This window comes from Pongo abelii, chromosome 15 (genome assembly GCF_028885655.2).
Source record: "Pongo abelii isolate AG06213 chromosome 15, NHGRI_mPonAbe1-v2.0_pri, whole genome shotgun sequence".
Classification (NCBI taxonomy): Eukaryota; Metazoa; Chordata; class Mammalia; order Primates; family Hominidae; genus Pongo; species Pongo abelii.
In genome coordinates, this window is record NC_072000.2 from 49,727,841 (window position 1) to 49,872,019 (window position 144,179).

The following is a 144,179-nucleotide window of genomic DNA, read 5'->3' on the forward strand; positions in this document are numbered from 1 at the left end:
CAAGTAAGGTGCTTATTTCAGGATCATGGCATCTCCAGTAGTTTTAAATGTACAGCTATCATCAGTCTGGGTGGTCATGTCAGGATTTACCATGCCTTCTTTTCATTTTTCTGTTTATCCAGAGGAGAAGGACTGAGGTGTGCTATCTCTTTCTGGCACAAAATCAACACTTCACATATCCCTTCTAGACAGCAGCTGTGTGACAGCATGTATGTACCTGCTAATGTCTCAAATCAAAGCAAAAATAATTCTTAGTGAAAACACAAAACTCTGTTACTATAGTTGGGAAAATTCCATGTAAACAAGCCTCCTATTTGACCCAGCCAAAACTAAGTGAATAAATACCCAAACTCAAATTGTCGTTTGAGAGCCAATCAGCTTTTTTTTTTTTAGGATACTTTTTTCTACTTGTTCTGAAGTGTTAACCAGAAAGAGGAGAAAGTATTAGCCAGAGAAAAGACATCCCTCTGTGAGGCCAGTAAATTCTTTAAAGTTGTATGATCTCCATTACCATGACAGCAAATGACTCAAGGCTCTTTGGCTAGGCCCATATGGCATTTACTATCTCCTCTGTAATTTCAGCCATAAAACTGTGAAATCGCGCTAACTTCTAGGCAGCTTTCAACATTTCTGTTATTCCTTCTACTACTTAAAAAGACTTCCTATTTTTTGCTGCTTGTATCACAATTTAATGTTTGTTTGTTTGTTTTTCAATTCTAATCCTTACAGATGAAGGGAAATTGCATAGTTTTTAGCTGTAATTCAGGAGGTAAGTGTGTCCAGGGCTGATCTTACAAATTAATCCTGATTTGATGTTGTTTACAGGTAGCTTTTTCTTAAAAATGACAAAGATATTTCCCGTGCAAGATATGTTAATATGTAATTATCATGGAATATGTAATTATCATGGAATATGTAACCATCAAATCAGGTATTGCTCTATTTTCCCAAGTAAGTAAACTAATGCCTTTGAATTGATCCTACATTCTGGCACACACACACACAAAAGTAAACATTTAACATATAGTAGATATGTTTTAGTTCATGATTTTGGGGTGCTATGAAAGCAAAAGAAATTTGAGACATATTCAGGTAACCTGATTAAAAAATGATAAATTGATCAATTACATATTAAAAGCTATTAAGTCCCCAAGAAATATCAGCTATTAAAATATAAGCTAATACTTCAGAGATCACCACAGAACCTAAAAGCAATGCCTTTGCTAGTTTATTTGGTAAACAAGCAGCTCTTGCTATCCAACCCATGGAGGTGCTATTAAGTTTACATCCATCTTATTAAGCATTCAGAAAGATAATTGACTCAATTTAGGTAATTATAATTGCTTACAACTTAACTATTCTATTTAAACTTTGCAACCAAAGCATAAGTAGTAATATTATTTTCTCTCATTTTACAGATGAGAAATCCGAGACTCAAATGTAATGAGTTTCTTCAGGGGAGCCAGGGTACAAACCCAGGTCCTTTTGACATTTAAGTCAGTATGCTTAACCACTACTACAGTATATTGCCAAAGGTTTTCTCTACTCTTTAGAGCAGCCATTCTTTTTCTGTTTAATATTTTTTTACTGTCTCACGCAATTTCCCTTCAAAATTGCCTTCCTTTTTTTTTTTTTAATCTTTCTGGAACAAATCTTTTCTGGAAATGTGTGATGTATTTCCTACTCCCTCCTCTCCTTGCCATTTTCCCCAATTTTAAAAAATTAGGCTAAATTGTATGTAACATAAAGTGTACCATCTTAACCATTTTACAATGTACAGTTAAGTGGCATTAAATACATTTCTAGTGTTGTGCAACCATCACTGCTATTCATCTCCATAACTCTTTTCATCTTGTAAAACTGATACTCTATCTATTAAACAGTAACTTCCTTTTCTTCCCTCTCCCCAGCCCCTGGCAATCAGCGTTCTACTTTCTGTCTTTATGATTTTGGCTGTTCTAACTTCCTTGTATAAATGAAATCATACAATATTTGTCTTTTAATGACTGGCTTACTTCACTTAGCATAACGTCCTCAAGTTTTATTCATGTTGTAGCATATGTCAGAATTTTCTTTCTTAAGGAAATATTATCATTGTATGCATATACCATGAGTAATAATTCTGAATTATATTGAATACTAATAATTATAAATAATATTTTTGAATAATATTTACTTGTATGTATATACCACATTTTGCTTATTCATTTATATGTCAGTGGACATGGGTTGCTTCCACATTTTTGTTATTGTGAATAATACCACTATGAGCATGGCAGTACAAGTATCTCTTGAAGACCCTCCTTTCAATTTTTTTAGATATTTACCTAGAAGTGAAATTGCTGGATCAAATGTTAACTGCATTTTTAATTTTTTGAAGAACTCTTTTACTGTTTTCTATAGTGCTGTACTATTAATATTTTACATTCTTAGCAATAGTGCACAAGAGTTCCAATTTCTTCATATCTTTACCAACACTGGTTATTTTGTTGTTTTCTTTTTTGGTAGTAGCCATCTTCATGGGTTGGAAGTGGTAGCTCATAGCTTTGATTTGCATTTTCCTATTAGTGATATTGACTATCTTTCCATGTGCTTTTTGGACATTTGTATATTTTCTTTAGAGAAATGTCTATTCCAAGTTTTTTGCCTGTTGTTTAATATGGTTGTTTTTTGTTGTTGAGATTTAGGAGTTCTCCATATATTCTAGAGAGTTATCATGTATCAGCCATATAATTTGCAAATATTTTCTTTTATTCTGTGGGTGGCCTTTTTACTCTGTTTTGGTAGTGTGTTCTGATAGGCAAAATTTTTAATTTTCACGCAGTTCAGCTTGTCCATTTTTTCTTTAGTTGCCTGTACCTTTGGTGTCATATCCAAGATCCAAGAAATTATTGCTAAATCCAATGTCATGAATCTTTTACCCTTTGTTTTTTCCTACGAGTTTTACAGTTTTCGGTCTTACATGTAGGTCTTTGATCCATTTTGAGTTAATATCTGTATATGGTGTTAGGTAAGGGTCTGACTTCATTTTTTTTTTTGTATGTGAATATTCAATTTTCCCAGCACTGTTTGTTGAAAAGCCTGTCTTTTCCCCATTGGACGCTGTCAGTACCCTTCTAAAAAATTTGACCATACATGCAAGAGTTTATTTTTCTGCACTCTACTCTCTTAATTCATCTATATATCTGTCTTTGGCACCATCCTGTTTTTATTACAGTAGCTTTGTATTAAGTTTTGAAATCAGGAAGTGTGAGTCCTCCAGATGTATTCTTCTTTAATGATGTCTTTTGCAGACGTAGAAAAACTCATTCTAAAATTCAAATGGAACCAAGATTGTTTTGTCTATTTGGGGTCCCATGAGATTTTATGTCAATTTTAGGATGGGTTTTCGTATTTCTTTGAACAACATTGCAATTTTGGTAAAGATTACATTAAATCTATATTTTGCCATTTACTTTTGATTTTAGTAATTTGAGTCTTTTCTCTTTTTTTCCTTAGTCCATCCAGGTAAAATTTGTCAATTTTGCTGGTCTTTCAAAGAATGAACTTATAGTTTCATTTATTTTCTTTATTGTTTTTCTATTCTCTATTTCATTTGTTCTCTGGTGTAATCTTGATTATTTCCTTCTTTCTGCCAGCTTTAGTTTAGTTTGTTCTTCTTTTTCTAGTTTTTCAAGATGTAAAATTAGGTTGTTGGGCTGAGATCTTTCTTGCTTTTTAATGTGAAGATTTATAGCTGTACATTTCTCCTTATCATTATTTTCATTGTTTCACATAAGTTGTTATGATGTGTTTTCTTTTTTACTCATCTCTATGTATTTCCAATTTCCTTTGTGCTTTCCTCTTTGTTTTCCTTGGCTGTTTAGGAATGTGTTATTTAATTTTCACAAATTTGTGAATTTTCCAGTTTTACTTCTGTTATTGATTGCTGATTTTATCCTGTTGTTGTTAGAGAAGACGTTTTCTATATCTCTCTTTTTAAATCTATTGAAACTTAATTTGTGGCCTAACATATGTATTGTTTACCCTGAAAAATGTTCCATGTGCATTTGAGAAGAATATGTATAGTGTTGTTGGGTTGAGTGTTCTGTGTGTGTTTGTTAGATTTGGTTGGTTTATTGTGTTATTTAAGCCCTCTATTTCCTTAATTATGTTTTATCTAGTTGTGCTATCCATTATTGAGAGTACTGTATTCAAATCTCCAACTATTATTGTGGAACTGTCTATTCTTTCAATTCTATCAGTTTTGCTTCATACATTTGGATGGTCTGTTATTAGGTGCACACATGTATATAGTTGTTGTATGTTCTTTCTGTATTGAACCTTTTATTAATAGAATAAGATCCTTCTTTATCTCTTGCAATCTTTTTTGATTTAAAGTCTTTTTACTATTAATATAGCCACCCCTGCTCTCTTTTGGTTACTACTTGCCATTTTTTTACTTTCAACCTATTTTGATTTTGGATCAAAAGTGGGTCTTTTGTAGATAGCATATCATTGGACCATGTGCTTTTATTTATTCTTCCAATCTCTTTCTTTTGAGTCAACAGTTTAATCTATTTATATTTAAAGTGATTACTGAAAAAGAGGAACTTCTGTCATTTTGCTATTTTTTAAATATGTATTATAGCTTATTTTTCTTCATTTTCTGCATTATGGTTTTATTTTGTGTTTAGCTGATTTTATAATAAGACATTATATTCCTTTCTCATTTCCTTTTGTGTATACTCTACAGCTATTTTCTTTGAGATTACTAAAGGAATTACATTTATTTAACTTTATACCAGCTTAACTTCAGTAATACACAAAAATCTGCTATTTTTAACAAGTCTCTCCTAAAGCCTTTTAGTTGTTGATGTCACAAAATTGCATCCTTGTACATTAAATACTCCAAATATAGGCTACAAATTTTAAATTTAAATTTAATTTTTATTTTTTGACAAAATATAATTGTATATAATTGCAGAATACACAGTGATATTATATACTCATACAGGGTGTGGGATTATTGAAAAAAGCAAATTAACATATGTATCACCTTAATTTTTATTTTATTTTATTTTTTCTTCCCACACTACACTGATGTATGTATCACCTTAAATACTTATCATTTATTCCTCCTAATTGCAACTTTGTGTCCATTGACAAATCCCATTCTCCCAACTTCTCCAGCTCTAGTAACCACCATTCTACTCCCTGCTTCTGTGAGTTTGTTTTAGATTCCACCTGCAAGTAAGACATGTTCATTTCTCTTTCTATGGCTTATTTCATGTAACATAATGTCCTCCAGGTTGATACATGTTGAAAAAGACAGAATTTCTTTTTTTCTAAGGCCAAATAGCATTTTCTTCTGTAAATATATCACATTTTCCTTATATATTCACCCATTAATGAAATACTGATAAAACTTTTATATGATGAAATGGGATCTAGTTTTTTGTTTGTTTGCTTTGCACACAAATATCCAATTTTTCTAGCACTATTTATGGAAGAGATTATTCTTTTCCCAATATATATTCTTGGTGCAATTGCTGAAAATGAGTTGACTGTAAATGGATGGATTTATTTCTGGGTTCTATAGTCTCGTCCATTGGTCTTTTATGCTAATATCATGCTATTTCGGTTCCTATAGCCTGGTAATATTATTTGAAATCAGGTAATGTGAATGCTTCCAGCTTTGTTCTTTTGGCTTGGTATTGATTTGGCTAATAGTAGTCTTTCATGTTTTCATATAAATTTTAAAATTGTTTTTTTCTATTTCTGTGAAGAGTGTCTTTGGTATTTTAATAGAAATTGCATTGAATCTGTAGATAATGTTGGGTAGTATGGACATTTTAACAATATGGATTCTTCCAATCCTTGAATATGGATATCTTTCTATTTATTTGTGTCCTCTTCAATTTTTGTTTAAATCAATGTTTGATAGTTTTCACTGGAGAAATATTTCACTTCTATGGTTAAATTTATTCCTAGGTATTTTTTTCTTGTCTATTATACATGGGATTACTATCTTGGATTCTTTTTCAGATTGTTTGCTGTTGATATATGTAAATGCTCTTGATTTTTGTTTGTTGCTTTTTGATCCTGCAGCTTTCTTTACTGCATTTCTTGAAACAAATGAAAATGGAAACACAACATACAAACACCTGCATAATAGAACAAAAGCAGTACTGAGAGGGAATTTTATAGCAATAAATGCCTACATCAAAAAAGTAGAAAGATTTCAAGTCAATAACCTAATGATACATCTTGAAAACTAGAAAAGTAAGGACAAACTGAACCTAAAATTAGTAGAAGAAAAGAAATAATGAAGATAACAGCAGAAATACATAAAATTGAGACTAAAAATAAAAAATAACACAATGAAAAGTTAGTTTTCTGAAAAGATAAACAAAATCAACAAAACTTTAGCCAGATTAAGAAAAAGGAGAGAAGACCCAAATAAATAAAATCAGAGGCAAAAAAGGAGATGTTACAATGATACCACAGAAATTAAATGGATTTATTAAAGGCTACTAGAAACAACTATATGTTGATCATTTGGAAAACCTAGAAATAGATAAATTCCTAGACAGATTAAATGTAAGAAGATTGAATCATGAAGAAATAGAAAACTAGGATAGATTAAGAATAAATTATGAAGTAGAAGCAGCATTGAAACTGGTTTTATGGCCTAGTATATTGTCCATCTGGTGGTTGTTCCATGTGCACTTGAGAGGAATATATATATTTTGCTGTTGGTAGGTGAGTGTCCTATACACATTTATTAGGTATTGTTGGTTTAACATTTTGTTCAAGTCTTCTATTTCCTTGTTGGTCTTCTGCCAATTGCTCTATCCATTACTGAGAAAGAGGTTTTGAATTCTCCAGCTGTTACTGTTAAATTGTATATTTCTTCCATCAATTGCATTAGTTATTGCTTTGTGTATTTGGGAGTTCTGTTATTAGGCTCAAATGTTTATAATTATTATGTCTTCCTGATGGCGTGACCTTATTGTCATTAAAAATTTCTTTATTCTGTTAAGCATTTTTGTGTTAAAGTGTATTTTGCCTAATGTTAGTATAGTGACTCTATTTCTGTTGGTAGCTGTTTGCATAATATATTTTTTCAATATTTTTACCTTAATTCCTTTAGTGTCTTTGAATCTAAAGTGTATATTTTATTTAAAAACATGTAATTGGATCATATTCTTTCATTCTCTTTTACTTACCTCATTCATGATTGACAGGTATTTCTGCCTATCTCTGTCTTTTGCCTGGAGGTCATTTAAGTTTAATGTTACTACCGATGAAATCACATTTGCATCTGCTGTTTTGTTTTGTGTTTTCTTTTAAAAAACATTTATTTTAGGTTCAAGGGTATGTGTACATATTTGTTATGTATATATAAATTGTATATCATGGGGGTTTGATGCACAGGTTATTTCATCACCCAGATAATAAACACAGAACCTGATAGGTAATTTTTAAATCCTCATCCTCCTCCCATTTTTCACCCTCAAGTAGGCCCCAGTGTATGTTGTTTTCTTCTTTGTGTTCATGTGTTCTCAATGATTAGCTCTCACTTATAAGTGACAACAGGTAGTATTTGGTTTTCTGTTCCCCTGTTAGTTCGCATAGGAGATTTGGCATCTCCTTTGTCTGAGAAAGAGAGCAGAATTTTAAGGGCTGTGGATGATATTCTCACTACTCTCATTTGTCTCTGGCTACCTTTGGGGGATTTTCTCTCTTCAGGCACATGTGATGCTTCTCCTAGGTTGAGGCAGAAACAATTATCCATCATCTTGGAGTTTCTTCACTTCTCTGTAGCCCTAGGAACTGGCTCATCCTCAGATTTGAGTTGAGGGTTATTGCCAGTGATAATCTTGGTGTGTAGATATTTGTTTTGTTTTTTGGGGGGTTGGTGTGAAGCCAGCTTGCGTTTAGTATGCCATTTTGGTGGTGCCACTCTCATCTGTTTTTTAATTTGTACTTTAATTGTCTCCAATTTTTGTTGACTATGTATATGCATTTTTGTTTTCTTTTTCTCTGGTTGCTTTTAGGTGACTTCCAGGAGATGAAGGGAGAAGTTCTATATTTACTCTGCCTTTTAAAATTAGATGGGTTCCATGCCTGATATGAATGAACTGCCTCTGTTTGAAATCTGTGATGAATGGGAAGGCCAAGTGGTCATATTTTGCCACATATTTCTCCTGATCATGACTGGTTAGATCTGGAAAGAATCACTTTCCCAAGGGAAACAAATCAACTAGAACTTGCAGAGCCAATCAGATTTCCTTTCATCTACCCCAGAATTTAACTACTAATTTGTAATAAGTTTGTCACAGGCACTTGGGATAAAAGTCATAGAGAAATTCAGTTGGGTTGGCCATACTGAGTTCTAACTCAGATAAGTAACTGAAAGAAAGAGAATATTAGGACTACAGCAAAGTGGAAGAGCAATGACAAAACGAAGCAGAGATAATCTCTACTCCCTTTTTGTTTCAACTTTTTTGTTCAACTGAGAGAAGAGAAAGGAAAAAACCGGTCAGGCAGGCAGTTAGGGTGGGTCCTTGCTTGAATTCTTTCAAACAAAAGAACAGCCTGAAAACTCAAGCTGCAGGTACAGATAAGGGACTCAGGGGAGCTTGCCTAGGACATGCCTACAGCTGTACAGATAAGAAAGGCTACACAGGTGACTTGCCCAGACATGCCCACAATGGAAAATTGCATCCCCTAACACAGGTGCAGTAAGAAGAAAGCAATATGAAGTAACTCAAGCTAAGGGTCAGCATGTGCACTAGGAGGATGGGATGGAGCTACCAGAAATTTATAGCTTATGCAAATGAAATGCTCAGCCCCCATTGGTATCTTATAAAACCTTATGTAAAAATGGCAATTCTCTTCTGGGCCCTTATATGCAGTGGAGAGCCTTCTTCTTTCACTTAGTAAACTCACTCCAACCCCACCCTTGTTTCCACACTCCTTAATTCTCAAGGTCATGAGACAAAGAACTCTGGGTGATACCTCACAATGAGACCGCTACATTGTGGTGCATTGGTAAGACTGTAACATTTTGGTGTATTGTCTGAGAAAGGAAACATTAGAAGGGTGAGTAGGAGTGGGTCTCGAACTCTTTACTTTCATTTCCAAGGCTTCTCACCCTCAGATTTTTAAATTAAACAAAACAGTGTGTCCCTATCAGCCAATTAAAGATGACTAGCATGGCTGCCAGCCTTACAAGACTCAAGGGACAGGCTTGCTGGAGAGGACTTTGTCAATTCCCCATCGCTGTCATGTGGTGGGAATGTTGGCTCTGTTTCAATCCTGTTTCCTTTCATGAAGGACCTAACCATCATGTGAGGTTGGGAGGAGGTCCTAGGGCAACTGAGGGCATCTGGCTAAACAACCTGTCTTCAAGCCTGCCCATGGCTTGATGCAAGAAAACTTGCTTCAAGTTTTCTGTAGGCAAGCTTCAACTTCACTCACACATAGAAGCCTTCCAGGATTTACCCCAAGTATTTAAACTCTCTTGGAAGGATGTTATGTTACTCTTTTTTTTTTTAATTATTATACTTTACGTTCTAGGGTACATGTGCACAACATGCAGGTTTGTTACATATGTATACATGTGCCATGTGGGTGTGCTGCACCCGTTAACTCATCATTTACATTAGGTATATCTCCTAATGCTATCCCTCCTCTCTCCCCCAACCCCACGACAGGCCCCAGGGTGTGATGTTCCCCACCCTGTGTCCAAGTGTTCTCATTGTTCAATTCCCACCTATGAGTGAGAACATGCGGTGTTTGGTTTTCTGTCCTTGCAATGGTTTGCTCAGAATGATGATTTCCAGCTTCATCCATGTCCCTACAAAGGACATGAACTCATCCTTTTTTATGGTTTCATAGTATTCCATGGTGTATATGTGCCACATTTTCTTAATCCAGTCTATTGTTGATGGACATTTGGGTTGGTTCCAAGTCTTTGCTATTGTGAACAGTGCCACAATAAACATATGTGTGCATGTGTCTTCATAGCAGCATGATAATCCTTTGGGTGTATGCCCAGTAATGGGATAGCTGGGTCAAAGGGTATTTCTAGTTCTAGATCCTCGAGGACTCACCACATTGTCTTCCACAATGGTTGAACTAGTTTACAGTCCCACCAACAGTGTAAAAGCATTCCTATTTCTCCACATCCTCTTAAAATTCTAACTGCTGCTGAGAAACAGGCAGCCCTACAGGTAGCAGAGAAATCTGGAGATGAACAGCATGTTTCCCACAGCCAGTCAAAAAAGAAAGAGAGTCAAAAAGGGGAAGGAGGGTGAGAAAGAGACAGAATCCCCATTCCCAGTAGGAAGAGAGGCAGTGTCCCTTGAAAACCTTACTTGGAAGCCTAGTAATCCCATAGATGAGTGGAAAAGAAAACACTTTCAGATGTGTATATCAGACGGCTTACAAAGGACCAGAGCCAAACCTGTTAACTACTCTAAGCTATCAATGATAGATAAAAAGCTAGATGAAAATCTCTCAGTCTTTTTAGAAAGACTGAGAGGGCTTTGGTAAAACACACTTATCTCCTAATTCAATTGAGGGACAGCTAATCTTGAAAGACAAGCTTACTCAGGTGGCCCCTGACATCAGAAGCAAGCTTCAGAATCAGGCTGTAGGACCAGATGTCATGTTAGAAAACCTCCTAAGGGTAGCCGCTTCAGTCTTTTATAATAGGAATCAGGAGGAGGCCCAGGAAAGGGAGAGGAAACACATAAAAAAGGCAGAAAGAGGGATACCTTGGAATGGAATGCAGGTCTGGAACTTCATGTAAGCCCACACTTCAAGACAGCCTGGTAAAGTTGTCAGTAACAACCTTTGCTGCAGGCCTCCATCTTGTTTTACATGCTTGAGTGTGACCTGTAACCACGTTGCAGTACTTTTTTTAGCCTCTGCCATTTTACAATGGCACACAGGTTCAATCCTGGCTTGGGGAATAAATACTTTCAAGTTAATAGCTATGTGACTTTTACCATTTGCTAGTTCTCTTCCCCCTCCATGAACAACTTCTAACTTCCTTTCTTAAATCTTTCTTTCTTTAAATTGCCTTTAAAACTTCTGGATTTTTTTTTTTTTTTCTTTGAGACAGAGTCTCGTTCTGTTGCCCAGGCTGGAGTGCAGTGGCGCGATCTTGGCTCACTGCAAGCTCTGCCTCCCAGGTTCACGTCATTCTCCTGCCTCAGCTTCCCAAGTAGCTGGGACTACAGGTGCCTGCCACCATGCCTGGCTAATTTTTTTTTGCATTTTTAGTAGAGAACGGGGTTTCATCCTGTTAGCCAGGATGGTCTCGTTCTCCTGACCTCATGATCCACCCACCTCGGCCTCCCAAAGTGCTGGAATTACAGGCATGAGCCACCACACGCAGCCAAAACTTCTGGATTTTGTAAAAGCTGCTTATCACCCCTTTGAAAATACCTTGTACATTCGAGGTTTAGTCATAACCTAATGGAGGCTTGTTGGTTTCACCTGTGAGATTACTTTTGCTAAAGTTCAAAAGTCAGAAATATCAACTGGTTTGCCTAAAGTTGGGTAACAATGGATTTAAAAGGATTTTCTTAAAGAGCACTTAGCTTAATTAAAAGTGGATATCCAAGTTATAGGTATATTTAAAAGACCTTTATGTTTTTCTCTTCTTGGATCTTGTTTTTCTGGAAAAGGTTTCTTTCTCAGTTGACTGAATTACTTTTCCCCACTCTGTCTTGCCACTCTTGGTGCATGCATGGAAGGCCCTAAGATAATTTCTGATGGCCTGGGGCTTTTTGGTAAAAACGGAAGATGCACCATGGATTCCATTTTGGGAGAAACCTCTGTTTTCCTTGTGGAACCCTAGGAATTAGAGGCAGATAGATCCCTCTCAAAATCTGTTTTTGTCTTCCAGCTATACCTATTTATTAGGCCCTAGAAACTGCATGCTTTTTAAGCCCTGCTCTTAATGGACCCTTCCCAGAGGCCAATAATCCAATTAGGAGATTGACATATGAAAAATCTTATAACTACTTGATCTTCTTCTGTTTGTCTATGCAGTTATATACATGTTGTGTGTGATATCTGTAAAAAGAGCTCTAATTAATTGGCTTAAAGAAAAATAAATGCTTAAATCAAATATTTTTAAAGGAAAGATAAAAGTGGTAATGTCTTTTAGTTCACATGACTTTAATATTTAAGAAATAAAAATAGTTTTAAAGATAATTGGTAAAATGCAAATATTGTCAAAATGTAAAAGGGGGTCTAAATCATGTACGTCAGATACTAGGCTTGCTAAATGTTTCAAGGTTGTAAACTGCCTGCTTTACAACTTGGCAAGCCCTGGGACATGTGAAATTAACCATGCCCCTAACTATGCTGGATAGAGTCAGGACTTATCTGCACCTAGTATATAATTAAAACAACATACCAGGTTTTACATTAAAGTTAAAAAATGCTAAAAGTTACCATTATAACATGTAATCGAGACTACTGAAATTCGATTTACATGCAAGGTGTGTAAAAACAGTAAAATGTGTTTTTAGTAAAAGATTATAAGTAAACATGAAAATGTAAATTTTGCCTAGGGTTAAAGGATTGTCTTAAATTAGATGAAATACAGCTGAAAGTTCAAGCAAGTTGTGGAGAGACTGTAAAAATTAATCTTGCAAAGGAAACTGTGTGTGTGAACATATTGACCAAATTCAAAAGGGTGTTATATGATTTTTGTGAATTGAGCACTGAAATAAAAGAACAGTAAGGTTTTCTTAAGATGCAATTCTGCTCTTTAGCAACATTTGTAAAGGTTTATGAAAGGTTTGTAAGAATATCACCTCAGTCAAACTGATTAAGATTAGATAGAATTTTCTATAAGGTTTCATTAAAAATTGGGGTTGACACTAATAGTAAACTAATGCAAGGGTGAAATTTGCCTTTCTCCCTCTTGAAAAGAATTTTCATGTAATAGTAAAGGCTAATAAAAGGATTTTGCTTTTTCAAATTTTTGAGTCATCATTTTGGGAAAACAAATAACTTATAGTAATCTGTAATTGTATTTCATAATATCAAGTTTTTTTACCTCTAAATTTAACAGCCTCCCCAAAATTAAACTTTAGTTTCAAAATTGTCTCTCCTGATACCTAGTTTTTGGATGTGACAGAGGGCCTCTGGAGCATCCAGAAAAGAGGTAAATAGGATTATTTAACATGTTTAGATACAAGGGATTGCCACAGTGATGTGTAATCTTCTTCAGTTTTTATTTCAGTAAATAATATTAATATATGTTCCAAAATCATATGGGATATCTAAGGTTCTAATGTCTGAACATATGCTGTCAATGATAATTAGGTTTATTATGTTAAGCTATTGTAAACCACAGAAATAACCAAATGTCTTCACCAATCATATTCTTGAGTGTAACAACCCTGGAAATTTTGTCATTTACAGACAACGGTTGTCTTGTTTTAATTCTCTTCAAAAGATGGTTTATGATCAGCTGTAGGACTTTAACAGGTGCTCTCAAATGCAGATGTCTGATAAAAGAAAAATGTACACAACTCACGAAAAGCTGAAGTGGTTATGAATATCAAGCAGAATAAGAGTTAAAGAAATAGACTGAGTTAATAGGAAACTGAAGTAATTGTTTTAAATTTTTTGCTTAAAACATTGCTTATCCTTGTTTTGTTTTTCAGGGTCAAGGAAACTTTTCTTTTAAGCTAGCTATAGCTTCTAATAATTGAGTAGGGTATACTCCTGTGAACAAAATTTGGGGAATATTTGTTTCTCTCTGCCTGGCTTCTCCAGAATTGGGAAACTCTTTTTGAATATTCTTGACTTATGGCAATATGATTGTTTACATTAGTGTAATAAGAATCCATTTTCTTTTGCAACAGGATGCAATTGGAGAAAATGGTTGATTCCCTTTAAGTAATCAAGGTTAGCCTGCAGAGCTAATAAAAGCCCCTTGGGAAAACTTGCCTGCTACCTTGTCTACACACTCTCTGTACAGGATTGCTAATCTGTGATGAGTAAATACTATCACTTTCTAATAGGCCCAGGAACACTTTGTTCTTGGGACCGCAAAAAAATAGGAATTCACCCAACTCATAGGTACTGGAGGATACAAACCCTTGGCTGGGCTCAACTTTAAAAAGTTCTATCTGAGATTCTTTGTGGAACAGAGTTCCATAAAGCCAATTTAAAAGGCTTATGTAAAAATAATTATTCTTGCTGGACTTTATGCAAATAATAAGGCCAAGTATAAAACTAAAGTGTAGTTTACAAACAACTCAGTTCTATCATGATTTGTTTTTAACAAAAATGATGACTGGAGAGAGAAAAATTATCATATGCTTGTCATTAAATTCTAATCTCATTAGTTTTTTAAAGTTCTTGCCTACATTTTAGACTAACCCTGCTTATTCCTGTAACCAACCAGCAATCTCTGGCTGCAGCTCAGAAGAAACAAAAAGGGATGGGTAATGTAAAAATCTGGATCAACATTCAAGTTCTGGACAATTATCCTGCAAATCCTGCCTGTTAATGGGAATAAATAGGGTGCCCATAACCTGGAGGTTTCTTTGTTTGAAAAATAAAACCAAGGAAGTTAACCAAAGCCGAGCCCCATGCATCCAAATCTTGGTAGGCATAACTATAGTCACCAGTGATCTGGGTGTGTTGGCAGCCTTCAGTTGTCTTTAGCCTCCACCTTTGTTTCATTTTGATACATGTCCTCTAATAACCAAAACTGTTTCTTCTCACATAAAGGCTATCAAGCTCCAAACGCTAATGCAAATAAAACCACACATGGACATGCCTTTTATCCAAGGACCCCCAGACCAGCCCCAGGAGGAAACCTAGCTGCTGTTTCTCTCACAACACCTTTCTCCAGTAGTATCATCACCCCACCTACCTAACAGAAGTTAGGGTCTCCATCCCTGAAGGGGAGAATGAGAGAGAACAAAGAAAGAAACTGGTCAGGCAGGCAGTTTGGGTGGATTCTTGGTTGAATTCTTTCAAACAAAAGAACAACCTGAAAACTCAAGCTCCAGGCACAGATAAGGGAATTTGCACAGGGGAGCTTCCCTAGGACATGCCCACAGCTGCATAGATAAGAAAGGCTACACAGGTGACTTGCCCGGACATCTCTGCAATGGAAAATTCCATCCCCTAACACATGTGCAGTAAGGGGAACAAAGCAATATGGAGTAACTCAAGCTAACGGCCCTCGTGCACACTGGGAGGACAAAGTGGAGCTACCAGAAATTCACACCTTATGCAAATGAGACATTCAGCCTTCATTTTCTGTTTTGTTTTGTTTTGTTTTGTTTTTTTATAAAAGCCTTTGCATTCAACTGTAAAAATGACAACCCTCTTCTGGGTCCCCTCTGTACCAGAGAGCTTTCTTCTTTCACTTACTAAACTTTCACTCCAACCTTGCCCTTTGATTCCACACTCCTTAATTCTCTTGGTCATCAGACAAAGAACTCTGAGTGATACCTCACAATTAAAGACTGCTACATTGTGGTGCATTGGCAAGACTGTTACACCATGAGGGATGGCTATTGTATATCTTACTCTTCAATTCTGTGAGATCTCTGTTTCTACAATAATACCATGATCTCTGAAACAGGTTTACTATGTCTTTGTTTCCTGTATTTGTAAAAAATAAAAGTAATGAAGAAAGGCTTCAAATCCAGGACTGATGGCACTTGAATTAAAAATACTAAAAAAAAACAAACTAGCATCATTCACATTGGAAAGATGGTTTGTATAATAAAAATTTTGGTATCACAAGACAATTCTTAGAAATAACTGTCTGTATATTGAAGAACACTTATCAAAGAGTTAAGTGGGTCATATATAGTCCATGTTAATATGAGTTCATCCCAGAGAGCGCATGTTGATTTGGTGTGAGACAGTAAGTTAATTAGTGCAGTAAATTAATATAGCATGCAAGTGACAATACTGTATCCAAAGCAATTTATTGGTGTTAATGTCTTTATTTGCAAATGCACAAAGTTCACCTGTTGAAATGGATGTTTAATATATACTATAAATTGCCTCTGAACTTGTACTTTTTTTAATTAGCTGTAGTTTGGTTAAATTTGTGTGAGAGTGCTCGTGAAGACCTTTCCCTCTTAACCCTGCATAATTGAGTATTTGTGTTTTATATATATAGGAAGGTAGGCACTGCCAAGGTAATAGGCAGAATTTTGAAAGATTACTTGTCTTCTGGTGGCTTCAGGCTCCCCTTTTCTTGCATTTTCTTTACTTCAGAGCTTGCTTTTCTTTTCTCTGACTTAAATTTTGAGGGTCCAGGCTTTTTCTTTTTTCGAATGCTACTCTTAGGACAGGATCTAAAACAGGCTTATACTAAAGTTTAAGAATCTGATAAAATGTTTTTTTTTTTTTATTTTATGATTTTTTTAAATTTTTTTTATTATACTTTAAGTTTTAGGGTACATGTTCAACACGTGCAGGTTGGTTACTTATGTATACATGTGCCATGTTGGTATGCTACACACATTAACTCATCAATTAGCATTAGGTATATCTCCTAATGCTATCCCTCCCCCCTCCCCCCACCCCACAACAGGCCGTGGTGTGTGATGTTCCCCTTCTTGTGTCCATGTGTTCTCATTGCTCACTCATTGCTCATTCCCACCTATGAGTGAGAACATGCGGTGTTTGGTTTTATGTCCTTGCGATAGTTTGCTGAGAATGATGGTTTTCTGCTTCATCCATGTCCCTACAAAGGACATGAACTCATCCTTTTTTATGGCTGCATAGTATTCCATGGTGTATGTGTGCCACATTTTCTTAATCCAGTCTATCATTGCTGGACATTTGGGTTGGTTCCAAGTCTTTGCTATTGTGAATAGTGCCGCAATAAACATACGTGTGCATGTGTCTTTATAGCAGCATGATTTATAATCCTTTGGGTATATACCCAGTAATGGGATGGCTGGGTCAAATGGTATTTCTAGTTCTAGATCCCTGAGGAATCGCCACACTGACTTCCACAATGGTTGAACTAGTTTACAGTCCCACCAACAGTGTAAAAGTGCTCCTATTTCTCCACATCCTCTCCAGCACCTGTTGTTTCCTGACTTTTTAATGATTGCCATTCTAACTGGTGTGAGATGGTATCTCATTGTGGTTTTGATTTGCATTTCTCTGATGGCCAGTGATGATGAGCATTTTTTCATGTGTCTTTTGGCTGCATAAATGTCTTCTTTTGAGAATTGTCTGTTCATATCCTTTGCCCACTTTTTGATGGGGTTGTTTGTTTTTTTCTTGTAAATTTGTTGGAGTTTCATTGTAGATTCTGGATATTAGCTCTTTGTCAGATGAGTAGATTGCAAAAATTTTCTTCCATTCCATAGGTTGCCTGTTCACTCTGATGATAGTTTCTTTTGCTGTGCAGAAGCTCTTCAGTTTACTGAGATCCCATTTGTCAATTTTGGCTTTTGTTGCCATTGCTTTTGGTGTTTTAGACATGAAGTCCCTGCCATGCCTATGTCCTGAATGGTATTGCCTAGGTTTTCTTCTAGGGTTTTTATGGTTTTAGGTCTAACATGTAAGTCTTTAATCCATCTTAAATTAATTGCCGAATAGGAACAGCTCCAGTCTACAGCTCCTAGGGTGAGCAATGCAGAAGATGGGTGATTTCTGCATTTCCAACTGAGGTACCGGGTTCTTCTCTCTGGGGATAGTCGGACAGTAGGTGCAGGACAGTGGGTGCAGCGCACCGAGTGTGAGCTGAAGCAGGGTGAGGCATCGCCTCACCCAAGAAGTGGGAGGGGTCAGGGAATTCCCTTTCCTAGTCAAAGAAAGGCGTGACAGACGGCACCTGGAAAATCGGGTCACTCCCACCCTAATGCTGCACTTTTTCAACGGTCTTAGCAAATGGCACACAGGAGATTATATACGTGCCTGGCTCGGAGGGTCCTACGCCCACAGAGCCTTGCTCATTGCTAGCACAGCAGTCTGAGATCAAACTGCAAGGCGGCAATGAGGCTGGGGGAGGGGCGCCTGCCATTGCCGAGGATTGAGTAGGTAAACAAAGTGGCTGGGAAGCTCCAACTGGGTGGAGCCCACCGCGGCTCAAGGAGGCCTTCCTGCCTCTGTAGACTCCACCTCTGGGGGCAGGGCATAGCCAAACAAAAGGCAGCAGAAAACTCTGCAGACTTAAATGTCCCTGTCTGACAGCTTTGAAGAGAGTAGTGGTTCTCCCAGCACGCAGCTTGAGATCTGAGAACAGACAGACTGCCTCCTCAAGTGGGTCCCTGACCCCCAAGTAGCCTAACTGGGAGGTACTCCCCAGTAAGGGCAGACTGACCCCTCACACGGCCAGGTACTCCTCTGAGACAAAACTTCCAGAGGAACGATCAGGCAGCAGCATTCACTGTTCACCAATGTTTTATTCTTAAGCTTATTATCAATAATATGCCTTATATTTATTTAGCATTTTATACTTTACATAACACTTCCACATTCCATGTATCATTTAATCACCACCTCAATTCTGTAAGGTAGGTGGCTTTTCAGTTTTTACCAATGATGAAACTGAGACTCAGATACTAAAACAGGGCATTGAGTTCAGGTCTCCAAACTTTGACTTTCCATAGTAATAGCTGTCTTATTAGAACATTGCACATTTGTAGCAATTAAAAATTGAAGCAAATAAAATACTCTCCAATTGCAGAATTTCTGATATCACTTGTCTACAGTGAGCTGTTTTTCTCTGTTTAACCATGTCATTTTTTCCATGATCACAGCCTCACAGGCAGTAGAAAGAAATGACAGATTACTAGGATGAAAGCATGGGGGTAGGGAACATACCATTTAATTTAGGGGAAAATAACTCTATGTACTTCAATAGTCTCTTAAGATTATTACAAAGAATTATGTAATGGTTAAGGCAATGTAGTATGGTGGAAAGAATATCGTCTTTGGAATCCTGCAGACACGGAATTTGAACCCTATCCTAGATATGCCACTTACTAGCTGTGTGACTTTGGGTAAAGTAATTGAACTTCTCCTGAGTTTCATTTTCTTCATCTGTAATTAGCGCTATTACTACCTGTTTCATGGGACTGTTGTGAGAATTCATTGAAAAATGTGAAATTAAAATAAGAGCAATTATTGTTTGAGTACTTACTAAATGCTCCCTTAATTTGTACAACTAAGGGATGGTCCTATTGTTATTAAAATTTAATAGATGAAGAATCTAAGCTTAAAGACATTTACCAACATGCCCAAAGTCACACAACTATTAATAGTAATCTGTGCACCAGTGTTCATTCCCAAGTCCACCTGATTCTTATTCTGATGTCTATGCCACATAGTATGTAATATTCAATACTTTTCATTGAATGGACAGCATTTGTAATAATGATTGTTTTTGTCTGTCCGGTAATACTTCCTCCCTTCTTCTGTTAACAGTACTCATCTTATTTTGGGAAACTAGATTTGAGCCACTCTAACCAATGGAACTCTCACTCCCTAGCCATGATGATTAGTACAAGAGGTGGGCACGTGACTCAGTAAAGTCAGAACACTTCTTTGTGTTATATACAAAAGAGTGAGAAGTCCTTTAGTTTCTTTAGGATTGCTGTAGTAGGATGATATAATCTGGAAACTGAAAAATAACTGAATTACTGATAATATAAGCCAATCACTTCCTCCACAGAAATGGAGGATGCCATCTGAAGTAAGAGATAAAAGATAATGCAGAGAGGAATGAAGATAAGAATGGAGAAAGAATCTTGATGATAGAGATAATAAGTTCCTGAGTCAAGATTTCATATAGTCCAGTGAGCCAATATAGTCCCTGCATTTGCGTGACCTAATTCGAGTTGGATTTATGATACTCACATCTAAAAGTAATGAAGAGGTTAAAGTGTTGTCAGTTGTTTTAAATGCATATTGTAATGACTTTCTACTATAAGGGTTTAAAATAAAATAATTTTGTGCTTAAAAATAAAGACAATTGTATGAAAAAATATTAGTTATAATTTCTCAGAGAGACTAAAAAATGAAGTATGATTTTGTGTTAACAATATCTTGAAAATATGCCACAATAGTGAGTCATAATTCACTATTTATTATAGTTATCTAAAATACAAGAGAAAATTTTTTGACTAATTTGATACTTTTATAAAAATATATTTTAATCTCTCTGCTTGGAAAGTTCTTCCTACAAATACTCAAGCAGCTCCCTCTCACAGTTTATTCAAGTTCCTGACCCACATTACAGTGAGGCTCTCCCTGATGATTTTATCTAAAACGTATCTGACTTCTGTTCTACATTACAGTGAGGTTCTCTCCCTGAGTATTTGATCTCAAAAGCACCTACTTCTCAACATGTTTTTTGCTTCATGGAATTTATAACTACTGGACATTGTACTCTATGTGTTGGTTTATCACTGTCTTCCACACTAGAATATAAACTTCATGAGAATAGGGGTTTTGTCTCATTATTGAATGAGTGAGTCCTTTTAGGTAGACTATTTGCTATGGAAGTAGAGTAATTCATTGTGGCAAAAATAAGAGTATCAGAGACAGGCTGGCTGACTAGCTTTGACCAAATTTACATTCTTCTCTTGCTGGTGACATGACAAGTCCATATTTTTCAGTCTACCTTGTAGTTGGGCATGACCATATGATGAATTAAGATTTGAAAAGGAATGCTGTACACTGCTCCAGGGCCTGATTCATTAAACCTACCATGCATAGGGTTATAGTCATCTTACTGTGCCTAGGACAGTTACAGGTTATACTTAGTCAAGCCTAGTTAGTGGCCCTTTCACTCCCTAAAGTAGCCCAGTTTAGACAAATTATATAGAGAGCATACGTATGCAAGACATGCCAGGTCCTTTCCTCTTTTGCAGCATGTTGCGCACAAGCTCTATGACTCTGGAAGCTGCACATTACAGATTGCGTAGCTGCCAGAAGGAAGGATCCTGATACTTGGATCATCTCTTGAGAGAGAGCTGCTCATCTACCTGCTTTGAACTTTGAGTAAGAAAAAGTTATTTTATCCTTGAGCTATTATATAATTTGGATTTGTTTATCTCAGCAATTGGCCTACCCTCACTAATAGAGGAATATAAAAGTCAAATTGTTAGTATGCAAAATATATAAAATTAGGAAAATACATGCTTATTTTTAACTGATAAATATACAATTTGACATTCCAATTGTAAATTGGTTTAAAGAGCTCGTTGAATTAGTATAATATTTCAGCATTTGATGATTTGTTTTATAACACCAATGTTCTTAGTAAAAATAAACTCAGAGTCATAATAAATTGAGTCTGGACTGTCTGTTCCCACAGGGATGGTTAATCCGGCTATTCTACTGTGGAATGTTCCATGTGCATGCAGGAAAATCTTATATGACTGGTTGGAATAATTTGATTACTCTATATTCACCAACTGGAAAGTCTAGTCATAATATCATTTTTGTCTTCATTTTGTCCCTTGATAACCAATTCATGAAGCCAATTAAGCTGAATCAATTCTTTCTGGAAGGCAGAAGTCTTGCAAACTGTCTCTGAATACCATTTGCTACAGAAAGAAAGAAAATATAGTATACTAATTAGTGTGTTATGAAATTGCCGAGGGACTAAGTGGTGGTGGTTTTGGAGTCAGTGGATTTCTGTGAGACCCCAGATTCTGAAAGATGCTAGAGAGTACACAGTACGTAGCTCTAGAAGTGTGGAGAGAATTTCTTACCTGAAGCTTGACTGGCTCTTCTCTGCCATTATAGTCACCAGACAAGGAAGCAAAAACAGATTTATTTTAGCCAATTGTATGCATCTTAATTTTTAAACTAAATTAACACATGCTTCTTGAAACTATATCCAAAGCATACAGAACTGCACATTGAGGGTTAAGATAAGTCTCCTTTTCCTTTTCCCCTTCTAAATCTTCATGGGTAGCCGCTACTAAAAATTTTTTGTTTGGGGCTCTTTTTATTTTGGAATATTTTCACAAAGCTCTAATGACCCTTGCTCTTTGTTCCTCAAAATGTTGGTTGGGGCTGGGCATTGTGGCTCATGCCTGTAATCCCAGAACTTTGGGAGGCCAAGGCCCCAGAAAGATTGCTTGAGGCCAGGAGTTCAAGATCAGCCTGGGAAATATAGCCAGACACTCTCTCTACAAAAAATAAAAAGAATTAGCTGGGTGTGGTGGTGCATGCCTATACACCCAGCTACTCAGGAGGCTGAGGCAGGATGATCACTTGAGCCCGGGGGGTTGAGGCTGCAGTGAGCCATGATTGTGCCACCACATTCCAGCTTGATTGACAAAGGCAGACTCTGTCTCTAAAAATAATTTTAAAAATATTGGTTGGTTATGGAGAATCAGGTCCTTTTGACAAGTGAATTTAGCCATGAGGTGATTGCATCTGACAAGCTGACATTTTTACTGTGGTAACCTACAGTATCAATATCTGTAGCATTTTTTATCCTGGAAGTCCCTGAGGCCCCTGCTTAAAGAGCATAAGACAGCACATCCTTTTTTGGAAGGAAGACAAGGGATGGAGGGCTGAGGGTCTCAGTATTCGTTATACATATTTTTCTTTACTACCCACATTTCCAATTTTGGATCTCAACCCTTCTCCTAATCCAAATGCTCTTGAGGTCTGAAGTTTAGATCCTCTCAGTCCAATTTACTCTCCCTCCTATCTCTGAGGGAGAGTTGGGTATTGTGTTGTTTGAGGGAAGGCTTTTTTTCTTCCCCCAAACTGTGACTTTTTTTCCCCCTTGTGCCCTATCCTCACCTTTCTATGGCAGCCTCACCTCCTGTGGTAGCTTCATGATCCTTCAAATGAAGTGGGATAAGGAGATCCCCCCGACCTCCCAGTTTTTCTGAATAATCATGTTTTATAGACTTAAGAACTTGTGAATTGTTTTTCATGATGTAACAAATATGAAGAAACACAAAAAAAGAATTTGCCTCTGTATTCATTGAGTGGGTATTTTAAGGAAATGCTTTCTTTCACTTGATGATGAAAGCCAACATTCAGGTATCTTGATGTTGTCCATGAAACTCCTTCAGTGGAAATGTTCTTTAATTTGATTTGAAGAAAATCCTGTGTAACACATGACTCTTCTACTGAGTGTCATGTGTTATACAATTATTCCATTGAAATCAAATTAAAGGACTGAACTGAACTTGAAATAACTGGCTTAGGTTTTTCTTATGTAACAGTTATTAGAAGGAGGTAATTACTTGGCAAAACTTTTATGATATATTATTGTCATGAAACAAAATATTAGAATATCTTCTGGACCCTTGATATTACTAGGACAATGAAACAATCCCTTTTATAGGCTAATCATAAATTTGACATAATAGTACTGAGCTTTCATAAGAGTAAGGATAAGATTGCACATCACATTGACACTCTCTCAGCACACCCTCAGCATTAAGCGGAGGTAAGGAGAAACTGGGGAATTTTAATTTGAAATGTAATAGAAAAGTTGTACTTCTTATGTTTATTAGTAATATATATTATTCATACTAAACAGAAATAACATGTAGTTGATAGAAGAAAGATGGATCAATATAATTTGCATTCTATTAAATCTCTGAGCAAGCTTAAATAATTTAATTTTTTTAGCCTTAATAAATCTCCCTCCAAAGTAAGTAGAATAAAAAGATATAGGTAAAGATATCTTATTTGTGAGGGGAAATCTTCAGTCAGTATTTGAATTTGTTGCTTAATATGCTGAGATGTTTATCAAAATTAAGAATCAATACCTATATTGATGTGGTTATTTTGGTTGTTTTATTAAGAAAACATTTGAATTTATTGTAAGAAACACCAGATGCATCTAGGAATGCAGCCTTTGGGAAGGCAGCCTCAGGAATAGTGTTAATTTCTTGTTGCTGCCATAGCAAATTATCTCACATGTAGTGGCCTAAAACAATATAGATTTACTATCTTACGTTTAAGGTGTCGGCAGGGCTGTATTCCTTTTCTTGAGACGCTGGGCGAGACTCCTCTTTCCTGTCTTCCAGCTTGCAAAGCCTAGCCAAATTCCTTGCCTTAAGACGCCCTTTTTCCATCTTCAAGCCATTAGTGTAGCATTTTTCTGATCCTCTTTCTGTTGTTGAATTTCTTTGTGAAAGTATACCTAATGTAGATATTAGGAAAACAAGCAATGGGGAAAGGATTCCCTATTTAATAAATAGTGCTGGGAAAACTGGCTAGCCATATGTAGAAAGCTGAAACTGAATCCCTTCCTTACACCTTATACAAAAATTAATTCAAGATGGATTAAAGACTTAAACGTTAGACCTAAAACCATAAAAACCCTGGAAGAAAACCTAGGCATTACCATTCAGGACATAGGCATGGGCAAGGACTTCATGTCTAAAACACCAAAAGCAATGACAACAAAAGCCAAAATTGACAAATGGGATCTAATTAAACTCAAGAGCTTCTGCACAGCAAAAGAAACTACCATCAGAGTGAACAGGCAACCTATAAAATGGGAGAAAATTTTCACAACCTACTCATCTGACAAAGGGCTAATATCCAGAATCTACAATGAACTCCAACAAATTTACAAGAAAAAAACAAACAACCCCATCAAAAAGTGGGCAAAGGATATGAACAGACACTTCTCAAAAGGAGACATTTATGCAGCCAAAAGACACATGAAAAAATGCTCATCATCACTGGCCATCAGAGAAATGCAAATCAAAACCACAATGAGATACCATCTCACACCAGTTAGAATGGCAATCATTAAAAAGTCAGGAAACAACAGGTGCTGGAGAGGATGTGGAGAAATAGGAGCACTTTTACACTGTTGGTGGGACTGTAAACTAGTTCAACCATTGTGGAAGTCAGTGTGGCGATTCCTCAGGGATCTAGAACTAGAAATAACATTTGACCCAGCCATCCCATTACTGGGTATATACCCAAAGGGCTATAAATCATGCTGCTATAAAGACACATGCACACGTATGTTTATTGCGGCACTATTCACAATAGCAAAGACTTGGAACCGACCCAAATGTCCATCAATGATAGACTGGATTAAGAAAATGTGGCACATATACACCATGGAATACTATGCAGCCATGAAAAATGATGAGTTCATGTCCTTTGTAGGGACATGGATGAAATTGGAAATCATCATTCTCAGTAAACTAACGCAAGGACAAAAAACCAAACACCACATGTGCTCACTCATAGATGGGAATTGAACAATGAGAACACATGGACACAGGAAGGGGATCATCACACTCTGGGGACTGTTGTGGGATGGGGGGAAGTGGGAGGGATAGCATTAGGAGATATACCTAATGCTAAATGACGAGTTAATGGGTGCAGCACACCAGCATGGCACATGTATACATATGTAACTAACCTGCACATTGTGCACGTGTACCCTAAAACTTAAAGTATAATAATAAAACACACACACACACACACACAAAAAAAAAAAAAAAAAGAAAGTATACCTAATGTAGATTACGGGTTGATGGGTACAACAAACCACCATGGCACGTCTATACCTATGTAACAAACCTGCTTGTTCTGCACATGTACCCCAGAACTTAAAGTATAATTTAAAAAACAATTAAACAAAAACAATAACAACGAAAAGAAAGTAAAGGTTCTCCTTCCTCTCTTAAGGATTTTGCATAGATTTCCCCCACTGGATAATGTAGGCTAATTTCTCCACCTCAAGGCCGTTAACCTTAATTACATCTAAAAAGTCCCGTTTGCTATGCAAAATAATATATTGTAAGGTCTGGGTAATAGAGTGTGAATATCTTTAGGGGGCCATTATTCTCCCTATCACAGGTTCTAACTTTGGGTTCTTCGGCAAAGTAGGGATGCGGACCCAGTTCTAGATGTAATCTCATTTCCATAGTTCTTGTACTGTTTTGCTGGAGGCATTGTCACCATACAATAGGAGTTACTCTATTTTTTTTCATGCATTTGACAAATGTATATTGAACTTTCAGGCAAGATGACCCAGAGAGAATGCTTTCTACGCTTCTGTAAGTGCTTTGCAAAACCGGACCCTCTATGTATATATGTAGAAGCTAAGTTATAGTTGAGGTTGTAGGACCATTACATTTTTATTTATATTACTGCTACATTCTGGAAATGATGTTGGTACAAGCAATAGATAAGACCTCTGCCTTCATGAAGCTCAAAAGAAATGGATAGTTCAAGACCCAAAGAGTTTAGTGTCCTAATTTAATAGATTTAGCAGGAACGAGAACCTTTATACATCAAATGTACAAGAAGGACAGAGAAAGAGTGGGAAAGAACTGAGACAGTAAGAAGGTTGACAGTCAGGAGTGTAAGAAGATAGGAGGAAGTGCCTACCCGAAAGTCTCATTTTAGATTACAAGAACACTGAAGAAAGCAAAAGTGTTCTAAACTTGAGGAAGTTTACCTTTCAGGGGTTATTGTTTAAAAATCTCAGAAATATTGAGTTGTTGACTATTTTAAGTATTTTTACTCTTTTTTACCTTTGGACTTAGGTTTGGGTAAAGAAGTTAATCTGTGCAAACAGAGCAGAACAGACTCTAAACAGGAGAAAATAATTTTTACCAAACCTAGTTATCACTTACTTGGCAGAAAGTACAACTTTACAAATCCAATTTATTTTCCTGGTCTTATTTTTTGGATTATGGTCCTAAGCAGTTTATGTGTGACCTGACTACACAATGATTACTTTTCACTGCAAATTCCAGCAAACTTTGGCAGAATGCTTTTAGTTAGTTGTCCTCTATCACCCCTGATACCTCTCCCTCACCACCACACCATATCCCACCCTCACCACCCCTCCCTCGTCACCTCCCTCCCTCACCACCTCCCTCACCATCTGATACCCCTTGCTCACCATCACCACCATCTCCCAACCCCCTGCCATGCCGATACAAAACAAAACAAAACAAAAACCTGTCAAGTTTGTATGGTACTGCTATCCTGAGAGCTCCCAAAGGGACTGTGTGTCTGGACAAATTAGGAGAATGTTATCAAAATTTGTGAGGGACAAAGGAGAGCATAATAGCAATTGTGAAGTATTTATTACCTGAGAAAAGGACTTAACTGTCCTACTATTCATTCCTACACTGAATTTTGCACTTTGAATTTCTCAAGTCTAAACTTGTGTCTTGACTTATTTGCATTAAAACATCTTCTGGAAAGCTGGAGTAGGTCAAAGAACCTAACTTAACAGCAGATTGTTATTGCTTTATCTGTCACAAAATGTTCATCACTTTCGGAGAAAAAAAATCGGAGTCCTTCCGTATATTGTGTTAATTATTTAAATTAATCTAAATATCACATTGACAAAAATAAATAGAGTAACAGAACTAGCAGGAGATGAAAAAATGGACAAACGTGCTTATTATTAGTTTTGCATGAGATTCTTAAATCCTATTTTCATATTACAGTTTAAGAGGATAGGAATGCCAGAATTTTCAAGTAGAATAGGGGGCTCTTGTAATAAAATGTGAACATACATGTTATTATCTTATAAATATTTGCAATTATGCCTTGATCGCAGCTAAGGGATTACATGTTTTTAATGAAGTGCACATTGTCAGTGTGCAAAGCAATAAAATGAAAAAATACAGAACTGAAAATTTAATATATATGATAATACACATAAATCTATTAGAGAAAGAGAAGTGGAATTAATTATAATTCAGTACCCTGAGGGTGAATAAAAATGGTAAATAATTATGAAATAAATTCATATTGTAATTAGTTTAGCATAGTAATATTAGAACAGAAGTCTGTTTTTAAAAAATGTCCTGCTAACTTATAAAATATTTCATGAAAGGGAAGCAGAAAAAGTTAATTATAAGCATTACCTAAAAGGTGAAGAAATAATAACTAAGCTATCTTGAAATAATGATTAAATTTCTAATTAATTCGTGGTCTCATTTTAAAAACTAATTATAACAATGTTTGGAATATTCTAAATGTTCAAGTGAAATGAAAAGACATGCTTAAAGCACCTGTGATGCTCAAGTGGTTTTGAGCATCAATTTTGGAAAAGCAACATGAACTGAAACTTTTTTTCTCTTTGGGATTGTTTTCCACAGTTATTCACATTAGTGAGTTGTGATGGGTTATTTGGCTGTACATGGATTTGTTCTTAATACTTCAGGAAACACATTTTTTATTATACAAATGTTACAATTTTCATGGTAGGGCTTTTATTATGATAAAGAAAATATTCTAAAGAAGCAAAGTAAAGACACAATAGTCAGATACTATCTTTTCAGGCTTTACATGGAGTCAGTGCCCACAACAGTCTTAAAGTCACCTCACTGAGAACTCAGGCTTGTTATATGTACATGGTTTCTGATCCATAGCAGAATGGTGGTGCACACAATTTTGGGTGAGCTACAACTTTAGCCAGTGCAGGGGTCAGAGAGATCAAAAGTTGCTTTCTGTGAATAATCATGGTTGATAAATTGACCAGAAGTAATTATTGGACTTTTCATTAAATGTTCTGTCCCTGAGGGTGTAGGTGTACCTCAAAAGTACTCTTAGGAACAATTATTTTAGTATATTATACTATATGTCAAGGCAATTAATACTGACATTTACCTGACTAGTTCAATGCACTGTGCTTAGTGTTTTTAGACTCCCCCAAAACCTCTTTCTTTGGCTCCTTGTTTGCCCTATTTTGACTAAATAATCTGGCGAGTATTATTTTATATAACTGAAATTTCTTGTTCACATGGAATTGGGTGCCCGTTATGGACTGAACTGTGTCTTCAAAATTCATAGGTTGAAGCCCTAACCTAAAATTTGACTGTAGTTGGAGATAGGATTTTTAAGGAACAAATTCACGTTAAATGAGCTTATATGGGTGGAGTCCTCATCCAATAGGACTGATGTCCTTAGAAAAAGAAGAAGGGATATCAGAGGGCTCCCTCCCTGCCATGGTGGCTGTCTACAAACCAGGAAGAGAAGCCACACCAGAAACCACTTCTGAGGGTCCCTTGATCTTGGACTTCTAACCTCCAGAACTATGAGAAAAATTTCTGTTGTTTAAACCACCCAGTCTGTGCTAGTATGTTATGGCAGCCCATGCAGACTAATACAGTACCCCCACTGAGTGCATTGAAGGAATTAAACTAAATATTTTGTGATCATATATTTTGATATCCTTGTGTTGAAAGCCTGGGGATTAGATTGTAAAAGGATTGAAGATCCAGGTCTTGTTCTTTGTCTGTGGTTTTAAAGTTTACCTTATTCTGGGTACTATGTCAATACTCAGGAAAAATAATGCCATGATCAACTAAGCAGCCTCTCTGTTTTTTGTTGTCTTTTTTTTCACTTTGGTTTTATGTAAGTTATTATGTTCTTAATGTATATTGATTTGTAAATTTTATAATTATTTCAGTGGAATGTTTACCATTTTATTCACATTCTCTTAGGCTAGTGTTTCCAGTAGTTTCAGATCAGTTGACGTGACATTTATCTCAATACAGGCCTGCCTGTTGGTTCAGATTTCTGTGTCTTTTTTGTCTCTGAAAAGGGTTCACAATGAGTAAAGATGTGTTAATGTGTATGATTCTAGAGGGAGGTTAAGGGAAGGATACTAACTCCCCTATGTTACATCTATTTGACCATTTATTTTTGTTTTAAGAGAAAGTAAACTTCATAAATTCTATTTTCCAGAATTGTTTTGGTTAATAACTAAACAACTGGTAGTACTCATGTCTTCATAAATTGAAAACACTACTCCTTCTTCCTTTCATCATTTCATTGAAATATGTGTTTTTTATTTTTGCCAGGTAAGTTAACTGAGACGAATAGTTTCTTATTTGAGTGGCATGCTCTCAAAAAGAAAAAAAATGTTTTGGGTACACGTACAATTCCAAAAAATACTACTACTATATAACTTTGCAAAAAATTAAAACATTTATATGGCAGTTTTGAAAACAAGTACTATTTCACAGCATTATACCTTTATTTTTAGCATTGTGATGTTATGGAAAAAAACACAGAAACACAGACAGACTGGGGCTTGAATCTTGGCTCTTACATTTGTCCTTATTAAACTCATTTTACTTTTTGACTCTGATTCATTTTCTGTAAAATGTTAATAAGAATTCAATTCTTAATGGGATCATTGTAAAGAGTAAGTTAAAAAAATTATGTGTTACACTTAACATAGTGACAAGCACATAGGCAATGAAAGTCATTTTTCTAAAGAATGAACTTTTCAAAAGCTCCTGTTACTTCACTATACTCACTGCCAAAAGAGAGCTGGGTTAGCATAGATTGTTTTCAGAGTATCCTATGTCTCTAGCCGGTGCTGAGATTACTATACAGGCATGGAACTAATCTGCCAATTTCAGCCTTACATTTTACTTGCATTTCAGGGTCTGTGGAAGGGTGAACTGAGGTAATGCATATCTGCAGAGCACTTTTTATAGCCTCTGCGATGCAGTATGTGGCCACTGCATGCTGTAAGGTAGCCAGTGACATCAGGATCATTAATCATGCTTCAGGGATTAGAACCACCACTCACTTCCCATTCTGGTACCTCTGTAGTGGCTCTGGACAATGACACGATGATTTGGAAATTCACTGTCTCTCTAATTCTAGGGTTTTGTTTGTAGAAAAGTCTACATCGAATCAAGCTATAATAATAGTGAGGTACAGAGTAAAGGCTCCTTTGTATATTCTCTCTCACTATTCAATCTAGTTTTTCACATGTTATAAAGGGTGACAAATTATTTGAGGAGAGATGAACTGAAAATGAAGGTGTCTTACATGGATGTTGTCAGCTATTTTTAGCACACTGATATGGTTTGGCTCTGTATCCCCACCCAACTTTCATCTGGAATTGTAATCTCCATGTTCTGGGGGAGAGATTTGGTGGGAGGTGACTGGATCATGGGGACAATTTCCCCTATGCTGTTCTCATGATTGTGAGTTCTCATGAGATCTGATGGTTTAAAAGCGGCAGTTTGCCCCATGCTGTTTCCAATACACACAGTGTTTGCAACTAGGAAAATATTTCAATATTATATAAAAGGTTCAAGATATCCTCTGCTTGATAGTAATTGATAAACTATGTGATAACACAAAAATAAGAAGTACATATTTCAAGTTGTGACAACAATTAGAAATATGTCATCTACATAGCATTAGAAATGAAAATAAATCACCTTGCCAAGTTTCATGACCCCACGACTTATTTGTAATACATGCTTGAACATGGAGATGTCTGATGTATTCCTAGATGTGTGTTCATGTATTATAAAGGGCAATGTTTTCCTTGAACAACTGCTGTTTTTAGTGAGATTGTTAGTAGATATCAGTAAATTACGCTTGTAGAAAGAACTCTAGAGTCAGGAATATCACACGTGACTGATGAATGTAATAAAAGTAACAGAATTATTATAATGATCACATTTGGTACTAGAAAGAACAGAAAATTTTGTATAGATACAAAATATATAGTTATTGAATGAATAATTTATTTGTGGATCAAAGCTTATATATCTTATGGATAATTCCTTAGGTATGACATGCACCTATTTTATAAGTGTATAACTTAGTTATATTGTTTTGCATTAATTAGCCTAAGATGTGACATAGATAATAGAAAGGAAACTAAGAAACAAAATTTCCTTTTTTTAAGCCAGAAACAATCAGGAACTGTTAAATGGACTAGACTTCCCTTTGATGCCACATAACCAAGCTCTACAGTTCTCTTCTTTGACATATTTTTATCCAGGCTTTTTAATCCACTTATCCTCAGTAACAGCCCTCTTCCTTAGACAGTATCTCCAATCTTTTCTTGCTTTACCTATCAGTACCTTGGACATCTTGATTTTCAGGCCTGTGAACTTAGCCCTGTGTGAAAAGGGTAAAAGGGTCTGAGAACTCCTTAGCATATATTTTTATTACACTTGTATCAATTTACTGTATTACTCTTTGGTTTGGCAGTACTCTTGGAATTCATTGAGTAACTCAATGGATATTTGCTGAATTAATTAATGGACAGTGGTTACCTAGGTGAAGAAAGAGAGGCAGGGAAAGGACAAAGGTGTTTCTGTGGCCGAAAAGCAGGAAAAAGAACATAGAACAAACCATAACAGAATATTTTTCTGGTGTTCTGAATGAGAATTGGCTGTGGAACAGAGCGGAAGGGATACTACATGGGAAGAACCGAGCCTGGGGATCAGGCCTGGATCACTAAGAGCTGATCAAGATATTTTATCTGTTGTTCTTTCATTTTCATTTCAGAGTGGGAAGTTTTTACTGGGTTGCCTCTAAAGGGCTCTTCCTCATCTGAGCTTTTATAATTCTCCAGATGATTGAATTGATGTTGTTCCTATCCAATTATTGATGACACTATTTTGGTTAAGTTCCTAATACCTTGGGGAAAATGTGTAAAATTCCATGTGTCATGTCATAAATTGAAGAAATATTTAGTCAATTTGATATTAACCTTTAGGGAACAGTATAATTTCATATAACAGATATTTTTAATTTATCCTGATATAAAATGTCCAAAGAAACTCTCTCAAACTAGGTAGAACAAGTAAGTCACTTTACCAGAATCATAAATTCAAAATCAGTAAGTGATTAACAGTGTTTACTTTTAAAAGCTATTAGAAGTAGTTGATATTCGAGAGCTAGAAATAAGTATTATAGGATATTTATTTGTATTCAAACTTTTATCAGGAAATTGCTCTAATATTGGTCTTTGTGTTTTAGTATATTTCTAGAGAAGTGAGAGAATCAAGAGGAAATATAGTAATGGACATTTTGAAAAGGAATTATAAGATAATCAATATATTGAGGCTTTAAAAAATTAAGATAAAGATTCATAACAGTTTTCAAGCTATTGAAAGGGAATTGTGGAAAAGATTGTGTCCAATTATCATTTATCTCCACTGGGATTGAAAGACAAGTAGTGGGCTTAATATGCAGCAAGAGAATAATTCATTTAGAAAGGGAGATTTTTATTTCTGCCCAAATTATGATTAAACATTGTAACAGTTGACTGAGAACTATTAGGAGCCCTTTGTTTAAAAAAAGTGAAACAGATGAATTTCAATCTTTGTTCATGTAAGTATGTATTTTCACTTTATGATTATTTGATGATCCTATAAGGACTCTAACATTTCTCCAGAGTTAAAACCATTAATGGGAGATATATTTGTTGGAAGATTCTCCATCCCCAAAACATTATTTTTCTTTTTTCCTTCAAGATAAAACCCAGCACATATTGTCTGCTTTGATATCTAAACAACTTTATAAGCATTCATGCTTTGAAACAGTATGAGAGGCCAAGCAAAGGACATTTAATGTTTTTTACTTTCCTCTTCCTCTCTGGTCACAGGATAAATGTAAAATTGGTTTGAGTAGCTGCTGTAAAGTCCTGTGGGTAGCTGAATTTCCTATCAGCACACTTTACAGCCTGCGGATGCCTCTGAAGAGAGACAGGCTTCACTTGTACCACTTTTCAGGTTTGTTTCTTAAACTCGCTTCTGTGAGCTTTTCCAGTGACTCCAGGGAGATGAAGCACCTCCCTACTGCTGTATATTAGAGCAAAATTTAGCAGACACTTAAAAGCATTTCACAGTCTCAGAACAGAAACAAAATAAATTCAAATATTTGGATTTTTGCCAAGTCCTTCACAGAAAACTCAAAAAGTCTTTCCTTTCCCAGTGGGCATATTCTGAAATTTCTCTTTAGGTTATGGATATTGAATAGAGAGAACCATGGCTCACATCTTTCCAAGTTGAGACAGGAAATTACTGCCCCCTTAGGGTGCTTGCCTGGCATTAACACAGCCCAAGGTTGGAACTGGTTAATAGTTGCTTGGTGTGTGTGTGTGTGCATGCACACACGCATATGTGCTCTATCCTTGTAGTAGTCAGAGAGCAGGTAGTAACTAAGAAAGAAAGGCAAGAAGATAATAATGAAATATTTGGGAATTAAATGAAGGTCACGGAAAATCTTGGAACCATCATGATTATGAAAGCAAATTCTTGAGATAATTCTATGTCTGCAGCTTGCTTTCCACCTTGCAAGTCCCTGGGCAAGTTACTTAATCTCTCCAGTCTCCATTACTTCTATAAACAAGGAATAATAAAAACAACTATCTCACAGAATTATTATGAGAATTAAATCAGACAATGAATGAAGAATGACAATTACATAATAAACATTCAATATGTTATTTGTGACTGCTAATGTAGAAGAAAAAACGTCAAAGAATACCATGATAGACAAAAATCTGTGGCTAAATTACCTGCTTTCACAAGAAATTTGGAACCTCTTTGCCTTCTGTTGATCCTGGGAAACGGCTACTCCCTGGTAGACTGAATATTACTTTTTGCGGTTACGCACTTTGCTTCCAGAGGGCTCTCGTTCTAGACTTGCTGCTTTGAAGTGCAGCTGGTGCTCCTGTTGGCAGTCTCTTGGGGATACAAGGGTTTGGCCCAGGGCTTTGGCCCAGTCTTGCCAGATCAAGTGGGGGTAATCTCCTGTCCCCATTTATATGCAGTACTCAGAGGTTTCCAGCTGCTTCCTTGCCATTTACTCCTGGCTTCATCCCTGTGAGGTTGATGGGTAATTAGCATGGATTTTATAGCCACCGTAGGAGAGAAAAGGAACTAACCCAGCAAATATGAATTTGGTAGAAAATTTAATTTGATGCTTCCTTCTTAGCAACCCACATACAATGCAAATAATTTTCATCTCCTAACCTGTGGTGGAATTCAAGTTCTTTCTGTTTCAAATAATGGTTTATTCCAAGGGAAGTTTTCCTCATTAACAACAAAAAATACACAAATTTGCTGGTGATCTATGATGATATTTATTCTATTTCATTTATTTAAATAGTTATAGTTGGAGAGAAGAACAAAAAGTGTAAAATCTTGGATTTCTGTATGTCAGGCTACTTTATAGATTCCATCTGACTTTTTGAGAGAGAAAGTTAACAGTGTTCATCTAGCTAATTATATAATTAAATGCTTACCCACTTCTTTCTCTCTCTGGCCTCTCAATTTCTGTGCATTTGCAGAATCTAGATTTTTGATTCATTTGCATTTTGAAGATATAATAATTGTAAACAACATTTCTTGGGCACGCGCTATGTGCTGGGCTCTCTTCTAAGCTCCTGTACGTGTAGACTTGTGGAAGACATTAGGAGAAACAAGAAAAAGTAAATTTTCATGCTTTTGATATTTCTTAGAGTGAAAGCTCTATTTATTTATTTATTTATTTATTTATTTTTTCAGTGGAGAGATTCAGACCGGTGAATTTACTCCTAGTGAGACCAGAGCACTCCTGGTCTAGATGTTTGTTGACTTTGTTTTTGAAACAGGGCTTATCACATCAGCTAATTATTTTTGTAAGTGCCTGGGTCCTTGATGGCTAATTTTAAATATTGTTCTAGTGTCTCTTCTCTTCTACATCTAGGCTCCTATTTTAGGTTTAGATTACATAAACTAATGTCATTATTTGTTTAATTAATGTACATTTTGAAAATTTATCTCAGTAATAACTAACGTGTTTTTAAATGATAAATGTAAATTGACTTTAGAATTTTCTGAGGTTTTCTTTTTTTTCTTTTTGAGATGGAGTCTCGTTCTGTCGCCCAGGCAGGAGTGCAATCGCTGCAAGGTCCGCCTCCCGGGTTCACGCCATTCTCCTGCCTCAGCCTCCCTAGTAGCTGGGACTACAGGCGCCCGCCACCCTGCCTGGCTCATTTTTTTGTATTTTTAGTAGAGACGGGGTTTCACCATGTTAGCCAGGATGGTCTTGATTTCCTGACCTCGTGATCCACCCGCCTTGGCCTCCCAAAGTGCTGGGATTACAGGTGTGAGCCACCGCGCCCGGCCCCTGAGGTTTTCTTTACGATAGACAACAATTAACTACAGCCCTAAAATGAGAGAAAGAAATACTACATAAAGCAAACTTTTTTTAAAATTTTAAGATTTAATTTTATTTTTGTTAGCTAATATGAACCAAACATCATTCTAGAGTCTGAAAGAGAGTATAGGTAGTTATCATCACTAACTCTCTTTTAACATTCTGTTGTTCTGCTCCTTTTAAAGGTGTCTCTTTAAAGATTACACCTTTAAGATCTGCATTTTGTTCCTCATCATATTCACAATCATTGGACAATTTTAGCTCAGATTTGATTGGCTGCCCCTGCAAAAAAATCCTGCCCCTATAAAATACAAAAGCAGCGGGTGGGAGAGGAAGATACAACTCCCAGTATCGCAGAAGGTATACACCCCCCTGTGATATTGTTCGTAATTTTCAGGGAAGGAGAGGATGATATTACTCTCAATATTGCAAGGCCTGTACACCCTCCTGTGATATTCTTCATAATATCAGGAAATGAGAATGATATTACTCCAAATATTGCAGGGGGTGTACACTCGCTTTTATATTTTTTGTAATATCCAGTGGGGAGTGGATGATATTACTCCCAATATTGCAGGGGATGTACACCCCCCAGAATATTGTTTGCAATTTCCATAAGGGGAGAGGATGATATTACTCCCAATATCACACAAGGCGTACACCACTCTGTGATATTGTTTGTAACATCCAGGGAGAAGAAGGATGATATTACCCCCAATATCCCAGGGAGTGTACACCCCCCTGTGATATTGTTCATAATATCCATGTGGGGAGAGGATGATGTTACTCTCCATACCCCAGGGGGTGTACACCCCCCCTACGATATTGTTTGTAATTTCCAGGAGGGGAGAGCATGATGTTACTCCCCATAAAGCAAGGGGTGTACACCCCCATACGATATTGTTCGTAATATTTAGACAGGGATAGGGTAATGTTAATCCCCATATTGCAAAGAGTGTACATTCCCCTGCAACATGTCTCTAATATCCGGGGAGGGGGGACAGGATAATGTTGCTCTTCATATTGCATCCCCCCGAGATATTGTTCGTAATATACAGGGAAAGAGAGGATGATGTTACTCTTCATATCTCAGGGAATATACATGCAACTGCGATATCCGGGGTGGGGAGAGAGAGACATTACTCCCCATATCGAAGGAAGTATACACACCCCTGCGATATTGTTCATAATATCTACGGGGAAAGGAGATGCTGTTACTCCCCACATCGCCGGACGTGTACACCCCTCTGCGATATTGTTCGTAATATTCAAGGGGAGAGAAAATGATATTACTCTCGATATCTCAGGGGGTGTACACAACCCTGCCATATTGTTTGTAATATCCAGGGAGGGAGAGGGTGATATTACTCCCCATATCACAGAGGGTGTACAACCCGCTGTGATATTGTTCGTAATATCCGGGGGGAGATGATATTCTCCCAATATCGTAAACATCCTGTGTGTACATCCTCTGTGATATTGTTCATAATGTCCAGGGTGGCAGAGGATGATTTTAGTCCCAACATCGCAGGGTTCCTACACCCTCCTGTGATATTGTTCCTAATATCCAGGGGAGTAGAGGATGATATTACTCCCAATATTGCAGGAAGTGTACACCCCCCTGTGATATTGTTCTTAATATTCGGGGGGGGGGAGAGGATGTTATTAATCCCAATAACCCAGGGATTGCACACTCCCCTGTGATATTGTTTATAATTTTCAGGGGGTGAGTGGATGATATTTTTGCCAGTATTGGAGGGGGTGTATCCCCCCCGTGATATTGTGTATAATATCCACTGTGGGAGAAAATGATATTACTTCCAATATCACGGGGGGTTGTACACCCCCCGTGATACTGTTCATAATATCCGGGGCAGGGAGAAGGTAATATTACTCCCAATATTGCAGGGGGTGTACACCATTCTGTAATATAGTTCACAATATTCGGGGGAGGAAAGGATGATATTACTCCCAATATCTCAGGCTGTGTACAATCCCCTGTGATATTGTTCATAATATCCAGGGAGGGGAGAGTATGATACTACTCCCAATATCGAAGGGAGTGTACATTCCCATTGTAATATTGTTCATAATATCCAGGGGTGGGGGGTAGAGGATGATATTACTCCCAATATCGCAGGGGGTGTACATCCACCTATGATATTGTTGCTAATATCCGGGGAGGTGGAGAGGATGATATTATTCTCTATATCGCAGGGGGTGTACACCCCTCTGTGATACTGTTTGGAATATCCACGTGGGGAGAGGATACTATTACTTCCAATATCGCAGGGGTTGTATCCCCCCCGCCCCGAGATATTGTTCCTCATATCCAGGGGGTGACAGGATGATATTACTCCCAATAGCACAGAGGGTGTACAACCACGCGTGATATTCTTCCTAACATCTAGAAGGGAAAAGGATGATATTATGCTTAATGTCGCAGAAGGCGTACCCTACCCCTGAGATATTGTTACTAATATCGAGGTGAGGGGAGAGGATGATATTACTCCCATTATCGGAGAAGGTGTACACCCTCTCTGTGATATAGTTCCTAATATCCAGGAGAGAAGTGGATGTATTACTTCCAATATCTCAGGGGATGTACACCCCCACCGTAATATTGTTTCTAATATTCAGAGGGGGATAGGATGATATTATTCCTAATATCGCATGGAGTGTGTACCCTTCTTGTAATATTCTTCCTGATATTTAAAGCGGGTGACCACAATATTACTCTCACTAGTGCAGGGGGTATACATCCCCCCTGTGATATTGTTCCTAATATCCAGAAAATGTGAGAATGATACTACTCCCAATATCGCAGGGAGTGTACACCCCCTCCCCCTTGATATTGTTTCTAACATCCACAGGGGAGAGGAAGATATCAGTCCCTATATTGCAGGGGATATACATTCCCCTTGTGATATAGTTAAAATATCCAAAGGAAATGATGATTTTACTGTCAATATCGGAGGGGGTGTAAACCACCTCTGTGATATTGTTCCTAATATCCAGTGGAAGACAGGATGATACTAATCCCAATATCGAAGCGGGAGTACACTTCTTTCTGTGATGTTGTTTCTAATATCCAGGAGAGTAAAGGATAATATTACTCCCAATATCGCAGGGGGTATACACTCCTCCTGAGTTATTGTTCCTAATATCCAGGGGTGAGAGATTGATATTACTCCTAATATTGCTAGGGGAGTACACACACCTTGTGGTATTTTTACCAATATTCAGGGGTGAGAGGATAATATACCAATATTACAGGGGGTGTACACCCCTTTTGTGATATTGTTCTTAATATTTAGTGGGGAGAGGATTACATTACTCCCAATATCGCAGGGGGTGTACACATCCCCTGTGATATTGCTTCTAGTATCCAGGGAGGACAGCATGATATTACTCCCAATGTCGCAGGGGGTGTACAACCCTTTTGTGATACTGTTCCTAATATCCAATGTGGGAGACGTTGATATTACTGTCAATATCACAGGTGGTGTACACCTCCCTGTGATATTGTTTTTAATATCCAGAGGGGGAGAGGATGATGTTACTCCCAGTATCTCAGGGAGTGTACACCCCTCCTGTGATATTGTTCCTAACATCCAGCGGGGGAGAGAATGATATTACTCCCTATATTGCAGGGGGTGTACACAGCCCCGTGATATTGTTCCTAATATTCTGGTGGAGAGAGGATGATATTACTTTCAATATCGCAGGGAGTGTACACTCCCCCTTTGTGATATTATCCCTAATACTCAGGTGGGGAAAAGATTATATTACTCCCAATATCGCAGAGGTGTACATTTCTTCGTGATATTTTTCCTAATAACCATGGGGTGAGAGGATGATATTACTCCCAATGTCGCAGGTGGTGTACAACCCCCTGTGATATTTTTTCTAATTTCCAGGAGGGAGAGGATTATATTACTCCCAATATCACAGGCGGTGTACACCCCCCTTATGATATTGTTTTTAATATCCAAAATGGGAGACGATGGTATTACTGTCAATACGCAGGAGGTGTACAACCCCCAGTGATACTGTTCCTAATACCTGGGTTGGGAGAGGGTGATATTACTCCCAATATCGCAGAGGTGGTACACCCCTATGTGATATTTTTCCTAATATCCAAGTGGGGAGAAGATGTTATCACTCCCAATATCACAGGAGGTGTACACCCCCCTGAGATATTGTTTCTAATATCCAGGGGTAAAGAAGATGATATTACTCCCAATAGAGCAGGGGGTATACAAACTTCCTGTGATATTGTTCCTAATATGCAGGGGGAAATAGGATGATATTACTCCCAATAGCTCAGAAGGTGGTCACCTTCTTTAAATATCAGGAAGAATATTACAAGAAGGGTACACACTCCATGCGATATTAGGAATAATATCATCCTATCCCCCTCTGAATATTAGAAACAATATTACGGGGTGATATACAACCCCTGCAATATTGGAAGTAATACATCCACTTCTCTCTTGGATATTAGGAATTATATCACAGAGGGGTGTACACCCCCTGCAATATAGAGAATAATATCATCCTTTCCCCCCTGGATATTAGCAACAATATCATAGGTGGATGTACACCCCCTGCGATATGGGAAGTAATATCATCCTCTACTCCCCACCCCCAGATATTACTCCCAGTAGCTCATTAGGAACAATATCACAGGGGGGGTGTACCCTCGCTGCGATATTGGGAATAATATCATCGTTTACCATACGGGATACTAGGAACAGTATCACAGGGGGTTGTACATCCCCTGATATATTGGGAATAATATCATCCTCTCCCCCCACGGATATTGGGAACAATATCACGGGGGGGTGTGTAACTCCCTGCAATAGGTCAGAAGGTGCACACCCCACCCCCGTGATATTGTTTTTAATATCCAGGAGGGGGAGAAGATAATATTACTTCCAATATCGTAGGAGGTGTAAACACCCCCAGGGATATTGTTCCTAATATCCAGGGCGGGAGAGGATATTACTTCCAATATCGCAAAGGCTGTACGCTCCCCCATGTTATATTGTTCCTAATATCCAGGGAAGGAGAGGATGATATTATTCCCAATATCGCAGGGGTGTATACCCTCCTTGTGATGTTGTTCCTAATATCCAGGGCGGGAGACGACAATATTACTCCCAATATTGCAGGGGGTTACACCCCCGGGTGATATTTTTCCCAATATCCATAGAGGGAGAGGATATTACTCCCAATATATCAGGGGATGTACAACCCCCTGTGATATTGTTCCTAGCATCCCCTGCCATACTGGAAGTAATATCACTCTCTCTCTTTTTTTTTTGGACGGAGTTTCGCTCTTGTTGCCTAGGCTGGAGTGCAATGGCACGATCTCGGCTCACCACAACCTCCACCTCCCAGGTTCAAGCAATTCTCCTGCCTCAGCCTCCTGAGTAGCTGGGATTACAGGCATGAGCCACCATGCACGGCTAATTTTGTATTTTTAGTAGAGATCAAAATCATAATATCAACAATCCTCTCCTCCCCTGGTTATTAGGAACAATATCACAGGGGTGGTGTACACCCCCCAGTATATTGGGAGTAATATAATCCTCTCCTCCGCTGGATATGAAAGACAAATAACAGTGGGGTTGTACACGCCCTGCAATATTGGGAGTAATATCATCCTCTCTTCTCCTGGATACTAAAAACAACATAACAGTGGGTGTACACCCCCTGCGATACTGAAAGTAATATCATCCTTTCTCTGTCTGGATATTAGGAACAATATCACCGGGGAGGGGGTGTACACCTCCTGCATTATTGGGAGCAATATCATCTTCTCCCCATCTGGATATCAAAAACAATATTACAGTGAGGGTATACACCCCCTGCGATATTAAGGGTAATATAATCCTCTCCTCCCCTGATTATTCAGAGCAATATTAGAGGGGGGTGTACATCTCCTACAATATTGGGAGTAATATCATCCTCTCCCCCCCGATATTAGGAAAAATATCACAGTGGGGGAGTACACCCCCTGCGATATTGACAGTAATATCATTGTCTCTCCCCTTGGATATGAGGAAAAATATAACAAGGGGGGTGTACACTTTCTGTGATCTTGGAAGTAGTATCATTTTTACCCCCACTAGATGTTAGGAACAATATTACGGGAGGGTGATGTACACCACCTGTGATATTGAGAGTAATATCATCCTCTCCCTTCCTATATGTTAGGAACAATATCCCGGGGGTGGGTGTCCACCCGCTGTGATATCGGGAGTAATATCATACTCTCTCCTCCTAGATATTAGGAACAATATCAAAGTGGGTGTTTGTACACACCCCTCTGTGGAAGTGTACACCCTCCTCTGTGATATTGTTCCTAATATTTCTGGGTTGAGAGGATATTACTCCCAACACCCCAGGGGGTGTACAACCCCTGTGATATTGTTTCCAGTATTCAGAGAGGAAGATGATTATATTACTCTCAATATCACAGGGGTTGTACAGCCCCCCCCCTTGTGTTATTGTTTGTAATATCTAGGTGGGGAGAGGATGATATTACTATTAGTATCGCAGGAGGTGTACACCCCTCTGTGATATTGTTCATAATAACCATGAGGGGAGAGGATGATATAACTTCCAATATCGCAGAGGTGTATACCCGTGGATATTAGGAACAATATCACAAGGAGGTTATACACCTACTGCAATATTGGTAGTAATATAATCTCCGCTCGTGAATATTATGAAAAATATCACAGGAGGGGTGTATACCCTCTCTGATACTGGAAGTAATATTATCCTCTTCCCATCTAAATATTAGGAACAATATCACAAGGTTTGTACACCCCTTTCGATATTGGGTGTAACGTCATCCTGGGATAGCAGGATTATTATCATTCCCTCCCACCACTGGTTATTGGGAACAATATCACAGGGATGGTATACATCCCATGCAAAATTAAAAGTAACATCATCCTCTCCCTTTCTAGATATTAGAAACAATATTTCAGGGGGGTGTACACCCCCTGCCATATTGGGAGTAATTTCATCCTCTTTCACCCTGGATATAAGGAACCATGTCATGGGGGGTTGTACACCCCCTGCGATATTTGGAGTAATATCATCCTCTACCTCCCTCGATATTAGGAACAAAATCACAGGGGGTGTGTACACTCTTTGTGATATTTGGAGTAATATCATGTCTCCCCAGCTGGATATAATGAACAATATTACAGGGAATGTGTACACCCCCAGCGTTATTGGGAGTAATATCAAACTCACCCTTCTTAAATGTTAGAAAAAATATAAAAGGGGGTGTGTAAACCCCCTGCAATATTGAAAGTAATATCATCCTCTCTCTTTCTGGATATTAGGAATAACATCACAGAAGGGTGTATACCCTCCTCAATATTGGGAGTAATGTAATCCTCTTTTTTTCCTGGATGTTAATCACAATATAACGGTGGGGGGTGTAAATCTCCTTCGATATTGGGAGATCATTCTCTACACCCCTGGATATTAGAAACAATATCACAGAAAAGGTGTACACCCCCTGCGATATTGGGAGTAATATCATCCTCTCTGCCGTGGATACTAGAAACAACATCACGGGGGGAGCACGGTTTACATCCCCTGCGATATTGTGAGAAATATCATATTCTCCCAAACTGGATATTATGAACAAGATCATAGTGGGGGTGTACATCTTCTGCCATATTGGGAGTAATATCATCCTTTTCCACCTTGGATATTAGGAACAGTATCATATGTTGGGTGTACACACGCTGAGATATTGGGAGTAATATCATCTGCTCCCTTTCTGAATATTAGGTACAATATCACAGCAGGGTTGTACCCTCCCTGCAATATTGAAAGTAATATTATCTTCTTTCCCTTTGAATATTAAAAAATATATCACAGAGGGGGTGTACACCCCCTGTGATATTGGATTTAATATCATCTGCTACAACCACCTGTGATATTGTTGCTAATATCCAGAAGGGAAGAGGACGATATTACTCCCAATATCGCAGGAGGTGTACACACTTTTGTGATATTGTTTGTAATATCCAGGTGGAAAGAAAATTATATTCAATATCACAGGGGTGTACAGCCCCCTGTTATATTGTTTATAATATCCAGGTGGGTAGAGGATGATATTATTCCCTATATCGCAGGGGGTGTACACCTCTCTTGTAATACTGCTCATAATATCCAAGGGGGGAGAGGATGATATTACTTTCAATATCGCAGGGTTTGTACCCCCCGCCGAGATATTGTTCCTAATATCCAGAGGGCAAGAGGATGATATTACTCCCAATAGCACAGGCGGTGTGCACCTTGGTGTGATATTTTTCCTAATATCTAGAAGAGGAGAGGATAATATTACTTTTAATGTTGCAGAGAGTGTATCCCACCCCTGAGATATTGTTCCTAATATAGAGGCGGGGTGGAGAGGATGATATTACTCCCAATATCGGAGAAGGTGTACACCCTCCCCTGTGATCAGTTCCTAATATCCAGGGGGAAGTGGATGATATTACTTCCAATGTCGCAAGGGTTGTACACCCCCCCTGTAATATTGTTTCTTATTTTCAGAGGAAGATAGGATGATATTATTCCCAATATCGCATGCGGTGTAGACCATTCTTCCAATATTCTTCCTAATATTTAAAGCGGGTGACGACAACATTACTCTCAATAGCGCAGGGGGTGTATACTTCCCTGTGATATTGTTCCTAATATCCAGAAAAGATGAGAATGATATTACTCCCAATATCGCAGGAAGTGTACACTCGCGCCCTGTGATACTGTGATACTGTTTCCAATATTTACAGCAGAGAGAGGATGATATGACTCCCTATATCGAAGGGGGTGTACATTTTTCTTGTGATATTGTTAATAATATCTAAAGGGGGAGACAATTATATTACTGTCAATATCGTAGGGGCTGTAAACCACCTCTGCTGTATTGTTCCTAATATACAGTGGAAGAGAGGAGGATATTAATTCCAATATCAAAGGGGGTGTACACCCCTTCTGTGATATTATTGGTAATATCCAGGAAGGTAAAGGATAATATTACTCCCAATATCACAGGAGGTGTACACCCCACCCTGTGACATTGTTTTTAATATCCAGAAGGGAAAAGTTTGATATTACTCCCAATATTGCTGGGGGAGTACACACATTCTGTGGTATTTTTCCTAATATCCAGAAGTGAGAGGATGATATTACTACCAATATCACAGGGAGTGTGCACCCTGTTTGTGGTATTGTTCTTAATATTTAGTGGGGAAAGGATTACATTACTCCCAATATCACAGGGCATGTACACACACCCTGTGATATTGCTTCTAATATCTAGGAAGAAGAGCATGATATTACTCCCAATGTCGCAGGGGGTGTACACTCCTCTTGTGATACTGTTTCTAATATCCAATGGGGGAGACGTTGATATTACTGTCAATATCGCAGGTGATGTACACCCCTCCTGAGATATTGTTTTTAATACCCAAAAGGGGAGAGGATATTACTCCCAATATTGCAGGGGCATACCCACCCCAGTGATATTGTTCCTAATATTCTGGTAGGGAGAAGATATTACTCTCAATATCGCAGGGAGTGTACACTCCCTTCTTGTGGTATTATCCTTAATACCCAGGTGGGGAAAATATTAGATTACGCCCAATATTGCAGGAGGTGTACATTTCTTCGTGATATTGTTCCTAATAACCATGGAGTGAGAGAATGATATTACTCCCAATGTCGCAGGTGGTGTATACTCCCCATGTGATATTGTTCCCCATATCCGGTGGGGAGAAAATTATATTAGTCCCTATATCGCAGGCAGTGTACACTCCCCTTGTGATATTGTTTTTTAATATCCAAAACGGGAGACGATGATGTTACTGTCAATACCGCAGGGGTCGTACACTCCTCCGTAATATTGTTCCTAATACCCAGGTTGGGAGAGGGTGATAGTACGACCAATATCGCAGAGGGTGTACCCCCGCTTTGTGATATTGTTTGTAACATCCACGGGAAGAGAAGATGTAATCACTCCCAATATCGCAGAAGCTGTACACCCCCCTGAGATATTGTTCCCAATTTCCAGGGGTAAAGAGGATGATATTACTCCCAATAGCACAGGGGGTGTACACCCTTTCTGTGCTATTGTTCCTAAGATGCAGGGGGAAATAGGATGATATTACTCCCAATAGCTCAGGGGGTGTACACACCACCTGTGATATTGTTTCTAATATCAAGGGGGAGAGAAGATAATATTACTCCCAATATCGCAGGAGGTGTACACGCCCCCAAAGATATTGTTCCCAATATCCGTGGGGGGAGAGGATGATATTACTCTCAATATCTCAGGGCATGCACACCTCCCTGTGATAATGTTCCTGGTATCCAGTAGGGAAGACGATGATATTATTCCCAATATCGCAGCAAGTGTACACTCCCCCTGTTATATTGTTCCTAATATAAAAAGGGGAGAGGATGACATTACTCCCTATATCGCAGGGGGTGCACACCCCACTTGTGATATTGTCAATAATTTCCAGGGCTGGAGAGGATGATATTACTCTCAGTATCGCAGGGGGTGTACAACCGCCCTGTCATGTTGCTCCTAATATCTGGTGGAAGCAAGGATGCTATTAATCCCAATATCAAAGAGGGTGTCCATTTTCTTTGTAGATATTGTTCCTAATACCCAGGAGACGAGAGTGTGATATTATTCCCAATATCGCAGCGCAGTGGGTCTACACCCCCTTTGTGATATTCTTCGTAATATCACAAAGGGGGAGAGGATGATATTACTCCCAATACCATAGGGGGGTGTACACACTCCGTGTAATATTGTCCGTAATATCCAGGTTGGGAAAGGATGATACGACTCCCAATATCGCAGGGGGTGTACACCTTGCCTGTGATATTGTTCCTAATATCCACTGGGGGAGATTGTGATATCACTCCCAATATCGCAGAGGGTGTACAACCCCCCCTATGATACTGTTCCTAATATACAGGAAGGGAGAAAATGATATTACTCTGAATATGGCAGGGAGTGTACACCGCCCAACCCCCATGATATTGTTCCAAAGAAGGAGAGGATGATATTACTCGCAATATTGCAGGGGGTGTACAAACCTTGGTGATATCATTACCAATGTCCAAGGGGTAGAGGATGATATTACTGTCAATATCGCAGTTGGTGTACACACCACCTGTAATACAGTTTTCAATATCCAGTGGGGGAGAGGAGGATATTACTCTTAATATCGCAGGGGGTGTACACCCTTCCTGTGATATTGTTCCTAATATTCAGAGGGGGAGAGGATGATATTACTCCCAATATTGCAAAGGGTGTACACCCCCCTGTGATATTGTTTTTAATATTCAGAAAGGAGAAGACGGTATTTCTCCCAATATCACAGAGGGTGTACACACTCCCCTGTGATATTCTTTTTCACATCAGGGAAAGGAGAGGATATTATTTTCAGTATCTCAGGGGTTGTACACAATACTGTGATCTTGTTTTTAATATCCAGAGAGGGAGAGGATAATATTACTCCCAATATCGCAGGAGTGTACACCCCCGCGCTGTGATATTGTTCCTAATATTCAGGAAGGGAAAAGATTATAGTACTCCCAATATCACAAGGGGTGTACACCCCCCATCTGATATCGTTCCTACTATCCAATGGGGAGAAAATAATATTACTTTCAAAATCGCAGGGGCTGAAAACTCCCCCTGTGGTATCCTTTCTAATATCAAGGAGGGGAGAGGATTAAATTACTCCCAATATCAGAGGGGGTGTACACCTTCCCTGTGATATTATTCCTAATATCCAGGTGGGGAAAGGATGATATTACTCCCAATATCACAGGGGTTGTACACCTCCCTGTAATATTGTTCCTAATATGAACGGAGGAAGACTATGATAGTAATTTCAATATCGCGGGGGGGGGTACGCCCCCACTGTGATATTGTTTCTAATATCAAAGATGGCAGAGGATGATATTACTCCCAATATCGCAGGGGGTGTACACCCCTTCTTTGATATTGTTTCTAATATGCCCGGGGGGAGAGAATGATACTACTCACAATATCACAGGGAGTGTAGACCCCACTGTGATATTTTCCTAATATCAAAGGGGGAGAAAATAATATTACTTCCAATAGCGCAGCAGGTATACACCCCCCTGTGATATTGTTCCTAATACCCAGCGAGGAAGAGGATATTACCCCCAATAGCACATGAGGTGTACAACCCCCCTGTGATATTGTTCCTAATATACATGGAGGGAGACGATGATATTATTCCCAATGTCGCAGGTGGTGTACACCCACCCCTGTGTTGTTGTTTTTAATATCGAGGGCAAAAGAAGATAAATTACTCCCAATATCGCAGGGGGTGTACACCCCTTCTGTGATATGGGTCCTAATATCCAGGTGAAGAGAGGATAATATTACTCCCAATATCACAGAGGGTGTACATCCCCCTGTGTACTCTGGTTCTTAATACCCAGTAGGAGAGACAATATTGCTCCCAATATCTCAGGGGATGTACACCACCCCCACATCGTGTGATATGATTCCTAATATTCAGTGGGGAAGAGAAAATGATATTACTCCCAATATCACAGGGGGTGTTCACATCCTTCTGTGATATTGTTTCTCATATACGGAAGGTGGAAAGTAATATTACTCCCAATATTGCAGGGAGTGTACACCCCCCTGTGATATGGTTTCTAATATCTGGAAGGGAGAGGATGATATTACTCCCTATATTGCAGGTGGTGTACACCCCTCTTGTGATATGGTTAATATTGTTCAGGAAGGGAGACAATTATATCATTGTCCATATCGCAAGGGGTGCAAACTTGCCCTGTGATATTGTTCCTAATATCCAGGGGGACAGAGAGTAATATTACTCCCAATATCATAGGGTGTGTACACACCCCCTGTGATATTATTCTTTATATTCAGGTGGGGAAAAGATGATATTACTACCATTATCATAGGTGGGGAAAACAACTCCTTGTAATATTGTCTTTAATATCCACGGAGGGAGAGGGTGATGTTACTTTCAATATCGCCGGAGGTGTACACCATCTGTGTAATATTGTTCCTAATATCCAAGGATGGAGAAAATGATATTACTCCCAATAGCACAGGAGGTGTACACCGCCCCAGTGATATTGTTCTTAATATCCAGGGGAGTAGAGGATAATATTATTCCCAATATTGCAGGGTGAGTACACGCCCTGTGATATTGTTCCTAATATCCATGGGGTAGAGGATGGTATTACTTCCAGTATTGCATGTAGTGTACACCACCCCTGTGATAGTGTTCCTAATATCCAGGAGGGGAGAAAATGGTGTTAGTTTTAATATCGCAGAAGGTGTAAACCACCCCTTTAATACTCTTCCTTATATCCAGAAAGGGAGAGAACGATATTACTCTCAATATCGCAGGGGGTGTGCACACCTTCTGTGATACAGTTCCTAATATCCAGGGGAAAGAGGATGATATTAATTTCAATGTCGCAGAGGTTGTACACATCCCTATAATATTGTTCCTAATGTCCGGGGGGGAAGAAGATGGTATTACTCCCAATATCACATGTGGTGTATAACCCCCTGTGATATCGTTCCTAATATCCAGGGAGGGAAAGGATATTACACCCAATATTGAGGAGTTGTATCGAGGAATTGTATCCCCTGCAATATCATTCCTAATATCCAGGTGGGGAGAGGATGATACTACTCTCAATATCACAGGGGTTGTACCTTTACCCTGTGACGTTGTTCCTAATATCCAAGTAAGAGGAGGCTGATAGGACTCCCAATATCACAGAGGGAGTACACCCTCCTTGTGATATTATTCCTAACATCCAAGGAGGGGGGAAGATGATGTTACTGTCAATATCACAGGGAGTGTACACCCACCCTAAGATGTTGTTTTTAATATCCAGGGGGTGAAAGGATATTACTCCCAATAGCGTGGGGACTCTATACCTCGCTGTAATATTGTTCCTAATATCCGGGGGCGGGAGGGGGGGAGGGGAGAGAATGATATTACTCCTCAAATCGCAGGAAGTGTATACTGTCTTTGCGATACTGTTCCTAATATTGGGGATGGGGGGAGAGGATGATATCACTCCCAATATTGGAGAAGGTTTACACCCCCTGTGTGATATTGTTCCTAATATCCAGTGGAGGAGAGGATGATATTACTCCCAATATCACAAGGGCTGTATACCCTCCTTGTAATATTGTTCCTAATATCCAGGGCGGAAGACAACAATATTACTCCCAATAGCGCAGGGGGTGTACACCTCCCCTGTGATGTTGTTCCTCATATTTAGGGGAAGAGAGGATAACATTGCTCCCAATATCCCAGGGGGTGTACACCCCCCTGTGATATTGTTCTTAATATCCAGTAAAACAAAGGATGATATTACTCCCAATATCACAGGGAATGTACACTCACCCTGTGATATTGTTTCCAATATCCAGAGAGGAGAGGATGATATCACTTCCTATATCGCAGGGGGTGTAGAATCCACTTGTGATATTGTTAATAATATCCAGGGAAGAAGACGATGAGATTACTGTCATATCGCAGGGGGTGTATACAAATCCTGTGATATTACTCCTAATATCCAGTGGAAGAGAGGATGATATTTATCCCAAAATCAAAGGAAGTGTACACTCACACCTTTAATATTGTTTGTAATATTCAGGGGGAGAGAGAATGTTATTAATCCCAATATCTCAGGGGGTGTACACCCCCATTGTGATATTGTTCTTAATATCCAATGATGGAGAAGAAAATATGACTGTCAATATAGCTGGGGGTGTATAACCCTTCTGTGATATTGTTTCTAATATCCAAAAGGGGAGAGGGTGATACTACTCCCAATATCGCAGGAGGTGTACAACCCCCGTGATATTGTTCCTAAAAACCAGTGGGGGAGGGGATATTACTTTCAAGATCGCAGGCGGTTTACACCCTCTTGTGATACTATTCTAATATCTAAGGGGGAAGACGATGATATTACTGTCAGTGCCTCAGTAAATGTACATGTCCCCTTTGATATTATTCCTAATATCCAGCCCAGTATCACAGAGGGTGTACACCCCCTTTATTATATTGTTCCAAATATGCAGGGGGAAAGAAGATGTTGTTTCTCCCAAAATCACAGGGAATGTACAACTCCTCTGAGATATTGTTTATAATATCCAGAGGGGGAGAGGATGATATCCCTCCCAATATCTCATGGTGTGTACACTCCCTCATGATATTGTTCCCAATATTCGGGTAGGGGGGAGAGGATGATATTACTTCCAATATTGAAGTTGGTGTACACCTTTCCTGTGATATTGTTCCTAATATCCAGGGGTGAGAAGATGATATTACTCCCAATATTGCAGGGGATGTATAGCCTCCTTGTGATATTGTTCCTAATAACCAGGGCGGGAGACAACAATATTACTTACAATATCAAAGGGGGTGTACACCCCGACTGTAATGTTGTTCCCAATATCCAGGACGTGAGAGGATAATATTAATCCCAATATCGCAGCAGGGGTACACGTACCTTGATATTGTTCCTAATATCCAGTGGAGAAGAAGATGCTATTGCTCCTAATATCACAGAGAGTGGATAACCCCCCTTTGATATTGTTAATAATATCCAGCGGGTAGAGGATGTTACTCCCAATATCGCAGTACGTGTACACCCCGTCTGTAATATTTTCTCTGATATTTACAGGGGGAGAGGATATTACATATAATATCGCAGGCGGTGTACACCCTCCCTGTTATATTGTTTCTAATATCCAGAGAAGGAGAGAATGGTATTACTCCCAACATCGCTGGGGGTGTAGATTTTCCCTGTGATATTGTTTCTAATATCCAGAAGGAGAGAGAATATTAGTCCCAATATCGCAGGGGGTGTACACACCGCTTTGTGATATTGTTTTTAATATCCAAAAACGGATGATATTACTCTCAATATTGCAGAGGGTGTACACACCCCCCTGTGATATTCTGCCTAATATCTAGGGAAGGAGACGATGATATTACTTGCAATATCGCAGGAGGTGTAAACATCCCTGTGTTACTGTTCTTAAAATCCAGAAAAGGAGAAGATAATGTTACTCCCAATATCGCAGGGGGTGTACTCATCCCCCTTGTGATATTGTCCCTAATATTTAGGGAGAAGGGGATATTACTCCCAATATCGCAGGGGATGTACACACCCCCTGTGATATTATTTATAATATCCAGGGTGAAGAGAGGATAATAATACTCCCAATATCACAGGTGGTGTACACTTTCGCAGGGGGAGAGAAAATGATATTATTCCCAATATTGCAGAATGTGCACCCCCCCCCACTGTGATATTGTTCCAAATATCCAGGGAGGGAGAGGATGATATTACTCTCAATATCATAAAGGGTGTACACCCCGTGTGATATTGCTCCTAGTATCCAAGGGAAGAGAGGTTGATATTACTCTTAATATTGCAGGGGGTGCACAACCCCCCTTTGATATTGTTCCTAATATCCAGGGGGTGGGAGAGAATGATGTTACTTTCAGTATCGCAGAGGGTGTACTACCGTCTGTGATATTGTTTCTAATATCCAGGGTTGGAGTGGATGATATTACATTCCATATCAAAGGAGGTGTACACCCCTCCTGTGATATTGGTCCTAATATCCAGGTGGGGAGAGGATAATATTACTCCCAATATTGCAGGGGCTGTACACCTGCACTGTGACATTGTTTCTAAATGCAGATAAGAGAAGATAACATTACTTCTAATATTGTAAGGGGGGGTACACTCCCTTTGCGAAATAGTTTCTAATATTTAAAGGGGAGAGGAGGACATTTCTTTCAATACCACAGAGGGTATACTCACCCCCTGTGATATTGCTCCTAATATCCAGTTGGGGAGAGTTGATATTACTCCCAATATTGCAGAGGGTATACACCCCTTCTGTGACATTTTTCATAATATCCATGGTGAGAGAGCATAATAAATATTACTCCCAGTATCGCAGGGAGTGTACACCCCTCCTGTGATATTGTTCCTAATATCAAGGGGGAGAGAAAATGATTATATTCACAATAACACAGCGGATATACACCCTCCCACTGTGACACTGTTCCTAATAACCAGCAAGAGAGAAGATGATACTACTGCCAATATCGCAAGGGGTGTACACCTTCCCTGTGATATTGTTCCTAATATCCAGGAAATAGAGGGCAATATTACTCCCAATATTGCACTGGGTGGAAACAACACCTGTGATATTTTTCCAAATATGCAGCGTGGTAGATGATGATATTACTGAAATTTTGCAGGGCATGTACACATCCCTCTGTGATATTGTTTCTAATATCCAGCGGGGGAGAGGATGATATTACTCCCAATATCGCAGGGAGGTACACCTCCCGTGTAATAGTGTTCTGAATACCTAGGGTGAGAGAGTATGATATGACTCCCAATATTGCAGAAGGTGTACACCACCTTTGTGATATTGTTCCTAATATCCAGGGAGGGAGAAGATGATATTACATTAAATATTGCAGGAGGTGTGCACACCCCCCGTTGATATTCTTCCTAATATCCAGTGGGAGAAAGGATAATATTACTCCCAATATCGCAGGGGTGTACACACCCCCTGTGAATATTGTTTCTACTATCCAGGGAAGAAGAGGATGATATTACTCCCAACGTGGAAAGAGTTGTACACCCCCACTGTGATATTGTTCTTACAAATCAACGGGAGAAAGGATATTACTCTGAATATGGCAAAAGATATACCCCCCGCCCCTGGAATATTGTTTCTAATATCCGGGAGAGGAGAGAATAATATTACCCCCAATATCGCAGGGGAATGTGCACCCCCGCGCCATATGGGGAGTAATATCACCCCCATCTCGCCCCCGGATATTAAGAGCCACATGAAAGGGGGGTGTCTACCCCCCGCCATATCAGGAGTAATCTTACCCCCCACTCGCCCCGTGGATATTACGAGCCATATGACAGAGGTGTGTTCACCTCCCGCCACATCGGGAGTAATATCACCCCTCTCGCCCCCTGGATATTACGAGCCATATGACGGGAGGCTTTTTACACACCTTTTTTTTTTTTACAGTAATGGGAGTAATATTATCTCCGCCTTTCGAAATTTTGAGCAATATCACAGGAAAGTGTACAGCACCTGCGATATTGAGTTTAATAACATCCTCTTTCACTCTCTGGATATTAGAAAAAATATCACAGAGGGGGTGCACACCTTCTGCGGTATTGGAAAGAATATCAACCATTCTTCTCATGGTTATTAGGAGTAGTGTCTTGACAGGGGGTGTAGACCTTTTTCGACGTTGAGATTAACTTAATCCTCTGTGAACCAAAATAATACAAACAATATCACAGGCATGTGTACACCCTCTGCGATATTGAGAGTTATATTACCCTCTCCCCTCCCCGAATATTATGAAATATATCAGAGGGGGTTATACAATCCCTGGGATTTGGGGAGTAATATTATCCTATCTCCCTCTGGATATTAGGAGCAATATCACAGGGCGGGGGTTCATACCTACTATGATATTGAAAGTAATATCATCTTCTCCCCACCTGGATATCCAAAACAATATTACAGTGGGGTTGTATACTCCCTGCGTTATTGAGAGTAATATAATCATCTCCTCCCCGGATATTAGGAAATATATCACAGTGGGGGGTGTACACTCCCTGCTATATTGATAGTAATATTATCGTCTCCCTGCTTGAATATTAGAAGCAATATTACAAAAGGAGTGTACACTTTCTGAGATCTTGGCAGTAGTATCATTTTTCCCCCACTGGATATTAGGAACAATATCACGGGGTGGGGGGTAGACACCGCCTGCAATATTGGGAGTAATATTATCCTCTCCCTTCCTATATGTTAGGAACAATGTTCCAGGAAGGGTGTACACCCGCTGCAATACTTGGAGTAATATCATACTCTCCCCTCCTAGATATTAGGAAATGTCAGAAAGGGGTGTACCTCCTCTGCCATATTGAATGTAATATCATCAGCTCCTTCCCCTGGATATTAGGAACAATATTACAGAGGGGTGTACACCTCCTGTGATACTGGAAGTAATGTCCTCTCCGTCCCTGGATATTAAAAACTATATCCTGGGGAAGGGGGTGTACATTTCCTGTGCTATTGGGAGTAATATCATTCTCTCCCTTTCTGGATATTAGGTAATATATCTCGGTTGGGGTAACAACCACTGCAATATTGGGAGTAATATCATCATTTCCCCATCTAGATATTAGGAGAAATATCAAAGGGGGGTTGCACACCTCATGGGATATTGGGCCTAACATTATCCTCTCCCATTCTGGATATTAGGAACAATATCACAGTGATAGTGTACACCCCATGCGATATTGGGAGTACTATCATCCTCTCCTTCTTTGGATAGCAAGAACAGTATCACAGGGGCATCTTACATCCCATGTGATACTGGGAGTAATATCATTCTCTCCCCAACCGAATATTAGGAAAAATGTCACTGGGGGGATATACATTCCCTGCGATATTGGGAGTAATACAATCCCATCTTCCCATGGATATTTTGAACAATATACCAAAGAGGGAGTACACCCCCTGCAATATTTGGAGTAGTATCATCCTCTTTCTCCCTGGATATAAGAAACAATATCACACAAGGGGTGTACACCCCCTGTGATATTGGAAGTTATATCATTCTCTCCCCCACTGGATATTAGGGGAAGTGTACACACCCTGGGATATTGGCATTAATATCATCCTCTATTTCCCTGGATATTAGGAACAATTTCCCAGGGGGCGTGTACACTGTGGTACTGGGAGTAATAAAATTCCCTCTTCCCATGGATATTTCGAACAATATACCAAAGAGGGTGTACACCCCCTGTGATATTGGGAATAGTATAATCCTCTTTCTCCCTGGATATAAGAAACAATATCACACAAGGGGTGTACACCCCCTGCAATATCATCCTCTCCCCCCCTGGATATTAGGAACAATATCATAGGGGAAGTGTACACACCCTAGGATATCGGCAGTGATATCATCGTCTATTTCCCTGGATATTAGGAACAATTTTCCAGGGGGCGTGTACACTTCCTGTGATATTGGGAGTAACATTATCCTCTTCCCCTGTGGATATTAGGAAAAATATCACAGAAGGTGTGTACACGACCATCGATATTGGGAGTAATATCATCTTTCCACCTGTATATTATGAACAATATCACTGGAGGTTTTACACCCCATGCGATATTGTCAGAAATATCCTTTTCTTCTCTCTGGATGTGAGAAACAAAATCAGACGAGGGTGTACATTTTTTGCGCTATTTGGAGTAATATCACCCTCTCCTCCCTTAAATATTATAAACAATATCACGGGGGGTTGTACATCCCTGCAATATTGGGAGTAATATCATCCTCTTTTCCTTTGAATATTAGAGGACATATAACAGAGGGGGTGTACACGTTCTTCGATATTTGGTTTAAGATCATCCGTTTCCCCCCCTAAGTATTACAAACAGTATCACAGGGGGGAGTACACCCCTGTGATATTGGGAGTAATATCATCCTCTCCTCACTTGGATATTAGGAACAATAACACTGGAGGGGTGTCACCCCCTGCGATATTGGGACTAATATTCTCTTCTCCCTTCTTCAATATTAGGAACAATATTACAAAGAGAGTGTACGACTCCTGAGATATTGGGAGTTATGTCCTTTTCTCCTTTAGTGAATATTAGAAATAATATCACAGGGGCGGGCATACACTCTCTGCTAAATTGGGAGTAATATCATCCTCTCCTCCCCTGAATAATAAAGACAATATAACATTGGGGTTGTACATGCCCTGCGATGTTGGGAGTAATATCATCCTCTCCTTTCTTGAATTTTAGGAATAATATCACACAGGGAGTGTACACCTTCTGCTTTATAAAAAATCGTGGGGTGTGTACACTCTTTGCGATATTTGGAGTAATATCATGTCTCCCCTCCTGGATATAATGAAAAATATTATAGGGAAAGTGTACACCCCTAGCTTTAAACTCGCTCTTCTTAAATTTTAGAAAAAAAATAAAAGAGTTGCATAAACCTTCTATGATATTGGAAGTAATATCATCCTTTCTCTTTCTGGATATTAGGAATAATATCACAGAAGGTTGTACACCCTCCTCGATATTGGGATTAATATCATCCTCTCTTTCCCTGGATATTAATAACAATGTTATGGGGTGGTGTAAATCCCCTGCGATATTGGAAGTAATATCATCCTCTACACCTCTGGATATTAGCAACAATGTCACAGAAAAGGTGTACACCCCCGGCGACATTGCAAGTAATATCATCCTCTCCGCCCGTGGATATTAGGAACAATATCACGGGGTGTGTACATCCCCTGAATTATTGGGAGAAATATAATCCTTTCCCAAACTGGATATTATGAACAAGATCATAGTGGGAGGTGTACATTTTTGCCATATTGGGAGTAATATCATCCTTTTCCACCCTGGATATTAGAAACAATATCACATAGGGGATGAACACCCGCTGAGATATTGGAAGTAATATCATCCTCTCCCTTTCTGAATATTAGGTACAATATCACGGGGGGTGTACCCCCCTGCAATATTGAATGTAATGTTATCTTCTTCCTCATGGTTATTAGGAACAATATCACTATGGGGGTGTACACCCTCTGCGATATTGAAAGTAAATTCTTCCTCTCCCGCATTGGATATTAAGAATAATATCATAGTGGAGGTGTTCACCAGCTGCGCTGTTGGGAGTAATATTATCCTCTGCCCCCAGGATATTATGAAAAATATAACGGGGGGTTGTACACACCCTGCAATATTGGGAGTAATATCATCCTCTCCCCCCCCTCAATATTAGGAATAATATCATAAAAAAGGGTTTACATCACCTGTTATACTAAGAGTAATATCATTCTCTCCCCCCCTGGATATTACAAACAATATCACAGAAAGGTGTTATCACAGAAGGTTGTACACCCCCTGCGATATTGGGAGCAATATCATCCTCTTACCCCCAGGATATTATGAAGAATGTCACAGAAGGTGTACACCTCCTGTGATATTGGGAGTAATATCATCCTTCCTTTCCTGTATATTACGAACAATATCACAAAGGGATGTACACCATCTGCGATATTGAAAGTAATACCATCCTCTCCCCTCCTGGATAATACAAACAATATCACAGTGGGGTGTCCACCCTCTGCGATATTAACAGTAATATCATCCTCTCCCCTTCTGGGTTGAATGAACAGTGTCACATAGGAGTGTACACCCTCTGCAGTACTGGAAGTAATATCATCCTCTCCCCTCCTGGACACTACGAACAATATCACAGTTGGGTGTACACCTCCTATGATATTGGGAATAATCTCATCAAATTATAAATTGCTTTGGGGTCAGATTTTATGAAGATGATGAATGCCTCTAATGGGTTCCAGGTGCTTCTTTTCCACTAGCCATGAGGCTGTCCACAGGTTACTGCACAGATATTATCACAGCTCAGTAATATTGATAGGACAGCTGTGCCTAATGTTTTCCTTCTACCACCTTTTTTTTTTTTTTTTTGCCAGTCTCACTCTTTCTCCCAGGCTGGAGTGCAGCGGCGCAATCTCAGCTCACTGTAACCTCCGCCTCCCAGGTTCAAGCGATTCTCCTGTCTCAGCCTCTCGAATAGCTGGGAATACAGGAGCACGCCACCACGCCCGGCTAATTTTTGTATTTTTAGTAGAGACAGGGTTTCACCATATTGGTCAGGCTGGTCTTGAACTCCTGACCTCAGGTGATCCATCTGCCTCAGCCTTCCAAAGTGCTGGTATTACAGGCCTGAGTCACTGCGCCTGGCCCATCCTTATCATCTTCACATTGAGTAGTCTGAAGAGGAGGTGGATAAGGAGGAGGAAGTGGAGGAGGAGGTGTGGTTGGTTTTGCTCTCTCGGAGTGGCAGAGGCAGAAGATGTGGAGGAAGTGGAAGGGGAGGTAGGAAAGGCAGGCACACTTGGTATAACTTTACAGAAATACATTGTAATTTCTGTCTGAGTTTTTTGCTTTTTCATTTCTCTAAAAATGTTTCTGTGTGGTACCTATCCTTCTTCAACCATTTACTTTAGTATCAATGCCTGTATCATAGAAGATTCCATGTGGTAAAAGAAGGAAAAAGTCATCTTGTATAAATGGAACCCTTCTGCCAGATTGTCTGAGTCAATTTGTTTTCTGTTACTGCTTCTTCATCTTCTTCCTTATTGTGTGGCATCAATTTGGAAGCACTCATCTCCATTAAGTTGTCTTTTGTTAATTTCTCTGGTGTGGTGTCTATTAGCTCTTGAATTTCTGCAAGATGCATATTTTGAAATCCTTCACCATCCACATTTTTTTTTTTTTTTGCTGTATCTACGATCTCTTTCATGATTTCCTTGATTGTCTCTGTCATATATCCTGTGACATTATGCACAACATCTGGACAATATTTTTCTGTAGGAATTTATTGTTTTGATCATGATGGCTGTCACAGCTTTTTCTATAATGATAATAGCATCTTCAATGATATAATCTTTCCAGACTTTCATAATCTATCAGAATTATCTTCCATAGCATTGACAATCCTTTTTATAGAGTACCATGTGTAATGAGTCTTAAAGATCCCTATCACCCCCTGATCTAGAGGCTGAATTAGAGATCTTGTGTTTGTGGGCAAGTAGACAATTTTGATGCTTTTGCTGTTGAACTGGGGTTCTGGGTGGCAAGGGGCATTGTCCAATATCAAAAGACTTTAAAAGGGAGTTTTCTACTGGCAAGGTACTTCCTGCTTCCCAACTTCACAGACAAAGCATCAAGGGAATCAATCCAGAAAAAGAGTTCTTGTCCAGGCCTTCCTGTTGTACAATCAGAAGACTGACAGCTGGTCTTTATCTTTTCCCTTCAAGGCTCAAGGATTAGCAGCTTTAAGGATAAGGGTAGTCCCAACTGCATTTGCACCAAGCAGTTGAGTTAGTCTATTCCTTCCTGCCTAAATCCTGTTGCTCACTTCTCTTCCTTACTAGTAAATGTCCTTTGTGGCTTTTTTTCCCCCAGAGTAAGGCACTTTCATCTTAATTAAAAACCTGTTCGGACAGATATCCTTTCTCCTCAAATAATTTTCTTAATGCCATCTGGGAATTCGTCCACCACCTCTTCGTCAGCAAAAGCTGCTTTTCCTTTCATCTTGACAGATTTAAAACCAAATCTCTTTCTATAATTATCAAACCATCCTTTGTGGGCATTAAATTTTCCAGCTTTAGATCCCCCACCTTCCTTTTGCTTTAAGTTGTCCTATAATGACTTCACTTTTTATTGAATCATATTAGAGCCTATGGATATGCCTTTCTTATATCAATCCTGTATCCGCATAAAAGCTGCATTTTCAATGAGATAAAAAGGTATTTCCCCAAAACTGCAAGATTTTTGCACCTGCTGGCATAGCTGCAGTGATGGTTTCACAAATTTCTTTTTTTTTTTACAATGGTATTTATGCTGGATTCATTTATCTTGAAATAGCAGGGGCTGCAGCTGCAAATCTCAATCTACGGTACATACCAAGTAATTCAACATTTCCTTGTAATGTCTTAACTTTTCTGTGCTTCTTAGGAGCACTTTCAGCATCACTAGTGGCTCTTCATATGGGTTCCACGGTGTTGTTATTCAAGATTTATGGTATTGCACTAATGAAAAATGCATGAAAGCTGCAAGATGTCAGTTTTTACTGTGTTATGCAATTTACTGGAGAGACTAACTGCTTACACAGAGATGATTATTAGGGTTACACAATATTTTACAGATATTTCCCACACTTAAGCTCACCCATTGCAATAGCACTGGGAGGTGGGTACAAAATTATTACAGTAGTAGAGTATGCACTACAGTTCATAGTATGCAGTTATGATTCAATACTGCATCTTTACATGTTTTTACATTTCTCTCGACTGTGAATGATGCCTTGTATGGTCTATGTTTGTGTGCTTAAGTTTTGATAAATTTTAACTTTTATACCAAATTGTGTATATTTTATGGTAGCAAATGATAAAACATACTAGTATCTACATATGTTTTATGCATTCTGACATATCTAACTTTTTCTCTTTTTTTGATATTTTAGGTTATGCAGTTCATCTGCAAGTTTTCTCTCATTGTCACAGATCTCCAAATAAAATCAATATATTTATTTTAAAAATTCGCATGTAGGTGGACTCATGCAGTTCAAACTTGTGTTGCTCAGGGACCAACTATATAAGAAAAAATAGGGAAAATATTATAACTCATTTTAATTTCCTACCAGGTCTAAATTATATCAAATTATGAATTTGCTTGGTCCAGATAAATGAAGTTAAGGGTAACTGAAATTTGTTTTTTATTAAATATGGAATAAGAAGAATAAGGAAAATCAAATTTTTGTTGGCATGTTAGATGCTATTATTAAAGGCCTGTTCATTCATGCTTACAATGGTACAGCGTTTTAAATTATGTAAAGCATGAAACTTTGAACCTAGTCATTTGTTATATTTCTAAATTCCCACAAGATGGCAGAATTTCAGAGCATTTTAAAGTATGTGTCTGGATAGGTAGCTAGAATATTTTAAGTCTTGTAACTAGGTTAAGTGCAAATCCTGTTTTCTGATCAGTGATGCAATTCTCACACAGAGCAGGGCCCAGTTCTTATTTACAGATTCTACTAAACTGAAGGAATGAAACGATATATTGCACAGGATTTACAATACTCCTTAAATAGAGAAATACTTTCTTGTTTTATAACTCTAATTTGAGGTCATTCATAATAACCTAGGCACTTACTGCTTCATCTGTGCGTTTCCTTTGTTTTATTCATGAGGGTCAGAGATGAACTGGGATGTAGGCTTTAACAGATGGAAGTGCACGTCTTGGTATTTCAGAGGTTGCAGCCACATGGCAGTGTGGTTCTGCAAGCAGCGAGGATCAGTCAGGCCTGTCCATCACCAGGCTTGTGCCTATAAATATTTAAATGATTATGTTTTACTCTTTCAGGGTTTGATATACTTCAAGTTATACAGGCTTGTGGTTAGTGTTGGATTCCTCAAGGAAGCAAATTCCTTTGCGTTCCCCCTTTCTTCCTCCCTTTCTTTCTCTTTTTCCTTCTTCCTATTCTTCTTCCTCCTTCTACTCTTCTTGTTCTCCTTCTTCTTAATGCTGGTGGGGGTGTTGTAACCATTAATGAATTTCAGCAAAGACAGGTCTCTACGTACCCATTAATGCTTCTATCTTACTCTTTTCAAGATGATATAAAAAATACCATAGACTGGGTAATTTAAAAACAACAGAAATTTATTTTTCATAGTTCTGGAGGCTGAGAAGTCCAAAATCAAAGTGCTATCAGATTTGGTGTCTGCTGAAGGCTTACTCTCTGCTTCGTAGATGACTCCTTCTAGCTCTGTCCCCCCATGGTAGAAAGGACAAATGAACTCTGTCTGGCTTATTTTATAAGAACACTAATCCCATTCATGAGGGCGGAGCCCTAATCACCTCCTAACATCCCCACCCCCAAAGTTTCACTGTATACATTTTAGAGAGGCACAAATATTCAGATAATAGCAACCTCCGTAGTCTAAGAAAGGAGAGGGGTTTGTTGGACCCAAATTGAAATAAGTTACACCAAATAACCACTGAAGACACAGAGGTTTGAAGTAAACACTATTTCAAACCTTCCTTGAGTATATGTTTTGCTTACATTTGTCTTAATAGATATGGCTTTTATATTTTTTAATGTCTTGTATTTATTTACTTATGGATAGGATCATCTAATGATAAGTGCCATTTCTTTTTGGAAAACACCTTTTAAAATTAGGGTGTGGTTAGACAACTAGACAGTTCCTTCATTTATCAAGTAGGACAGATGTAATTTTGAAGAGCACTTTATCTAAGTGATAATCCTGGTACTAAGGTTATTGCTCTGCCTGAATCCACCTAGAATTTATCCAGTGTTAATGGGAAAGTGTTTATGTTGCAATGTGCAAAGCTCATGAGAAGAAAAAAAATACTAAATTACTGATGACAAGCATCTCTAAACTAAGGATGAAGGATGTGTAATCTCATAATGTTACAACCATTAATTATAGTATCTGAACTCTGAAAATGATTGCATTGGGTGGTTAGATGGAGGCTTGTGTTTATAACCGCTATACACATGGAAACAAGTTTATTTTTGGGAGTCCAACTGAAGTTGTTGCACAAACTGTTCCCAAAATGCTATGGGCAACATCAGAGCAGTATTTCTCAAGATTCTGCAAACCAAGCTGTTTTTGACTTCCCAGTGACTACGTGGAAAACATCTACTGCAAAGGGGCACCATGATGCAATAGCACATGGCAATTTTGAAATTTGCCTAATTGTTTATTCATAATGCCAGAGACCATCTTGAGAAGGTACACAGGATTCTTCTGCATTCCACTCCCCCACCTCTGATGAACAGACTGAATGGCCCCTATCCTATTCCATCTCAGCATATACCTAAAAAAACTCAAGGCGATTTTGTTTATAAGAAGGAGCTTCAGTAAGAAATGAATATCTTCTGGGAAGAAAAGAAAATTACTTCTAAGTGTAGATTTCTGTCCATTGTTTCCAGTTTTCATTTTGGAAAAATAGCTAGCAGCATAAAAAATTAACAATATTTAAATAATATTTCAGGAATTATATCCTACTCTAATAGTTAAATATACAGATAAAAACATTTAGTAGCAAAGAACTGACTCCACTGTAGCTAGGTTAAATACAAAGAAATATATTCCTGAATATTAAATATAATATAGAATCTTTGCGAGAGCTGAAGAAATAGACTCCCAAAGTGTCACACCATAGAAATGGACTACAAAGTTACTGCTGCTTCTACCTCAGTCAGTTGGTTTCTTGTTAAATACGGAAGTTGCTGCAACAGTTACTGGCTGCAGAGAAATGTTGCCTCTGCCACAATCCACACCAGCAAATGGATGTGTTGTGCCTACCTTTCTCCAGTTTAGTTCAGTTCAGAATTCAAGTCCTTGTAGGTAGACTAATGGAACTAATAAAAACTAAATCATAATTTGAACACTAGTTGCAAGAGAGTTGGGCATATTTACCACAATACAAATTATGGCAGAAAAGATAACTGAAATTTTAGAGTTAATCTTATCTTTATCCAGATAAAACAGCTAATTGATACTTGGGCTGCTGAATTACATTCTGTCTCAAGTATTTCTACAACATAGTTTTAGGAATTTTCTTATACCTATCTTCTCTTAGGTAAAACATATATATATATGTCATATATATGTGTATGTATATGTGTATATGTGTGTATATATATTTATATATATGTATAATTTGACATGTTAGAATAATGTAGTATGCAGTTCTAGTCCCAATGTATAATAAAAGGCACACAAAGCTTATGAAGAAAAGTCACTGAAAAAATCAAGGTAATGGGGGAATTTCAGATAAAATAGTGGAAAATAAGCAATGGCAACTGTAAACCTGAAAAAATGCATCGGAAGGAAAGGCAAAACTAGGATTTGGTTTGATCTTGAACCAGTGATTTTAAGGTAAATACAAGGAGGCGCTAATGAGCCAAACAAAAATGTGTTATTTCATTCTTACTATGTATGCAGCACTGGCTAGACCCTATAGGAATTTTACCAGTAGATAGCGAACTTGAGTACCCTGAGGAACATGAGTATTGTACGTGCTTTCATATTTCTTTAATATTAATAAGTTAATAAAAATATAAAATAAAAAAGAAGTTCAAGACTTGTTATATTTCTTCATGGAAGGTAGATTATCAAAAGAAGTCAGAGGATCAATATCTCTAAGCCTTTGGTGTAATTCATGGAAAGGAATTTTCATATAATAGAAAGACTTTGAGTTTAAGGCAGGATTTTAATTCAGTTTTGCCATTTGCTAGTTGTGTGATCTTAAACAAATAATTTCTTGTAGTGTCAGTTTCTTTCTCTGTAAATTGGAGGCTGGAGACAGAGAAAATGAAATGTCCAGCTATAGTTGTGGTACATAACAGACACAAAAAACTGTGGTTATTTTTATTGCTACTTTGTTAGATAAAAACTGCCAGTGGAGTGGCAATTATCATCTCTTTATCTATATGTGTAACCCCTTGTAGCATTCCTCATATCCTTATGTAAGTGGATTACACACAAACTTTATTGATGTCATGCATTCTTTGTATTGCCTTATTGCTATTGTCTGAATGCTATGTTCCCCCCAAATTTATATAATGACACCTAATCCCAATGTGATGGTGAGAGGTGAGGCCAGCTGGACTTCCTGGATTGAGTGGAGACTTGAGGAACTTTCCTGTCTTACAAGAGGATTGTAAAATGCACCAATCAGCAGGATTCTAAAAGTAGCCAATTGAGGGGAGGATTGAAGAAAGGGCATTCTGATAGGACAGAAATGGAACATGAGAAGGGACAATAAGGGAATAAAAGCTGGTCACCCTAGCCAGCAGCGCAACCCTTGGGTCCCGTTCCAGGCTGTGGAAGCTTTGTCCTTTCACTCTTCACAATAAACCTTGCTGCTGCTCACTCTTTGGATCCATGCCATCTTTAAGAGCTGTAACACTCACCACGAAGGTCCACAACTTCATTCTTGAAGTCAGTGAGATCAAGAACCCACCTGCAGGAACCAACTCCGGGCACAATGGCAGTAGGAGATGGAGCCTTTGAAAGGCGATTAGGTCATGAGGACAGAGCCCTCATGAATGGGTTTAATGCCCTTATAGAAAAGGCCCCAGAGAGCTGCCTTACCCCTTCCACCATATGAGGAAATAGTAGCAAAAGGGAACCATCTAGGAGGCAGAAAGCAGACACCAAAGCTGCTAATGCCATGATCTTAGACTTCTCAGCCTCCGGGACTATGAGAAATAAATTTATGTTTATAAAATGCCCAGTCTATGGTATTTTGTTGTAGCAGCCCAAACAGACTAAGCTACACATGATTAGTTAATTGCAGTAGCCTCATGACAGATTCTTTTGGTCTCTCCCACCTCTGTTCCTCTTCCCCTTGTAGTTCACATGCTTCTCATAAAATAATTTTACCATGATAGCCTCTTGCCAGACAGCTGCAATGGTTTCACATTGTGCTTATAATTTTTTTAGAAAGTACAATTTCATTCATTTAGTCAAAATGAATTTTATAGAGGAGGTGGGGGAATGGAATAGTGCTGGGATGGAATGAAAATGGATGGAGAGAGTACATAGGTAAGTTGATCTGTAGGTAAAAAGCAAGGTGGATAGTAGGTAGGTAGATAAGTAGGTATTTGGATTGATAGGTAGATAGATAAATACAGACAGAGAGAGAGAGGAAATGGATTAGAAAATATTGGAGTGAGTAAGATGGTGGGGAGTGGGATAAAGCAGGGTCTGTGCAGTATGGAGTGGATATGAGAATTGGGAGACACAGGTCCTGTATTTCTATACATGACATAAGCCTCTAATCTCTCTCAGCTGTAATATGAACTATTTGTTTCATGTGATCTAATACTAAATGCTTCTAAGTGAAGAAGGGCTATGGATTTTTGAAGGCACATTTGCAAACATTATCCCTTGGTAACAAATCTAAGATTTAAAGAACTTGTGCAGAATGTTGTGGGTTGTCTTTTCTTCCTTCCTTTCTCTCTTGCTTTCTCTCCTACTGTTTCATTTTGTTGCAATTTTTATACTACAATTGTATTTCTCAGATATTTTCCAAAGAAATCAATATTTGTTTTTCTGGGTAGGAAAAGAACACATCTTGTTGCAAAAAAGAAGCCCGCATTTTCACATTGAGCATTTTTTTTTTACTTTTATTTTTATTCCTTTTATTATTATTTTTTCTTCCTGAGATGGAGTTTCGCTCTTGTTGCCCAGGCTGGAGTGCAATGGTGCAATCTAGGCTCACCACAACCTCCGCCTCCTGGGTTCAAGTGATTCTCCTGCCTCAGCCTCCTGAGTAGCTGGGATTACAGGCAGCCGCCACCACACCCGGCAAATTTTGTATTTTCAGTAGAAACAGGGTTTCTCCATGTTGGTTAGGCTGGTCTTGAACTCCGGACCTCAGATGATCTGCCTGCCTCGGCCTCTCAAAGTGCTAGGATTACAGGCAAGAGCCACCACTCCCTGCCTATTTTTATTACTTTTGAACGATACTATGGCAGTAGACATTTGAATGCTTGAATGATTGTTTTCTTTACATAAAATCCCAGAAACGGAATTCTTGAAGAAGAATGTACATATTTTTAAAGGTTTGGACGTGTAGCCCATTTCTGCCTCCCTTGCCAAGTGTAGGGCAGAAGAATATTTGTTTCTTTACACCCTCACCAACACTGGGTATTATTGAGCTTTTAAATATTCCCCAATTCTCCAGGTGAAAAATAGCATCTAATATATGTTTTAGTGTGCATTTCACTGATTAATAGTGAATCTGAAAATGTTTTCTTATAATTATTGGCCATTTCTAGCAGGCAGTGTATTATAGCTTATCATAACACATCATTTTATCGAGAAATGCCATTATCAACTCTGCAGCAAAAAGTAGTAAGCACATGCTAAGCATGTTTCTCTGTGTACCTTATTTTGCATACAGTTAATAATAAGAATAAAAGTTAAAAAATATTTTATTTGGTAGTGGCCCAATATATGATATCCAAAATAAAAAGGATTCAGAATGCGTACTCTATATCCTTGTGCAAAATTGTTCTAATTTTAGATTTTCTGTTATATACTGTTTTGCTAATGGGAGTTATATGGTGGAAATATGTGTGTTATGTGATATTTCTAGTGATCTGGCAATTATCACTTTGCCATAACTATCTTTCCCAGCATAAGTTAAACTTAGACTAACTTTAATATTCAATGTTTGCTTCAGTGGTGTTCAGTCTGCTTTAACCTGACTACCTTTAGGAGACAGTTCTCTATGGATATCAGAAAGTGACATAGGCCATTGCTCAAACAACAGCAACATTCATTTTAGAATTGTCTTTCAAAAAACCCATTACAGTGCTTCAGTGGCTTTAAGTGGTAGATGTCTTTATTATCTTTCTTTTTAGATCTGATCTCCTAAATTTGAAAGACAGAAGTAAGTCAAACATTTTCCATAATAATATTGAAGTGAGCAAGGAAACAATCGAATATCTTTATTAATGTTTCTCTTTTAATCTCAGGTTTCTGATATTTACTTAAAGGCATTAGTTCTTTACTGATGATTTCTGCATGCATAGTCTGCTAATGTGTGACTAATACACTACATGATTTTTTCCCAGTGGAGAGGGCAAGATCATTTGGAAGAGATTCAATTCCAGACCTCCTTTTATCAGGTTTGCTTTATTAGCTTCGGTGTCTGGATGTACACAGTACATCTTAGTCCTTTTGCAAGTGAAATTGTTTGCTAGAGGAGGAAAAAATTATTTGCCCTTAAGAAACCTTCAAAGTGAGTGAAAATTGCTGTGATGCAAACTCTCAGAAGAAATTTGTAAATCTTTGGACCACGGGCATTGCTATTTCACATCTTAGTGTCTGTCCTTCCTATTTCATCACATTTTTTGTATCTGCCTTGTTATGTCAGAAGACTTATTTCATTTGCTATAGTAGGCCCAGGGATATGATCTGAGGAGGGACAATATTGGAATTTAAGGAAAATCCCATAGAAATGAGATTTCATTGGCTAAGCTTTCCTTTCCCTTCCTATTTCCTTCAGTCATTTCTCTAGCAACCTGTTGGATATTGTGCCTTTTACTTCTTACACTTCAAGTACCACCATCCCACACTCTCTTCTTCAAATGCATGGGTGATTTATGGGCAATGGTCTGGATCTGTCACCTAATATTGAGCATGTATTTAATGAGTGGAACTGACTGGAAAAATCCCTAAGGATCTCTGGGCAGAGACTATTTAGCCTCGGAATTCCCAGTAAGTTTCTTAATACAATGTTCTGTCCAAACTATTCACCTCTGGGTGAAGTCTTTTTTATTTTATTGATGCAGAGGCGAAGTAAATAGCTAATGCATTTATTTAAAGCAAGTAAATATTTAACTTTATAAATTATTCTAAGATATAAAGTAAAGTAGCAGATTTCAAGAGAGAAAATATGAAAAGTAAGAAGTCAGAAACATCTTTCAAAATATAATAAGAAGGGAGAGAAAGTTGGTTACTGCTACAGTCTGAATGTTTGTGTCTCCCAAAATTCTTATGTTGAAATCCGAACCCCAATAATGATGGTATTAGGATGTGGGGCTCTAGGAAGTGATTAAAGAGCTCTTGTACTAGTCAGGGCTCTCTAGCAAAACAGAACCAATAGATGGTACACACACACACACACACACACACACACACACATGCACACACACACATAAGCTGGTGGTGTAATTCAGTCTGTGTCTTAAGGCCTGAAAACTGGGAGTCCCTGTAATATAAGTCCCGGAGTTCAAAGTTCAAATGTCTGAGAACTAGGAAAGCTCCAGTGTCTGAAGACAGGAGAAGGCGAATGTCCCAGCTCCAGAAGAGAGAATGAATTTGCTCTTTGCTATGGATTCAATGTTTGTCTCCCCAACCCCTAAAATTATGCTGAAATTTAATTACCATTGTAACATTATTAAGAAGTGGGTACTTTAAGTGGTGATTAGGCCATGAGGGCTCTGCCCTCATTAATGGATTAATGTCTGTATTAGTCTGTTTTGTGTGGCTATAAAGGAATACCTGAAGCTGGGTAATTTATAAAGAAAAGAAGTCTATTTGGCTCACAGCTCTGTAGGCTATACAAGCATGGCAAAGGCATCTCCTTAGCTTCTGGTAAGGCCACAGGAAGCTTTTAAAAGGATTTCATATAATAGGACATGTTCGCCCCTTTTTGTCTCTTTCTTGTTTACTCTCTGAGCCTTTCACCTCTGCCATAGAATAATGCAGCAAGAAGGTCTGTGTCACATGTCGGCCCCTCAATATTGAACTTCCAGAAGTGTGAGCCAACAGAGTTTTGTTTTTTATAAATTCCCTAGTCTCAGGAATTGTGGTATAGCAGCATAAAATGAACCAAGACACCATTCCTCCACCTTTTTGTTCTATTTGGACCTACAACAGATTAGATGATGTCTACCCACATTGGTGAGGGTGGATCTTAATCATCTTTGGTCTACTGATTCAAATGCTAATCCCTTCTGGAAAGATCTCACATACACATTCAGAAATAATGTTTTACCAGCTATCTGGCTATTCCTTAACCTAGTCAAGTTGACATGTAAAAGTAATCATCACAGCCACCATTCAGTGCCCTCACTAAATTCACTAATATTCTGTATTGGACCTTTTCCATATTAATAATAATTATTAAACCAAGCGTATATAAGAGAACAGAGCCTTGGCAGTAAATACTTCTTAAATCATCATACGGGGTTGATGGTTGAACTCGAAATACTGCATTAGAATACATGCTTTTAAAGACACTGAAAAAAGGTTTTCATGTGACATTGGTGAATGTGCTATAATTACTGCTGAATGGTTCAGTTATTTTGTGAGTTTGAAATCATCACATTTCAAGAAGAATTGTAATATTTGAAATGAGTTTTTAATATAAAAGCTGTAGACCTCTGAAAAGCTTCTAAGGGATTGGAATCCAGTTAGTTACTTGTATGATATTCCGCCTGGAATAATGTATCCTTAAGTACTTTTGGAGGTAAGTAATTAAATAGGGTTAGAAAACTGAAAAAATAGATGATGTAAACATTTGTTATAAATTAATTTGTTAACTTTTCTCCCATATTTCCATGTAATGAGTTCTAATGTTCTATTACAACTAGAAAGATAAAAAAAGAAATCAATGATATGATTTCTTTTTCTCAAAGGGATTACTGTTAATTTAGAAGAAATATATTTAATGTATCTGAGAAAACTGTAGAATATTTGTGAGGTGACATGTAAGCACTGATCAAATTTGTCAGTTGCAAATTACAAAAACCCAGCTTAATTAGTTTGAGGAAAATGGGTTTATGGTCTACACAGCTTAGAAATATAGAGGACAAAGTTACCTTTGGCTAGATGGATGCCATTAGGCCACTTACTCTCTCTCCATTCATCTTCTCTTCTTTTTCCTGTGTTGGCTTTAATTTCAGGCCATATTTTCCTGATTGGTAGTAGAGTTGGCCATTGAAGGAAAGTTATATACTCATTTTATCTTTATAGCTAGCAGTTTCAATACTAAAAAATATGGCTTCTTTTCCCCTGTTACCTGCAGCTAAAGCCCCAAGGAAGGTTGTGATTAGTCTGTCCTAGGTTATGTGCCGTCGCTGAATGTCCCTGTGACCAATTTTAGGGTGCTCTGATTCACCCATTTTGGATCATAAACTAATCCTTGTGGGAATGGGGGATGCAATGTGAAGTGCCATAAGATGGGCTTTCCATGAAAAAGAAAGGCTGTGTAATAAGAAGAGAATGAGAAGAAGCATGGTGAACAGACAAAAAGTATGGTTATCACAGTCCACTACCTTTCATTACTTGGCTGCTTAACAACAAGCTTACTTCTTGTATGCATTATTTCAAAGTGCCACTGCCTGACAATGGAAATATTAGACAGTGAATCTATGAGACAACCAATAATGCACTCATTCTCAAAGTAAAGCGAGGCAAGTCAATGTCTCATCCAGGTACTTCCTTCACCTCTCAGGTCCTCATCTATATTGATTCAATCCCTTTCACATTTAAATTCTGTTACTTGTCACACATCAATTCCTGTTATTCTTGTATCAGAGATATCCTGCTTAAAAGTGACAGAAAAATAGTAGAAACCATTTTAACTCCAAAGAAATGTATTATCTCCAATAAATGAAAAGTTTGTCATTAGCTGTCAGGCATGATGGATTCAGGAGTAAAAAGTGATGCTATGAAGACATCACCTTTCCCTTTCTGAATCTTACTTGCCTTTGAGTTAGTTAAATTTGGGGACAAATTTTCTAACATGGTAATCAAGCTGACAACTGGTACCTCTACGCTTACTTCAAAGGCAAACCCAGCAGTTTCAATGATTAGCGTCCGCTTCTTCAGAGTCCAACAAAATTTCTAGAGATGTAACTGATTGACTTGGGAGAAATGCCGATCCCTGAACAAGTTTCTTCAGCTTGGTGTTTGTGTGTCTAGCTGGATGGAATACTCCTGATTTTGTTGGTCCTGCGTCATGTGCCCACCCCAGTGGTTGTGATAATAGAGAGATGTCAGCCCCAACAAGACCATAAGAAATGGGTTTCCTATAAAAATTAGAGTCTGTTTCCCATAGAAACAGATTACTTAAAAAGGCAATATGCCAAAAAGATCATAACTGCAATACTGAATGGTAATGCCTAGGTTTTCTTCTAGGGTTTTTATGGTTTTAGGTCTAACATTTAAGTCTTTAATCCATCTTGAATTGATTTTTGTATAAGGTGTAAGGAAGGGATCCAGTTTCAGCTTTCTACATATGGCTAGCCAGTTTTCCCAGCACCATTTATTAAATAGGGAATCCTTTCCCCATTTCTTGTTTTTCTCAGGTTTGTCAAAGATCAGATACTTGTAGATATGTGGCATTATTTCTGACGGCTCTGTTCTGTTCCATTGATCTATATCTCTGTTTTGGTACCAGTACCATGCTGTTTTGGTTACTGTAGCCTTGTAGTATAGTTTGAAGTCAGGTAGTGTGATGCCTCCAGCTTTGTTCTTTTGGCTTAGGATTGACTTGGCGATGCGGGCTCTTTTTTGGTTCCATATGAACTTTAAAGTAGTTTTTTCCAATTCTGTGAAGAAAGTCATTGGTAGCTTGATGGGGATGGCATTGAATCTGTAAATTACCTTGGGAAGGATGGCCATTTTCATGATATTGATTCTTCCTACCCATGAGCATAGGCATGGGCAAGGACTTCATGTCTAAAACACCAAACGCAATGGCAACAAAAGCCAAAATTGACAAATGGGATCTAATTAAACTAAAGAGCTTCTGCACAGCAAAGGAAACTACCATCAGAGTGAACAGGCAACCTACAAAATGGGAGAACATTTTCGCAACCAACTCATCTGACAAAGGGCTAATATCCAGAATCTACAATGAACTCCAACAAATTTACAAGAAAAAAACAAACAACCCCATCAAAAAGTGGGCGAAGGACATGAACAGACACTTCTCAAAAGAAGACATTTATGCAGCCAAAAAACACATGAAAAAATGCTCACCATCACTGGCCATCAGAGAAATGCAAATCAAAACCACAATGAGATACCATCTCACACCAGTTAGAATGGCAATCATTAAAAAGTCAGGAAACAACAGGTGCTGGAGAGGATGTGGAGAAATAGGAACACTTTTACACTGTTGGTGGGACTGTAAACTAGTTCAACCCTTGTGGAAGTCAGTGTGGCGATTCCTCAGGGATCTAGAACTAGAAATTCCATTCGACCCAGCCATCCCATTACTGGGTATATACCCAAAGGACTATAAATCATGCTGCTATAAAGACACATGCACACGTATGTTTATTGCGGCATTATTCACAATAGCAAAGACTTGGAACCAACCCAAATGTCCAACAATGATAGACTGGATTAAGAAAATGTGGCACATATACACCATGGAATACTATGCAGCCATAAAAAATGATGAGTTCACGTCCTTTGTAGGGACATGGATGAAACTGGAAATCATCATTCTCAGTAAACTATCGCAAGAACAAAAAACCAAACACCGCATATTCTCACTCATAGGTGGGAATTGAACAATGAGAACACATGGACACAGGAAGGGGAACATCACACTTCGGGGACTGTTGTGGGGTGGGGGGAGGGGGGAGGGATAGCATTGGGAGATATACCTAATGCTAGATGACAAGTTGGTGGGTGCAGCGCACCAGCATGGCACATGTATACATATGTAACTTACCTGCACATTGCGCACATGTACCATAAAACCTAAAGTATAATAATGATAATAATAATAATAATAATAAAAGAAAAATAAATAAATAAAATTTTATACCCTAAAAAAAAAAAAAAAATAACTGCAATACTACAAAATAAACAATAGAGTGAAGTAAATAAATTAGTTTTGATTGAGTTCTTGTAAAGTATCCAGTATCTAGCTATGTTACTTCACATTTATTAGATAAATATGCTCCAAATGACTTAGCAGTGACTAGTACTACTAGGATTTTTAAAATCTGTACTAACTCATGACATTTCAGTGTCTTCCCTACCACTTTAAGGCAGGTGATTCTGGATTTCTTTCTTGTGTGAAGTATCAAATCTTGGAAACTATGGAGAGGCATAGAGCAGATGAACAGAAAGATGGATGGTGTGGAGATGAGAAAAAGGAGGATATGTAAGAAATAAGGTTGCCATTTAGTCTGATCTGAAGTGATCAGAGCGACCTTAGAGTGGAGTGATGAGAAATATTAGTGAGCCAGACACACTGGAATCCTTTCACAGAAGGTTTTAAATGTTCAGTGGGGAAGTTTGAATTTTTTCTTAAGTAAGATTAAAAAAGAACTAACTAAACATTTTGAACAAAAGGGATTTTTAATGAAAAGAGTGTTGAGGTTTTTGCACAGTGGTATGTGAGGTGGACTGGAGAAGGCACTAGAGGAAAGAGATAAGCTGGAAGACCATTATTGGCTTCTCAATGTGCAGTGATAAGGACCCAGACTAGAGAAGAGGCAGAAGTATTTGAAAATCTAGACTCAGATGAATGATTTTGAAACTCTGAGGTATGGCAAAATCACTGGTGGAGTGAATGAAAATGCAGATTCTAGGGATCATTTTGTAGATGTTCAGATTCAGTAGGTCTGGAGCAGGGCACCACAATATGTATTTTAACAAGTACTCATGGTGATTCTGATGCAGGTCATTCACAGACCACAGATTGTTGCAGAGGAGGAACAGGCAGATGTTTGATTAACTATGAAGGGCAATCAAGCTGGGAGGAGAGGGGAATTGACTGCTGATGGTAATTGGAAGGTTGGGAAAGGACCCTGATTGTAGGCAGAGTTGATGAATTCTGTTTAGATAATTGTTATTCATGTTTATGTTTGAAGCTTGGGTGTGTGGATTTCAGTTAGTATTTTCTGTGTATTTAAAGCTATTGATTAGAAGATATCCTGGAATGGAAACGATTAAGCACTTGTCCTCTATCTCCAAACACTGGAATGGTTCTAGGCACTTACAGCTTTGGCTAGTTTCAGGCAGAGTTTGAGGTGGAATAGGGAAGTCAATATTACAAGAGCCATGCTGAAGCTGTTGTGTTTAGAAATACCTGGACATTCTTTTTAGTGTCTAGAAATGACTGTCAATATTGTCGAAACTAATCCTGTGGTATCTGAAAAATTAAGATGAAGAGATTTTTGTTAGTATAACACACAGATTCTAAAATTCTCTTAGCTTGTAGCACACTAGTCAATATGTTAATAATGTTACTAACGTTGATGGAGGCATGGAATGGGGACAGACGTTGATCAAAGGGTGCAAAGCTTCAGTTAGAACGAACACATTCTGCATATCTATTGTGTAGCATGGCTATTATAGTTAATAATAATGTATGGTATACTTGAAAATTGCTAAGAGAGTAGATTTTAAATGTTCTCACTGCAGAAAAATAAGTATATGAGGTAATGTACACATTAATTAGCTTGATTTAATAATTTCACGATGTATACATATATAAAAAATCATGCTGTAGACCATAATTATGTACAATTTTATTCATTGATTACATTTTAATGAAAAATAATAATGTTACTAATGAACTTTTACCCCATTGAGGCAACAGTACCTGATGGGAAAAATAATAATTTCTTTTAAGCTAGGCCTTCCCGTCAGGTAATTGTCCTCTTCTAATTTGCCTTAATAGCTTTAGAATCCCTTCCCTGCAAAATCTATGGATACTTAACTTATATAACATGTGTGCAGCTATTACTCTCAGCGGTTGATTTCTCTTTCTGTCCATCTTTCAACTGAATTAGGGAGTGGGAAGCTAACCTTTGATTTTGCATTCTGGAAGAAAGCATTGGTTATAAAGTGTGCATATTGTTTCCTCTGCTGCTTTGTTCAGATCCCACGGATAATTTTTGAGACTGATTAGGAGAATTATTAAAGTCTCTCAAACAAGGCTATAAAGATATTTGTAGTTGTGGCTTGACAGATAATACTACTCTACTGAATTGTTATCTTAGGCAGGTTGGCTCCCCTTGGAGTCATCTCCTGTTTATAGCTCTGGACCAGAGTGCATTTGGCTATGTCTCTAATCTCTTTACTATGCCATCCAAGAGTGGATGGCTACACATTTAAAATAAATACACTCATAACCACATACGATACACACCAGAAAAACTGAGGGTAATACATCTATCAGAATACAGTGTGATTTAATTTTCTTTCGATATGGATGGTGATGTATAGGTATATTCTATGTTTTTGCCAATTGAGAGAGGATAAACAATAAATATTTTCATTTTATATTTTATATCTGAATTGAAAATGTATCTAGTTCAGCATGGGAAGGCAATGTGACTAAGGGATATTGAGTTTGATCATCATAATTAAGAAATCTGCCAGAGTCATGCTTGGAAAATTTGTTCCACTTCTCTGAGCTTTAGTTTGTGTTTTCTAAAATAGAAATACCAGAACTCTTTCTATAATTAGACATTTTGAGACTAATAAGGAAACACTGTGCAAGAGGAAAATATGAATAAAATTGGGGAAACTTGTTTTGAAAGTTAGTAGCAATATTTTAGGAGCAATGTCAGTGAATAATTACTGCCCAAGAGGTAGAATATACTCTAAAATAGTGTTAGAATAAAGTACTTAAAAGTTTTAATACTATTTTAAAAAGTATTAGAAAAATAGTCATTAACTTACATACACTGTATTTGGATGGATACTAGTATTGTGACCAAGATTTCCTTTAGTACAGTGTAGTACCTTCCTGGTATATTTTTTCCTCTAAGATTTTATTTTCAAGCATTTTGTTTCCTTAATTTGCTTAAGAGCTTTATTAAGGCATACTTTTATAACATAAAATTCATCCATTATAAGCAAACAATTCAATGAATTTCAGTAAATTTATAGAGTTCTGAAATCATCTCCTAAATCCAGTTTAGAGCAATTTGTCCTAAAAAGGGTTCTCATACAGGTGATTTCTGGCCCCAATGATGTTCTGCTTTCTGTCTTCATAAATTTTCCTACTATGGAGATTTTATTTACATAAAATCAATATGTAGTCTTTATGCCTGGCTTTTTTTTTTTTTAACTTAGAATGATATTCTTAGGGGTCATCCTTTTTTTGTTAGCATATTTCAGTAGTTCACTCCTTTTTGCTGAATAGTATTCCATTGCATGGATATACCACATTTGGTTTACTTTTTACCCATTCAGAGACATTTGAACTATTTCCAGTTTTTAGCTATTATGAATAATGCCGCTATTAATATTTTCTATTCTTGTATTTCTTTTAGTGCAGGTCTGCTGATTATAAATTATCTGTCCATAAATATTCTTATCTCACTTTCATTCTAGAATATACAGAATTCTATGTTGCCAGAAACTTTCAGCGATGTAAAGATATTACATTATATTGTAATTTTCATAGTTTATATTGATGTTATTAATAACTTTTTGTTTGCTATCATTTTGAATGTAATGTGTCTTTTTCTTTATCTGCTTTTAAGATTTTCTCTTTTTTTCTTGTATTTTCAGCAGTTTTACTATCGTGTGCCTAGGTGTCTTTATTCTGCTTAAATATTACTGGTAACAAATTACCCCAAATTTGGTGGGATAAATCAGCAAAAATTTTCTAATACTTAGAAATTCTACGTGTCACGAATTTGAACAAATTACAGCTGGATTTGCATATTTCTTCTACAAGATTATGTGGTCCCATCTGATAATAGGGAAATGGTTGGTAACTGGAATCTTCTTGGAAGCCTCTTAAATCACAGATCTTGCACTTGTACTGGGATAACCTGGAGTGTGTGCTCTGCTGAGTTTGTTGACCAAATCACCTACAGGTGAACTCTCCATATATGTATTTTCCTAGTCAATTCCTACACCGACCTCAAGCAAACACTGATCAGCTTTCTATCATAATAGATTCGATTTACCTTTTTTAGAGTTTAATAAAAATCAAATTATACTGTATGCATCCTTTTGTGTCTGGATTGCTTTTTTTTTCTCTGCCTTACATTGTTGAATATATTCTAGGTAGGTTTTACTAATTGCTTGGTTGTATGTTAATGCATACTGCATTTTGTTTATCCATTCAACTATTGATGGAAATTGGAGTTGTTTTCAGTTTCTGGTTATAAATAAAACTGCTATGAACATTTACCAAGTCTTTGTGTGGATATGTGTCATTTCTCCTTTATTTTGTTTCTCAAGCTCACCTTATTTTCTGTGACCATGCCAAACACCCTTACTAATTCTGCTAAGTTATTTTCCATAGTGATTTCTATATGTAGCATCATTTTGTCTGAAAATAGGGAGAAGTCTATCTCTTCCTTTTCAATTAATTTTCCTTATATTTCTTTATCTTGCTTGATTGCACTAGTTATGACTTTGAGTACAACATGAATAGGTATGATGAGAATAAATATTCTTCCTTCTCAATTTTAGGGGAAATATTCAACCATTCATATTAATTATAATGTTAGCTATATATTTTCTTGTAATGCTGTTTATCAGGTTCAGGAAATTTCCATTTATTACTAGTTTACTAGTATTTTTATAATAAAGGGTTATTGCTTTTGGTCATATTACTTTTCTTTTCTTTTTGAGACACAGTCTCACTCTGTCACCCAGGCTGGATTGCAGTGGCATGACCACGGCTCACTGTGACCTCCGTCTCTGGGGGCCTCAGCCTCTCGAGTAGCTGGGACTAATGGCACTTGTCACCACACCCGGCTAATTTTTGTTTTTTTCATGGAGATGCGGTTTTACCATGTTGGCCAGGCTGGTCTTGAACTCCTGACCTCAAGTGATCCACCCGCCTTGGCCTCCCAAAGTGCTGGGTTTACAGGTGTGAACCACCACAACCAGCCTTGTCATATTACTTTTCTGTATTTATTAGATTAATATGTGGTTCTCCTTTAGTCTGTTGATTGAAGTTGAGCCAGCCAGCCTTGCATTCTCAGGATAAACTCCAGTTGTAATAAAGTATTATCCTTTTTATATATTATTGGGTTAGGTGTGTTAGTATTTTGTTAAGAACTTTTGCATATATATTGAAGAATGTTGTTCTATAGTTTTCTTTTTTGTAATCTCTTTTTCTGCCTTTGGTTTTTAGATGTTGGATTCATAAAATTATTTAGGAGTGTTTTCCCCTGCTTTTTCTCATGGAATTAGGATAGTATTCTATTATTCTTATTTAAATGCTGACTAGAATGCAGCATGTAAACAAATAGACTGCAGTTGCCTTTTGAGGAAGGCTTTAAAGTTCAAAATAAGTTTTCTTAGTACATAAGAGCTGTTCAGATATTCCATTTTCTCACTTATTAGTTTCGGTAATTCCGATGTTCCATGAAATTTTCCCATATCACTTAGGTTTTTGAATATATGGCCATAGGTTTATTCATAAATTTCTGTTATTGTTCTTTTAATATTGGCAGCATCTTTCATGATGGCCATTTTATCTAAGTTATTGAATTTATTGGTACAAAGTTGTTTATAATATTTCTTTATCATCTTTTATTGGTCTGTAGGTTCTATAGTGATGTGTATTCTTAACATGATACTTTGCACCTTATTTTTTAGTTCTTATAATTCTGGCTAGAGCTTTATAATATCTATTGATTTTTTAATATTTTATCTCAGGTTTGGGGGTACATGTGCAGCTTTGTTGCACAGGTAAATTTTGTGTTGCTGGGCTTTGGTGTACAAGCTTTCACCCAGGTAGTAAATTGTACCTGATAGGTAGTTTTCTCCTCACCTTCCTCCCACCCTCAACCCTCAAGGTATCTCCAGTGTCTATTATTTCTGTCTGTGTGTCCATGTGTACTCAATGTTTAGCTCCCCTTATAAGTAAGAACATACAGTATATGGTTTTCTGTTTTTGTGTTAGTTTGCTTAGGGTAATGACTTCCAGCTGCATCCATGTGATTGCAAAGGACATGATTTCATCCCTTTTTATGGCTGTGTATTATTCCATAGGGTATATGTACCACATTTTATTTATCCAGCCTACTGTTGATGGGCATGTAGGTTGAATCCATGTTTCTGCTATTGTGAAAAGTGCTGTAATAAACATGCATGCTTATGTGTCTTTACAGTAGAATAATTTCTATTCTTTTGGGTATATATCCAATAATGAGACTGCTGGGTTGAATGGTAGTTCTCTTCTAAGTTCTTTGGAAAATCTCAAAACTGCTCTCCACAGTGGCTGAACTAATTTACATTCCTACCAACAAAATATAGGTGTTCTCTTTGAGAAGTGTTCAAAGTTCTACTTTGAGAAGTGTCTGTTCGTGTCCTTTGCCCATATTTTAATGGCGTGGCTTGTTGATTTGTTTAAATTCTCTATATATTCTGTATATTAGACCTTTGTCAGACACATAGCTTGCAAATATTTTCTCACATTCTGTAGGTTGTCTGTTTACTCTGTTGATAGTTTTGTTTGCTGTGCAGAAGCTTTTTAGTTTAATTAGGCTCCATTTGTCAATTTTTTGTTTTGTTGCAATTGCTTTTGGAGTCTTTGCCTTGAAATTTTTGTCAAAGCCTATATCCAGAATGGCATTCCTAGATTTTCTTCTAGGGTGTTTATAGCTTTAGGTTTTACATTTAAGTCTTTAATCAATCTTGAATGGTTTTGTATACTGTATAAGGAAGGGGTCCTGTTTCAGTCTCCTGCATATAGCTAGCCAGTTATCCCAGCACTATTTATTGAATAGGGAGCCATTTCCTCAACACTTGTTATTGTCAGTTTTGCTAAAGACCAGATGGTTGTAGGTGTGCAGCTTTATTTCTGGGTTCACTAACCTGTTCCATCGGCTTATGTGTCTGTTTTTGTACCAATACCGCACTGTTTTAGTTACTGTAGCCTTGCAGTATAGTCTGAAGTTGGGTAATGTGATGCCTCCAGCTTTGTTTATTTTGCTTGGATTGCTGTAGCAATTTGATTTCCTATGAATTCTAAAACAGCTTTTCCTAACTTTGTGAAATAAGATTGGTAGTTTGATAGGAATAGCATTGAATTTGTAAATTGCTTTGTGAAGTAGGACTAATTTGACAATATTGATTCTTCCTATACATGAGCATGGAATATTTTTCCATTTGTTTATGTTGTCTCTGATTTCTTTCAGCAGTGTTTTGTAATTCCCGTTGTATAGATATTTCACTTCCCTGTTTAGCTGTATTCCTAAGTATTTTATCCTGTCTGTGACAGTTGTGAATTGAATTGAGTTCTTGATTTGGACTTCAGGGATTTTTGTTTTGTATTTCTTTGGCATTGGTGGTAATGTCAACTTTGTCATTTCTGATTGTGTTTACTTGGGTCTTCTCTCTTTTTTATTAGTCGAGCTAATGGTCTATCAATCTTATTTATTCTTTCAGATGACCAACTTTTGCTTTCTTTGATTTTTTTGTATGGATTTTTGCATTTCAATATTGTTCAGTTCAGCTCTGATTTTTTTTAATATGTTTTCCTGACAGCTTTGAGGTTGGTATGCTATTGATTTTCTAGTTCTTCTAGGTGTGATGTTAAGTTGTTGATTTGAGAGCTTTCTAACTTTTTGATGTAGGCATTTAGTGCTATAAAATTTCCTCTTAACACTTCTGTCGTTGTGTCTCAGAAATTCTGGTGCTGTATTTGTTGTCATTAGTTTCAAATAATTTCTTTATTTCTGCCTTAATTTCATTCTCTACTCAAAGATAATTCAGGAGTAGATTGTTTAATTTCCATGTAATTGTATGGGTTCAAAATATCTTCTTGGGATTGATTTCTATTTTTATTGTGCTGTAGTCTGAGAGTGTGGTTGATATGATTTTATTTTATTTGAATTTGCCAAGAATTGCTTTATAGCCAAGCATGTGGTCAATCTTATAGTGTGTGCCATGTGCCAATGAGAAGAATACATTTTCTGTTGTTGTATGGAGTGTTCTATAGATTTCTGTTAGTTCCATTTTGTCAAGTGTTGAGTTCAGCTATTTGGAAGGCTGAGGTGGGAGGATTGTTTGAGCCCAGGTGACTGAGGTGGCAGTGAGCCATGATTATGCCACTGCACCCTAGGCCGAGCGACAGAGTGAGATCCTGTCCCCCCAAAAAAACATAAGATAAAGTAAAATAAAATCCTTAGGAGCAAATTTAGCAAAGCATGTGAAAAATATGTACACTGAAAACTGTAAAGCACTGATGAAAGAAATTGGAGGATACACAAATAAATGAAAAGATAGCTTATGTTCATGGATTGAAATAATTAATATTGTTAAAATGCACGTTACCCAAAACAATCTAATCTACCAATTGAATGTAATTTTGATGAATATTTCAATGTCATTTTTCACAGAAATAGAAAAAACAATGCGAAAATTTGTATGGAACCAGAAAGACCTTAAATAGGCAAAGCAATACTGAGCAAAAGGAACAAAGCTAGAAGCATCTTACTCTTTTATTTCAAAACAGCGTGGTACTAGTATACAAACATACACACAAGCCAATGGAACAGGATAGAAAGTCCAGAAATAAATGTAGGTATTTATGGTCAATTGATTTTTTTTTTGTTTTTGAGGCAGTGTCTCACTCTGTCACACAGGCTTGAGTGCAGTGGTGTGATTGTGGCTCACTGCAGACTCAGTCTCCCGGATTCAAGTGATCCTTCCACCTGAGCCTCTTGAGTAGCTGGGATACAGGTGTGTGTCACCATGCCCAGCTAATTTTTTTTTTTTTTAGCTTTTGTAGTGATAGGGTCTCTGAGTTGTACAGGCTTGTCTTGAACTCCTGATCTCAAGCAATCTTCCCTCCTTGGCCTCCCAAAGTGCTGGGATTACAGGTGTGAACCACCACACCCAACCTGGTCAATTGATTTTGACAAAGATGCCAAGAACAAACAATGCGAAAAGGACTGTCTCTTTAATAAATGGTGATGGAGAAACTGGATATTCACATGCAGAAGAATGAAATTGGACCCTTATCTCACCCCATATTCAAAAATCAGCTCAAAATACATGAAAGACATAAATGTAAGACATGAGACAGTAAAGCTACTAGAAGGAAACATAGGGAAACATCTCCATGATATTGTTCTGGGTAATGATTTCTTGGATAGGACTCCAAGAGCACAGGCAACAAAAAAAAGCAAAAGCAGACAAATGGAATTGCATCAACCCAAAAAGCATAACATAAATAAAAGAAAACAAAAGAAACAAACAAAAAACCAAAAACATACTCCAACACAAAACAAAACAAAGCAAAAACAACACAGTGAAGAGACAACCCACAAATTGGGAGAAGATATTGGCAAACCATACATCTGATAAGGGGCTAATATCCAAAATATATAAGAAACTCAACTCAGTAATAAGAAAACAAATAACCCAATTAAAATGGGCAAAGGATCTGAAAAACATTTCCCAAAACATGAAATATGAATAGCAAACAGATATGAAAAAAATGCTAAACATTTCTAATCATAAGGGAAATGTCAATGAAAACCACAATGAGTTATCACCTTACACCTGTTAGAATGCTATCATCAAAAACAAATGGTAAGTACTGGTGAGGATTTGGAGAAAAGGGAGCTTTTGTATGCTGTTGGTAGGAATGTAAATTGGTACAACCATATTGGAAAATAGGGTGGACGTTCCTCATAAATCTAAAAATAAAATCAATAAAAGAAAAACTTTAGCAGAATTAAATTTAAAGGAGTTTAATTGAGTAATGAACTATTTGCAAATTGGGCAGCCCTTAGAATCACAGCAGATTCACAGAGACTCCAGCAGAGTCAAGTGGTGAAAGAAGATTTATAGGCAAAAAAGGGAAATGATGTATAGAAATTGGCAGTGAGGTAAAGAAACAGGTGGATTTGTTACAGGTTGGAGTTTGCCTTATTTGAACACAGTTTGAACACTTAGCAGTCTGTGAGTGGTTGAAGTATGGCCATTTGGATTGGCCAAGACTCAGTCATTGTTACAGGAGCATACTCCTAATTTAGGTTTTACTCTTGTTTGGCTATTAAGCTAGGTTACAGTTCATCCACAAGGACTCAAATATAGAAGTACAAAGTCCTTCTCAGGCCATATTTAGTTTTCCTTAACAGAATTACTATACGCTTTAGAAATCTCACTTCTGAGTATACATCTAGAGGTATTGAAGTTAGTATATCAAAGAGATAGATGCACTCTCATGTTCATTACAACATTATTCACAATAGCTACCTTATAAAGCCAACCTAAGTGTCCATCAACTGATGAATGGATAAAGATGTGATATATACACAATGGTATACTATACAACTTTAAAAAAGAAAAAATTCTGTTACTGTTACAACATGGATGGAACTTGAGGACGTTATGTTAAGTGAAATAAGCCAGGTGCAGAAAGATGGATACTATTTGATCTCACTTATATGTGGAATCTAAAAAAATTGATTTGGTAGAAACAGAGTAGAAAGGTGGTTACCAGAGGCTTGAGGGATGGTGGAGAGATGGTGGGGAAGATGTTGATCAAAGGATGTAGTGTTTCAGGTAGACTGTAGGAATGCATTTCAGTGATCTTCTGCATTGCATGGCAACCACATTTAATAATAATATATTACATATTTCAAAACTGGTAAGATATATTGTTTATGCTCTCACTACACAGAAAAAAAATAAATTGGTGAGGTGATGGGTATATTAATTAGCTTGATTGAATCTTTCTACAATGTATACATAGATCAAAACACCACATTGTACTCCATAAATATACAAAATTATTATTTGTCAATTAAAGAAAAAAGAAAATATGCATCATTACCATTGAGAAAATGAAGGAATTCCTTTAAAGACTAGAGAATGAAACATTTCAAATTATTTCCTGGTAATTTATTTATCCTCTTTCAAGCCATGTTTTCATTACTTATCAGTTTTTATTTTAAAATACATCTATCATTAATTTGTTATCTCAGTAAGAAAGGTGTTTATTATCTTTGTTCCCAATGTCCTGATTTAATATTCATTCTTGTCAAATAGTTTGGTCACGGCTCAGATGCTACTGTGAAATTGAAAAGAGTACAGCATTGTTCTGCTATGCTTTTGAAAAACTGTTGTATCTTTTATATTGGGTAAATAGACACAGTTCCAAAAGGGGATATAGTTTTTATTCTAATTCTTTCCATACTGATGTTACATAAAGCATGTCCTGAGAGCCAAGAATGAACAAGAACTGCTTCTTAAAGAAGGAAGGATAAAGCAAGACAAAGACATCAAAGCCATTGCCATTACATTTTATCCTGAAAGAAACAAGAAATTACCAGGAAAGATCAGAATTTAACTGAAAAGGGTTACTGTTACAATTCCTACTGAGAGTTTCAAAAGGCAGCAGAAATTTTTCAGGGGAGGAGATATATTTATCCAATGGACAATGGGTCTGTGAAATGCTCTGGGTAATGCAAACAAAAGGCAGGGACTTTAATACACCTACTGTGTACCTGATGTTTTAAACTTCCATAGGGAAACATCTAACAATGCACAAAGTAAAAAATATCTAATGCCAAATTTTGAATAACTTTAAAGGTACTTTCAAGATTTCTCAAAGTACAGCTTCAAGTTCAAAGTGAACTCAGTGAGAACTTGTTTCACTAAGAACCAACATCAGTATCAACCAGAAACAGTGGATTGTTTGGTCTAAGTTTTCCCATGGTGCCAAGCATTGAAGAAACATTTTTTATTATTTTGTAACAAATACTTTAAAACTCCTGCTCTCAGTGTAAGGCACTGTTGTAGAGAATGTAGAAGATTCAAAAGTGTTTGAGGTAATTATTCTGCCCTTAGGAAAAAAAGGTAGTACAAAATAGCAATTGTTGACATATTTAAGAATATTTATCAAAAAATTAAACACAATCAATGACTTATAATGAGAATTAAAATATAGTATAGTTTTAGCTTCAAGAAATATTTTATTCTAACTGCATACTTGATTACTCTTCTGCAATCTTGTATGAAAATTCCCCCCGACCCCCAACTGCCGCCATACCTTGCCCTGTATTGTGTGTATCCTGGGGATCCCAGCACCATTGAAGAGCATAGAACAATTGTGAGCTCAGGCTTGGAATGAGGAACTTGGGTTAGAATACTTCCCTCAGTACTTGTGATTTGAACAGATTCTATAATCCCCCTCTACCTCAATTTTCTATTCTGTAAAGTGGGAATAATAAGGCAGAATTTACAACAATGATTTACACTTGTAAAGCGTTTAGCAAATTGCCTAGCCATCATACTAAGTTGTAGTTTATTATTTTTTTAAAACATAAATCAAATAATATTACGCCTCTGTTTAAAACTAATTGGTTTCCACTGCACTTAGAACCAAAATTGCTTCTTAGCCCTTAAGATCACCTCCAATACCTTACAAAATGTGTCCTTCACTTGTCTTTCTTAGTGACATTTTGTACAACTTTTTCCCTATGTTTTGAACTTCCCAGGAATTCTAGGCTTCTTCCTGTAACCGGATGATGCTAAGCATCCTTCATCTAGGGATCTTTAAACTTGTTTTCTCTTCTAGCTACAAAAACACTTCAACAAGATAGTTGAGTGACTACTTCATTTCTGTTCTTACATGGATCATTTTCAGTTTTAGTATCAATGCCACTTCCTTAGTCAAGCCTTACTTGGCCCTCGTACGTATGTACACTTGAAGTTATTATCTTCTTTAGTTATGTCCCTTTCAGTCACTCTTTATCTTCATTACTTCACTTAACAGTTAAATTCAACTTGTTTACTTATCTTTGTCTTCCTTAACTAGAGGAAGAACCCGTAAAGCAAGGGCTTTGTCTTTCCACTAAAATATTCTATCCCCAATTCCTGTAAAAGTGCCTCACACATAGAGATACTCAAAAAAATTTCAAAGGACTGAACACATTTATTTTTATGGATGACAAGTCCTGTGCCGCCCAAACCAATCTCTAAAGAAAAGGTATATAAATAAGAATTATTTATTTTATTGATGGCATCTGGAATTTCAACATACTTTCTTTAAATGAATAAAAGTTTTGAATTTTAAAGTGTACTGTAGTTACATATAAGAATGAACAAATACAGACAAGATGTACTCACACTCACTTTTTGTACCTCAATTATAGACCTTAATTATTAAGTTATAATTGTGTATCTTAGTTATTACCTAGTTACTATGAAAAATTGAAATGCGTTTGGAGTTTTAAAATCATAAGTCCTGTATTTTATGTTCAGAAAAAATACTAACCCAAATATTACTTACACTTGAAGTTGAGAAAGAAAAGTAGCTGAGAGTGTTATTGGACTGAACTGGGATCCATTCACCCAGCACAGCAAAAACAAACATTGGCATCAGGACTGCAGCTAGAAGAAGTGACGCATTTATTGCAAGGCATCAAGCAATGAGAATCAGGCACCAGGGATGCTTAAGACTCAAATGCTTAAGACTCAAACTCCCTAATGCAGCAGTCCCCAACTTTTTCTCCACGGACTGAGGAGTGGGGGATGGTTTTGAGATGATTCAAGAACATTATATTTATTGTGCACTTTATATCTATTATAACTACATTGTCATATATAATGAAATGGTTATAGAACTCACAATAATGTAGAATCAGTGGGGGCCCTGAGCTTGTTTTCCTGAAACTAGATGGTCCCATCTGAGGGTGACAGGAGACAGTGACACCTGAAGTGTGTTGCTTATGTCCAGTCTACTGTTTTCTCATTGTGGTTTCTGTCACTGCAGAAAACTCTGCTTCACAAAGAAAGAATGTTGGAAATGGAAGCAGGCTTTACAGTGCTTTTGTGGCAATCACAGGATATTCCGCCTTGATGATTAGGATTTGAAGTTGTCTGGAACGTACTCTTAAGGCCACTGTCATTTGTGATCTCAAGCAGTTGATCCTCTTCTGGCACAGGCAAAATCAATTCATCTGGCTAACTCACAAATGGGTCGCTGATCCATTCTTTCCCAGTTTGGCAGTCTTTTGTGTTTGGGAAGTAATGTTCAAACTCTTTTGAAAGCCAAGATAGGTGATCATGCACCAGCTAGGAGAAAGAAGCCCTTGGCTCAGTCTCTTTCAGAATATCTGCTGATGTTTGAAATTGTCAAATATGCCAATGTTCACTTGTCGCCCCCATAATTCCAGTTTGGCTTTAAACGCAGCCACTTTATCTGCTGACTTGAACACAGCTTTCATTCTCCCCTGAAGTGACAGATTGAGTTCATTCAGCAAGTTGAATATGTGACACAGGTAAGCAAGTTTTGCAGCCCATTCTGTGTCACTGAAATGTGCTGCCAGTGGTTACTGCTTTTCTAAAAATATCTCTGGAGCAGCTCTCATAACTCAAAAACTGTGGTCAGTGATCTACCTTTAGAAAGTCATTTCACATCTGTGTGTAAGAGATGTGTGTGCTCTGTGTCTATCTCCTCATAGATCTGCACCAACAGACACGAGTTAAGAGCATGCACTTTAATGTTGTTGATAGTTTTAATAGCATCCTGCAAAATGTCATTAAGTTTAGGTGACATTTTTGGGGTAGCTAGGATTTCTGTATGGCAGTCACAGTGCATAGACTCACATTCAGAAGTGACTTCTTTGACCTGAGTAGTGAAACCAGAAAGCCATCCAGCCATGGCAGCCTCTCTGTTCATGCATATACCAACACAAAATGACCAATACAGTTTTCCTAATATGTAATTATTCAGACTTGAATAGTTCTGCAGCTGTGGTGTTGTTTGGCAACAAAAGTGCACAGAACATATCCTCATGCACATCCTCCTGAAAATATATTGCATGAAAACAAACAAGCATTGTTGCCTTGTTGTCAATATCTGTAGAATTGTCAACCTGGATTAAATACCACAGTGACTCATTAATTCTCTCTAAAAATTGTGCCTCAATATCCTCTGCTAGTTCATCAATTCATTTAGCTATGGTGCTAGATAAAAGAGGAACATGTGCCACCTTTTGAACTGCAGCCTCTCCTAACGTTTAACCACAAATGTTCTTAGCAGCCAGCAGGATGAACTCTTCACCAATAGTAAAGGATTTCTTAGCTTTAGCAATGCAGTTAGCCACTAGGAATTATGCTTTCAGTGCAGACACATTTGATGAAGTGGTGGTCTTCAATAACTGCTTCTGTTATTTGTGTTCACATTTTTTCTTTTGAAAAACTCCAAAGGCTTGTCTTTTATTGCAGGGTCCTTGGTCTCTGTGACAAAGCAGTTTTGAAGGTTACAGGGCTTCATTGGATAGCCAGTTGTCACGTATTTTACAAAGTGGGCTTGGAGAATGTGAATCACCTGTTGCAATGGACCCATAATTTAAGTAGGACTTGGTGTTTTCTTTTAAATGCAGCTTTCTTTTTGTTGGCAGTCTTAGAGTCTTCTGCTGTCTCGTCATTGGGTGTTTACCCCTTTTCAAAGAAGCTCTCCAGTGATGTTTTCTTCTTACTCATTTTGGCCAGGGTTAGCTTGTGGGAACCAAAACTGTGACTAAGACCAGTGCACAGTGTGGGAAAGAGGCACAGATGAAAGTGGTAAATAAAATAATGGGTGGACCATGTCGAGACAAAAATAAGTATCAGGTTCTGACTTAAATCCTGCCACCAGATGTACCTGTGAAATTGAAGCACACCAACTCACTTGCCACTATAAAGCTGCCACTAGATGCAGTTTAAATGCCACTTGCTACTCACTGATAGGGTTTTGATCTGTGTCTCCAAGCAATTGATTTATTATGGTTTCTGTGCAGTTAAAACTCTCTGCTAATGTTAATCTGTATTTGCAGCCACTCCCCAGTGCTGCATCACCACCTCAGGTCCACTTTAGATCATCTGGCATTAGATTCTCATAAGAAGAGTCCAACCTAGATCCCTTGCATTCACAGTTCACAATAGGGTTCGTGCTCCTATGAGAACCTAATGCCACTGCTGATCTGACAGGAGGCAGAACTCAGGTGGTAATGAGAGTGATGGGCAGTGGTTGTAAGAACAGATGAAACTTTACTAGCTTACCCATCTTTAACCTCCTGCTGTGTGGCTCATTTCTAATGAGCCACAGACCAGTATTAGTCTGTGGTCTGGGGGTTGTGGCCCCTTCCCTAATGGCTCATTGATAAGGGGTTTCAGAGGCAGAGATGCAGAGGTTATAGGCAAAGTCATAATTCAATATATGGCAGCTATACATTATTTTGAAGTAAAAAGGTGGCATATCTTGAAGCAGAAAGGAGACCTACAGATTATAGGTGGAGTCAAAGATTTTCTGATTTTGTTAACCATGGAAAAGATTTGAGTTACTGGTGGCATATCTATACAGATCTGCGGCAACCTCAATTCTTGTCTCCTCAGAAGAAAGAATTAAAGTGAGAGGCATAAGGGAGAAGAAGATACCAAGGCAAGTTTCACAGCAGGAGTGGAAGTTTATTAAAAAGCTTTAGAGTGTAAGGAATAAAAGAAGAAAAGAAGGAAAGTACAACTTGGAAGGTGGCCAAGTGGACGATTTGAGAAACCAAGTGTGCAGCTTGATCTTTTGACTTGGGGTTTTATTACTTCTCTCTCCATTCCTGATATCTATTGTTTTTTTTTTTTTTTTTGAGATGGAGTCTTGGTGTTGCCAGGCTGGAGTGCAGTGGCATGATATTGGCTCACTGCAACCTCCACCTCCTGGGTTCAAGCAGTTCCCCTGTCTCAGCCTCCTGAGTAGCTGGGACTACAGGCTTGCACCACCATTCCCAGCTAATTTTTTGTATTTTAGTAGAGACGGGGATTCACCATGTTGGCCAGGATTGTCTCGATCTCCTGACCTCGTAATCTGCCCACCTCAGCCTCCCAAAGTGCTGGGATTACAGACATGAGCCACCGCACCCACTCCTGAGATCTTATTGGGAAGCTGCTGATCAGTTACAGGTGTTTTCTACCTATCAGGAGACCATCTTTCCCCAGTGCCAGCTGTGACCAATTATTACTTTAGATAAACATTTACCAACTGCCTGACCATTGCCTGATGGTCACCCAACACTCTTGGTGTGTTGGGGGAAGCCCTCTCCTGCCCTGTTTATATGTTACTAGATAACTACAGTAACAATTTGATATCTGTTCAGAGGCAAAGCTTTGTCTAAATATTTGAGATCAACTGAAAAGAATATTAGTTCTCGCCCAGGGCATGGTCTCCTCCAGGCCCCTCAGGAAGAAACAAAGAACAGTGTATTAGTCCATTTTCATGCTGCTGATAAAGGCATACCTGAGACTGAGCAATTTACAAAAGAAAGAAGTTTAATTGGACTTACAGATCCACGTGGCTGGTGAAGACTCACAATAATGGCAGAAGGCAAGGGCAAACAACTCATGTCTCACATGGATGGCAGCTGGCAAAGATGATAACTTGTGCAGAGGAGCTCCACTTTGTAAAACTCTCAGCTCTTGTGAGACTTATTCACTATCATGAGAACAGCTTGGGAAAGACTTGCCCCTATGATTCAACTACCTCCCACTGGGTCTTTCCCACAACACATGGGAATTCAAGATGAGATTTTGGTGGGGACACCATCAAACCATATCACTCTACTCCTGGCCCCTCCCAAATCTCATGTTCTCACATGACAAAACCAATCATGCCTTTCCAACAGTCCCCTAAAGTCTTAACTCATTCCAGCATTAACTCAAAAGTCCACACTTCAAAGTCTCATCTGAGACAAGGCAAGTCCCTTCCACCTAGGAGCCTGTAAAATCAAAAGCAGGTTAGTTACTTCCTAGATACAATGAGGGTACAGGCATTGGGTAAATACAGCTATCCCAAATGGGAGAAATTGGCAAAACAAAGGGGCTACAGGCCCCATGCAAGTCCAAAATCCAGCAGGGCAGTCAAATCTTAAACTTCCAAAATGATCTTCTTTGACTCCATGTCTCACATCCAGGTCATGCTGGTGCAAATGGTGGGTTCCCATGGTCTTGGAAAGCTCCACACCAGTGGCTTTGCAGGATACAGCCTCCTTTCCAGCTCCTTTCGTGGACTGGCATTGAGTGTCTGAGGCTTTTCCAGGTGCACAGTGCAAGCTGTCAGTGGATCTATCATTCTGGGGTCTAGAGGATGGTGGTCCTCTTCTTACAGCTCCACTAGGCAGTACCCTAGTAGGGACTCTGTGTGAGGGCTCCAACCCTACATTTCACTTCTGCACTGCTCTAGCAGAGGTTCTCCATGAGAGCCCCACCCCTGTTGTAAACTTCTGCCTGGATATCCAGGCATTTCTATGCATCTTCTGAAATCTAGATGGAGGTTCCCAAACCCCAATTGTGACTTCTGTGTACTGGAAGCTCAACATCAAGTGGAAGCTGCCAAGGCTTGAGGCTTGCACCCTCTGAAGCTACAGCCTGAGCTCTACATTGGCCCCTTTCAGCCATGGCTGGAGCAGCTGGGACACAGGGCATCAAGTCCCTAGGCTGCACACAGCATGGGGACCCTTGGCCTAGCCAATGAAACCACTTTTTCCTCTTAGGCCTCCAGGCCTGTGATTAAAGGGGCTGACATGAAGACCTATGGCATGCCCTGGAGACATTTTCCCCATTGTCTTGGGGATTAACATTCAGCTCCTTGTTACTTTTGCAAATTTCTGCAGCCAGCTTAAATTTCTCCTCAGAAAATGGGATTTTTCTCTTCTATCACATTGTCAGGCTGCAAATTTTCCAAACTTTTATGCTCTGCTTCCCTTATAAAACTGAATGCCTTTAACCCAAGTCACCTCTTGAATGCTTTGCTGCTTAGAAATTTCTTCTGTCAGATACACTAAATCAGCTCTCTCAAGTTCAAATTCCACAGATTTCTAGGATGGGGTGAAATGTTGCCAGTCTGTTTGCTAAAACATAACAAGTGTTATCTTTGCTTCAGTTTGCAACAACTTCCTCATCTCCATCTGTGACCACCTCAGTTTGGACCATATTTTTCATATAACTATCAGCATTTTTGTCATAGCCATTCAGCAAGTCTCTAGGAAGTTCCAAACTTTCCCACATTTTCCTGTCTTCTTCTGAGCCCTCCAAACTGTTCCAACCTCTGCCTGTTACCTAGTTCCAAAGTCGCTTCCACATTTTCAGGTAAATTTTCAGCAGTGCCCCACTCTACTGGTACCAATTTACTGTATTAGTCCATTTTCATGCTGCCGATAAAGACATACCTGAGACTGGGCAATTTACAAAAGAAAGAGGTTTAATTGGACTTATAGTTCTATGTGGCTGGGGAAGCTTCACAATCATGGTGGAAGGCAAGGAGGAGCAAGTCACGTCTTACATGGATGGCAACAGGTAAAGCAAAATTACTTGTGCAGGGAAATTCCTCTTTTTTAAAACTATCAGATCTCGTAAGACTTATTCACTACCATGAGAACAGCATGAGAAAGACTTGCCCCCATGATTAAATTACCTCCCACTGGGTCCATAACACGTAGGAATTCAAGATAGATTTGGGTAGGGATACAGGCAAACCATATCAAACAGGGTCAGAGTTTAGTGGTTGTTTCCTTCCTATCTGAGGTGATGTGCTAGAGGATCCACTAGGTGGGGATCCAGGTTTCTGAAAACAATTCAGGTATATATGTTAAGATGTTACCTTTAATTTCTATAGGGGAAGCAAACATTCTGTGATCTGACTTCCTTGGCTACTGTTTTAATCCATTATCAACTTCTTGCTTACCAAGTTGCTCATTTACTTCTCAAGGCTAGCTGGCTGCCTGGAATTTCTCTTGAAGAAACTCAAGAGTTTCCTTATTTTCTGTGCTTTGAGGAGGGCCCAAGTCCTCTAAGATGGGTCCCTGCTTTGTTTCAAAATGAGTATGAAGAATGCGAGGTATGCAAAACTTATAAGGCCCAGAAAAATATGAGAACAAATCCTCAGTTACCCCTCCCATGCTAGCACCAGTGTCCCTGGGCAATTGTTTAAAGGTATTTTATTTCTTCCTTGTAGTTTTCAGGCTAGCTGATAAATTACCTAAAATGCAATTATAAGTTGCACAAGGTGACCCTCACTCATTATCTTCATGTTCCTGAAAATTTTGATACAAAAATAATGTATAGCCAATCAATAGCTTATGATCAACTTAAGAACTGCCCCTTCTTTTTTTCTTTAAAAAACCACTTGTGGCCGGGCATGGTGGCTCACACCTATAATCCCAGCACTTTCGGAGGCCAAGGTGGGTGGATCACAAGGTCAGGAGATCAAGATCATCCTGGCTAACACAGTGAAACCCCATCTCTACTAAAAATACAAAAAATTAGCCGGGCGTGGTGACGGGCACCTGTAGTCCCAGCTACTCAGGAGGCTGAGGCAGGAGAATGGTGTGAACCCAGGAGGCGGAGCTGGCAGTGAGCCAAGATTGCACCACTGCACTCTAGCCTGGGCGACAGAGTGAGACTCCTTCTCAAAAAAAAAAAAAAAAAACCCACTTGTAACTGCTGTTAATCAGATGCCTGGCAATTCAGGCCAACTTAAATCTGTGTCTCCTTGGTTGCAGTCCTCAAATTTGGTCCAAATAAACTCTCTATTTATGTTAATTTTGCTTCAGTTTCTTCCTTTATGTTTATGAAGTCCAAAGACTAAATCTCAGTTTTATAGTCTTACAACTTCAGAAGTCTGCTGTTGTGTCTTGTTTTCTAGCTGCTTTATATGAATTCTCCAGTGCAATAATATATATATATATATTTTTTTTTTTTGAGATGGAGTCTTGCTCTGTCACCCAGGCTGGACTGCAGTGGTGCGATCTCGGCTCACTGCAATCTCTGCCTCCCGGGTTCACGTCAATCTCCTGCCTCAGCCTCCTGTGTAGCTGGGACTACAGCTGCCTCCCACCATGCCTGGCTAATTGTTTTTGTATTTTTAGTAGAGATGGGATTTCACCATGTTAGCCAGGATGGTCTCGATCTCCTGATCTCACGATCCACCCGCCTCGGCCTCCCAAAGTGCTAGGATTACAGGTGTGAGCCACCGCACCCAGTCACAATAATGCATTTTAAAAATATCCTCTGGTAGTTGGTGCAATATAAAATGATTTTAAAATTTTCCTAAATAATGTCAGAAGAATTGGATTAAAATATTAAAAAAAAATTCATCCAATGGTGGTTAGCTGACTTAGAAGAAAATATAACTCCTTACTTTTCAGGTTTTCAAATGTAAACTAAAAATAAAATTCTAAGCCCCTCAACTGACTAAACGACCATCTCTTAGCCAAGGGGACCCCCAGAGTAATCTTGAAAACTGAGTTCTTAGTTGCGATGGGATGGGGTATCAGACACTCTTGTTATACCCCCTCCCCTGCTAGTCATGATTAGCCTTTCTTCCCTAAGGGCTTAACAAAAACCAGGCCTTTTGAAAGACTCCACCACTGATATCAACCAACAGCCTGACACTACCCTTCCTTTTTTGCCTGATATGATACCACTAACCACCGTGTTGTTCTGCCCAATCTATAGAGAATGTGCAGTAAGGGATTTTGCATCTTTTGCTTCACTTTTTGACATCATCAGGGTGAAAACTCCACCCTTGGATCATGCTAATGCCACTATTTTTTATACATGAGATCCATGAAGAAGCATGAAGCTCAGTTGTGCATGTTCACATTTCTTCTTCATAAATATTCATGGTTCCTCCTATAGCTTATTAAATATGTATATTCAGCTATCCTGCTCAGCATATTTGTTCCCTTTGCCTCTTCCTCAAAGTATCTGTTTTTAACTTCTGACCAAAGGCTATGCTTCCCCGTCTGCCAGAATGGCCATTCTGCCAGCTGCAGAATTTATTTCTCTTTATGAGAAATAAAACTTTCTTTTCCAAATTTATGAATGTCATAATTTTTCAGTCGACACATATTTCTCTAATGGAGTCTTTACAACTGACTTTTGAGCTTTTTACATTAAATTAGCCACTCTGCACTAAAGAATGAATGGGAAGGATGTTTAAAAGGTGTGAAAGTGTCAACTAAACGAGAAAAATCAAGCCATTACAAAGTTAGTTAAAGTTAGTTTTATTCAGAAATCTTACTGAGGAGTATAGACTGAGGCCTACAGACTGAGGCCTACAGGCTGGGAGCAGTTTTTTCAGACTGCTTCTGCATGGTACTTCAGCCCACTCCTTATAAGCAGGTGGTGGGGTCTCAGTATATGCAAAATCACATCAGAGTTGCTCAGAAGTTGCATTAAAGCAGAATTGCATCAAGGTTTGGATGTAAGAGTATGTCCTGTTATAGATTACAGAAGAACAATCACTAACCCCATTAGACATTATGTTGTATGTAGAAAAAGGCAAGGACCAGGGTAATTTATCTTTTAAGTAAATTAGTGACTCAGGCAAAAAATGTGGAAGACCACGTGTTCTATCCTGCTTTGTCTTCAAAGCATCTTCCAGAAGAGCTGCAGGTCCTCACAGAGTCAGGAGCTTTGTGAAATTATGCCCTTATGCTGGCAAGTGGAAGAACAAACGTGGCTTCTTACATTTGCTACTTTGTCTCACAAAGGTATTGTTTATAAATTTAAAATGACAAAACTATTCCCATTTCCTGGTACTATGGATATTAGTAAGTTCATTAAAGTCAAGAAAAGATATAAAGATTTTTACCCAATTGTGTTTAATTAAATAAACCTTTATTTATTTTCTGCAAATAAGTAACTTGCTTGCAATATAAATTACATTGTTAAGGTATCTCATGTTAATTATAACAAGTTGTTCATTCACTCATTTAGCAAATATTTTAGTGCTTATAAGGTGCCAAGCACTGAAGATACATGAATGAACAAAACAGAAAAATCTTCATATGCAGTAAATTATGTTAGTAGGCATTCAAATTATGTTTAACTTGGGCAAACTTAGAGTTTCTTAAATGTCTCTGTGAAAGGAAAGTAAAAACTTGGGACCCCAATTCACTATGCCAAAAGGGGGAAAAAAAAGCTGAAACCTGAGTCGTGGAAGAAACTGCCTTTCCTTTTATTTCTATGCAGATAGCTACAGATACAAGGTTAAATATCTCCACAGATAGCTACTCTATATTCACCCTATCTTATGTAAAGTGCTGATTTACTGAGCATGAGAGGAATACATAATTGACTATTCCCCTACCTGTTCTTTGCCCCCTGCAACATGTGGGTTATCATACATTCCTTCTTTCTTCTCCAGCCCACTTTTCCGCTTTAAACGTTGAAACCCTCGAAATCATCTTTGGAGAAAGGCACAGACCACAGATTTTTTCTCTGATTCCATGTTTCTTTCCTTTTTTTTTTTTTTTTTTTTTTTCCTTCCAGGCATGCCCTAACCTTGCCAAAATAAACTTCTAAATTGATTGAGACCTGCCTCAGATGGTTTTTGGTTTGCAACTTCTACCACATTTCCTACCTTGTAAACCTACCATGGCAAGTTTAAATGCAACCATCTGTGGCTTTTAAAGCATGGAATAGGCTATTTGAATAGTTAAATTAAGAAACTGAAGACTTTGCTCTCAAGGAGCTGATATATACCCACTGAAAGGAAAAGAGGCTTTCCATGAGGGTTGGAAACAGTTAAAATATGCATATCAAATTATGGGTACAAGATGCTTATGAACACCTTTGACTTTTAAAAACAGGCAACTAGGTATCAAATTATCAAATGGTCTAGCAGGACAATGAGTAAATCAAATGACCTCGAGTGCTTACTATAAGGTTGTATTTTTTTCATTTGCCTTGCAGTGCCTTGGGAAACAAAGCTTCAGATAACATTTTTTACTTGCTCTCAGGCAAAGGACTCACGTTTAAAACAGTTGGAGCTTTTATAATGATAGAATGATGGTAGCCTTCTCTGCATAACAACATAGTAAATATGGTAGATTCTTCATATTTACAGATTTAAGATTCATGGTTTCAACTGTTTGCCAGTGATGCAGAAAATGCTTGGTCTTTTTAGTAAAAGAATTTGAGTCAGGTTCTCTGTGACACTAGTACCTGAAGAGAATCACTCAACTAGTGAGTATGTCTAGCTGGCACTCAGAATCAATGGTTTTATCAGAGGTGTCCAAACCAGAGCAACTCCATATTGAATAGGGTCTGGGTAAAATGAGGCTGAGATCTACTTGGCTGCATTCCCAGGTGGTTAGGCATTCTAAGTCCCAGGTGAGATAGGAGGTCAGCACAAGACACAGGTCATAAAGACCTTGCTGATAAAACTGGTTTCAGTAAAGAAGCCAGCCAAAACCTACCAAAACCAAGACGGTGTCAACAGTGAACTCTGGTCATCCACACTGCTACACTTCCACCAGTGCCATGACAGTTTACATATGCCATGGCAATGTCAGGAAGTTGCCCTATATGGTCTGAAAACAGAAGGCATGAATAATTCACCCCTTGTTTAGCATATAATAAAAAAAAACCCATAAAAATGGGAAATCAGCAGCCCTCGGGGATCTATGGAGTAGCCATTCTTTTATTCCTCTACTTTCTTAACAAACTTGCCATCACTTTACTCTATGGACTCGCCCTGAATTCTTTCTTGTGGGAGATCCAAGAACCCTCTCTTGGGGTCTGGATCCAGACTCTTTCTGGTAATAGTTTTGTTTGTCTAACACTTTCCTCAAATGAAACCAGCTTGGCTATTTCATGAATATTCTCCACTAACTAAGAGAGAAAACAGTGTCAAAATTGGAGTAGATATATTGCAATGTGAGATGTGCCAAGGAAATACATGAATGGTTGGAAAGATGATTTAGTAGAAAGAAGCAGTTTGCATAATACTGTATAATTACAGATTTGGAGATTTGCTAAGGACTAGGCATATTTTTACAACATTACACAAAACCTATTGTTTGGAGGCTATTCTTTTTCCCTTGTTAATATTAAATCCTGAATGATTTAGATAAGTATTTTTGTATTTTAATTTTTAAGCATATTTACTGTTATACCATGAGGGTAGCTATTAAAAGTAGGAAATTCTTACTACTAATTTTCTTGTTACTTATTTTATTTATGTAACTTCTCCTTTGAAGTACAGGAAAATGAAAAAAAATTATTACAAACATTTTGACTGTGTTTACATGTTAGTCAATAAAACTATTCAGAACCTCTCCATTTCTTTTTCTGATCACATCAACAGTAGCATTTGCAGCAATAGACTGTACTGATGGTTTAGGAAGAAAAACTCAAGGGAAAAAGCATATATTGAGTCCTTACTAGACTGCATCTCAGTGTACTTTTAAAATTGCCTTCTAGTATCTTGCAATCTTGTTAGAGAGGGAGAATTTATGTACATCCGACAGTTAGTAAAAAGATCTAAGAATGATCAGTTGAATATAACCACGCACCAAAATGTATGACAAATACAACAAAAACCCTTTGTTCAGGGAAGGTTTAAGGCAAGAAGTGAACTTGAGGATAGATCTTAAAGGCCTAGTTCTTTTCTAGAACTTGATAAACGAAACAGAGCAAATGGGCCATAGAATCCATATGCAAAACTGTGAGGACAGGAACAAGTGTGGTTTCTTGTAAAAAAACTAAGGAGGTCAGCCAGGCTTTAGAGAAAGGTTCAGGAGAGGGAATTTTCAACATGGGGCTTGATGATTTCTGACCTGCCATGTTTATCCTTGTTTATATCAATTAGCCTATGGTAAGATTGGTTTCATTATATAGTGAATTTTGCTTGAAATCACAGTTTCCAAGAACATATTCAGGATGTTAGGTGAGAACTTCCTGTATAAGATTTTTTTTTTTTGGCATTGCCTGGTTAACTTATAAAAAACTTGGTAATTGTCTGTATTTAATTTATGAAATACTTATTTTTGGGAATCACAAAGAAGGGGCTCTCTGAAGACAGTAAGTTAAATAACAGAACTCTGAATAGGTAGTATGATATTTACTCAGAAAAAAAATAAATCTAGGACAAAAGTTAAGAAGAATAGTTATCAACTGACAAGATTATATAAAGACTAGAGAAGTGTTTTAGAGGACAAAACCTTTGTCCTTACTCCCTCCAGGGAATCCCTTATGTTCTAAAATATCTGTGTGACAGAAAGTCATTTGAATATTTCTTTATAACACTTCCTAAATATCTCCTAAAGTATTTATTCAAATATGTATATAGGATGTTTCCAAAAAATGTTTAATGACATGAGAAAATGATCATAATATGAATGGAAAATGAAAACAAATTTGTAAATACAATAGCATTTTCATTCTGTAATTAATTAAACAATGCTTTTGGGGGCTCTTAAATTATAATTTCTTAATTTTTTTCTCTGCACATATATATACTGTCCAAATTCTTAACATTAAACATTTACTCTTTTATACTTGTGGAGGAGGAGATGGCCTACTTAGAGTTTTGGCATTTTTTTTTTTTTTGGCACAGTCTTGCCTGTCACCCAGGCTGGAGAGCAGTAGTACAATCTCAGCTCACTGCAACCTCCGCCTCCTGGGCTCAAGCAATTCTCCTGCCTCAGCCTCCTGAGTAGCTGGGATTACAGATGTGTGCCACCATGCCCGGCTAATTTTTGTATTTTTTTAGTACAGACTGGGTTTCACCATGTTGGCCAGGCTGGTCTTGAATTCCTGACCTTGTGATCTGCCCGCTTCGGCCTTCCAAAGTGCTAGGATTACAGGTGTGAGCCACTGGACCTGGCCTGGCTTTTGTTTTCTTAATTGAAGTTTTGGTATTTTTTTCTCATAGATTTGTATGAATATTCTGTACATCAAGAAAAGTAATCCTTGTCATACTAGTTGATTGACTTAGTTTTGTATTGTAAAGTGTTGTGAATAATCTTTAATCACATGGACAATTAATCTTTTGCAAGTTCAGGAGATTTCGTGTTCATTCTGAATATAATATATGTGGTGTTGAGTTTCATTAAGATGGACAGTTTTCATGGTCCATCTTAATGGAAATGTAGATCTGTTTTAGTTTAAGTTTATGATTTATATCTGAAAGCACAACAGGATGAATGAATTAAAATTATAAGGTAACACATGGCTGTCAATCTAGCAACATGTGGTACTAGGGATGAACAGAAGTATAAATCGTTATACTTATGTTACAAATGCTGTTGATACAGACAGGAGGCAGGGAAATATTAGGTAGAAAAGGTCCGGGTCCCTGGTGAGGGATCCACCCTCAAGCGTGGACCCGTGGCCCTAAATGAGAAATTCGCATCCCCATTTTCCCACCTGAATGTTGCCTTTTCCAAACTGCCCTGGCTTATCCTGCCTCAAGCCCTGTATACATAAAACCCCCAAGCTCCACTGCTGCCACATGGAGAGCAGCAAAGGAAAGGAAAAAGCAGAAAAGGAAAGAAGAGAAGCAGTCGGACATCAGAGAAAAGCAGCTTGACTTCAGAGCGACGGCTTGACGGTAGGACTTCGGAGGAGAGTTCAGCCAGGGACAGCTGAACTCCAGGGGAAGATTATCTTCCCACTCCTTCTCCCTTCCAGTTCCCCTTTCTGCTGAGAGCCACCTCCACTGCTCAATAAAATCCTCTGCATACACCATCCTTCAATTTGTTCACATAGCCTCATTCTTCCTGGACACCAGACAAGGACCTGGGTACGGGTGCAAGAGACTGTCACACTGATGCTCCACTGATCTGTTTAACACTTAAGCCGTCCATAGATGTTAAAGCTAAAGGAGTGCACTATAACACATGCCCTCTGGGGCTCCAGGGGTCATGGGCAACCCATCAATGCTGCCACAGGCCGGTACGGGGTTCGTTCCTGCCAGTGCCCAAAGGCACTCACCCTGGCTCCTGCACCTGCTCACCTGCGTGCTCCTTCTCCTGCAAGGGGTTTGAGCACCATGGGCTGAGTAAGCAAGCCACTCCTTCACGAGGCCAGCAAAGGAGTCACAGGAAATATCTCTTGATACAGATTGAATAAATGGTATTTTATAAAGATGTTTGCATATCTTCTTTCTGTTTAGCCATTGTTACCATTAGGTATGTAATCATCAATTTTCAATGGGTGGATGGAAAACATTAAAAATCCAGATTCCTGGTTGTTTTATCAAAAAGTTAAAAAATAACAGTTATAGTTCACTTTAATAGGTGAATGCTAGGTATTTCTGAGGATTAGTTGGCTCTGAGTATAGTGTTTATGAAACATGTACAAGGTTGTTCACATAACAAGAGCTTAAAGGTGTGAACTTTATGTGCTTTGGTGAACAGTTTAAACAATATGTATATTATATATAATATATATATTTTATATTTTATAATATATATTATATTATATATATTTTATATTTTATAACATATATTATATATATATATTTTATATTTTATAATATATATTTTATATATATTTTTTATATTTTATAATATATATTTTATATATATAATATATATATAGACTGTAAGGATGAACGTGAATAATCCTAGCATTGTTGGAGAGAAAACAAAACAAAACTTACTGTTGAGCTCCTACTGAATTTTTGCAGGGAATGTGAAATGGCTTCCATGTATTTTTAATGTTTTTATAATTCATATTTGTTTTAGGGATTTTGGCAATAGCGTAGACACATCTAAAAAAACACAGAAACCCATGGGGTAACCTAACTGGTATGCTTTAATTACTCTTAGGAGTAGAGATTGAAAATTGGACACATTTTGAGTTCCAATTCATTCTACTTTATGAGAATTGGTGTCCTGTGTAGAAAAACTTGGTGCTATTGTGTAATTCAGCTACTTTCAAAAAAAAAAAGCAATGGGATATAAGATTATGATTCTACAGTTAATGTTTTGCACGACCCTAGAAAAGCTGTGTAAGAATTCTGTGAAAGAAAAAACATCATACTTTATCTTTTCAGATTGCGTGATATAGTACATGTCATTTACTCTATCGACTTTATTTTTGTTATCTTTAAAGTGATGACACTTATTTTACAGGGGTTCTTGCTAGGATTAAATAAAACATATAAAGATCTAGGACAGTATGTGGTATTTTACAGATTGAGTAAATGGTATTTTATAAAGATGTTTGCATATCTTCTTTCTGTTTAGTCATATGTTTAACCTGGTTTCCATGAACAATTACAGAGGTTTTCCACTTACAGAACTTCCTAAATTCTGTGTAAAATGTTGTGTGTGTGCTTATTTCTGGAGATGCTATTTAACTTTCATCAGATTAAAAACTTGTACATTAAAGCCCTTGATTATACAAACATACATGTTAAACTTTGTTCAATTTTACAGCCGGTTTATCTCAGTGTGCAGATGAATAATTTAATTTTAGGCAACTTGATGAAATGACTATGTGAACTGGAAGCTGAACCTGAGCATGTGGCAAAACGTTGCAAAAGGAACCAAGAGAAAACTGAACTATTTAGTCCCTAGACAGATTTTTAAAAATGTCAATAGTAAAATACATTTTCATCAAATTATCTCAGCCTCAAATTGAATTGATTGTTTTGCACAAAATCATACCAAACAAAACCTTTTCTATGGCTATAAAAACAAAGAAAATTTTCAACATTTCATTTTACAGGCACATGTAATAAAATGTGAAATTTATTTACAAATATTTTATCTTGCTTAGTGTTAATACAGGTTGACCATCCCTAATTGGAAAATCAGAAATTTTAAATGCCCCCCAAAATCAGAAATTTGAAATGCTCCAAAATCCAAAACTTCTTGAGCACCAACATGACACTGCAAGTGGAAAATTTCAGACATAAGGACTTAACACAAACTGCTTTGTGTACAAAATTATTAAAAATATTGTATAAAATTATTTTCAAGCTATTGGTATAAGTTGTACATGAAACATAAATGAATGTCATGTTTAGACTTGGGTCTCATCCTCAAGATATCTCATTATATGTATTTGAATATTCTAAAATTCAAAAAACTGAACACTTCTGGTCCCAAGCTTTTCGGATAAGGGATACTCAACCTATATAAAGGGGAACTATTTTTTCTTAAACTGTTTAAATTGAGATCTTTGATTTTTTTATCTTTAGAGGACTCTTACGCATTATAATTTTGAAACTGAAGAGTATGCTAAATATTTGCTACTTTAAATAAAATAATTTGACTTATAATTTAAACTCTTCCATTAGTTACATTTGTATATTTTGAAAAATGTAAACACTCAAAGGGAAAAAATCATGAGATGAGAGGTAACTAAAGTTTTATTTTTAAAAATTACAAAGTAGAGCTACTCCATGACTACCTCGGAAATAATTTCTGCAATGCCCTTGAGACATTAATTCAGAGATGTGATGATGAAACTCATGGCAGAAATTTAACTGAAAACCGAAGCTGCATCAAATTTCATAGAATTATTTGTTGTTTTAAAATAAATAATTTAAAAATCTTATTTTCACTAATTGGAATATTAATTGGTCATTGTTGGTCATGTTTTTATTTTTACTTTTATCAATGACTTATTATGTGCTAGCATTGGTGCTAATGTTTTGTATATATACATATATTTAATCTTTATAACAATGAAGTCTTATTTCCCATTTTATAAACAAGAAAACTAAACATTTTTATTTATCTGTCATCTAATATTACTAAAAACATGCTATGATACAGGCACTGTTTTGGCTCTAAGGATAAAATAATAAACAAAAAATGTCCTGCTATCTTGGAACTTAAATTGGAGAGAGAGAGGAAATAAACAAATCAATATGGTGTTAGGAATATAAAGACAATATAAAGCAGGGTAGTGTGGTTAGAGGGTGGTAAGATGAGGGATAGGATAATCCGGAGATTCTAATTTAGGTATAATTGAGGGAGACCTGTGTGAGGATTTGCTATTTCAGTCTGAACAAAAACAGGGAGAGATCCAGAATGATATTTGGGGAAATAACATTCTAGATAGAAGGAATAAAATAAGTGTAATGGTTGTGAAAAAGTAATTTTCTTTGGATAGAAAGATCGATTTTGTTGGAAAGGCCTGACTTGGGGTGAGAGTTATAGGAAACAGATCCAAGAGGGAACCAAGGGTGAGGAAAGCACAGGAGAGGGATATTCTGTGACATCTCTTTAGGCATTGGTGAAGACACTGATTCTGAATGGGATGGAAGCCTCTAGAAGATTTTGAGCAGAGCAGAGACACGTTCCGATTTACATTTTTAAATTGTCATTCACATTGAGTAGTAAGGCAATAGTGGAAGTGAGAGCCTGCTAAGAAGTTCAATAGTGTAGGCAAGAGATAAGACGGATAATAATGAAAATGCGCATGTTTGGGGATGAAATTAGATCAAGACTTCTGTTTAGAGTACAGTAAGTATGAAGTTTTTGTTAGATATTTAAGTGCAGATGTCAAGTTAGCAGTTGAAAATAGAGACTAGGTCCCAGGGGAGAGATCATACTGAAAGCCACGGAACTGGATAATATTAATGGACAGTGTGTGCAGATACATAAAAGAAGTATGGAGAAAATGCAAATTCAAGAAGATGTGGAAATGTTGCAGACAGTAAGTAGGAGTGGAGAGAGAGAAAGAGAGAGAGAGAGAAAGAGAGAAAGTATCCTGATAGCCAAATAAAGGAAGTATTTTAGGAGCAAAAAAGTAATTAAAATGTGGATTTTGATTTTTATCAGAGAAAGTGAGGCTAATGATGGACTATGAAGTCTAAAGAGGGTAAGAATACAAAAATTATGAGAGAGATGATGGAGGAAAGAGAAATGTCAATAAACCCTAGGTCTCAGTCAGTTTGGAAAAAAATTGCTGGAGTTGCAGTAAAGATAATCTAACAATATCCTAGTTTTGGAGAGTGGAATATTAGAAACTCAGACTGTGGAGTGAGTGTAGTTATTGATAATAATGATTTGTAGTTACTAGACTCTAATATGATGGCTCTCAAAGTGTAGTCACTGAACCAGCAGTATTGGCATCACCAGGGAACTTAAGAAATGCACATTCTCAGGCTCTACTCTGGACTTACTGATTCCTAAACTTTGGGGGTGGATCCAGCAACCTATATTTTTAACTAGGTGGTTATGATTCTGGCTATACGTTGAAAACTGTTCTAATGTATGATCATGGGAGCATGTAGCATAAGTGAGATGTCAGATAAGCAATTTTGTTTGATAAGTGAGATGGTTTGACTCCGTGTCTCTACTGAAACCTCATCTGGGATTATAATCCCCACATGTGGAGGGAGGGATCTTGTAGAAGGTGATTGGATCATGGGGGTGGTTTCCCCATTGCTGGTCTCGTGATAGTGAGTTCTCACGAGATTTGGTGGTTTAAAAGAGCATGGCTTCCGTCAATCTCTCTCCTGCTCCTCCATTGCTAAGATGTGTGTGCTTTCCCTTCACCTTCCACTATAATTGTAAGTTTCCTGAGACCTCCCTGTCGTGATTCCTAAGCCTGCAAAACTGTGAGTCAATTAAACCACTTTATAAATTACCCAGTTTTAGGTATGTTTTTATAGCAGTGGGAGAATGGACTAATACAGTAAGGTAAAAGCTAAAGGAAATAAGAGTATGCTGAAGTCTTCAAGAACTATTTTAGGAGTATTAATATAAAGAGTAATAGGGGCCATACCTTCAGAAAGGAGAGGGAATGTCTTGGAGCTTTTAGATGTCTAAAATAAGGAGGAATCTTAAAAGGATCCAGAGACTTTCAGGGAGAAGTCTGCAACAATAGTGTGCAAACAATGACAAGCAAAAGTTACCTGTAAGGAAAGTGGATGTGTTTTGGTGAAGAATAGTCCAAGGCAGACATCCGGGTCAGCATGACTCAGTGCGTTTGGAGTGCTGGCACACAACTCCACTTGTTATATAACTTGTTTGTGTAAGTTCATACTTGAATCTGAGCCACCATTGCCTGTAAAAGGTAATAACTGCCCTGCTAATGCTGTGCACAAGGCTCGCACCCAGAAAGAATGAAACTGCCGACTCTGTAAGGGAGAGCCAGTTGCCTTGAAGGCAGGCAGCGGGAGTCAGGAACTAGCAAGAGCGCCAGGGAGTGCAGCTGTAAATGTGGGAGTGGCAGGAGCCGCAGAGCCGGTTGCTAAGAGGGGCTGCAGCTGGAGCACGCAGCCAAGACAAAAGCTGACAGAGCGCACAATAAAAGCCATATTTCACCTGCCCACGCCCCATTGAGTGTTCTTTCAGCTATCTGCCACCTGTCCACCCACTCCCCTCGGACCTCCGCATGGGCTGGAACCTGACACTTGGCTAACCCTACCCGATTTTTACACCAGTGGTACTTGGGGTGTGGGAGAGAAAATAGTAAGGTCCAAAGAAAAGTGGGTTTTCCTATGAGAATCAGGCTTCAGAGCAGACAGGTGAGAGAATAGTCAAGCGTTGTTGACGACTCAGGTGATTTTGCTGATGACAGACTGGGAATTTCCTAGGGCAAAGAGGGAGAGTATGTGGGGATGAGAGGAGTGGGAAAATGCGTCAGACAAGGGATTGTATGGAACTGTAGCACAGGGATCACAGTTCAGAGGGTCTTAGAGTCACAGTGCTCTGGTAGTTGCTCTGGTAGTTCCCGAGGGCATCCAGGGCCTGAGGAACCAGTCTTGTTAGAGTTGCAGGAAGGGATAATCAGAACTAATTAGGACCTCCTTCTAAGTCAGTAGTTCTCACTCTTGGCTGTTTAGAATCAGCAGGGGGAGCTTCCAAAACTCTCCAATGCCCAGGCAATGCCCATACCAATTAAATCATAATTTCTTGGGGTGGGCCCCAAACATCAGCATTTTTAAAAGCTCCCCAGGTGATTCCAATGTGCAGCCAAAGCTGAGAATCAGTTTTTTACTTTGTGAAGCTAAAAAAAGCAGCAAGAAATTTTGACTCTGGGGCCTGGGATCTGCGTCATAAGATATACCATCTCTAACACTGTCTGCATGTAAGGTAGAAGTCAGGTTGCTCTGCTCCTGGGTCAAATCATCTAACGAGATAAGGCCTGTTAGGAAAGCAAACCAAATCACACAAAACAGTTCAGTGGATGTGTTTGTGTGTGTCAGGCAGTAAAAAGTGAAAAAAGAAAGTTTCTTTCCCAAGAGCTGAACAATCACAGCTTGATGCTCTGTTCTGCAGGACAGCAGGTCACTGCTGAACCGGCAATTGATTCTATATACATTGCTCTGAGTGCACCTTAAGAACTTTTACTCTTTCGGAAGAACTTCAGGTGAAAGGTTCACAGCACAACTTTTCACGGTTAATTAGCAGTTAGCATCACTTCAAGAAATCAAATAGGAAGCAGCAGATGGACTCACAGCTCACCTTGGGGCAGTAATTTGTGTGTCCCAGCCATTAGGCTTGGCTGTTAACAACATTATCTCAGAGTTACGTGATCTTATATTTTTGCTTATTTTCCATTTGGTTGCTAAGTAATTTAACTCCCTTAACTAATTTCTGTAAAAAAGAAAAATTAAATAAAATGTTTATATCAGAGCTGTTTAATTTGTAACTTGTTACCGTCATAATCTCCTGGCATTGGTGCAATGCCATAAAACATACCTGGTTGCTTTAAGTGCACAGACAACACTGATATGCTCTGGTGAGTGAAGAATTCCTGCTTGCAAATTGCAAATAACACATTATATTTTACTGGCATCCCAATAAAATAAGTTACAGAGGAGTAAAAGATTTGCATTTGGATTTAAAAAATTCTTTTATTTTAGAATTTATTACTCAAATGGTCCTGTTTTTGAACAAACCTGGTTGTAGTATTTTAGAAAGCCTGTGTTATTTTCTTTTTGTTGTGAGAGCAGTTAGTTTTGCTACATTTTAAAAATAAGTCATTACTTCACAAATGTTTATAGCACTCTGAAAAGGTTTTAAATCTCATTTAGTAGTGCCATAACTTTTGAAATTGAGATGTAGAAGTGGGATCTGCTATAAACTCTTTCATATTTTGTCAAATTTGTGTGTAAGTGACAATATCAACCTACGAGAGAGAAGTGATTCTTGTCATCTTTTTCCACATGGATATATGTGTTCTTTTTGAAAAGAAGGCATTACTTAAATTTAACTTATTATTTTCCCAGTTGGAGTAAGAGTGAATGCTGGGTGACCTTTGTGAAATTACTTACTGTCTTGGTGAAAACTTTCCTCCATCTCAAGCAGAGAAATTACCTACCGAGCTAGGAATTATGGTAAAGACAATGTTTGTCAGACATGTTTGTGGTGGTTATCCATGAGAGCATTTCAGGGCTAGTTTCTAAAATTCACCTGGGATCAAACTTTTCCAAGTCCACCTACTTTTCATCAGGCTTTTGCACTCTCATTAAGCCATGATGACCAATCCGAATTGATTCTCGGCAGAATACTGCAGTGAGTAATTTAAATTTCTGTCTTGTTCTTTCTGTGCCTTTCTCCTCCATACATCTAGAACGTGCCTATCAATATAACCTTTATCTGCTCTAACATACAGGGGACCAGATGCAATTTCACCTTCCTACATAAGAACTCCATGTGCCCAAATCAGCCCCATCTCAAGTCTTAAAAAAAAAGAAAAAAAAAAAACCCAAAAACCTTGCCTGGGCTCTACCCTAAACCAATTCAATCATTAACTTGAGAATACAGTTTGGAGAATATTTCGGTGATATATTTATTTAAGCTCCTTGGGTGATCCTAATGTACAGCCTGGGCTAAGTAACACTTTCTTAAGCCAAACTATGGATCCTTAAGAGTCTAATTCTAGAGAGTTAGCAGATGGGTAAAGAAGATATTTATAGACCAGAAATCCTTACAGGTTATACTTTATGAGACTAGAACCAATGAGATGGCATTGTCTAATCAGTCTGATGGGTGATGGCAACAAAGTTTACAATGGTATTTTCTATTGGTGTGAAATTCCTCAGTGGCCTTGACCCTTATTTTCTTTAATTTCAGGCACTGGGTTATTAGTGATTATTTATCACACCTTTAAAGTATTCTCTTCCTTATATTTGATATCATAGTGTCTACAAATCAGAGACTAACTTCCTATATTGGCAGGGGAAGGGGGGTTAAGGGGCTGAGGGGTGGTCGGGGAGGGTTAGTAAATGGGGAGAATTCCAAACTTATTTGACATTATGTCACAATGAATTTCTGGTTCGAAGAAATGTACAATCTCAATGACAGTAGAGTTATCTGTTCTTCTTGCATGCTTCGGTTAACTTAGTGAATCTACTTGCTTGGAATTGGCTGTCTCACTGTTCAGAATAATTAGGAGAGATGTTCTCAGAACTGCAAAAATGCTGGGACATTGTAGTCATGAAGACTTTGTGTTCAAAACCGGATTCTTAAGCTCATTGCTTTTTGAATTTTGGACCAGGTATTACAAAATAAATAAGTCAGGAATACAAGGAGTAATTTATTAGAAAATAAATTACCCAATAATACAAGGGACCATTAATTTTATTTAAAAATAAATAAAATTGATAAATAAAAATAAATAAAATTGATGGCTCCTTGTATTCTTAAGAATTTACATTTAATGGCCAGGGGTGGAGGCTCACACCTGTAATCCAGTGCTTTGGGAAGCCAAGGTAGGAAGATTGCTTGAGGCCAGGAGTTTGAGACCAGCATGGGGGATAGAATGAGACCCCTGTCTCCACAAAAAAAAAAAAATACATTTACATATAAGACATATATGACAAAGAAGCCTTTGGAGGAAAGTTGTATGTAATAAAGATCCCTATGTTTACTTTCAATTTCAGGTTTTGAGCTCTCTTGAACTTCTGCCTGATTTTAATAAAATCTAATGTGTTGCTGTTTATTTAATTTAGTGAAATGGAGACATCTGCCACATCTAGTTGCTGTTGAAGTGCTTATCTCTTCTTCTGAGCAATGGTTTAGAAGACATATGTTATTTAAATACCTTTTAAGGGAATTCATCCCACACCACTTTTACTGTAAACCTTGAGAGGAGTGCCATTATGAATTAAGGTCATGAATATTATTGATTAACAGTATTAGGAGTTAAGCTTTTTGTTAAATGCTGGAAGAGATTAAAATTTGTTTCATCCAGTTGGTGACCATTTGGTAGATCTATGACTTATTTCTTTGGAACATTATTTTTCAATTAATTATTTCAATAAGACCATCTTGTGAATATTTCCTGGGAATGAAGGCATTGCAAATATTTCCCACGTGCTCTGGAAATGGTTGGATTTGAAAAACTTAGATCAGATGCTTTATGATTTTGGCAGAAACTGTTTTTAGTCCTTGATATGTTATCTCCATTAGGAAGATGGAATATTGATAATCAAAGAGTATTGTGGGTTTAAGGACTTGGTGGCTTTGGCCAGCCTTTAACAAGAAGAAGGAGGTCTATGATTTATAGGTGGTTTATTCACTTGTCAAAACTATGGGGTCCCCAAATTCATTTGGGGTCAGGTTCTTTTTAACCATAAATATTGTCTTTTGTTTGGATGGTTAACTATGTGATTCATGTAGTCAAAGCACAATCTTATTTTTATCTTCCACGTCAATGAAAACTTATTCAGAGGGGTAGGAAATCCTGGCAGGCCCAAGAAATTTCTTGTTCTTCTCTGGTAACAACAATCTTATGGCTCAGGTCCTTTTAAGTCATAAATACAGTGTAAATTCTTTAAATAAATATCTTAGTCCATAAAATATTCAATATTTTAATCTGCAATGAAGATTATGACTCCTTTCCTCTCTACAGGAAGTCAGTTGTTGACAGCTTCTCTTTTCCTTAGCTAAGACCTTTAGCAGATGAGAACTTTTGTAAGAGGAAGATGATATGCTCAGCTTCTTCTCTGTTTTTCCTCCCTGTAGTCTGAGTATTCATGTCCCCTCAAAATTCACATGTTGAAACCTGCACCCCCAAGATGATGCTATCAGGAGGTAGAGCCTTTGGGAGATGATAAGGCCAGGAGGGCAAAGTTCTCATGAATGGAATTGGTGCCTTGTAAAAGATGCCTCAGAAAGACCTTTAACTCCTTCCACTCTGTGGAGACACAGTGAGAAGGTGCTGTTCTGTGAACCAGAAATAGGCCCTTACAAAACACTGAATCTGCCTGTGCTTTAATCTTGGACATTCCAGCCTCCAGCAACCTGTAAGAAATAAATTTCCTTTGTTTATAAGCTGTCTAGTCTATAGTATTTTGTTATAGTAGACTGAATAGACTAAGAACATCCCTCTTCCTGCTTCACTTCTATCACTCGCTATCTTCATGAAATGAAAATGGGTGGGGACAAAAGAGGAAATAACGTTAAGACAGAGAGATGTCTTCCTTGGGAGATGTCTGGTACCCTCATAAGCTGACTTCATGCTTTCTGGGCCTGGTTAAGTGTTCCAGGCTGAATTTTTTCCTCCTGGTTGCTTGAGTGTGTTTGGGTGTGGCTTTGTTTTAAGATTTCTGTAACTGAGGACTTATCCAGCTCTATCTCAATGTATCATGGTATGTGCAGTACAATCCATTACCCAATTTACTGTTCTTCTTTTAGCTTCTGTTTTTTCTCCAGTAATCAACACCATGAAGAAGCTACTGGTGTTTGCTGTCTTTTCCAGGAGGTTCACTTGGACTTAAAATAGCTCCAGCCTTGCTTTCTGTCTGTCCAGTATAGCTCAGTATCTTGGGCCTGAAGTCTCTGGATATAAAGGCCAGTGTGTTAACACAGCCACATTTATTCTGCTGTCGCAAGCCACTTTAAGACACTGAGGCATTCTTTGTAACTTCAAGCTTTACAGAATTGACATTCTAAGATCTGAGAGTACTATAATGGAAATGCTCATTTTAAGACTTTAGGTGGAAGAGAAAGCACCTCCCACTCCCGTCCCTTCCTCCTTGGGAGAAGGTGGGGATTTCCAGCATGCCAACAACTCTCCACGAATTCACTCTTTCCACACTTTGACCTAGTTTATTATCTTTGATTTGCTTGAGGAGTTCAAGAATTATTGCTGTGGCATTTTCTTACTGAATTTTACATGTGAGCATCTGTCTCACATTCATTTCCATATTTGATATGCATCATATTTTTGCCTCATTTGAAATCAAAGCAGAAGGACTTGTATTTAATGACCTGTTAGATGTTCATTTGCCAGGAGTGTCTACTCCGTATCCTCTCCAAGAGCCAGGGATAAGAATAGGCAGGTGAAAGAGAATTTGAATACAGTAGTTGGTATGATCCCATTTGATTATGACCAACCCTCAGAAAGATTAAAAATTTCTGATTAATTAGAAAACTGTGGCTTAGTTTGCCAAATGAACCTCATAAATTTTGGATTATCTACTATAGCTAGGAAAAAGCTGCTTGAAATAACTACTATAAAAAACAAAAATCTAGTGAGAAATATTGAGCCCTCCTATAGGAATAGTTTCCTATGAATTAAGTCAGAAAAATTACATTTGTTTTATAAGGTCTCCAGTAGCTTTATGTACCAACTGGCAATAGAGTATACTGGGCCTGTCCTAATTCATGAGGCTGGAAAAATGCTTCCTAACTTTCCATCTTTAATTGGCCTTCTATTCGCAAACATCATACCTCATATTAAATGGACCATGTGAGTTAAAGTATTGCTGTGCTATCTGGACATTTATATTAGTGTAGCAGATCTTACTAGCCTTGTAGGATTTATAGTTAGAACATTTGAGACATTAAGAAAGTGATTATGTTTTATAAAATTAATTATTTTTAGCCTCTGTAATATGGTAAAATAAAATATTGCTCTGCTCCTACAAAGTGTTCAAGTTTTTGTACTATAGATTGCAGCTCTGTATCTTTTATGGTTTACAGGTGAATACTATTAAAATTTGAACTGTAGTTTTTTGTACTTATGCCCATGTTTACCATATTTGCATGTTGAGAAGTTACTCTATAAAAATTTTTCTTGTTAACATTTTTCTGATTTACTTAGATTTAGTGATTTTTCTTTTTCAGAAAAATGCAATCAATACTTTGTATGGAATAGAGTTGGAATCCGAGGGCTTTAGGGAATCATAGAAAGAAATATAATACATATACTGCATTTATAAAAAGTGACCCTTAGAAGATGGTTCAACCACTGGATGGAAGGTTCCTGGGTCCCTAAATGACTATGCAAACCACATAAGCATCATATACCTCCTGCAGCATGCTATTGACTAAATAGAAAGATGGAGCAATTTATAGGGCTCATTTCATGCATTTTCTGTCTCTCAAGGATCATATGATGGCACTGATTATTGTCCGATGCCTGAAAAGAGTTGTATGTATTTTTCTAATTTTACAGTAGTTTATAGGAGGGCTATTCTGGTACTAATTATTTAATCATAGCCAAAACTAAAAATTTCTCAGTTCATTCAGTCTTGAAACATTAAATTCTTAACTTTTTCCTTATCTTCAGGTTCCCTAAACCACAACAGCCTTTAATTATTCTTTCTCAACACTCCTTATGTTTATTCAATCATTTCTGTGATCATTACCACCATCCTGAGATCTTCATTCCCCCAAACTTCTATGACTGTATCTTTTTAACCAGTCTTCCACATTTGATACATGACTTCAGTTAATCGTTTACATATTTTTTTACTGATTACTCAATCTGTGTATTTAGTAAGAAAGTTTAGTTCTTCCTCAATTTATCCCTAAATGACCTTATGAATTTATCTCCTGCTATGCCCCTTAATATACACCATAAAATACCCATATGTGTATTTCCTCAACTTTGCATATATTACCTTTGTTACATAGAATGCTTTGAATCTACAAAATTATTTTTTTTCGGCAAATACTTATTAAGTGTCTAATGTGGACCAGACACGATTTTTGTTGATAGGAATATAGGATGGACAATTTAGGGCCCATCGTATTATGAAATTTATAATTAAGTGCAAGAGATAAAAATTGAAGAAAAATCACAAAATATTAATCATGCTTGTGTTAGCAGCTATACCAAGGAAGCACAGTGTATCTTATGTGTTTTTACTCTGCAGCTCTTTTCTAGACTTTGGGCTGCATTCTTCTGGGGAATTATATTGGAGTCCTTAAGCAGTGGTATATATTAGATGGACAAAATGAAGGTGGGAGGGGGAGCTTTCTAAGCAGAAGGCACAGTTTTCTGTGAGAGAAAAAGCCCCAAGGAAGAGAGGAACATTGTTCTGGAGGAGCTGAAGTGAGCCTAGCATACAATGACCAGTGAGTGGTGAGTCATGGGACTGGTGAATTCCTATATGGTCAGATAACCAGATAACGCAGGTCCTATACGTAATAATCATACCTTACATTTTATCCTAAGAGTCAAGAGAGGCCTGCAGGTCACTTCTACATTGTCATCTTCTTGCTAGCAGGCACGATGACTTAACTCCTCTCTCCAGTCTTCCAACAGTTACTACTGGAAGCGGCAGGTTGCAGTAAAGACAGAGGTGCCACTCAGGGGCAGGTACATCGATTTATTGGGCAGAGAAGCAGCTGTTGTTTTGGGACACTGTGGCCCAGTACTGTGGTTCAGATTCGCTAAGGCATTAATATATTCTTCATCCATACTGCTTCTCACTACTTGGAAGCTGAGCTTTGTTTACTCTATTATTCTTTAGACTATATTACATTGTATTCATCCTCATAAAAATGTAGTTTGTGTTGGAGGTAGTTTGTGTTGCAAGCACCATGAGAATAGAGTCAGCATTTACCTCTAGGACATTTTATTTATTTTAGGAGCTAGTTAAGGATTGTTGGAGTACAGAAACTCTCCTGGTACAACAAAACTTGAAAGCGGCCGTAAATTCTGCTCTTGTTGCTCTTGTCCTTGTTATTGACAGAATGCCAGCATCTGTGGAGATGAGCATGTAACAATGCATGAATGTGAGACTGTGTTATCCATCTTCATTCTCACCTACTCAGAGTAGGCACACAAACTTATTTCCCGTCTCACAAATCTGTTGTTTTAAGCAAGAAGGTAACACGTTAGAATTATATTTTATTACAGTTTTCTTTACTAAACTTTGGGTGAAAATTTTGCAGAGGTGCAAGGCAAGAATGGAAGCTAGAAGGTTAATGAAGATGCTTGACTATTGGCTTAAGATGTCTGTAACTTTGGATAGTAAAGTTGCCATGAAAAGAGCTGTAAAAGTGGTCATTTAAATTGTTTTATTTCTTTCCATTAGTCAGTTTTGTAAAAGGTGACTTTTTTTCTATCTCCATTGATACATAACTGTTTGCTTTGCGTTTCAGTGACGCAATTACTTATTTCACCTCTTAGGTAGAATTTCCTTATGGAAAGACTATATTTTATTTACTTCCTTATCTGCTAAATTATTTAGGGCAATGTCTACATTAATTCATTTTTTTTACTCAAAAACAGTAGTTTATATGTTCCAGGTACTATTCAACATGCTATGGAGATACATGCCAAATAATCAGACAAGGTTCTGCCTGTGTAGGGTTTTTATTATCCCCATAGAGTTGTATATTATTAATTATGTATATAATATATATTCATTATATATATTCTTATATACTCTCTCTGTCTCTCTCTCTCTATATATATGTAATTAATGCCAGTCACAAGTGTAATGAGCTCCATGTAGATGAATGTCCATTGTACTGACAGCAAATAACAAGGCAGGCTTCCTATTGACCTGTGATATGGAAGAAATAAATTTAAATATTAAAATAGGGAGAAGACATTTCAGGGAGAAAAAAGTGCGTTGATCTTGTGACAGGAGCAGTTAGATGCATCTTAGCAATAGAAAGAAGGTCAACATAGTTGGAACTCAGATAAAAAGTGAAGCTGGAACAGAAGGCAAGGACCAAGCAATTAAGAACCTTATAGGTCAAGTTAAGGTTTTAGCCTTTATCTCATTAGCATATGGCATGTGTCTAATAAGGATATACTTAAAGAACAAATCTGGGTATTTCAGGAAGCAATGAGGACAGAAGTAGCAGATAGTGAAAAGACCCAACTAGCTGAGATTTACGGAATGAGATTTGAGTGAATTAGAAATGAGATGTTCATGGTGTAAGATGGTAAGTAGGTAGGCAGTGGTTTCAGTGTAGAATCTGCTGCTGCTGCTGAAATGGTAGACGAATCATCTTACTGGTGGAAAAAAAAGAAGCTAGAAAGACTGGGCAGGTAGATAGAAGAGATGGTTGTTCCGCTTTTTGAAAATGAAGCAGATATTTGTAATAAGAAAAGTGAAGATTATCAAAAAGCTCTAAGCATGTTAAATATAAATGCATAATAGTGCTTTTCAGTTGCAGTGTTGAAGGATATTTGCATGAATCAAAGTCAGTGCCTGGCTTTTCTCCATAGTTATTTTCTGCCTTATGACATGAATGAATGCTGGGAGTTCCCAATACTATTCCCTGGCTTAGTGATTTTCTGGGAGGATTCACAGAACTCAGCAACAGTCATAGTTATGGATATGATCATTTACAGCAAAAAGAATCAAGGCTAAATCATCAAAGGGAAAAGGGGTATGAGGAAAAGTCCCAAGGAAATAAGGTATAAGCTTCTAAAGAGTCTCCCTCCAGTAGAATAACAGAAAATGCATTTAATTATCCATAAATGAGTTTTGATCACACATGTAAAATATTGTCTACAAGGGCAGCTCATAGGAGAGTCAGTGCTCAAAGTTTTTATTGGGAGCTGATGATTATGTATCCTCTCCCTAACCTCCACCAAATTTCCAAACTCCTAGTGTTCACCATAAACATTGTTTTAACAGAGTTCAGGCACAGTGAGGGAGTCATCAGTTTTAGCAAGGGGAAGAAACTTTCTTCACGTAATCCAAGTTCTCAGAGGCCAGCCATGGACCAATCTTGCAAGCAGGCCTTTGAAAAGATATGTTAAGTCTTTTATGTACAGCGGCAATAATAGAACTTGTAGAACATCCTTTATTTCCTAGTTCTTTGTGCTGTTACACTTTCTGCATTATATTATGTAGCAAACTATCAATGTATAGATGAGGCTGTCATTTATACATGAATGCCACAGACTCCTGACTTTTCTACTTCTGGGTCATCATATTTCTTCACTCTTTTTCAAACCATACTCTTGCTACACCACATATTTGGCTGAGCTAGATATTATGAAATTCAATCTCATGCTCCTTTCTTTCTTCTAATCTCTTCTCTAGTCATTATGCATTGATCTCATGTCATACCTAAGTTACTTTGAAGGTTAACGGAAAAAACATCCTTCACTTTGAAATGTCTTTTTATATTAGTTTGTAATTTACATTCCTAACAACTCACAAAGATATCTAGGGTCTGCAATATTTCTGATTGGAGTTAAAAGATAATATTCAGGGTAAATTAAAAATTTAACAAAATCCCATAAAGATTTAATGTTAATTAAAATAATTTTAGTGTGGAAATATATTATCCAATAATGTTTACTTTGTGGAAAAATGTATGCAGATGTTTTTACTGAACTAATGTTGCATTTATTGGGTGTAGGGTTCCACACTACTAGAAATTGCTAACAAGGTTATGGTGATCAGAACTGTGTTGCACCAAATTGTTGGGCTGTGATCTTGCTGTGTTTTAACACAATATAGTTTATATATTGTTCTCTGTTTTGTATTACTCCATATCAGATACCAAAAAGTTTTTACTTTTATTTCTAGTAATTGTTCCAATTCTCTAATTCCTTATTATTCAAAATATGTTCCATGAACAGATAACAGTGGGGTAACCTGAGAGTTTGTTAGATGTGCAGAATTCCAGGCCCACTCTCAGACCTACTGAGTAAAACTCTATTGTTTCCCCAATGTGCCTTCTTAGCCTCTAGCCATTGCCTCAGTTTAGGGCCACTCTTCTTGGTATTCCAGGCAACTGTCTAAAGGATGCATTTAGCACATTGACATCAACCCCAACACTAATGTCCCTAAAATGAAATCTCTTGCCTTCACATTTTCAATACTGTTTCTAGACAAGTAGTCACTGAGTTAGGTTGTGATTTAAGCTGGAGTCATTCAACTTTCTCTTATTCTTATATAATTCCTTCTCTATTTTTCATTGGTATAGTTGTTCCCAGATTCTGGACAGAACTAAGATGTCCCACAGCCTTAGGCAATTTAATGATTCTCTTGACTCTGATTAAAGGGTGTCTCATGGTCAGGAAGAGTTTAATTCTTTTTCTCACTCTGAGTTCCACAAATAGGCAACCTGCTGTCCTCTCTGGTTCATTTTACTTTTGGCTGTTCTTCTCCTCTCTTAGTTGATTCAACTTAAGAGTACTTACACTTGTCACTTACAAGTTTTAGTGGATCACATATCCTAGTGGAATATTCCACAACTAAAAATTTTGGTTACATAGAATCATTACCCTTCCAATTAAAATGCAAGTTACTATGAGAAAATAATTTCTCAAAATAGAAATCAAATTTCATATAAATTATAATTTAAACTCTGTTTGAATTTTATTATTAATGGTTCTCTAGAAAGAGGTTAATTAACATTGGAGTTTGATCTACATATTGAGCAAATTTACTTATTAAAATGGAGTTCATATGTATTGAGCTAATTTATACTAAAGGGAAATATTCTGTTTAGTAATTTGAATTCTATTTCTAAGGCAAATAGTTTCACACTTTTCTAAGGCTAGGTGAATATACAAAGTGATAGAATTAAACCAACTGTAAGAATGAACAGATCTGACTTTTTTTACACTATGAAGCAACAATGTTCTCTAAATAGCAGGGTGCTTTTTGTGACTTCTTTCCTTTAAAGTGCTGTTTTCATAAGTCAGAGTAAACTGTATCTACTCAATGTAATTTTGCTGAAGTCAGCAGTCCTAGTCCTAGACTTACTATCTTCAATTTATTACCTGTGTTTGGTGAAATTGAACAAAGTTTGTTTAGATATTTTATTCTGGATTTACCTTGAGAGTTCACTATGAGAACAAGAAACTTTATTAAAGGTAACTGAATTCTAGGGTTTATAAAAATAAGTTTAAAAAACTCTGAAACACTACAATTTAAATTTCTTACTATGATCATTTGTACCTTTCCTTGCCATTATAAGCCATTCCAGTTTAGGCTATAAATTCATAGTGCAAGATAATGAAGCCATTAGATATAACAAATCATGTCTAAAAGGGAAAGAAAGTTTTCTTTTTTTAAAAAAAATTCTCCTTGGGGTCTAATTTTGATGGAGTGCTCCAATAAGCCTGTCTGTAATCTCAGGTCAAATAATAAAATCCCTCCCATAGATGGACAATTACTAGGAATTGCTACGAACTCCATTGCCTTCAGGGTCAGGAAGTTCTCTAGATCAGATACAGACTGAGTGTAGAATGCATGTGACAGGTGACATGCCTAATTATGATGATCAGGACATGCCTTAAGTTCCGGCTTTCTAAAAGTATTTGTAGTTCATACATTCTATACATAGTCTACCTTTCAGATATTTTTTTTTTTTTTTGAGACGGAGTTTTGCTCTTGTTGCCCAGGCTGGAGTGCAGTGGTGTGATCTCGGCTCACTGCAAATTCTGCCTTCTGGTATGAAGCAATTCTCCTGCCTCAGCCTCCCAAGTAGCTGGGACTACAGGCGCCCGCCACCACGCTTGGCTAATTTTTGTATTTTTAGTAGAGACAGGGTTTCACCATGTTGGCCAGGCTAGTCCGGAACTCCTGACCTCGTGATCTGCCCTCCTCGGCCTCCCAAAGTGCTGGGATTACAGGCGTGAGCCACCGCACCCGGCCTTCAGAGATCATTTTTACTATTAAAGTTGCTTAATAACAAAGTTGATATTTTATTTTTATCAGTTTTTCAGGAAAATTCAGCAATTTTCCTGCTCAATTTTAAAAGTTTTTTTAAGAGACTCATATTTGCGGGCATTTTTGCATAGTGCTGGCCTGGGAAGTCTTTATGGTTAGTAGGACTGACCATGAAAGGGTGATTTTTTTTAACCCTTTACCTACAGAGCCTAATCAAAAATAACCTTGCAGGCAATAAAACAGTAATTGCTATAGTGGTAGAAACTTTTCTTTAAGGATTATAAATATTACCCTCTAATAATCTGGTGGTAAGCAGGAGATCTGAAAGCTCTTGTTGACATCAAAAGTTATCATGTGGCCCAATAAGCAGACAATACAAGTCACAGAAGGAAAAGAAATTGAAAGGTCCAGAACCTTGGACAGAAACTTCACTTCTAACCACACTGACTAGATGTGTTTATTAATCCTTCAGTGAGGAGGGATTTGCTTTGTGATTAAACAAGACTACTTCTGAATTGTACATAGTACAATTAATTGCCTCTGTGCCTAATTTAATTGTTAGATATGTAACATTGGTAATGAGTATGTATATAAATAGAGGCAGCAACTTCTCATGAGTATGAGCCCTGGAGTCAGACTGCCTGGCCCTGTCTTACCCTAGCTATGTGACCTTAGGGAAATTATTTTACCTCTTATTCCTCAGTTCTCAGTCTGTAGCTAAAGATAATGAATATTTATTTTCATAAAATTATTACATAATTTTATGTAAAAATTAAATCAGCTAATATAAGTAAAGCTCTTAATAAAGTGCCTAGAATAATATAAAAAACCATTAAGCAAATGACAAGTTAATAATTTTTAGTAAATAGACAAATGTAGTTTATTCATTATGTTATTTAAACTTATGGTGATTGTTATTTACAATGCCCGGACTTAGTAAGCTCCATTTGGGAAGTACAAATCCGGTGAAAAGTGAATGAAATGAGTCATACTAACTACAGTGATTTCTAAGCCAGTCCAAAAATGGCTACACATTTGAGTCACTTAGAAAACTTTTACAAACAGAACACAGGGGCCCACTCCATCTTTACTCAAACTGTATTTCTGAGAATGGTTCTCTGAAAGATTTTCAGATAAGAATCTACAGATCTTGGAATTAAAAACTGATACTCAAGACCACTAGTGAGTTCTAATCATACCACAGATCCTCTCACCAGAGTTGCCCAAAGTTAGGTTTTGATGGGTAATTGTATGTTACTACTGAATATATAACATGGTTTAAGTTCTTTGAGGCATTATTTTCGCCACTTGGAGTAGATATATCAAGGTTAAAAATGTCTAGCTTAGATAACTGAGTCATGGACAGTAGGTTAGGTTTCTACATTTACTTGGAGCATTTCTCCATGCATTAAAATAAGCAGGCAAAATTCTATCAGTCTCCATTCTGTGGTGATGGTGTGTGTGTGTGTATGTGTGTGCACATTCATTATGTTAAATATGTTCACATATTTAGTAACTTTTGCTCATGACACTGTCTCTTCTGAGAGACGCAGTCCTACACTATAATTGGGCAGTGGACGGACTGGGAATAGACAGTTTACCTTAAAGGAAGAACATACACTGTATGGTAATTTTTGAGGTAGCCTGCTTTGACATGTTCCTGATATATTGTATTAATAGAGAGCCTCAGATATGAGGGGAAAAAAGTAGTTCTTAGAATCATTATCAGAAAAACATGGTAGAAAATATTTAAGAATATTACCTAAGCTATCTAAAATTGCTGTTCTTTCAAATAGTGTGGGAAATATTTAATTAAATCACTAAGTCTATTTTCCCTCTGGAATTAGCACTCATTATAAGTGTATAGGTTGATGGATTTGGAGAATTGTGTACAGTCATGTAACCATTAACACCAGCAAGATAGAGAACTATTTCGTTAGCAAGATACAGAAGTGCAAAGAAGACTGGCTGGCTGGTGATGAGAAGTGAACCATGGAACAGATGTATAGAAATATTCAAAAGTGTAGTGCAATAAGTTAATGGTAAAGTCAAACGTTGCCACTTAGCTCTCCTCCGCTTCACTTCACCCATTGGACAGTCAGTCCAAAGAAACTCAAGGACTGATCACTCATAAACCAGCAGTAAAGAAACTGAGCAATAGCAACATCAGTAGATATTCAGAGGAGAGAGAGAGACAACATCAGCAGTGTCACTGACCTAAGCACCGTAAGAAGCATAAATGTAAAGTGCGATAGCACAATAGCCAAACATTAGAGCAGAACTGCCATTTTACCCTTTAGTAAACCCCTATCATTTGGCCAGAGTCTTTCTTTGACTAAATGGGGAAGAGGAAATGTTTTAGAGTACTCAAACACTTCTGTATCTGGCTGGTGAAATAGTTCTATATCTTGCTGGTGATGACGGTATACGATTCTCCAAATCCATCAACCTATACACCTATAATGATTGCATTTTATCTAACATAAATTATACCTCAATAAAGTGAAATTAAGTTTTAATTAATTTATTTTAATATAACTTATTATTTAATCTTAAATAAATCCAGCCAAAAATATATATTTAAAAGCCTTGACAACTTTAGCTGTAGGAAAGTAAAAGTTTGGGTTAGATGTTTGTGTTTCAGTGGGAAGCCTAATTATATTGTAACTTGAAGTAGAGGGACCTATGAAATCATTGGTTGCAAAAGATGGAGGTAAGCTAGTAGCCAAAGTATCTTATAGAATTAATACTATAGGCACTTTGTAAAATATTTATTCACAGAGTGCACTGAGAAATTAACTATTAGAATGATTAAGCAATCTGTTTAAGATTATAGAAAGAGAGAGACAATAAAACAGAAAAACAAAAAATTCTTTGAATTTTTTTTTTTTTTTTTTTTTTTTGAGACAGAGTCTCACTCTGTTGCCCGGGCTGGAGTGCAGTGGCACGGTCTCAGCTCACTGCAAGCTCTACCTCCCAGGTTCACACCATTTTCCTGCCTCAGCCTCCCGAGTAGCTGGGACCACAGGTGCCCACCACCACGCCCGGCTAATTTTTTGTATTTTTAGTAGAGATGGGGTTTCACTGTGTTAGCCAGGATGGTCTCGATCTCCTGACCTTGTGATCCGCCCTCCTCGGACTCCCAAAGTGCTGGGATTACAGGTGTGAGCCACTCCGCCCAGCCTGAATTGTTTTAAAGTTTAGAGTACTTTGGAGAAGGTATTTTTTTTTTTTTCTGGTTCTCTGGTAGATTTGATAGAATGAAAGCTGTTTGTCTTCTCAATAATTAGAGATAACTATTTTCTAAACTTTAATATTTCAAACCCACCAACTATGTTATATTTATTATTGACTATCCATTTCACAGGTTAACTTATAGTTTTTGTTTCATATAATTCACTTCTTTCCAAGTAACACTCAAAATTACTTGTGTAGTTATTGCAAATTTCAGTTTAGCTGGTAGGCCCAGTAAGTGCATTTAAAAATAGAAAATGGTCAAATCTGACCTTTGGATTCTGATAGCCGAGGGGTAATTGCATTGAAATCATTACCCTTCCAAGGAAGAAATGCTTGCTGAACATTGACCCCCTGCTTAAATAAAATGGGGTTATTTTTTTCTTACCAGGTGAATCTTTTGACACTTTGATGCCAAGTGTCATTACCTCTGTCTAGTCTGTGAATTGCTGAATTCTCCGTAAGTGTGATTTAATAGCCTGAATCTGTCATGAAATATTTATAGCGTTTTTGTGCTTTGAAGATTTTAAATTTTACTTATAACCATATTATTAAAGAAATGCCCTATATAGGAGATGCCACAATGCCACAAGATAATATGATAATATTTATCTTGTGTAAGTACAATTATTCTGGTACAAGCGTATTTTGGGTCTTTTTATGGAGATAATGTCTAGTGAAAAGTCAAATACTTAAAAAACCATGTGAGCATCATTTTTATGAGCTTTAAAAGGATGATCCAACAGAGAAGTAAGCTTAGCATTTTTAAATAAAGTTTTAAAACTGAAATTTAAAAGCAGAATTGGGTAAGATTCTGAGAAACAGATACAAATAATGTTCTTTAAGTTAAAAAATTTTCATCGACATAATATTTGTACATATTTATGGGGTACATTGTGATGTTTCAAAACATTTATACATTATATAATGATAAAACTAGAGTAATTAGTAAATTTGTCACCTCAAACACTTCTCATTTCCTTTTGGTGATAAGATTCAAAATTCTTTCAGCTGTTTTGAAATATGCAATACATAATTGTTAACTATAGTCACCCTACTGTACAACAGAACACCAGAACTTATTCTATCTATCTAACTGTTACTTTGTACTCGTTGACCAACTTCTGCCCATCTCTCCACTCTCTACCCCTCCCTAGCCTCTGGTAACCACTATTCTACTTCTATGTGATCAACTTTTTAATATTCCACATATGAGTGAGATTATGCAGTATTTGTCTTACTGTGTCTATCTCACTTAACATATCCTTTAGGTTCATCTATGATGTCTTTAATGATGGAATTTCATTTTTTATGGCCAACTAGTATTCCATTATATATAGATAATAGATTTTCTTTATCCATTCATAAATTAATGGACACTTAGGTTGTTTTCGTATCTTGCCTATTTTGAACAGTGCTGGAATAAACATGGGAATACTGATATCTCTTAAAACACTGATTACATTTCCTTTGGCTGTATACCCAGTAATGGTATTGCTGGATCATATGGTAGTTCTATTTGTAATTTTAATCTCCATACTGTTGTACATAATGGCCATACTAATTTATATGCCCACCGACAGTATGTAAGTGATACAGACAGGAGGCAGGGAAATACTGGGTAGAAGAGGTTTGTTCCTCAGCAAAGGCCCCATTTTCAAGCCTGGGAACCACAGCCTTAAGTGAGAACAGTTTTCTCGGTTTTCTACCAAAATGTTGCCTTTTCTGGCCTGCCCTGCCCCCCTATCCTGTGCCCACAGAAACCCCAGACCTCACCTGGCAAAGAGACAATTGGCTCAATGTCAAGAGAAGTAACTGTGCATCAGAGACTACGCATAGATATGGCTTAACTTCAGACTGCATGAGTTTAGAGAGGAACCCAGCTGGAGATGGCTGGACTTCAGGGAAAGATCACCTTCTTCCCACACCATCCCCTTTCCAGCTCCCCTTCTGCTGAGAGCCACTTCCGCTGCTTAATAAAATCTCCACATTCACCATCCTTCAAGTCCGTGTGACCTGATTCTTCCTGGATGCTGGACAAGAACCTGGGTACTAAGAGGGAGTGTGTAAAAGGTTGTCACCCTGACTCTCCACTGAGCTGGTTAACACTTAGCCATCTGTGGGTGTCAACTGCTAAAAGAGCATTAATTGTAATGCACTCCTAGATGCAGCCATGGGGCACGAGCCCAAAAGCACTTTCCACAGCCTTGGCACCCACTTGCCTGTGTGAAGGGTTGAGCCCATCAGGTTTGAGCGAGTGAAGTTTGTGCCTGCCAGCCCCAAAGTGGGCAGCTGGACCCAGAGCTGGTGCACTGAAATTCCCACCTGTGAAAGGGCCAAGGGAACTCTCCCATCTCATAAGAAATCCTTAATCTCTACATCCTCATCAACACTTGTTCTTATTTGCCATTATCATAATGGATATTTAACTGGAGTGAGGTGATATCTCATTGTGATTTTGATTACATTTCCTGATGATTAGTGAATATTTATTGAGTACTTATATTTATTATTTATTGAATATTTATTGAGTACTTATAATTATGCCAGGCACTATAATAGTTACATATACATTAATGAATATACTTCCTAATCCAAAGAGAATATTTTCTGTTCTTTTTACTATATTACATGTGTATGTATATATGTATGTATGTGTGTGTATATAACTATTTTCATTGTGTACTCACTGAATGCTCAGGCACTAATCTAAATGTCTTACATGAAGTAACATATTTCATCTTTACCACAAATCAGTGAAGTAGGTCATAGTACTGATTACCACTTATCATTTAATGTTAAGGGGAAGGACACCAAAGCATAGTGCTATTGTATGAATGTTTGTGTCCCTTCAAAATTCATATATTGAAACCTAATCACCAGTGTGATGGTATTAGCAGGTAGAGCCTTTGGGAGGTGATTAGGTCGTGAGGAAGCAGCTCTTATAAATGGAATTAATGCTCTTATAAAAGAGACCCCATTTCTTGAAAGGGGAGGAGCCAAGATGGCCGAATAGGAAGAGCTCCGGTCTACAGCTCCCAGCGCGAGCGACGCAGAAGACGGGTGATTTCTGCATTTCCATCTGAGGTACCGTGTTCATCTCACTAGGGAGTGCCAGACAGTGGGCGCAGGTCAGTCGGTGAGCGCACCGTGCGCCAGCCGAAGCAGGGGCGAGGCATTGCCTCACTCGGGAAGCGCAAGGGGTCAGGGAGTTCCCCTTCCAGGGGTGACAGACGGCACCTGGAAAATCGGGCCACTCCCACCCGAATACTGTGCTTTTCCGACGGGCTTAGGAAACGGTGCCCCAGGAGAGTATAGCCCGCACCTGGCTCAGAGGGTCCTACGCCCACGGAGTCTCGCTGATTGCTAGCACAGCAGTCTGAGATCAAACAGCAAGGCGGCAGCGAGGCTGGGGGAGGGGCGCCCGCCATTGCCCAGGCTCGCTTAGGTAAACAAAGCAGCCTGGAAGCTTGAACTGGGTGGAGCCCACCACAGCTCAAGGAGGCCTGCCTGCCTCTGTAGGCTCCACCTCTGGGGGCAGGACACAGACAAACAAAAAGACAGCAGTAACCTCTGCAGACTTAAATGTCCCTGTCTGACAGCTGTGAGGAGAGCAGTGGTTCTCCCAGCACGCAGCTGGAGATCTGAGAACGGGCTGACTGCCTCCTCAAGTGGGTCCCTGACCCCTGACCCCCGAGCAGCCTAACTGGGAGGCACCCCCCAGCAGGGGCAGACTGACACCTCACACGGCCGGCCAGGTACTCCAACAGACCTGCAGCTGAGGGTTCTGTCTGTTAGAAGGAAAACTAACAGAAAGGACATCCACACCAAAAACCCATCTGTGCATCTCCATCATCAAAGACCAAAAGTAGATAAAACCACAAAGATGGGGAAAAAACAGAGCAGAAAAACTGGAAACCCTAAAAACCAGAGTACCTCTCCTCCTCCAAAGGAACGCATTTCCTCACCAGCAACGGAACAAAGCTGGACGGAGAATGACTTTGACGAGCTGAGAGAAGAAGGCTTCAGACGATCAAATTACTCCGAGCTATGGGAGGATATTCAAACCAAAGGCAAAGAAGTTGAAAACTTTGAAAAAAATTTAGAAGAATGTATAACTAGAATAACCAATACAGAGAAGTGCTTAGAGGAGCTGATGGAGCTGAAAACCAAGGCTCGAGAACTACGTGAAGAATGCAGAAGCCTCAGGAGCCGATGCGATCAAATGGAAGAAAGGGTATCAGCCCTGGAAGATGAAATGAATGAAATGAAGCGAGAAGGGAAGTTTAGAGAAAAAAGAATAAAAAGAAACGAGCAAAGCCTCCAAGAAATGTGGGACTATGTGAAAAGACCAAATCTACGTCTGATTGGTGTACCTGAAAGTGACGGGGAGAATGGAAACAAGTTGGAAAACACTCTGCAGGATATTATCCAGGAGAACTTCCCCAATCTAGCAAGGCAGGCCAACATTCAGATTCAGGAAATACAGAGAACGCCACAAAGATACTCCTTGAGAAGAGCAACTCCAAGACACATAATTGTCAGATTCACCAAAGTTGAAATGAAGGAAAAAATGTTAAGGGCAGCCAGAGAGAAAGGTCGGGTTACCATCAAAGGGAAGCCCATCAGACTAACAGCGGATCTCTCGGCAGAAACCCTACAAGCCAGAAGAGAGTGGGGGCCAATATTCAACATTCTTAAAGAAAAGAATTTTCAACCCAGAATTTCATATCCTGCCAAACTAAGCTTCATAAGTGAAGGAGAAATAAAATACTTTACAGACAAGCAAATGCTGAGAGATTTTGTCACCACCAGGCCTGCCCTAAAAGAGCTCCTGAAGGAAGTGCTAAACATGGAAAGGCACAACCGGTACCAGCCACTGCAAAATCATACCGAAATGTAAAGAACATCGAGACTAGGAAGAGACTGCATCAACTAACGAGCAAAATATCCAGCTAACATCATAATGACAGGATCAAATTCACACATAACAATATTAACTTTAAATGTAAATGGACTAAATGCTCCAATTAAAAGACACAGACTGGCAAACTGGATAAAGACTCAAGACCCATCAGTGTGCTGTATTCAGGAAACCCATCTCACGTGCAGAGACACACATAGGCTCAAAATAAAAGGATGGAGGAAGATCTACCAAGCAAATGGAAAACAAAAAAAGGCAGGGGTTGCAATCCTAGTCTCTGATAAAACAGACTTTAAACCAACAAAGATCAAAAGAGACAAAGAAGGCCATTACATAATGGTAAAGGGATTAATTCAACAAGAAGAGCTAACTATCCTAAATATATATGCACCCAATACAGGAGCACCCAGATTCATAAAGCAAGTCCTGAGTGACCTACAAAGAGACTTAGACTCCCACACATTAATAATGGGAGACTTTAACACCCCACTATCAACATTAGACAGATCAACGAGACAGAAAGTCAACAAGGATACCCAGGAATTGAACTCAGCTCTGCACCAAGCAGACCTAATAGACATCTACAGAACTCTCCACCCCAAATCAACAGAATATACATTTTTTTCAGCACCACACCACACCTATTCCAAAATTGACCATATACTTGGAAGTAAAGCTCTCCTCAATAAATGTAAAAGAACAGAAATTGTAACAAACTGTCTCTCAGATCACAGTGCAATCAAGCTAGAACTCAGGATTAAGAATCTCACTCAAAACCGCTCAACTATGTGGAAACTGAACAACCTGCTCCTGAATGACTACTGGGTACATCACGAAATGAAGGCAGAAATAAAGATGTTCTTTGAAACCAACGAGAACCAAGACACAACATACCAGAATCTCTGGGATGCATTCAAAGCAGTGTGTAGAGGGAAATTTATAGCACTAAATGCCCACAAAAGAAAGCAGGAAAGATCCAAAATTGACACCCTAACATCACAATTAAAAGAACTAGAAAAGCAAGAGCAAACACATTCAAAAGCTAGCAGAAGGCAAGAAATAACTAAAATCAGAGCAGAACTGAAGGAAATAGAGACACAAAAAACCCTTCAAAAAATAAATGAATCCAGGAGCTGGTTTTTTGAAAGGATCAACAAAATTGATAGACCGCTAGCAAGATTAATAAAGAAAAAAAGAGAGAAGAATCAAATAGATGCAATAAAAAATGATAAAGGGGATATCACCACCGATCCCACAGAAATACAAACTACCATCAGAGAATATTACAAACACCTCTATGCAAATAAACTAGAAAATCTAGAAGAAATGGATAAATTCCTCGACACATACACCCTCCCAAGACTAAACCAGGAAGAAGTTGAATCTCTGAATAGACCAATAACAGGAGCTGAAATTGTGGCAATAATCAATAGCTTACCAACCAAAAAAAGTCCAGGTCCAGATGGATTCACAGCCGAATTCTACCAGAGGTACAAGGAGGAACTGGTACCATTCCTTCTGAAACTATTCCAATCAATAGAAAAAGAGGGAATCCTCCCTAACTCATTTTATGAGGCCAGCATCATCCTGATACCAAAGCCTGGCAGAGACACAACAAAAAAAGAGAATTTTAGACCAATATCCTTGATGAACATTGATGCAAAAATCCTCAATAAAATACTGGCAAACAGAATCCAGCAGCACATCAAAAAGCTTATCCACCATGATCAAGTGGGCTTCATCCCTGGGATGCAAGGCTGGTTCAATATACGCAAATCAATAAATGTAATCCAGCATATAAACAGAACCAAAGACAAAAACCACATGATTATCTCAATAGATGCAGAAAAGGCCTTTGACAAAATTCAACAACCCTTCATGCTAAAAACTCTCAATAAATTAGGAATTGATGGGACATATCTCAAAATAATAAGAGCTATTTATGACAAACCCACAGCCAATATCATACTGAATGGGCAAAAACTGGAAGCATTCCCTTTGAAAACTGGCACAAGACAGGGATGCCCTCTCTCACCACTTCTATTCAACATAGTGTTGGAAGTTCTGACCAGGGCAATTAGGCAGGAGAAGGAAATCAAGGGTATTCAATTAGGAAAAGAGGAAGTCAAATTGTCCCTGTTTGCAGATGACATGATAGTATATCTAGAAAACCCCATTGTCTCAGCCCAAAATCTCCTTAAGCTGATAAGCAACTTCAGCAAAGTCTCAGGATACAAAATCAATGTGCAAAAATCACAAGCATTCTTATACATCAATAACAGACAAACAGAGAGCCAAATCATGAGTGAACTCCCATTCACAATTGCTTCAAAGAGAATAAAATACCTAGGAATCCAACTTACAAGGGATGTGAAAGACCTCTTCAAGGAGAACTACAAACCACTGCTCAAGGAAATAAAAGAGGATACAAACAAATGGAAGAACATTCCATGCTCATGGGTAGGAAGAATCAATATCATGAAAATGGCCATCCTTCCCAAGGTAATTTACAGATTCAATGCCATCCCCATCAAGCTACCAATGACTTTCTTCACAGAATTGGAAAAAACTACTCTAAAGTTCATATGGAACCAAAAAAGAGCCCGCATCGCCAAGTCAATCCTAAGCCAAAAGAACAAAGCTGGAGGCATCACACTACCTGACTTCAAACTATACTACAAGGCTACAGTAACCAAAACAGCATGGTACTGGTACCAAAACAGAGATATAGATCAATGGAACAGAACAGAGCCGTCAGAAATAATGCCACATATCTACAACTATCTGATCTTTGACAAACCTGACAAAAACAAGAAATGGGGAAAGGATTCCCTATTTAATAAATGGTGCTGGGAAAACTGGCTAGCCATATGTAGAAAGCTGAAACTGGATCCCTTCCTTACACCTTATACAAAAATCAATTCAAGATGGATTAAAGACTTAAATGTTAGACCTAAAACCATAGAAACCCTAGAAGAAAACCTAGGCATTACCATTCAGGACATAGGCATGGGCAAGGACTTCATGTCTAAAACACCAAAAGCAATGGCAACAAAAGCCAAAATTGACAAATGGGATCTAATTAAACTCAAGAGCTTCTGCACAGCAAAAGAAACTACCATCAGAGTGAACAGGCAACCTACAAAATGGGAGAAAATTTTCGCAACCTACTCATCTGACAAAGGGCTAATATCCAGGATCTACAATGAACTCCAACAAATTTACAAGAAAAAAACAAACAACCCCATCAAAAAGTGGGCGAAGGACATGAACAGACACTTCTCAAAAGAAGACATTTATGCAGCCAAAAAACACATGAAAAAATGCTCACCGTCACTGGCCATCAGAGAAATGCAAATCAAAACCACAATGAGATACCATCTCACACCAGTTAGAATGGCAATCATTAAAAAGTCAGGAAACAACAGGTGCTGGAGAGGATGTGGAGAAATAGGAACACTTTTACACTGTTGGTGGGACTGTAAACTAGTTCAACCCTTGTGGAAGTCAGTGTGGCGATTCCTCAGGGATCTAGAACTAGAAATTGCATTCGACCCAGCCATCCCATTACTGGGTATATACCCAAAGGACTATAAATCATGCTGCTATAAAGACACATGCACACGTATGTTTATTGCAGCATTATTCACAATAGCAAAGACTTGGAACCAACCCAAATGTCCAACAATGATAGACTGGATTAAGAAAATGTGGCACATATACACCATGGAATACTATGCAGCCATAAAAAATGATGAGTTCACGTCCTTTGTAGGGACATGGATGAAATTGGAAATCATCATTCTCAGTAAACTATCGCAAGAACAAAAAACCAAACACCGCATATTCTCACTCATAGGTGGGAATTGAACAATGAGAACACATGAACACAGGAAGGGGAACATCACACTCTGGGGACTGTTGTGGGGTGGGGGGAGGGGGGAGGGATAGCATTGGGAGATATACCTAATGCTAGATGACGAGTTGGTGGGTGCAGCGCACCAGCATGGCACATGTATACATATGTAACTTACCTGCACATTGCGCACATGTACCATAAAACCTAAAGTATAATAATAATAATAATAAAAGAAAAAAAAAAATAAAAAAATAAAAAAAATAAAAAAAAAAAATAAAAGAGACCCCAGAGAGTTGCCTTGCTCCTTCACCATCTTGAGGATGCAGCCAGAAGGTGGTCTTTAGAAGGTAGAAAGCAGGGCCTGAACAGACATTGAGTCTGCCTTGATCTTGGAATTCCCAGCCTTCAGAACTGTGAGAATAAATTTCTGTTGTTCATAAGATACCCAATTTATTGAATTTTGTTACAGCAGCCCAAACAAACAAAGACAGAGAATTTGAGGGCCTTTTCCATTTCACCCAGCTGGTTGAACTCAGACTATTCTACAGCTAATGCTCTTTTCCATTAGAGTCAAGTCATATATTGGATATCAAAAGCGAAATTCAATGGTTATGTCATTTAAAGGAAAATGTAGAAAGAATAATCTAAATTATTTAAAATTTAAAATTTAAAATTCCAGTTTTCTCTACTAATTCCTTTTAAACTTTAACTGCTTTTGTCTGAACTCATAACCGTTTTTATATTCAGGTTATACATTCATATTTTAGAATGATATATTTTACTGTTTATGTAAACTGCAATCCAATTAAAGTAATATTTTCATTAAAAAAAAAAAAAACTTTGTATAGCTGGGTGTGGTGGCTCACGCCCATAATCCCAGCACTTTAGGAGGCTAAGGCAGGAGGATTGCTTGAGCCCAGAAGTTTGAGACCAGCCTGGGCAACATGGTGAAACCCCATCTCTACAAAAAAATACAAAAATTAGCCAGGCATGGTAGCATGTGCCTGTAGTCCCAGCTTCTTGGGAGACTGAGGTGGGAGGATCACCTAAGCCTGAGAAGGTCGAGGCTGAAGTGAGTCATGATTGTGCCACTGAACTCCAGCCTGAGTGACTGAATGAGACCATGTCTCAAATAATAATAATAACAATAATAAAATAAAAAATTAAAAATCTGAATAGCACTTTTCCTACTCAGTACTCTTTTATTTTTGAGTGATAATTGACAAAAGTTATATATACATATATATTTAAGGTATGCACTATGATGATTTGATATATATATATATTGTGAAAGAATTAGCACTATTGAGCTAATTAACATAATTGTCATCTCACATAGTTACCATTTTTTATGGTGACCCCACTGAAGATGTATTCCATTAGCAAATATCAATTATATAAAACATTGTTATTAACTATAGACACCATACTGATCATTATGTCTCCAGAACTTACTCATTGTATAACTGAAAGTTTGTACATTTTAACCAACATCTCTCCATTTTCCCCATGCCCTAACCCTAGCAAGCATTCTTCTACTCTCTGTTTCTGTGCATTTGACTTCTGTAGATTTCATATATAAACAAGATCAGACAGTTATTTGTCTCTCTGTGTCTGGCTTATTTTACTTAGCGTAATGTCTTCCAGGGGCAGACATGTTGTTGCAAATAGCAGGATTTCCTTCTTTCGAAGGCTGAATAGTATTTCAATGTGTGTGTGTGTGTGTATATCACAGTTTAAAAAATCATTCATCCATCAATGGACACAGATTGTTTCCACATTTTGGGTATGATGAATAATGCTACAATGAACATGGGAGTGCAGATATCTTTTCAAGATAATTATTTTATTCTCTGGATAAATACCCATAAGTGGGATTGATGATTTAATATAACTTATTTTTAAATTTTTGAGAAAATTCCATATTTTTCATAATGCCTATAGCATCAATTTACATTCCTATCAACAATGAATACAGGTTCCTTTTTCTTCATATCTTCACCAACATGTGTAATCTTTTGACTTTTTAATAATAGTGATCTTAAGAGGTGTGAGGTGATATTTCAATGTTTACATTTTTATTTTCCTGATGATTAGTGCTGTTGAGCTTCTTTTTGTATACTTGTTGGTCATTTGTATGTCTTATTTGAAAAATATTTATTCAGGATATCACCCATTTTAAAATCAGGTCATCCTTTTACAATTAAGTTGTGTGAGTTACTTATTTTTTTGGATGTTAACTGCTTCTCAGATGTGTGGTTTACAAATATTTTCTCTCATCCCATAGGTTGTCTTGTCATTTTGTTGAGCATTTTATTTTATGTGCAGAAACTTCTTAGTTTGATGTAGTCTCACTTGTTTGTTTTTGCTCTTGTTGCCTAGAATTTTGGTGTCATATCTAGAAAAAACAAAAAACAAAAAACAAAAAACACTGCAAAGACCAAAGTAATGGAGCTCTTTGTCTATGTTTTCTTCTAGGAGCTTTACAATTTTAAGTCTTATTTTTAAGTCTTTAGTCCATTTTGAGTTCATTTTATATATGGTGTTAAGGTAAGGATCTAATTCTATTTTACTTTTTACCTGTAGATTTCCAGTTTTCCCAGTTTATTGAAAAGGCTGTTCTTTCATTTTGTATTCTTGTTATATTCTTGACACCTTTGTTAAAGATTAGTTGACTGTATCTGAATAGGTATATTTTCTGGTCCTTATATTCTATTTCATTGGTCTATGTGTCTGTTTTTATGCCAATACCATACTGTTTAAATTACTATAGCTTTGTAATATAATTTAAAATTAGCAAATGTGATGCCTCCAGCTTTGTTTTTTTTTTTAAATTTTTTTTTTTGCTCAAGATACACATTTTAGGGCTTTTTTCTATATCTATGAAATATGTGATTGAAATTTTAGTAGAGATTGTGTTAAATTTGTATATTGCATTAGGTAGTATGGACATTTTAGCATTGATATTTTGGCCTATAAATATGGAATATCATTAAATTTCTTTGTGTTTTTTAAAATTTCCAACATCAATGTTTTATAGCTTTTGTGAATAGATCTTTCACGTCCTTGGTTAAATTTATTCCTAAGCATTTTACGTTTTTGGATTCTATTGTGAATGAGGTTGCTTTCTTAATCTAATTTTTTGGATATTTCACTATTATCACATAGAAATGCAACTGATTTTAGTATTTTGATTTAGTATCCCATCACTTAACTAAATTACTTATTAGTTCTCAAAGCTTTTTGGTAAAGTCTGCAAAATTTCCTAAATATAAGAAAATGTTTTGTAATCAGAGACAACTTCTTTCTTTCCAATTTGGATGCCTTCTATTTCCTTTACTTGCTTAATTTTCTCTGGCTGAGACTTCTAGAGTCTATGTTGAGTAGAATGGCAAGAGTTGGCACTTGCTGTGGTATGAATATGTCTCCCAGAAGTTCATGTGTTGGAAACTTAATTGTCAAAGTAACAGTGTTAAGAAGTGGTGCCCTTGTGGTAAGTATCATGAGAACGGAGCCCTCAAAAATGGATTAATGCTGTTATCCTGAAAGTTAGTTCTTGCAGGAGTGATTTAGTCCTCTTGGGAGCGAGTTAGTTCTCATGGAAATTAATTAGTTCACACAGGAACAGATTGTTATAAAAGTTAGTTTGGCTTGCTATTGCAGTCCCTTTTACACATTCTTGCCCTCTTACCGTGTTTTGATCTAGTAAAAAGATCCTCACCATATCTGGTGAACCTTGAACATCCCAGGCTCTAGAAGTGTAAGAAATAAATTTCTTTTCTCTTAAAATTACCCAGTATGTGATATTCTGTTATAGCAGCAGTGAAATAGACTGTTTTTGTACTGCTATAAGAAATACCTGAGATTAGGTAAATTATAAGAAGAGAAGTTTTATTGGCTCATGGTTCTGAAGGCTGTAAAGGAAGCATAGTGGCATCTGTTTACAGGGAGGCCTTAGGAAGCTTCCAATCATGGCAGAAGGCAAAGGGGTAACAAGTACATCATATGGAGAAAGAAGAAACAAGAGAGAGGGAGGTGCCACACACTTTTAAATGACCAGATCTCATGTGAACACAGAGGTAGAGCTCACTTATCATCAAGGAGATGGCCCAAGCCATTTATGAGGGATTGGCCCCCATAATCCAAGCACCTTCCACCAGACCCCACCTCCAACACTGGTGATTGTAATTCAACATGAGATTTGGATGGGCACAAATACTGAAACTGAATCATGTTGCCCCTTGCCTCTCCCAAATCTCATGTCCTTCTCATATTGCAAAATACAATCACGGCTTCCCAATAATCCCCCAAAGTCTTAACTCATTCTAGCATTAACTCAAAATTCCAGGGTTCAAAGTCCCATCTGAGACAAGGCAAATCCCTTCCACCTATGAGACTGTAAAATGAAAAAACGTGTTAGTTACTTCTAAGATAAAGTTGTGGTGTAGGCATTGGGTAACACAAGCTCCATGCAAGTTTGAAACCCAGGAGGGCAGTCATTAAATCTTAAACCTCAAAAATATTATTTTATAACTCCATGTCCTACACTCAGGACACACTGGTGTAAGGGGTGGGCTCCCAAGGCCTTGTGCATCTCCCTGTCTGTGGCATTGCAGGGTTTGGCCCCTGAGACTGCTGCCTTAGGTTCTTGAGTGCCTATAGCTTTTCCAAGTGCAGGGTGCACACCACCAGTAGATCTACAATTCTTGCATCTGGGGGGCGGTGGCTCCTTTCTCAGAACTCCACTAGGCAGTTCCCTACTGGGGACTCTGTGTGGGGGCTCCAACCCCACATTTCCCCACTAAACTTCCCTAATAGAGGTTCTCTGTGGGGGCTCTACCTCTGCATCAGGCATCTGCCTAGGCACACAGGCTTTTCCATACATTCTCTGAAATATAGGCCGAGGCTGCAAAGCATTCTTCACTCTTGAATTCTGTGCACCTACAGACTTAAAGCCACCTGGAAACCACCAAAGATTATGGCTTGCATTCTCCAAAGTGACAGCCTGAGCTGTATCTGGACCCCTTTAAGCCCCAGCTGGAGCTGGAGCAGCCAGGATGTGGTAACCAGTATCCCAAGGCTGCACAGAGCAGCAGGGCCCTGGGTCTCGCTCATGAAATCATTCTTCCCTCCTTGGCCTCCAGGCTTGTAATGGGAGGGTCTGCCACAAAGGTCTTTGAAATATACTTCAGGTCTTTATCATATTGTCTTGTCTGTCAGCACTTGGCTCCCTTTAGTTATGCAAATATCTCTAACAAGTGGCTGCTCCACAGCCTGCTTGAATTCATCTCCAGAAGTAGCTTTTTATTTTCTTGTCACATGGCCAGTCTGCAAACTTTTCAAACTTTTATGCTCTGCTTCTTAAGCATATGTTCCAACTTTAAGTAATTCCTTTGCTTCTGCATCTGAGCACGGGCTGTTAGAAACAGTCAGGCCACATCTTGAACACTTTGCTGCTTAGATATTTTTTTCCACCAGATACCATAAATCATCTCTATGAAGTTCAAACTTCCACAGATCCCTAGGGCATGAACAGAATGCAGCCAAGCTCTTTGCTAAGGTATAACATGTATGACATTTGATCCATTTCCCAATAAGATCCTCATTTCCATCTGAGACCTTGGCAGCCTGGACTTCACTGTTCCTATCACTATTAGCATTTTGATCACAACCATTTGAGCAGTCTTTAGGAAATTCCAAACTCTCTCATCTTCCTGTCTTCTTCTGAGCCCTCCAAACCCTTCCAACCTCTCCCCATGACCCAATTCCAAAGTGGCTTCCACATTGTTAGGTATCTTTATAGCAATGCCTTACTCATCAGTATCAATTTTCTATATTAGGCAATTCTTGCGCTGCTATAAAAAATACCTGAGACTGGGTAATTTATAAGAAAACAGGTTTTATTGGCTCACAGTTCTGAAGCTATTCAGGAATAATAGCAGCATCTGCTCCTGGGGAGGCCTCAGGAAGCTTCCATTCATGGTAGAAGGCAAAGGGGAAGCAAGCATATCACATGGCAAGACCAGGAGCAAGAGAGAGTGAGTTAGAAGGTGCCACACACTTTTGAATGACCGGATCTCATGTGAACTGAGTGCGAGCTCACTTATCACCAAAGGGATGGCCCAAGCAATATATGAAGGATTTGCCCCATGATTCAAATACCTCCCATGTGGCCCCACCTCCAACATTGGAGATTACAATTCAACATGAGATTTAGGTGGGGACAGATATCCAAACTACATCAAGCATAGTACAGACTAAGAGAAAAACTTGGTCCTGTGAAGGGAAGCCATTGCTATGACATCTGAAAATGTGGAAGGGGTCTTGGAACTGGGTAATGGGCAGAGGCTTAAAAAATTTGGAGGCCTAGGCTACAAAAGCCTGTCTTGCCATGAATGGAGCATTATGGCCAATTCAGGTGAAAAACTCAGAAGAAAAGGCTAGGGAAAGTCTAGACATTTTTAGAGATGACTTAAGTGCTTGTAATCAGAGAGTTGATAGAAATATGAACAGTAAAGTCCATTCTGATTAGGTCTTAGACAGAAATGAGGAATATCATACTGAAAACTGAAGTAAAGGCCATCCTTGTTATAAAGTAGCAAAGAACTTGACTGAACTGTTTTTGCACCTAAGGGCTTCATGGATGATAAACTAGGATACCTCCTAGAAGAAACATGTAAACAGTAAAGCATTCAGGTTCTGCCTGGCTACTTTTAATTCCTAATAGTAAGATGCTAGAGGAAAGAAATTATATTAAAACAGAATTTATAATTAAAGCACTTCAAAGAGATTTTAAAAATTTGCAGCCCAGCCATGTAAAGAACAAAAAAATACGTAACAGTATGGTTGAGTGACCCTTTGCAGGGAATATTAGTATGAATAGAAGAGCCAGGTGCTATTCATCGGGACAGTGGGCGAATAAGATCCCAAAAGCATTTCAGACATTTTTGAGGCTGCCCATCTCATGGCAGGCTTAGAGATCTAAGAGGGCAGAATAGCTTCAGGTGACAGGCCCTGGGTGATCTCCACAGGCTCACTGCTCAGGGCCCCCTTTGGACTCTGCTCCCTGAATTCCAATGCAGTCCTCCTCAGCCATCCCATCCATGGCTCACATGGGCCCAGGTGCAGCTCAACCTGACACTCCAGAAGGTACAAGTTATAAACCTTAAAAGCATACATGTGGTGCTAATTCTGCAGGCTCACAGAATGCATGAACTGTGGTGCCATTGCTTCCGCCACTTAAACTTCAAGAGATGTAGTGAACAGCTTGGAAGCTGAGGCAAGACATGTTGCAGGGATGGAGCCACCACGGAGAACCTCTACTAGAACAATGCCTAGTGGAGCTGTGGGAGTAGAACCATCACTGAGGCACCATAAGTGTAAAGTCTCCAGTATGCAATGCCAGCACAGGAGAGCTGAAGCATGAGATGAGCCCAGCAAAGCCATAGGAGCTGTAGAAATAGGAATACCTGAGGCACGGGGGCCCAAGCCCCACTTTAAAGTATGCAGGAAGCAGGACATGGAATCAAGCAAAATTATTCCAGAACTTTAAGACCTAATGTTGTTTTTCTCATTGGGTTGTGGACTTACCTGGGGGCAGTTACTTTTTTCTTTTTGCCTATCCCCTGCTTCTTAAATGGGAGTGTTTGTCCTAGGCCTGTCTTGTCATTTTGGTTATAGAAACTTGTTTTAATTTCAAAGGCTCACAGCTGGAATAAATTTGCCTTAGGATGAATTGTTCCTTCAGTCTCAGAGGGGACTGCACTTTTGAGCTGGCAGTGGAGCAAGTTAAGACTTTTGGGGCCATTGAGATGGAGTAAGTGTATTTTGCACTGTGAGAGGGACATAAATTTTGGGGGCCAAATGTGTAATATTATGGTTTGAATATCTCCCCCAAAAGTTTATAAGTTGGAAAGTTAATTGCCAATGTAATATGGGACCTTTTAGAGGTGATTGGGGTATGAGGGCAGAGCCCTTTTGAGTGGTTCAATATCATTATTGTGAGAATGAGTTACTTCTGATGGGAGTGAGTTAGTTCATGCAATAGTGGGTTGTTTGAAATCGAGCTCAGCTCACTATCCATGCCGCTTTTGCATACTCTTGCTCTCTTGCCATATGATCTTCTCTGCCATGTTATGATGCAATAAGGCCCTCACTAGATGCCAGCCTGTTGACCTTAGATTTCCCAAACTACAGAGCTATCAGCTAAATAAACTTCTATTCTTCGTAAGTTACCCAGTCTGAGGTATTCAGTAATAACAGAAAATAGACTAAAACAGTAAGAAAAAAACTTTTTTGCAAGACAACATCCTCTTGAAGTCAACAGAAATTTTGCTAATATGAATGTCAAACTTTTAGACTATACATTTCCTAATAGCTGGAACCACGTCTTACTTTGCATTTAATGCTTTAGACAGTTTGTGACATTTAATAAGTTTGCATGAAAAAATTGAAATAAAACTTTGTGGCTGACTGCCACTGCTACTACTTGAGATCATCATTACAGCAGTTACTACTGATACTGCCTGAGACCGTCATTACAAGACTGAATGAAGGAGGATGAACATAGAAATGATAACAAAAAACAAAACAAACTATTTTAAAGGAAGGGGCAGGGGAAGAAGAAGAGGGCTCAGTGCTTCTAGTGAGCAAAGGCAGCCCCTTGAGCTTCCACAGCCCTTCTTATTTATTGGGTAGAATGAGCACGGAGGAGGAGGTAACGATTGGTCAGCTGCTTAATTGATCACAGGTTCTCATTATTACTAAGAGGCTTCAATTATGCCCAATCATAAGAAACAGTTGTGCCTGGGTCGTGACTGCCTTCAGCAGTCCGTCTGGGTGGCAGACACAGTTTGTCAGTTTGCCAACATTCTGCATTTGTGAGAAACAGTTTGCTGCTTACTCATATAGCCTCCAGTGGTATACTGAGTTGATCATGACCTCAATCTTTCGGCCTCCAACAAAACTTTGTCATAGTACATTACTAACCCTTATTTAAAAAATAGAGTTTTGTAATGGAAAATTCCTGTTGGAAAATAGTGTACTTTGAAAAATACATTAACTCCTGTATTCCACTACGAGTTTGACTCAACTGGTAAGAAGGTAAAAAGTTAATTTAAGAAACATGTAAAACCTGTATCATCCTATTTGTGAAGTAGTTTTCCTTGTTCATGCATCTGTGGCCTTTTGAATTAGCTATGGGTTTTTATTTCTGCATATGTTAGGGCATGTGTTAACCATTCACTTTTGTACTTTCATTACGTATGTAACCTTGACTTAAATACATTTATTAATTGGATCAGCAGGCTCTACAAAAATTCAGTGCATATTTTTGTGAGAAATGATTTAGTGGGAAGGTAGTTTTTAAAAAACATATCAATTATATGCATTTCTTGTAATTCATAGCATTTCTCTGCATAAATTTTTTTTGATAAAATGAAGCTAACAACAAAGGAACAGACTTTTCTTGGAATATATGAAATGAAATAATTTGCTTCAATAACTTTCAGGAAGAAAGTGACAATTTAACTGTGACTGGAAGGACAGCGATGGAAAGTTTTCAGAATTGTCATCAAAGAAATACTTTATATAGATTATGAAAATTCCACCGTATGATGATTTAAAAAATGCTAATAAGAACAAAGAGAATAACTTTTCCTTATTAAATTGTCAAAGATTTTTAAAAAATATAATATTAAAGAGAAATAATTCATTCCTGGTGGGAATATAAATTTTTATAATGTTTCTATCTTTATATTATATAGGAAGGTGACCATATGTATGAAAAACTGCAAATATTTATACTCTGAAATATAAATCCCATATTTAGGCATATGTCTTAATGAAATTAGAGAGTGCTGCTATTTTACAAGTATTAAAGTAAGGCTGAAGCATGTTTAAAAGCATAGAAAAATGCTTACAATATGACATTGATATAAACAGCAGGATTTAATTCTAGTTATCTATTACCAAGTTTTATTTAAAACCCATAGAAAACTGGAAGGAAACAATTTTTGGGGAGTAATAATATTACAGGGGACTTTATAAAAAGTATTTTCAATAAAATTTTTTAATAATAAAAATTAGTAATCTGACAAATACTATTTTAAACCTAAAAACAATGTCTTTTGAATACATATTTTATATTTTGGGGGAAATTATCTAAGCATATTGACTTATTTTGTAATGTGATACCAATTTACAATGTTAATGAGGGTTGCAAGTAAAATGATGAATAACAACTTTATACAGGTAAAGTGGTTATTTCTGTCACATAACATTAAATAAAGTTTTAAAGAATCTTAATCATTGCTATTACATAAAAATACACAGTGGACCACAGTTTTCAGCTTTCTGTCTTCAAGATACTTCAGATAACGGCAATCATATAATATATAGTCTCTTGAACTCGTCATCTTTAAATGGTTTACCATTCATCTGTGTTGTAGCATGTATTAGTATTTTGTTGTTTAATATTGCTGAATAGTATTTTATTTATCTGTTCATCTGTTGATGGACATTTACATTGTCACAATTTGAGATTATTACGAATAATGCCACTATGAATATGTACATGTCTTTGTATGGAGACATATTTTTCTTTGTCTTGGGTAGATTACTAAGAGTGAAATTACCAGGTCATAGAAGTGTATTTTTTTAATTGTATAAGATACTTCTATTCTGATTTCCGAAGTAGCTGAACCATTTTATATTCCTAACATTTTACAGTTCTACCAGGAATGAACAAGGGTTTCAGTTTCTCTATATCATCTCCAATACTTGGTATTGTCTGTGTTTTTATTGTAGGCACTATTGTGGATGTGTAGTGGTATTTCTGTGTGGTTTTTATTTGCATTTCTCTAATGACTTAAAGATGACGAGCATCTTTTCATGTGTATATCAGCCATTCATATATCTCTTTTGGTGAGATATCTATTCAAATCATTTTTCCATTTTAAAAATTAGGTTTTCTTATAATTGAGTTGTAAGAATTTTTTATAAATTTTTTGATACAAGTGCTTGATCAAGTATATGATTTGTGAGTTTTATCTCCCACTCTTTGTCCTGTCTTTTAAGTTTCTTAATAGAGAATTTTGAAGTGAAGTTTTGAATTTTTATAAAATTCAATTTTTAAAATTTTCTCTTATGCATTGTGCTTTTGATGTTTTATCTAAGAACTTTTTCTCAAAGTTAACAGTTATCTTCTTTTATATTTTCTTCTAGAAATACTTTATTTCAGTTCTTAACTTTAGGTAATTATCCATTTTGAGTTAATTTGTGTATATTGTGTGATATATTAGCATCTAAGTTTATTTTTTGCATGTGCATATCACATCTGGTTGTCTCAGAAACATTTCTTGAAAAGATTATCATTTATCCCATTGACTTTGCATCTCGGTTGAAAATCA